Source organism: Poecile atricapillus, chromosome W, assembly GCF_030490865.1.
Source record: "Poecile atricapillus isolate bPoeAtr1 chromosome W, bPoeAtr1.hap1, whole genome shotgun sequence".
In the NCBI taxonomy this organism is placed as follows: domain Eukaryota; kingdom Metazoa; phylum Chordata; class Aves; order Passeriformes; family Paridae; genus Poecile; species Poecile atricapillus.
In genome coordinates, this window is record NC_081288.1 from 93,776,702 (window position 1) to 93,920,880 (window position 144,179).

Sequence of the window (144,179 nt, forward strand, 5' to 3'; positions counted from 1 at the left end):
CAGCACCCGCAGCACCCGTGCCCCCGCCCCACGAATCCGGCACGGGGCCCGGGCCCGGCCCGTCCCCCACCGCGGGGCAGGGCACGGCCCAGCCGCAGCACGGACATGGGACGGACCCCGAGGCATCCCCCAGGGCCGGCGCCGCACCCCGTTCAGGCACCCCCCCCTCGGTCTGTGCCAGGAGGGCACGTGGAGGCGGCGACCCCACCCCGGGCTTCCACCGCCGGGGCGCGGGCCGAGGCGGCGTTACACCTCCCGGGTCCGCGGCTCCCCGGACAGCCTGCCAGAAAGGATCCAACCCCGCCCCGGGCTTCCACCGCCGGGGCGCGGGCCGAGGAGGGGTTACACCCCCGGGGTCCGCGGCTCCCCGGACAGCCTGCCGGCAGGGATCCAACCCCGCCCCGGGCCTACAAAGCCGGGGCGCTGGCCGAGGGGGGATCACGCCCACCGGTCCCGCGGCGCCCCCGTTCAACCCGCCGGGGGCCCCGGCGATCCCAGGGGAGCCGACCTCGGGACCCGACCTCAGAAAGCTGCACCTTCGCCAGATCCCGAGCAGCCGGAGCAGCCGGGGCTCATAACCGACTAGCAGAGCCTCGATCAGGGAATCGCCTAAAGCATCCCAAGCTGACTGCGAAAAAATCGCTTCAACCACAGGGAAAAACCCTTCAGTTCTCCCATACTCACACAATTGCTGAAAGTCAGCATAGGAAACATCAATTCCTCTCTGATCATGCACTGCACGCCATATCTCCAAAACCAGGCCCTCCGTAAGAGAGAGCCCAAAACCATCCATAGCCACAGGCTAGACAGTACCCTGTAACACACGTTCAAGACACATAGGGGTTCACCAGATGTTGCTGCTGAAGATGAATAGATCACATGGACACAGGTCGAGGTGTGGTGAAGAGAAGAGTGAGTTTATTTTTCCCCCCAGGATTTATAGGCTTCTGACCACAGCCAGGGATTGGATGGTCAGGATAACACTTTCTCACAGCACTGGCCATGAGAGATGTCCATCACAAGACGTGTAACAGAAAGAATGTACACATATCTATGTTTACAGTTACTGTCCTGGGAAAGTCTTTAGAAAACTATGTTAGCAAGCTCAGAAGCTGAGTTTTCAGGGCGACACTCCCCCCCCCTCCAAAAATCAGAGCTAATCTTTTATGTCCTGTTATAGAAAATGAAGAGCAAAACCATCCTTGAGTTCCTGATGTTCCTGATTATCTGGATGCTCCTGAAAACATCAGCTGTGGATGCTTGGCTAGTAGCACAGCCCCAGGAGAACGTGTGGATCACCTTCGCAAAGACGCTCAAACAAGAACACATGTGCTTCTCCATGGGCAGCGCCACCAACCCTCTAGACCTTTTGCTCCTGGCCCATGGACATGGCTGCGAGGAATTTAATGGACTGTGCTGCTTTGACCTCTCCAGCCCCAGTGAAGGCATCCACACCCGCATCCAGGGACCCCAACACGCGGTCCAGGAACTCCAGACTGAAAAGGAGCCCCAGTGGCTTGAGGACCTTTTTGGGAGCCAAGGGCTCAAAGGATGAGTTGCCTCCCTCCTCAGAAACATTTTTTGGGTTTTCCTAATTGTTATTATCTTCCTAAGTATGTTTTCATGCTTTAAAAAGCTATTAGCTAACTCTCTAGGAGATGCCTTTTTAATAAGTAAAGAATGGGGAGTTGTGGGTGCGGAAGAGCCCGCCGAGCCCGAGATCCTGACTCTCCCCTGGAAGCAAGACACCTTTCACTCAGAGAGAGACAATGTATCACTCCCAGGGCTCTTTGACTTAGTTATGCTAAACTGTTGTGCCCCATTAGTGTTCCCCCCTGCTGTCCCACCCCGATACATGTAACTCGGGCTCCCCCCATCCCTCTCCTCTTCTATAAATATCCCGGGTTTTTCCCTGTTCGGCAGATTAGCTGTTGCTGGCACCCTTCGCCAAAGCTCTGCCTGAATAAAGGTTTGTGCTTAGCGGAACGCTGGACCAGCTTTCTCGTCCCTGCTTCCTGTGTCGCCTGACCGCCGCCGCTGAGCTGACCTGGAATCACTCGACTGCCCGAAGCTGCTCACACGCGCTTCGGCCCAGCCCTTTTCAGGGCTGCCTCTCTAGAGAAGTCGCAGTGCTCCGGGCTTTCCGTCGCTGCGGCAGTGACAGAGCAAGGGAAAGACTCTTCTCCCTCAGCAGCAGCAGAAACGTGTGATGAACTGAATGTAACCCCCATTCCCTGTCTCCCTGCATGGCTGGGGGGAAGGATTTTTTTTAAGGTCTTATTTTACTTCTCATTATCCTGATTTACATTTCATTATCTGATTTTCTTAGTAATGTGAAAAACGAGGTTCACATATTTTTATATAGAATTTTAAAGTTTAATAAAAAGACAATTAGGAGATAAAAATAAAGTATACAGATTCGGCCAGGTGTCTCTGCGTTCAGCCAAGAGAGCACACCTTACTAACAAAGGATTGTCCGTTAAAAACAGAACCCTACTACATATCCATAAATTCTCATACATATTCATACATTCTTCTTAAGTTTTTGATGCTCCTTTGTTTAGTTTTTACCTTGCCCCCTTCCCAGTAGATCAATCTTCTTGGCACCACGGGGTTTTCCACCCTCCGATAAGGATGCAATAAATCCTTCTCTTGGAGATCTTGGAGGACAAGATAATTTTAAGAGTGCAGGGGGGTCTCTGACTATCTTTTCAGTCTCTGGGTTATAGAAACAAAAAGTAGTTTGTGCTTTAATATCATGTTATAGCCTAACATATATTTGTATTATACCACTATTTCTAAATGTCATCAATAACAGAAATAAAAGAAACTATATTAGTACAACAAAGTTTTCTAACCTTATACATAACATTCATTATAATATTTGTGAAAAGCCAATAACATATTATGCACTTATAACAATATCATCCCTCTTTCTTTTTTATGAATCATTTGGCTTGAGCAATGTTTCTTGTTTTCTAGCCTTCATTATTTGCTCATTTTTTTCCCAAATTAATTTTGCTTCTTCAAAAGGATCTTCTATGTTGTTTTGTTTCTTTAACACCATAATTTTTTATGCCACTGTAGATGTAGTCAGTTGTTGGGGCGGATGAAACAGGGAAACCTTATGAATGTGATTGTTTGGCAGAAGATTCTGAAAATATGAAGCCTAGAATCGAAGTAGAAATGAAAGCCTATGGATGCTAACTGTGAATCAGGGAGCACAGTGCCTGTGAAAATTGCAGGCCGCATAGCTTTCTCAGTCTTGCCTGAGAAAGTGGCCTGGGAATTCATGGGGAGGAATTAAAACAATCCTCAGAGACAGAAAACTGTCGCCCTGAAAACTCAGCTTCTGAGCTTGCTGACATGGTTTTCTAAGGACTTTCCCAGGACAGTAACTGTAAACATAGATATGTGTACATTCCTTCTGTTATACGTCCTGTGATGGGCATCTCTCATGGCCAGTGCAGTGAGAAAGTATTATCCTGACCATCCAATCCCTGGCTGTGGTCAGGAGCCTATAAATCCTGGAGGGAAAAATAAACTCTCTCTTCTCTTCACCACACCTCGACCTGTGTCCATGTGATCTATTCATCTTCAGCAGCAGCATCTGGTGACCTCGCCGTGTCTTGCACGTGTGTTACAGGGTACTGTCCAGCCTGTGGCTATGGATGGTTTTGGGCTTTCTCTTACAGAGGGCCTGGTTCTGGAAATATGGCATGCGGTGTCTGATCAGAGAGCGATTGATGTGTCATACGCTGACTTTCAGCGTTTGTGTGAGTATGGGAGAACTGAAGGGTTTTTCCCTGTGGTTGAAGCGATTTTTTCGCAGTCAGCTTGGGACGCTTTAGGCGATTCCCTGATCGAGGCTCTGCTAGTCGGTTATGAGCCCCGGCTGCTCCGGCTGCTCGGGATCTGGCGAAGGTGCAGCTTTCTGAGGTCGGGTCCCGAGGTCGGCTCCCCCAGGATCGCCGGGGCCCCTGGCGGGTTGAACGGGGCCGCTGTGGGACCGGTGGGCGTGATCCCCCCTCGGCCAGCGCCCCGGCGGTGTAAGCCTGAGCCTTGCCAAAGGGCCGTCAGGGGCGCCACGGACCCGGGGGGTGTACCCCGCCTCGGCCAGCGCCCCGGCGGTGTAGGCCCGGGGCGGGGTTGGATCCCTGCCGGCAGGCTGTCAGGGGCGCCGCGGACCCGGGGGGTGTAAGCCCTCCTCGGCCGGCGCCCTGGCGGTGGAAGCCCGGGGCGGGGTCGCCGCCTCCACGTGCCCTCCCGTCACAGACCGAGGGGGGGGTGCTTGAATGGGGTGCGGCGCCGGCCCTGGGGGATGCCTCGGGGTCCGTCCCATGTCCGTGCTGCGGCTGGACCGTGCCCTGCCCCGCGGTGGGGGACGGGCCGGGCCCGGGCCCCGTGCTGGATTCGTGGGGCAGGACCGCGGGTACTGCGGCTGCTGCGGACGCCGGGCCGGGTTCTCCCGGCCCCATGCTGCCGGATTCCCGTCCTGCGTGCCTGGGTTGCTCCCTAGCAGCAGAGCAAGACAGTGCCGTGGCTTCCCCGGCTGTGCCTCTACCAGCGCCCCGGTTCCCCCCCGCGCCGGGAGCGGGCTCTGCCGAGCTGCCTTCAACTCCCCCCGCCTCGTGTTCCCGGGCATTGCCCGAGCCTGCGGCTGGAGCCGGCCCTCCCCCGTCACCTCCTGCGGCTGTGGCAGACCAAGGTCCTGAGCTGTTTACCACTGGCTCCAGTGGTGCAGCCGCGGGACAGAAGCCGGTGGCCTTGACGGGCCAGGGGTCCCAGGCTGCTGGAGCCTCTTCGGCTGGCCTGTGGACCTTGTCCTCTTGTAAAATGACTGTGCAGCTGAGCATATCAGGCATTCCATGTGCTTCCGAATGCTTTGGTCCAGTGGGTGAGGCCGTGAGTGCTCTTCTTGTGGCGTGGTTGAATTCCACTGCTCAGGGCATCATTGCTCACCTAGGGGACGTTGATTCAAATTTCCTGGGGTGCATTTCTGCCATGAGTTCCACACTCACCCCTCTTGTTCTTATCCCTGAGGGACCCAGATTTGCTCACCTTGTGCCTTTTGAGTTTTATGTTCGCAGAGCTGAGAATCAGCTGCGGGGAGATGGTGGCTTCGGGTTCCCTGGACCTCCCTGGGTCACTGGACTGCTGTTCTGACAGCCAGGGATCATCCTCAACGGGTCTACACCCTGTCCATCCTTGGTGAGATGCTGTCAGAGACTAGCTTCCGCGGGTTCTTGACACTGGCACGGACATCACGATTGTCTGGTTTGCTGGTGGGCCCCGGAGTGACCCTTGGACCCGATGCTGAGGCACTCAACACAGAGAAGAAATTGAGACTGACTCTTTGTTCAGCAGATCCTGTTGTCTTCTCTCATGATAGACTAGTCACCCTCCGTGTCTGGATGCAAGCAAGAACAGTTGGATCACAGTGATCTGGAGTTTCAACCAGTCCCTGGGACATTCCTGTTTTCTGTATCAAGAAGAAGTCTGGGAAATGGACGTTGCTACAACACCTCCAGAAAGTTCATGCTATGATGGAAAGCATGGGGATGTTGCAGGCTAACATGCCTTCACCTGCCATGCTTTCTGTTGATTTGCTAGTCCTCATTGTGGATCTGAAGGATTGTTCTTTGCAATTCCTTTGCATCCCGATGACAGACCGAAATTTGTCGTTCTGGTGCCAGCTATTAATAATGCTGAGCCCACACAGAGATATCAATGGAGATTTTGCCATAAGGCATGCAAAATTTGCCAGCATTTGCCGATGATATGGGGCTCTAGCCCACTCTGGAGTTTGCAAGCAGTTTCCTGCTGCTTGTCTCTACAACCTCCCTGAAATTATTTGAGGGTCAAAATAATTTTGGGAGTACCAGTCCCGCATTTGGAGGTGCAATTATTTTTTTTGCATTCAGTGCAGACACTGCATGAATGCTGTCCAGATATTAATGGACTTTTACATGGTTATGTCCTTATATGGGACTGACCACGACACAGCTGTCTCCCTTGTTTGGTCTATTAAAGGGGGACTCTGATTTTAAAGTCACCTCTGACACTGACCCCACAGGCACAGTAGATGCTGGAGGAGGTTCTGCAAGCAATTTCTGCTCCTCAAGTTTATTACATTAATCTTTCCATAGATGTCGCTGTTTTGTTTTTTAGGTTGTTTTTTTTTAGAGAGTAAAGAGGCTGGATCAGCCCAATTGATGGAATTACAGGCTGCTGTCATAGCATTTCATACATTTTCCCAGGCACCTTTCAATTTGGCCATGGATTTTGCTTCCGTGACCAAATTGAGAGCCATCCACAAGCAGGTGTTGATGTTGGACATTTGTTTCTTTTTTTTTTTTTGAGTTTTGTTGTTTTTGTGGTTTAAAAAAAAAAAAAAAAAAGTTTTTTTTGTAATAACGAAAGGGTGAGATATCACCCTGAAATTACAGCCTTCTGATTGTATGGAGTATTGTATTTTTCTATTATTTATTTATTTGATTGTTTATAATGTTGCTAGTTTCTTTGTTCATTTTTCTTTTTTCCTTTCTTTTTATTGAACCAAAAAGGGTGAGATGTCGCCCTGAAAACTCAGCTTCTGAGCTTGCTGACATGGTTTTCTAAGGACTTTCCCAGGACAGTAACTGTAAACATAGATATGTGTACATTCCTTCTGTTATACGTCCTGTGATGGGCATCTCTCATGGCCAGTGCAGTGAGAAAGTGTTATCCTGACCATCCAATCCCTGGCTGTGGTCAGAAGCCTATAAAGCCTGGGGGGAAAAATAAACTCACTCTTTCTTTCACCACACCTCGACCTGTGTCCGTGTGATCTATTCATCTTCAGCAGCAACAGAAAACAGCCTTGCAGGTGCTGTTTGTCTGTTCCTTGTTTTCTTGCAAGAAAAGGTCGAGGGGTGGTGAACCCCAGTGACCAATGATGGTGATGTGTTAGTTTACTAACCAATAAGAGTTTCTTTTCTGTTCTTTTCACGTATCGGTCTTTAAAATGATCTGAAGCAATAAACTGAGAGAAATTCTCCTGATCGACTCTCAAGAGAGTCTGTCGTTCTTCCAGCCGTTCCTAATAGAGCGACGAAAGCCTGCTTTGAGTCATAAGATGCTGAGTACTAGTTACTATATGACCAAAGAACAATAGCCTAGCCAGTTAGAGGAGAATCCCTGACTGATGAAACAATGTCCTTTTGCTGATAGAGAATCCAAAGGTCAAGAAGCAAGGGAAGAATTTGTAAAGCTTTTAGAGTTTAAAATGCAACACTGTATGTTAATATGGTGATGCTTATAGGCTGTATGTAAATTCTTTAGTGGGTGTATCTCGTAGTGATTGGTTACTGGGAATTAGAATATTCACTATAGAAAAAGATATATTGTATTGTAACAAGAACTTTGCTCTCTTAGCTCTTACCCTGCTCTTAGTTCCTACCCCGCTCTTAGCCCTTCCCTGCTTACCCCTCTCTTGTTTTCCCTGCTCTTACCCCTGTCTCAGTCCCTTCCTGCTCCTACCCGGCTCTTAGTTCCTCCCTGCTCCTACCCCTCTCTTAGCTCTTCCCTGCTCTTACCCCTCTCTTGTTTTCCCTGCTCTTACCCCTCTCTTAGTTCCTCTTTGCTCCTACCCCTCTCTTGGCTTTTCCCTGCTCTTACCCCTCTCTCAGTCCCTCCCGGCTCCTACCCGGCTCTTAGTTCCTCCTTGCTCCTACCCCTCTCTTAGCTCTTCCCTGCTCTTACCCCTCTCTTGTTTTCCCTACTCTTACCCTCTTAGCTTTTCCCTCCCTTACCCTCTTAGTTTTCCCTGCTCTCTCTCTCTTGTTTTTCCCTCTCTCCCTCTCTTGCTCTTACTCTCTTGTTTTTCCCTCTTTCCCCCTCTTACCCCTCTCTTGTCCTCCCCCTCTCTCCTAAGCCTCCCTAGTGGTTCCCCGATCTCTCTCATGCTCTCTTGATCCCTCCCTCCCCATCTTTAACCTCACCTCTCCTGTTCTCCCCGTCTCTCTCTCTCCCTTCCCCCTGACCACATGGATGCCGAGGCTGGCGGCGGACACGGGTCTCTCCCTCTCTTTACCCTTATAATAAATTGCTTATACCTGAACAGCTTGACCCAGGAGAAGTCTCTCACCGCAAGCGAGTGTTTTGAACAGCAATAGTCAATTTTGGATATATAGGCATTGTTATCACCTGCATGCCTTGAACTACACTAGTGATTAGCCGAATAAAACAGGGGATTAAACAAGGCAGAAATATCAAACTAGCTGTAGCACACAAAAAGAAGAAGCCTAGCTTTTTCCACCATTCTATTCCCAATAGGTTATCCCACCAACTACTTTTTAGCACTGAGTCCCATTTTTGAACTGGGACATGTGCAATTTTTCTGAGATCATTGACTATATCCAGAACGGCATCCCCATTGTCATCTATTTTTAAACAACAATCTGATGTATTAAATTTCCCACAAACACCTCCTCCTTCCACTAACAAATAGTCTAAAGCCAACCTATTCTGATATATTGCAGCTCTGGTTTGACGTTGCTGAGTGGATTTTAATTCTATTACCCAAGCAGTCTTATTTGTTATTACTTCTACAACTGCCTGGAGTCTTATGATGTGATTTAGCATATAAATTGGGGTTTGATATCCCCAACTCCCATCTTGTGCCCAGGTGGCTGGCCCATAGGTTTCCAATATGCGCTCAGGGGGCCATTCTTCATCTCCCCATTTTTGAAATCCTCCAATCTCTTCCCTTTTATTTCTATTTAGGTCCTCATATACTGGTACTTCTAGTTTATCTCCATTTGGTCCTGGCAAAAGAAAAAATCCTGGCTGTATAATTCCCAGAGTACAACTCCCTTTCCATCGGGGGGAGAGTTTTGGGTATGCTCTTTTTCCACATATCCAAAATAAGCCATCTGGTGCTTTCCAATAATCATTTTTTTGTTGATTTAAGTTCTCACAAAGTTTGGAGACTTCTGGGATCCCAAAATAAGGATTCTTGCTTTTATTCTTACATTGAAAAAGTTGAATTTCATTATTATATTTGCAGTTCCCTTCCTTTGTTTTTCTCTGAGCCCAGTACAAAGTTGGTTCTTCTGGGATCCACCAGTTCCATTACCAGATCCAAGTTCCATTACTAACTTTATATCTCTTTCAGGGAGTATTTCTTACTTCATTAAGAAAATTTTTCCCAGTGCACCAGAAACATTCTTTTCCTATCACTGTTGAGCTTAAGATCCACCCTTCTGGACGGTTTTCTCCCCTTGTAATTGTCTGGTTCCACTTTAGGAGTTCAATTGGACCTAAGCTGCTGCCTTTCCATGGCCATTCCTCTGATGTCAAAGCCCCTCCACATACCCAACAGTTGGTTAAGTTCCTTACTTATTCTCTCTCCCAACTCCACAAACTGATTTTTCCCCAGTCTTGAGATATCTATTTCTTTTTCTACTTGTTGTTCAAGTTTTGTATACAAATTTTGAAGTGAAAGTGACACAGAGTTAGATTGCTGTGCTGGTTTTGCTTTTTTGCTTACCAGTTGTTCTTTGACTAAATCTTGGGCTTTACTTCCAATAACATATGTAAAACAAATCCATCTCTCCCCTTTGGGGCATTCACTTCCCAACCTATTACCACTTGCTCCTAGATTTTCTGTAATCCAATATTTTTTCCCGTTGTGCATACAATTGCTTAGTTTGGGTGGGTTATAACAGTGACTGTTGACACGGGTATGAGTGATGAAAAAGAAACCTTGGTGTCTTTGCATATACAGCTTTCGGTAGCATCTATGGCATGTGTTTGCTGGTATTCCGAAAGGGAAAAGACAAAAAATGAGTGACATAAAAAGGAGTAACAGAGGTCCGGTATGACTTATACTCCCACCTCCCATGCCTATGTGTTGAAGGACCCCCCAGCTATTCACCAGTCTTCACAGAAGTAATTGTGAACGCTGTTTATTTCTATCTTTAGCACACCTTTTATAGGGTTCTACAGGGTCTGCAGGCAGAGCAAGCTACTATTGGCTAACACACACAGTTTACATTTTTTCTCCTACACACAAGGATATTGTTTTGCTTTACCCTCTCTTCTGCATGAAGGTTTCAAGGACTTTAGCCCTTAATATTACGACTTATTTCAAAGGCTGGCTTGTGCATACAGGCCTTTACTAATATATAAAATATAGCAACACCTATGGGGTTGCTACCCATAGCAGGTGTATAGTATCTTCTTGGTGGCGAGTACAGTGGCCAACCTGGTCTTGCCCTCTATCCCCTTGTCACCTTCTTTTTGTCAGTTTCCAGGCAAATCGCTTTTGGCACTTCTTAACTGTAGCTTTCCACCATTCCTCAGGTATTTCCCACTCAACAGGCACTAATAATTCCCATCCACAAAGCAGAGTTATTATTTTGTTCTTAATTTAGTCTGGAGAGGGGATCGATTTAGCACGCTACATTTCGTGCAAAGAGAACGACGATTGTGTGCACTACTATATCAATTTTCCTTACAATTTAAACACATTTAACCCAACTAGCATGTCCTGTATTAGGATGATTCAGACAGGGTATATGGTATGGAACTGATGGGAGTTGTAATTCTCCTTCTTTGCATGTCACGGGTTAGAGACAGAACCTGAGGATCTCTTAATCGAAACAGTCCCCCTGTTTGAGGTGGGAGTATTCTTCTCAGGGGTGGGTATCGGAGGTGTTTTAGAACTTGTCCAGGCAGGACTTGAAACCACTGATGTAAGTTTGGCTTTACTTCTCAGGTAGGTGTTATTCTCTGTACATTCCTTGGATCATGTGGATTGTCTTAGTTCATTACCACCCAGTCCCCGCTTAAGAGTCAATTTGGTATCACCCGGTTCAAAAGTTACAGTCCACTCCTCAGGTTTCTTCACAGGTCCTTTGATTCTGCTGGCATGGATCCACCCTCGTTCCCTGGTCTGGATTGCAGCCTCCGTTGTCAGCAGTACCTGAAAAGGACCTTCCCATTGTGGAGTTAAAGCTTGTTCTTTCCATGTTTTTACCAGTACCTATTCCCCTGGATGGATATTATGAATTTTAAAGTCAAAAGATGTGGTTTGAGGGATTATCCCTTTTAACCGCAAGTTTTCAAGGGTTTTTGCAATTGTTTTCGCATATTCTTTGATACTCATTTCCCCTACTTCATAGGTAGCAGTTTCATGTTGGGTAGTCAGAAAAGGTAACCCGAACATCATCTCATAGGGTGACACTCCTAGATTTGATCGAGGTTGTGTTCAAACCCTCAATAAAGCCAAAGGTAGGCATTTTACCCATGACATTTGGATTTTGATTATTAATTTTGTTAAAGTTCTTTTTAGAGTCTGATTCAGCCTCTCTACCTGGCCTGAACTCTGTGGATGCCATGGGGTATGTAATTCCCATTTTATTGCTAAGGCTTGAGTTATTTACTGCAAGACTTTTGATGTGAAATATGTTCCTCTGTCTGAATCTATCCTATTAACCATCCCGTATCTGGGGAATGATGTGTTCTAAAAAGGTTTTACATACCACATTGTCTGTGGCCTTGACAGCAGGAATTGCTTCCACCCAATGGGTTAGATGATCTGTTATTACTAATAAAAACTTCCATCTTTGTACTTGGGGAAGTTCAGTGAAGTCCACTCGGATACTTTGAAATGGTCAGAGGGCTAACTCACGGCCTCCAAATGTCGTCTGTCTCATTACCTTTTTATTCACTTTCTGGCAAGTTATACATCTTTCAGTTACTTGTTTTGCCAATCCAAAAATCCCAATACACCCATAATTCCTTAAGAAGTGATCATAAAAAGCTTGGGTACCCCAATGAGTTTTTTGATGCATATCTTCTAATATTTTCCTAAGTGACTTATTAAGTAACTGTCTTCCATCAGGAAGTGTCCATTTTCCCAATTGATCCTGTTTCCCCCCATCTTATTTAACTCTTTTTTTCTCTGCTTCACTGAACTTGGGAAGTGCCAATTTTTCCATGTCTGGAGTTAAAATTAACATAATTTTTTGATCCCATTTTCTGCTGCATCTTTTGCTTCTTGATCTGCTAAATTATTCCCTCTTATTTCTGAGGTCATTCCCTTCTGGTGTCCCTTAACATGTACTACCACTATTTCTTCAGGCAATTTTAATGCCTCTAAAACTTCCAAAATGAGTCCTTCATGTATCAATCCTTTTCCCTTTGAATTCAGTAATCCTCTTTCCTCCCAAATTTTTCCAAAGGTATGTACGACTCCAAAGGCATACCTTGAATCAGTATAAATGGTTCCCTTTTTATGTGCTAAATGTTCCAATGCTCTTTTTAGAGCATATAATTCACAAGTTTGAGCTGACCAGTTTGACAGTAATTTGCCTTTTTCAACAGTTTGCATGTTTTTCCCATCAATTACAGCATAACCTGGCATTCTTTCCCCTTGTAAACATCTGGAAGAGCCATCTACATATATTATTTCTCCTTCTGAGAGAGCTTGTTCTTCAAGATCTTCCTGAACTTTAGTTTGGTATTGGATAATTTCTAAACAATTATGTGTTAAATCACTTTTTGGTTCTCTATACAAAAATTGAGCCAGATTTAAACTTTTACTTACTTCTAGTGTCAAATCATCACTATCTATCAGGATTGCTTCATATTCTAGCATTCTAGAGTCTGATAACCATTTCTCAGCTTTCTGGTTTAGCACATTTTGGATTGCATGAGGTGTGTATACAATTAGTTTGCTTCCAAAAGTAAGCTTACGCCTCTCTTCTACTAGGATTGCAGTAGCTGCAATAGCTTGAATACATACCGGTCAGCCATGACTCACTGGGTCCAGCATTTTTGACAAATATGCTACTGGTTTTTTTTACTCCCCCCCACTCCTGGGCTAAAACTCCATGAGCTACTCTACTTTCCACATTCATGTACAGATGAAAAGGCTTTTCTAATGATGGCAAGCTTAAAGCTGATACTGAGGCTAGTTTTAACTTTAATTCTTCTAATTTACGATCATCTTTGTTGGTTCATTTTATATCACCTCCTTCTGTCAATTTTCCATATAAAAATTTCACTGCCTGGGTGTTGAGAGACCGCCAGCTTTTTCACCACTCTTCACAGAAGTAAAAGTGAATGCCGTTTATTTCTATCTTTAGCACACTTATATAGGGTTTTACAGGATCCACGGGCTAAGCAAGTTACTATTGGCTAACACACACAGGTTTGCATTTTTTCTCTTATACACAAGGATATTGTTTTGCTTTACTCTCTCTTCTGCAGGAAGGTTTCAAGGACTTTAGCCTTTACTATCACGACTTATTTCAAAGACTGGTTTGTGCAGACAGGCCTTTACTAATATATAAAATATATCAACAATTCCCCCTTTCTCTTTTTGCACAAACCAGGCTTTGGATGTGACTCATTCTATACTTTTATGAAGACAAGATAAAATACAACTTAAAGCTGTCATCCTGTTAGCGTTCAGGAACACACATAATCAAGAATGATTATATGAAGGTGCTTTATTGAAGAGCTCTGGGTGTCAGGGGTACACATACCCAAATCTGACCCAATTTGGGTTTTCGAGTTGAACATATTTTATACTCTATCGTTATGCAACTTACATATTAATTATTAAACTTACATTGTTCTATTGTATGCATTGTTTTTACCCAAGCATGGATATCTCGTGATCCCCCTTAGCCCCCCAACATTGTTCCTCATGTTCTCTAAACAATAATTATATCTAATCACATCTAACAATTGTATCATTTATCATATACTGATTATACAGGTGCAGTTTGACCTGATCTTTAACAAGCACAAGGCCTAACATTTCTCAGGGCCTACTTTTCCCAGGGCTTTCCAAACCTAACTTTCTTTCTAAGTCTCTGAATTTTCTAAGATTTTAGAACCTTTTACTATCAATCCCAATTAACACTATAAGTAAAGTCCGTCCTCCTTCTAGCACAAGAGACCTCAACCATCCAGTGATACCCCAGCTGGCGAACCAACTTCCAATGGGGTCACTATCTTCTTTCAGGGCATGTAACCCATCCTGTAGCTGTTGTAGTTGCTTATGGATGGAAGCTGAATGATTAGTAAGATTCAAACAGCACATGCGTTCAAACTCCTCACAACCATGTCCTTGTGCTAAGAGCAAAAAGTCAATTGCAGCTCGATTTTGTAATACTGCATGACGTACACTACTCACAACAGCTGAGAGCTCACTTAACACTGTGGACGTTAAGTTCAATTCTTCTTTAGTCTAACAAGCGAGCCTTTTTAGAGTTGCTAAGCCTTAATTCATTCAGGCTTTGCTTTGACTGATGTTTTTTATTTTATCAGCTGCATTCAGCAATTGGTGTAAGCTTGGATGGAACAAAGTAAGTTTCCCAAGATAACAGGGTCCTCTGTGGATTAGCAGGAATTCCATTCCATGCTCTGTCTCCACAGATCAGGAATACGGAATTAGGTAATCGCTTTGGTAATCGTCCTGTGAGATTGCACCATGAGTAAAAGGCTTTACTTTCAGTGTGAGTAATGAGATCAACTATAGGGTTGACTGCAGCCCAGTGCTGCATTACTTTGTTGGAATGACTTTTTGACAGGGGCTCAAACATTATTCATCCACCTGAGGTATTGGTGGAACCTAACAAATCTAATACTTCTGGGGGCCCTATAGTAACATTAAGAACTTTGATAATTTTTGCTTGCCAACAGGCTTCAAGTTGTCTTAATGTGAAGCCAACAGTGCGATTGCACTCTTGCAACATTGCCAGTCGATTCAGTCGAGTCTCATTACTAACTAAACCTTTAAATGCTTGAGGATCCCATTCAGGGACTCCTACGAGACAGGTGCGAAAAGGATCTCCAGGTGTGGCTAGGCTCAAACACATTGACCTTTGGCCAGTTCAATATGCCAGAGTGACCCATATGTTCTGTTGCTTTTGGATGTTTGTTAGCAGACAGTTGGTCAGGACTATACACAGCAAAATTACTATAAGCAGTTTGTTCCATGCAAATGACACCATGCCTGCAGACTCACAATTAAGGCACTAACGTTAAATGAACTTTCAAAGATGCTTACACTACCTCTTGAAGGGGGGGGAATGCTTATACTTTATACTAATATAATAATTACTACACAGGCTAAACACTTTATCTTAAACTATTATCCATCTACTTTTAACACACGTGCTTTGGTAAATATGTAGTCTAAGCGTGAAGGCAATTTGCTGAAAGGGTAAACACACAACTACAATTTGCTTTATATACAGTTGGATGGAGTCTCTACACTTTTCTTAGATCTTCTACAGAATTTCTCTCACAAACAGACTATGATTTAACACAATTCAGTCTTGGAACGTTCACTGCTCCTGTGATGTCAGCTGGCAGATGATCTATGACTGAGGGCTTCGATGTTCAGGTTGTTCTTCACATCCTTCTAAATCTTAAAACAGAAGATAACTGAAAAAATTGGTAGAGACACAACATCATAATAACAACATAAAATTTCTGTTGACAACTGTCTGTGTAGTGTGTCCTGGGTTGATTATGATGTTAAATTGTATCCCCATTCGTCCACCTAACCCAGACACAGGTTTTGTATTCTTAAAATTTCATCTAAGAGTAAAAGTGAGTGGAAAAGAAGCACCGAGTCTGTTATCAGAGACTGTACTTGCTCCCCCCGCATCGGGAGTTTTGACTACAGCACAGACAGACAACAAGAGACAGATCGCCTTGGCTTTCCAACTAGCCAAAGCAGAGAGGTCTTCCTGGACTGTTTTCTTTCCCTTTTTTGAAACGAATTGAACCTGCTCTGGACTGGGGACTCGGGGGAGCACTGGGAGCTTGCACCTGTGGACTACCGGGAGCCCAGCCTGGGCAGCGGCATTTTCCAGCACCAGAGGGACTGATAACAGAGCGAACACCCACAGGAAAGAGACCCTCTGAAGTTTGTCATCTCTTCGGAACGGCGAGAGGTTTTGTAATTTGATATCATTCATTCTTGTGCTGGGTAGTGCTGTGCCTGTTAAATAAACAGGTTTTTTCCACTTCTCTCAGAGAAATCTCTTCCCAAACCGGTCGGGGGGTGGGAGAAAAGGGCCACATAAGTTTGCTTCCCGGGGGGGGGCCCATTGGAGGTTTTCTCCCAAATTTGCCCTAAACCAAGACAAATACAAGTGTTCAGACACAACTGTGTCCTGACAGGTTCACTTCTGATCCATGTCTGGAGTACCAAGGCTGTGTGATGACATCTCTGTTCGCTGGATCTCATGTGTTCAGAGGCACACAATCTGGTCAGATGAACAGGTGACCTTTTTGAACCTGTCAACAAAACACAGACACTTCTTCCTTTGAAGTTAATTAATTACACTAATCAAATGCTTTTAGGGCATCAATTTCCCGCATTTAAAAAAAAAAAAAAAAAAGAGATGTACTTCTGTTATACACATCAACATTAACACAAAACCATATACACAATGAATAAGAACTTATAGTATTTAAAAATCAATCAAATCATAAACATTATTAATAACATATGTAATATAAAACTACTGTTAACTACTAAAACACTGCACCAGCATCCCATAGTTTGCAAACAAACAGAAACAAAAAACAATCAGTGAAGGACTGGAAAACCACCTCTGGAAATGATTCTCCAAGCTCACTTCAAAATTGATCCAGCTGTCATATTAATAGGGTCAAATTGCTGAGTCAAATACTGATTTGGTACAGAAAACATCTGGATCTGTTGGCAAACATTCCATCCAGGTAAAGTCAAGGCTTGGCCAGGGCCTAGGCTTTAAACTGGAAAGATGCCTCTTAACATATTTCTAAAACAAGGTTCTCAATAGTAGCAGCTATGAGATGCTTACAGCACAGCAAACTGTTAAAATGCATTTGTACAAATCAAATGATCAGAAGCCTTAGGTACCAGGCCAATTAAACCACTCAGCAGTTGGTTTAATCTGAAGCCTCTCCCATGGCAGCTGATCCTCAGCAATGATACATCTTCTTAAAATTCTGGAAACACTGAAAAATAAGAAAGCTATAACAAACAAAAACTGCAGAGATTGCAACAACCAATAGAACTCCCGATGAAGTCAAGGGTGTCACAGACTGCATTCACTTCTATCCACAAGCAGATGTTCATCAGCGTTCTATCACAGCTGTTTCAGTTGTAGCTCGCTTCATCTCTCTAGGAAAATAACTATACTTTGCAGTTTAAACAACTGTCTCCAATAAAACATAAAACAATTTAAATTAAACAATATTTAAACTTAATAAAAATTCATTATAACAAAAGGAAATAACAAAACTTAACCTTAAAAGAATATCCAAGTTATAAAACTTAACTTAAAAACATTCAAGCCTAAACATAATTAAACTTGACTATTCTTAATTCTATTAGCACTTAATCTATATTAAATAAAAACATAACTTAATCTTATTCTTTGACTACAAAAAGGCAACTAAAAGTTTGATATACACCTGTTGAGGGTTAGGTGTTTGGTGGAAGCTTGCAGCAAAGTAGGCACGCCCCAGCACATAGCAGGATGTGGAGTGGTTTTGCAACTTCATCAGGTGTTCTTTTTTTTTGTTTTATTTTTGTGTTCTGGCCTGCCCAGGGAATTTTTACCCATTATGTGCTGGGACAACCTAACTACCGGTACTTAGGGGTGCTCACAAAGGACAAAGAGTGGGCCCAGGGTGGGGGGGGGGAAGGGGGCAGAAAAGGAGAGTGGGGACAGTTTTTAGCTGGCTTTTCCTTGGTTTTTCGGGGAAGGACGTTCATGTGCTGGGTCGCGGAGCTGCTGCGGTGGAGAGAAGGGAATTTCGCCATCACCCAGACAGAGCTGCTGCTGCTTCTCCTTCTCCCCTCTTTGTTGGTGGCCTCGCACCCCCTGTCCTGCTGGGACGTGTGGCAGTGCCAGGCATCGCCGTGGAGCTGCTGATACACCTCATCCACCAGCCCAGGATCTCAGCTCGTCCCTGCTGTCCCAGCTGAGTGTTCCTCGGAGCCCTGCAGGAGCACCGGGACTGACTGCCCGAGGGGTTTGTGAAACAAGCCTCTCCTTCATCCCGTCTCAGCCGAGAAAGCTGTCACAGGGTCCCTGGTTCTGTGTTCTTGTTATTGCTGTAGTTATTGTTTGTTTGCTTACCTGGTTATACTAGTAAAGAACTGTTATTCCTATCCCCAGATCTCTGCCTGAAAGCCCCTTGATTTCAAAATTATAATAATTCGGAGGGAGGGGGTCTACATTCTTTCATCCCAAGGGAGGCTCCTACTCTCCCTAGCAGACACCTGTCTTCTAGAACCAAGACAATACCTTTTAAACACAATATAACAATAACATGAATTCACTATAAAGATTATAAAAATGTAACAAATACATCACAATTCTATGTCACCTAGCTTTGAGAATAACTGCAAATATTACTAAAAAGACTTATTCATAAAAGAAATTTGCCTAGTATATGTTTACATTGGTTAGGATTTTAAAGTGCAGTTTTTCTAGAGAAAAACCACAACAACACAGGATTTGGCAAGTTGCTATTCAGCTTCTGTAGCGCTTTTCAGGAACATAAAGTCCAATTCTTAATTGAAATCCAAAATCTAAATTGGTATATATGCAGTCATATGTGTTTTATATAACAAAAGGACTCACATTGAAATTACCATATTAAAATTTTGGAGAAAACAAGCCAATAGATAATACATGCTCTAACTTAACTTTGTCTTGTACAGTAAAGTACTCTTAACTAATTATTTTTTAAACATCAAATCTCTTCTGTAGATAACATTAATTGGAAGGTTTTCTTAGAAGCTGTAAATCACACCATATTTTAACCTTAGGTTCTAAAACCAATTATTGCAAGGCAACTTCTGTTAATATTCACCTGAAACACCTTTTTTTGAAATGGGGCTTTTTAAACTTTCAAAGAATCACAATAATTTCTCTAGTAAGACTCTAAAAACTGCAACTGCATAAACTCATAATTACTTAAAACACAAAATTAACTCTAAATGGGTATATAAAAACATTTTGAAAAACCAATGAATCATGACTTTTTAACAAACTGGGTACTATCCTGGTGCTTTTTCTTAAAGAGGGAGCAGAGGGGTGAACTGCCCGCCCTGCTGCTGCTCTCTGCTGCTGTTATCTTTCTTCACATCCCTCACATACTCTCGCAGAGAGGAAAAATGGAGAGAAAGAAAAATAAACCTCACAAAGTTAACTTTAACAAATGCAGTTTTTTCTCTCAATTTCTCTCTCGTTGTTTGCAGACAGAGGAAAAAGGGCATGATTTTTACAAAAGCAGGCGATGTTACATGAAAAGTCTCTTAGGTCCAGGTGGTAACAACGGTGACCATTGCAGCTTGTCAACTTCTAATTACAGTGATGAATTTTGAACTAGATACCATACAGTTCGTGATTTTTTGGCTATTTGTCTCTCTTTGAAGCTGTCTGAGCCACCTGTTTCTGCTCAACTGCTCCTGTAGTTGTTCAGCGTGGCCTTAGAACTTTTCTTGCATTGCCTCTGCCCTGGGGGTGCCTTTGTTCTCTGCGCACATCTCAGTGCTCCCCCATGTCCCCCTGGTTCGGGTGGAAACAAATCTAAATTTGGCTTCTTTTCTTCCAGGGTAGTAAAGTTGGAACTTAAATAGGATTGTAGTGTTAAGAGTAACTCCAAAAGTGAAGCAAATAGTTCAGGACGTATCACGTCCTGCCGTTGCTGAACAGATTCTGTTCATTGTTTCAGCGTTTGCTGTGGAAATTCTTTCTCATTATTTTCTTCTCTCTGACTCTCCCTCCCTCTTTCCATGGGCAGCATAGATAAGAGTGCTTGCCCAGCAGTGGGAGGTAAAGGCGTCTGCTGCTGTGATGCAGGTAGAATTACAGGGCTCACAGCCTCAGCCTATCTCGCTTTTCTGTTTTTTAAGGTATTAATTACAATCTGCCAAGTTCGACCAAGAGACACAGTGTCCTTGCTCTTTTCTGTAATTGCCATTTCCCAGATCAGATCCCTTATATCCGTCCCTTCCTCAACTGCAAAGAGCAGTGAGGGCACTACTAAATGCCTGTGATAATTAGCCCATATAATGAGCATATCCAGGTCTTTTTCCCTGGCTGCTTCGCCTCGTTTAACGAGAATACCAAGAAGCAGTTTTTTAGCTGCCGCAGACTCCACATCCATTTTTCCTGCGGCCATGGCGGGGGGAGGGTAGCGACACCTCTCTTACACCTCTGTCTTCGGACTCCCCCAGCGACTCGTGCCCCTTTATCCGCGGGCCGCCTATCCGGTACCGATCCAAGGCAGCATCTATCTGCACTCAGATTCGCTCCACGAACCTCGGTCCAAGGCCTTGTCCCACCATGCATGGACCTGTCAAAGCCCCCCTGCCCGCAGGGTCCTGTCCGGAGTGCCAGATATTGAGAGACCGCCAGCTATTCACGACCCTTCACAGAAGTAAAAGTGAACGCTGTTTATTTCTATCTTTAGCACACTTATATAGGGTTTTACAGGGTCCGTGGGCTAAGCAAGTTACTATTGGCTAACACACACAGGTTTACATTTTTTCTCTTATACACAAGGATGTTGTTTTGCTTTACTCTCTCTTCTGCAGGAAGGTTTCAAGGACTTTAGCCTTTAATATCACGACTTATTTCAAAAGCTGGTTTGTGCAGACAGGCCTTTACTAATATAGAAAACATATCAACACCTGGGTATACCCTTTGATCCATAGTCTGCAAGATCCCAACAATCCAAGTAATTTCCTCATCTCCCTTTTTGAAGGGGGCGGGGAGAGATAGAATTCCTGCAATCCTCTCAGGGTTTAGCTTTCGGCTACCCTTGCTTATTAAATGTTCGAGATATTTTACTTCTGATTCTACAAATTGCAGTTTCCCTTTTGATACTCTTAGTCCTTTTTCCCCAAGGAAATTCAAAAGTTTTATAGTACCCTCCTTAACTTCACCTTCAGCTTCCTCTGATAACAAAAGATCATCAACATATTGGATAATTTGTATTCCAGGAGGAGTGGGGAAAGTTTGTAATATTGGTCCTAAAGCTTGTCCAAATAGCTTTGGAGATTCAGTAAACCCCTGTGGTAATTTTGTCCATCTCAGTTGCTGCTTCCTCCCAGTAGTTGGATCCTCCCATTCAAAGACAGAGATATTTCGGCTTTCCTCAGCTAATGGACAAGCCCAAAAAGCTTCTTTAAGATCTACCACACTGAACCTCTGGTGCTGGGGTGGGACTTTGCTTAGGAGAGTATAAGGATTGGGAACTACTGGGTAACGGGTCCGAGTTCTTTTGCTAACTTCCTGTAAGTCTTGTACTAATCTGTAATTCCCATAAGGCTTCTTTACTGGGAGAATAGGGGTATTATGAGGAGATTTACAAGGTTCCAATGTCCCATCTTTTATTAGTCCTTCTATTACTGGTTTTAAGCCTTCTCTTCCTTCTAAGGATATGGGATACTGATGCACATGTATGGGGCATTCTTCTCTCTCAATCGTGACCCTTATGGGGTCAATGTCCAGTCCTCCCCTATTTCCTTCCCCAGCCCAAACTTCCTTGTTTATTTTATCTTCATCTTCTAAGTCAAGTTTTAAAACTTTAGCAGTCATTCTCCCTTCTTCAGGTATAACTCTTATTCCTAGCTTTACTTATAAGTCCCTCCCCAATAAATTGCTCCCTGCTCCAGGGACCAATAAGACATTCCCCATCCACAGTTTAGTTTCTCCCTCAATTACCACATCTTTAATGACCGGAACTGTAAAACATTCTCCTTTTGCCCCTGTTACTTTTGCAGTTTCTTTACTTACATCACAACCTGTTGGAATACGTAATGGACAGGTTCTCTCTGCCCCTGTGTCAACTACAAACTCCAATTCTTCCTCCTGGGGACCTACTATTAAGGTTATCACAGGCTCCAGATGGTATTTGTCCCCCAGAAAACAGAGCCTATGACACCCCTATTCTTCTTCTGGGCCGATCTCTCGGAAAATTTTCTGGTCCTTTATTTGGTGAGGACATTCTCTCTTATAGTGCCCTTTCATCCCACAGTAATAACAGGTGTTCTTGTGAAAAACGAGGTTCACTTGCTTAATAAATTATAAAAGGTTTAATATAAACAAAAATACAATTAGGAGACAAAGATAATAAAGCAAAGGGTTAAAACAGCCGGGTGCCCTGGCGCGCTGCCAGGAACACACCTGATATCTTTGGAACACTCATTTTATCCCATTCTGCTGTGGGGTTTTAATGCATATTTATATTTTTCCAATAAGTATTTTGCATGGCTATGCCCTGAATCCGCCTTTTTAGAGCATGCGTCTTAAAGATTTTATTTCTCTTTATCACATTTTTATTTGGGCTGCGCTTCTTTCTGCAGGTGGTCAGTGTTGATAGCAGCCTGGGCCCCATCATCTGTTTCCTGGAGGTTATCTGGCTTTGCACAGACAGGACATTGCTCTAATGTCCAAAATTCTTCTTGACCTATGCCTAAGACTTGCTAGCAGGAGAAAAAGAAAAAGACATAGCAAAAGCATATAACATACAGCATTCATCTTAATACTTGCGAAAGCCAATATCACAATATGGATTTATAACATTCTTAAAATGCTCTTGGGATTCTGTTTGTACTGTGGTTCTGGTTTTTTCCTTTTCCCTGTCCCTAAAACCTGGATGCCTAGGGGTAGTATTTGGAGGCTTCAAATTTCCCTGGAAACTACTTTCTCACATAGTTGTTATCATGATTTTTGCTTCCACTTTAGCTTTTTCTTCATCCTTTCTGACATAAACTCTTTGAGCCTCCTTTAATAAATCATTTAAAGATTTGTCATGCCAGTCTTCCATTTTTTCCAGTTTTTTCCTAATGTCTGGCCAGGCATGGGTGACAAAATTAACTCTCAAAAGGGTTTGCCCTGCTATTGTCTCGGGGTCTATCCCAGAATATTGTTTCATATCCCTCCAAAGTCTTTCTAACCATTCAGTTGGGGTCTCCTCCTTTCCTTGTTGTCCTTCAAATGCTTTTTTGACATTTTGCCCCTGAGGTGCTGCCTCTTATTCTTTTGGTTATCAGATTACGATAATCATTCATATGTCTTTGTCCTGCCTCATCATTTTGATTCAAATCGGGGGGTACCATTGGCATTTTCTGGTCCGCTGGTAGTCCTTGCTGGTTTTCCCTTTCCCATATTTTTATTCCAGCAACTCTGATCATCTGCCTCTCCTCTTGGGAAAATATAATTTTCATTATTGATTCCATTTCTTCCCAAGTAAATATGTTGGGACCTAAAAATTGGTCCAATTGCTCAGCTGTGCTTATGGGATCTTCCAAGAGTCCTTTTATTTCCTTTTTCAAGTCTGACTTCTGAAGAAGTCAAAGGGGCATTAACAAATCCTGAACTTCCACCTCCCATTGGAACTTCTCATAATGAGAATAAACTAGTAGCCTTTTTGTCTTGTTCTGGGGAGGAGTCGGGGGAAAGCTGCTTTTTAACTGAGCTTCCCATATTTTGATATGGTACTTCTCCTTTAAGGGAAAAACTCTTTAGAACCGCAGTGTCCATGGCAGGGGTTGATGGGATTGTGGAGGCAGGGATCTGTCCCGCAACTGAGTCCTCCGAGGGGGGGCGTAGGCAGGGACTGTTACCGGAACCGCAGAGAGAGTGGAGTCTCGGCAGAAACCAAACCGGGGCATGGACAGTCTGCACGTGTCTCATGGGGTCAGGAGCAGCGGTGCTCAGCACGGCCGGCGCGGGCAGAGCAGCCGGAACCGGGGCAGGCGGGACCCCCGGCGGGGCCACCGCGGGCAGAGCAGCCGGAACCGGGGCAGGCGGGACCCCCGGCGGGGCGGCCGCGGGAGGTGGGGGGCCAAGCGGGAAAGGGGAGGCAACACTTCTACGGGATCCCAGCCTTTTTCTTTCATTTTCTCTTCTCGCTTTATCTTTGAGGTTTCTGATACTTCTAAAATTTTTACTCTCTCGGAGTTTATGTCACCCATCCAGCATGCAGCATATTCCTTCTATTCTGGATTAAACGGTTCTTTTGAATTTACAAATACGTTTAAAGCCTGACAAATCCAAATTTCAAAAGAGCCACATCTAGGCCAACAAACGTGGTCAGATCTTACTTCCTTGTTTGCCCATTCTATTGATACGCGGATAGAAAACTCTATAACTCGCAGAGTAGTTGTAAGAGTAGGTATGAATTTATTCAGCGCCGAGGTGCATGGGGGATATCTCTTCCGAAAAGCATGCACACTTCTGAGATTTGGCTTTCTCTTTTTATCTTTTGTAAACTAGGGTTGCATAATACGCCTAATACATATTCATTTCCTAACTCCGCCTGTCCTCGCTTCATATTAAAATTAGCTCCACGCCCCTTTGCGACTGCGCACTGCTCGTTTTTGGTCAGTTCGGTGGTCGTCTGGAGGGTCTCTGGGATGAGGTCAGCAATTTTCTCTTTGGCTGAACTTTCACCTTGTGTTCTCGCACATGGTCTTTTTAGTCCTTTGACCACTTTTTGGACTTTGATACCATTTTTTTTGGCTTAGGGGTCCAAAGAATCTCTTTATCCTGTGGTACCTTTGTCTTTGCATCTTGTTTGTGTATTTTAGCTCTTTATCTTATTTTGCAGTCTCGCTCTTTTTTTGCTCTTGTCAGTTCCCCCTCTCTTCTGGTCAGGCATTTCTTTATGCTTAATTTTTAATTCTTAATTTCTCTGTTTCACTGTCATGCAAAAATTAATCATCTAGACTTTATTCTTTTTTCTTGTACTTGGATTAATATCCCAATTATCTAACTCCCAGAGGGCTATCTTGGAGTATTTCTTCTGGCAATTTTTTTCTCCCTTTGTTTTTTCCCGAACCCGACTTACCGGTTTTCTGCCCCATTTTTTTTTTCTTTTTTTTTTGTATTTATCTCTACCAACCTGAACTACTTCCTTCCCCCCCTTCCAGGCACAGAAAAACTTTTTTTCTACAATACAATATTATATAATAGCATACAACACAATACACCTTCTTCAAAAAAAATGAAATTAAACATAAATTCAACATTTTGTTTCATCCATTCTCTCTCCTTTTATTTCTCTGTCTCCTCTTTGCTCTTCCCGAAATCCCAGACTTTAAACAAAAACACAGCCCACTGCTGCAAAAGCTCACAACAGAATCACACAGGGAATGGTCTTGGGACTTAGGGAAACAAAAGCTGTAAGCACAGGGTGCCCCCCGCCCCGCCCCCCCCCCCCCCCCCCCCCCCCCCGCCGCCAATTGCAGCTAATGCAACACACCGGCACCACTCTGCATTTTACTTGCACATCTGGTTCAGAAAGCGCTCCTTGAGATAGTCCCACACCAGTCCTCAGACCCCCCCCCTTCCAGGCACAACAAAAGTTTTCTTTCTCAACAACCTAATACAATCCACTTTCCTCCAAAAAAAAACAAACTCAACCTTTAAATTAACAACCACACAGTTATTTACTCACATTCACTCATTCTTACTCACAACCCGACAACAATAAGATACTTTTTACTTTCAAGTTGTTAGTATCTTCCCATGGGTATTATAAGGTCTTAGGTGTTCAAGGTTTCTTGAATTCAGACCTCAATCTGGCTGCGTTAACTCCAAATTTCTTAGGTGTACCCATCAATTTGGCTACGTTAACTCCAAATTTCTTGTGTGTAACCCTCAATTTGGCAAAGTTTTGGGGGATCCTCACTTTATCCCGTTCTCCCAGTGGACTGTGCCGGGAAAACCCTCAGCTCCCTTTCCCGAGGGGCTAACCCCTCCCCTGAGACCCAGTCCCAGTAACCCCAGGGTGTTTTGCAACCCCCCCTTCCCGCTCCCCCAAAGATTACTAACAATCCTTTTTCTTCTTTGGGTCTTTGTGCACAAGAATTATGGAGCCAAATACCGAGGTTTAGGGAGCCTTTTCCCTTTCCTTTGCTTTATTTTTCTCCTTGTCCTCAGAGTATTTACCTGCAGCCGCTGACTCACGCCAGGGGAAACGGAGCGGGGTCTGCTGAACTCAGCAGGGTGCGCGCTTTTTCCCGCTCAGGATCCTCCAGTGGTCTTCAGAGGCGAGGTGTTTATCCCGGGCGAGCCCACAGTTGTGAAAAACGAGGTTCACATATTTTTATATAAAATTTTAAAGTTTAATAAAAAGACAATTAGGAGATAAAAATAAAGTATACAGATACAGCCGGGTGTCTCTGCATTCAGCCAAGAGAGCACACCTTACTAACAAAGGATTGTCCCTTAAAAACAGAACCCTACTACATATCCATAAATTCTCATACATATTCATACATTCTTCTTAAGTTTTTGATGCTCCTTTGTTTAGTTTTTACCTTGCCCCCTTCCCAATAGATCAATCTTCTTGGCACCACGGGGTTTTCCACCCTCCGATAAGGATGCAATAAATCCTTCTCTTGGAGATCTTGGAGGACAAGATAATTTTAAGAGTGCAGGGGGGTCTCTGACTATCTTTTCAGTCTCTGGGTTATAGAAACAAAAAGTAGTTTGTGCTTTTATATCATGTTATAGCCTAAAATATTTATGTATTATACCAGTATTTCTAAATTTCATCAATAACAAAAATAAAAGAAACTATATTAGTACAACAAAATTTTCTAACCTTATACATAACATTCATTATAATATTTGTGAAAAGCCAATAACATAATATGCACTTATAACAATAATAAATTAAATTCATATCTCTAATTTGAGCCTGTTTTGCCTGTGACAGTATTTGTTGAGTGATCTGTTCTGGTCCTTATCTCAACCCATGAATCCTTTGTTATTTGTTCCCTGTCCAGTTGCAGAGGGGAGTGATAGAGGCTTTGGTTGGTGCCTGGCATCCAGCCAGCATCAACCCACTATAGCTTTCAAGCTTTTTTCTTGTCTAAACACCTTTGTATGCTTTGTTTTGTTTTGTTTTTGTTTTTTAAATTATTTCTAAGGGGAAAAAGTGTATTGTCTCTAACTCCTGAGATTTTGAGCTATTTTCATATGATACTTGAGAGATGGACTAGTGGAAGTGCCTCACCTAGCCTCTGCTGCCACAATCCAAAAAGGAGATGGAATTCCTGTGTATAACAGCTGATCCCAACAGTTGGTGGGCTGAAGGAACAGCCACAGGAAACCCCTGCAGCCCTGCTGAGCGGGTAGCAGATGCCTTGGCTGCACACCTTGCTTACCCTATGGGGAGCAGTCATGAGATAAATCCTAAGCAAACATCTCTGACTGACTGACTGTGACTCAGATACTGGCTCCTGGCCAACACAAATCTTCCGGTATGAACTGATTTGACTGCTAATGTAGCCACCTTGCTCTGGTATTCCCATACAATGATTCTCTTCTTTCAAGCCTTTCCTTCCTTCATGAGCAAACTGTCTATTCATGTTAATCTCAACCTTTTACTCTTGCAGAGTGCTGAAGAAAATTCCAAGGATGGTACCATATCCTGGTCAGTAATGACCCCACAATCCTCCCTAGCATGGTGGAGTGTGATGACATATGTCATGCTTTAACCCCAGATGACAACTAAGCACCCCACAGCTGCTTACTCACTTCCCCCCCCCCTCCCCTGTGGGATTGTTGGGAAAATCTTTATTGTAACAAACAGTGTTTAGTCTTGCTGATGCTGACATCTCAAGAATCAGAAATAGTTAACAATTTGTTCAGTTACAGGGAATGAGAAGGGGTTATGAAACAAGGTCCTGTCTAATTCTTGCAAAATGTGGAATATATAAAAATTTCATAAGAAAATATGTTCTTTGATGTTTGGTCTTTGTAAACTTTCAAGCCTAATAAACAAGACGGGAGATTTAATCTGTGAAACAGAGCACCTTACAAGCTCTGAGTGATGTCCAGGTGTTAGAAAATCAAATTAAAGTTTAGGGCCTGACATGCTTCAGTGATCTCGGACCTAGGAGCGAGCCTAACAAAGATTGGGAAGAAATGCAGAATTTATGGGCTACAAGGACTTTTGGCAGAACTCCCAAGATAAAGAAGAAACTAATAAAGCCAACTCAGCAACTGTGCCAAAATCAGCTCAAACTGGGTAAAAGTTAATTCTGGCAGGGGGAGATCACAACCAGCAACCCACAGACCACCAACCCAAAAGAAGAGAGAAACTGAGCATGTGGATTAATTAGCATGAGAATCTAGAGAATCATTAACTAGTAGAAGATATAATGCTAATTAATAAGAGGACTATGCAACTTATAGAAATGAACACTAATTCCTTTGTTTGCTAAAATGTATAAATAATTAAAAGTTTTGATAGTTGGTGTGCGTGTGTTAGGAGGAGTGATTCCCCCACACGCCTGGCACCAAAATAAAGTAATGCCTGGTCTCTGATACTGAAATTACAGTTTTAGAGAGTTTTATTTTCCTGATATTTTCAGTGATAGGGTGAGGGAGAAAATTGGAAAAGTGAGAAAACTCATAGGTTAAGGACAGTTAAATATGTAAAGCAAAAGCTGTGCACACAAGCAAAGCAAAACAAGGAATTCATTCAGCGGCAGGCAGGTGTTCATCCATCTCCAGAAAAGCAAGGCCTCATCACATGTAACGGTTACTTGGGGAAGATAGATGCCATAACTTTGAACATCCTCCCCTTCCTTCTCCCCTCAGCTTTATATGCTGAACATGATGTCATATGGTCTGGAATATCCCTTTGGTCAGTTGGGGTCACCTGTCCCACCTGTGTCTCCTCCCAACTTCTTGTGTAGCCCCAGCCTACTTCCTGGTGGGGTAGTGTGAGAAGCAGAAAAGGCCTTGGCTGTGTGTAAGCACTGCTCAGCAATAACAAATATATCCCTGAATTATCAACACTGTTTTAATCACAAATCCAAAACATAGCTTCATAATAGCTACTATGAAGAAAATGACCCCAGCCAAAACCAGCACAATATGCAGGATTCCAAAGAGGACAAAGCAGGTAAATTACTTCCTCTTTCCAGCACTCTGTAATTGTGTTGCTCAGAGCTGTCTTTTACTCAGCAGCCACTACTTTTTTTTTTGCTACTCTGGGAACAGGTAGACTCTTGCAGTAGGACTCTTTAAATTTTTTTTTTCTGAACATGAGCCACCTTAAACAAACAGCTTTCTTATTAATCACTTCAAAACAACTCGAATTAGATATCAAGAGAAAGAAAGAGTGTTCTGCCTCCAGCTGGGGGATGCTTTCCTCATGGAGGCAAGTGTTCTCTGTGCAGCTGCATGCCAAGCCTTCCTAAATATGCCCTAATGCCAACTGTAACAGCATAGGAAGACTAAGAAGTGCATGTGTGTTTGTTAGGGGGCTCTCATTTTAGACAGGAAAAATCTGAAGCAAACAAAAAAATCCCCCGCACCGCACTAAACAGTAACGTGGAGCTTAGGCCAGGTTCCCTGCTACACTGGGTGGGTCATGGGCGCCCCTCAGGCCGGGACGCGCCCTTCCCACTCACACAGGAGCTGCAAGCGGGCACCAGGAGCGGCATCCGCACCGGCTCCAGCGCACGTTCGCTGCTGCGGCGGGCAGGCGAGCTCCTACTGCCTCCGGCCTCTGCAATATCCAGCGCAGCTGGGAAGCCGCTTGGGTTCCGCCATGCCCTCCAAACGGCCCTTTCTGCCGCTACATCCCGGCGGCGCTGTGTCCTCCCGGCTGTTGCTCCTCCTCCCCGCTCCGTCCCTGGGCGCAGGACTGACATCACGCCCAGGGTTTCCATCCAATTAAGGGAGGAGGAGGTTGAGCGGAGTGGTAGCGTGATGGCGGTGGTCGAGAGGACGTAGGAAAACAGCGGCGGAGCAACAGAGTACTTACCAGGGCTCTCCCTGTCCGGTTTGGGGCCCTATTGTTCAAGCTGGTGGGGGCTACAGGCGAGCCCACTGCGTGGGGCTGTAAAGAGCCGGCGGCCCAGGCCTCGTGGTGGCCGCAGGAGCAGCCTTCGACCCTAGGTTGCAGCACAGACCTCTTTGTGGAGTGTAGCGCCGTCTCGGACCAGGGCAGACCTAGGAAAGTCGGGCCGAGTGCAAACACGCAGGTAGGCAGAGGCCCACCATGGCTCCTTTCTCTTTCCCTGGTCCGGAGTTGCGCGGTGGTTGTCGCTTTCAAAGATGGATGGAGAGGCGACTGGCGCTGAGAAGGAGTTGGATGCCTAGCGTGCCGCTGGGCTTTTGGAGCCGGTCGCTGTTTTCCGAAGAGGGAGGGAGGGAGCTGTGAAAACTGAGGTGGGCAGTCGGGGTTGAGCCTCTTTCGCTGGATCCAGCGGGGTCTGTGACGAACTGGTTGGGAGGCCTTCGCTCTTCTCTGGCCATGGGGGGGCGCTGGGAGAAGCGAGTACAGAGGACAGCGGCCGCCTTGGTAATACTTCCCGGGAGCCTTGACCAGGAGTAGCGCCTATGCAGGTCGCGCCACCAGCAGAGGGCCATTTTCCGGGGCGGGAGATGAACTCGCGAGATGTAGGGAGGAAGCCCTGGCCTGGGCTCTCCTCGGGAGCTGTCGGTCACGGGAGGCCGCGACAGCAGGGTGCGGGTGGTCGGGGAGGATTGTCGCAGAGCAGGGAGTGGCCGATAAGGAGAGTTTCTTGGCCACTAAAGATCTTTCCTGGGGCCCAGGGAGTACCGGTCCCAGAGGAGGCAGAGTGTTCGTACCCTGTGCGTGGGAGGGCAGCCACCGCGGATCTTGGCCTCGTTGGGCAACCAGCTGCTTATCTGCGAGGAACCACAAAGCTGCCTGGCTCGCCGTCGCTGGGGCCCCAGACTAGCTTCGCGGCCTCTGTGGAGTTACAGGGCTCTTTCCTATCACTTTTTTCCGTCATTGATTTTGTTTGCTGTCTGGAGTGGCCCTGGTGTCTGAGATAGTGCCTGAGTGCAGGGTTTTTACCATCCCGGTACGAGTCGGCGTCTGCCTCCATCATGAGCTGGAGCTTGGGCTGTATTAGAAAGCACCTCAAGGCAGGCAACCTGCAGGCAGGCCCCTAATCGCTTTCACACCACTACATCTGTGAGAGGTGCTGCTCTTTAGCTTATTACCAGTGAGTTTATACTTGTACTCCATGTAATGTGAACCTAAACTTTTTCTAGGTGCATCTGACATGGTAGAGATGTGATTGAAGATGTCTGAAATAGTGATCACTCAATCTGTGGCATCTTGTTAGCTTGATGTAGTTGAGCCATTTTTTAAAAATGGGACAGTCTATTTACTTGACTCTACCCCCAACAGAATGTAATCTTTGTGTCTAGAACTGCTTATGATATGTGTTTTGTGCACAAAATGATTTTGCTAATCATATCTTAGAGCATTAATAATTATGATTTTTATTTATGTGTTTGGGGAGGCTGTTTTCCTTTAAAAGTAAGATCAGGTTGTTCTTAAGACAGGACTATGGCATACCAAAAGCTATTTTTCAGTTAAAAAGAAGATGCCAGATGTGATAGATACTCCCTTTTGTTGGTGTTATTACAAGATAAGTTATTTTCAGTATCTTTCAGTTGCAACCATCAAATATTTCAAATTATGTCAATATTTTTCTTTACTACTTTAGGCAATTTTGGAAAAATCTTGCAGAGGACAGTTGAGTCATCTGGAAAACAGAGTACCAAGAAGTAATTTCTTGGCATCTGCCTTCTAACCTGAGTGGACTTCTATTTATCTTTTAAACTTCTTAATATTTACAATGAATGGGCACAGTGATGAAGATGTAAGAAACAGTAGTGGAGAGTCAAGGTAAGTACTTTCAGTCCTTGGCTACATATTCTCCTGTATTTTCCTTTTTAGAACTGGTTTACATTTTAACTTTGTGCTAAAGCTTCCTGGTGAACAAGTGGACTGACCATACATTTTTACAGATGCTTAATCTGCTTGTTAAAATCAGATAGTTTAATGACTGTAACAATCGTGTATATACCTTACATAATATAGTTTTAATTCTATTTAAGCTCTATCACTATTACTCTCTTTTTCCTCAAAAGTTGTCTGAAGTGTCAAAAGCTGAAACAGATTAGATTGAAATGATAATGTAAAACTCATGTCTGTCTAGAGTGCATGGCATGCATGCATAATATGTGCTGTATAAACCCTAAACTATGCTATCTCTAAAGTTGGAACAGTGGACTGTTAATTCCAGTGAGGCTTCCTTTTTTTCAATTGAGTTGTCAAAGCAGCATAATGTAAGGTGTTAACTTCATGTTTGTTTTCCAATGTGAAAGTACAGTTTTCCCAGCTGTTATCTTAATTTAAAAAAAAAATCCACTCCTCTAATGTCAATGCTGGTGTTCTAGGATGTGTAGAGGGTTCACTTGGTTGGAAAAGCCTGGTTAGAACTTTCCAGCTGCAAGATAAGGATAACTGTGGAGGAAGCCCAGTCCTTCGAAAGCCTTCCTTCTTGGAGATCTGTCTCCTAAGATAAGACAAAACTACTTAGTCATGGTGACTAAACTGTGGACCCCTTCCTGCTTTGGGACCCCATGCTATCTCCCTGTAAACTACTGGTCATTTTACCCCAGTCTTAGACCATTGGTCCCTTTCCCAGTTCTCCCCTTCCCTATAAAAACCCCAGCTTTTGCCCAGTTCAGTGAAAGTGACTGTCACTGGCCTCCTTCGCTGAAGCCTGCCAATAAAGGACTCTGCAGAATGCTACATGGCCTCCCGTCTCGTCCATGCATTGGCTGGGGTAACCCATGAGCGGAGCTGGGCTGATCTGAGCTGATCACAGGGCTGAAATCACTTCTAAAAAGAGCTGAACACTTGAAGCCTCAGACCGCTCATCGAGGTTACCCCTGGCTGGAAACTGCCTGAGACTCCCTGGACAGTCGTTCCTTGCGGGACCCCTATCCAGGATAGTCGGTGGCAGTGCCGGGGGTTGGACAGACCCCTGAACCAGCCACCAACAGATAACAGTGAACTTTAGGGGTGGAATTGAATTCTTGTTCAACTTAGAAGTGTTCTAGAATAAGTATCTACTGCACTAGGAAGTTAAAATTTCTAAAACTGGGAATATGATGAATGCTTCAGATTTAAGAAGGCAAGGGAAACTTACAAATAGAAGCTGTTGTGCTCATGCTGTCAGTCTACCCATCTGTCTTGTCTGTCTCCTCTTTCTGATCACAGCCAGTTGAACCTGTTAGTTGATTTCATGAGTCAGAGGTCATAAAGAAAACTGAGTTCTGTGGGCTTTATGAAAACAGCCAGTTGTGTAAAGGGGGTAGATCTGAATTATGGCCCCAAGTGAAAAAATGACCAGCTGATCATTCAGCACATGCTGGCCATTAAGCTTGCATGTAGCATAGTGTGAGTAATGGGGTGGGAAGAAGGGGGAAGAGAAGTGTTCAGTGTATTTTTTAAAGTTCCTTTAGTTTTACTGTTCATAGGTTTCCTACAGATTTACACCTAATATCACCTAAAGTTGTTAATGTCAAGCTTTAATGTTATACCTAGAAATATTCTAGAAAGTCAGTAAACTTTGAATCTTGTGAATAATTTGTAAACTTTTTTTGTTGTGATTTCTACTTCTAGTAAAGATGGTACTTGCTTAGTTAGTAAACAAATTTTGGGTTTCTTCTAGTAAGTGGCAAAATATTCCTGATTACTTACATTTAAAAAGAAACCAAAAAACCAAAACCAAACCAAACAAAAACCCCCCAACCAAACCCAACAATAACCTTTGTCAGTTGAGTAGAGGAATATGAACAAAATAAAAGTGTGACCAAAGGTAGACTTTTGAACTTTTAGAGAGTTATAACTAAGACCTCCAATAAACATTAACTTACTGGGGACAACCCTGATGACTTTGTATTTAGGAAGTTTTTTACTACTTTAAATGAGCCGCCTAGCTAAAGATAATGTTTGAGTAATACTGCATATCAAACTATGACCACTTGTAAATACCAGTATAACAAAATTACTCAAAAGCTGTAGCAATTATCATAAGACTAAACCAATTAAATATCAAAAAGGTATTCAGACAACTTTATTATAAGCAAATATCAGGAAGATGAAAATTACTTAAAACATTATTGTGGAGGCAGGTCAGCCTGCCAAGGCTTTCCCTTGGAGGAATGTGCCCTGAGAGAGCTGTGATAAGCTTATCTCAACCTTCTCCTGGAAAGATATCCCTTAGATGGGACCATCCACTCTTGTCATGGTGAGCAATCCCACCATGCTTTGGTGACTATGCTGATCCTTTGTAATCCATTGGTTTTCCCCCCTGATACCACCCTAGCTTTCCCCCATAAAAACCCCCAGCTTCTGCCCAGTTCAGGAGGGAGCTGCCATCCCTGGCTACCCTTCATAGAGCTGCTGGACAATAAAGGCTATCTCTGTGGGATCACCACACAACACTTCTGTCTCTCTATCTTTGAGTCAGCCCGGGATAACCTCACAAGCTGAGCTGAAAATCACTGAGCTGAAACCACTTGCAGCCACAGGCTGCCCCTTGCTGAGATTACCTGGTGGCCAGGGATCACCAGAGACCCCCTCGAAGGCTGCCTCTTGTGGGACTGCTCCCTCCAGGAAGGTCATAGCTCCGGGTCAGACCAACTGACCTGGCCTGACTACCACACGATAGTTTCCTCTAAAGTAAGACTTTGTTTTGCATCTTAAATTTGCTGCTGAACACAATTTAAAGCTTTAAAAAAGTTTTAAAATGGTAAATGTTTTTTCCCTTATGCTTGTATCAGTCAGTAACCCTGTAGCCTAATTCACAGACAGATCTTGGAAAACCTATTTGTGTGCTTGCCATTTGCTATCAAGAAACTCTTGAACAGACCTTACTTCTCTGTAGGTAAAAAAGAGTGTGCTCAGTAAAGCTTATATGGAAAGTAGCTGGCTGGGGTGCAATTGTACTTCCTTTTTCCAGTAAGCAGAAAGTGGCTTCTTGCATCAAGGTCCCTTACCATTGTTTATGATCTTGAAAGCTGATGTTAATGTAAGACACTAATTTCTGTGGATTGAATTTGCTTTGTTGATTCAATAGTCTGTGGACTACAAAAGATGTTTAAGTAAAGCCAGCTCTTTGTCAGCAAGCTTGAATTTGCTGTATAAACTCCTACCTTCCACAGAAGATTAAAAAGGTAAGGTGAAAGCCACTATTCTAAGCTCCTGCTTTCAAGAAACCTAAGTGAGAGTTAAAAACAAAGCTTCTACAAGCATAATTAGGGAAGTATTTTCATCTATTGGTTTCTTTTTGGTAGAAGTATGTAATACAAGTTAGGAAAAAAAGGAAAAAGTGCACATGTACAGAGAGAGTTGTATTGTGTTTATGCGGTGAGGTTTTGGTAGTGAGGAGACTGCAGGGGCAGCTTTCACATAAGAGACATGAAGCTTCTGCTGTGCTGGATAAAGCCAGTTCCAACTTGCTCCAAAATAGATCTGCCATTGGCCAAACATGAGCCAGTCAGTGAAGCTGGGGCACCTCTGTGATAACATTTAAGAAATGCTGTGCAGCAGTGTGTGTATGTGAGAAGAGAGGGAGGTATGAGGGAGAAAAATGCAAGAGAAATAGCTCAGCAGACACTTAGGTCAGTGAAGGAAGGGTAGGAGGTATTCCAGGTGTCAGAACAGAGATTTCCTTACAGGCTGTGGAGAAGACCACTCCAGAGCAGATAACCATCCTGCAGCTCATGACAAAGCAGGTGGATGTGCCCTGGAGGAAGCTGCAGCCTCTAGAGAGTGCACATTTGGAGAGCAGGAAGTTTATTGTCATGAATTGCAGCCCCTGGAGGACCCACACTGGAGCAGTCCATTCCTGAAGGAATGTACCCCATGGAGAGGATACATGCTGGAGCAGGTAGTGAAGGACTGTAACGTGCTGGATGTGGGTGGGGAGAAGAAAATCCACAATCTGTGCTCCAGGTGCTCATGAGACAAACAGCCTTGTTTATTATTCAGAACTCACTTAAATACCCAATTCAAAAACTCCCGGGCTTGATATCTATTGGATGAGATCCCTCTCCCTGCCCAGCTTCCTGGTCAGTGGTGTGCTTACTTCTCAGCTTGAATGGGGCTGGCCGTGGGTCCCCTTATCTGGGGACATGTTCAGGTGTGAATCAGGCCAGCCAAATTGGATTTATGTCATGGTCAGATTTACTTTGTCCAGTCCAGGCCAGCTGTACTGTGACAATACTGTGACAAAGGATTATCCTTTGGGAGATGTGTTGGAGCAGGGGAAAAGTGTGAAGAGGAAGGAGTGGCAGATAAGCTCTTAAGAACTGACTGCAACCTCTCATTCCATAGTGAGGTTGGAACTAGAAGATCTCTAAGGTCCCTCCCAACCAAAACCATTCTATGATTCTCTCCCCACCCCTGAAGTGGGGGGGGGAAGATGTAGAAAGTTGGAAATGAAGGCGTGAAAGTGAGCCTGGGAAGAAGGTGTTTTAGTTTTGGCTTTGTGTCCTAGCATCCTACTTTATTTTCAATTGGCAAGAAATGAATTTGTCAGTCTAAGTAAAGGAAAAGAGTTTGTGTTCCAGAATAGATGAGGACAGGAAATAACCCCTCTTGGTAGCCTAAATTTAATACTCTGTTCCCTTTGCTTTATATTAGTGGTGATGAATAAGATCAGTGTCTTTTACACATATAAATCAGATTGAGTAGTTCTGTTTTTTTTTTTAATAAAACAAAAGCCCACTTGAATTGTATTTGCCTAAATAAACTTACTTAGGAACTTTCAGTTTTAGGAGCTTGGCATTTAGTGTCTGTTACTTCTATTCATTCTGGAAGGGGCTCTTCAAATACATGACCTTCCTTGGACTTCTTGTTTATTAAGACAGGGTGGACTGTCATCTCAGATGCTTTTCAAAGACCTTGCAGGAATTAATCTTTTCTGGTTTTAATGGGTTAAACTTTTATTTTGCTCAAAATAATATTCTGTTTCCTGTTGGTTTTTAATTGAGGGATTGTTAAGGCAGTTTAATGTAATGAATGCCCTCTAAATCAGTAGTGATAAATTATCTTCTCTTTGGTCCTTTATCAACATAGACCTTATACAGGGGTCTAAATGCTCTAACAGTGCTTTTGCAGCATGGCTTGTATAACTGTCTGTCATGAAGTTTCTCTTCCTAGTGCCTTGTATAAATTAGCTGACTGTTCCTAGTTGTGTGTTCTGATCAGGGGGATCTTTTTTTAAGAGGTAAGCTAGTGAAACTAAACCTAAGACTGCTGAAAAGAACTAGTGACTCTGTGACAGAACATTTGTTTTTAATGTTTGCCAGTGATGTTTTTCTTGAAGTCTGTCTCTCCTGTCATCTCCCCAAAGCATACTCAGATTTTATTCCATAGACATTTGTCACAAATGAGTGTGTTAGGTCACTCAAAGAATCACTGGCAAAGATATCAGGTTTAATATAAAAGCAAAAGCACAACAAAATTCATTGGCAAGGTTGACTCTACTACTTACTAGATGGTTAAAGCACACTGAGAAAAATTGGACTAAAATCTAAAATAAATCAATCTAAAACTAAAATCAACAAAAAATTATGTATGTGGAGGTTGGATAAGGATAAAAAGGAATGAGGAAGAGCCTCCCATTGAGTCACAAGTTTCAGAGTGGACCCCCTTGCTAAACTTAGCCCTGGACTTGACCAACAGTTTAGGCTTAAAGGTTTAACAGCACTTAATTGATAGCCTAATTTAAACAAATTTATAAGAGATTCTATAGAACTTACTATAAGCACAACAGTAACTCACTTATAAGCCTAACTTACAAATCTAATGTGCTTAAGAATCTAGGAGAGCAGCATTCCTGGTACATTTGCTATAGCATATTCACACTCGCATGCACACAGACATAAAGAGTCTGTACAAGCTACCTGTGAAAAATTCCCCTTGAATTCAGTGAAGTACTCACTTTGGATGCACTTGCATCTTCTCAATGGGCAAAGGGTTGAGCCTTGAGGAGTGGGGGGGTATCAGCCCAGGATCTATCATCATTTGGCGATCTTCCGAGTATGGCAAACTTGAGAGTTCACTGGCTCTGAGAGGCCCCACTCAGAGGGAGGTTGTTGGTCACAGCTCGCTGCGGTCCAGGAGAGCTCAAAGGGTCTCATTTTGGACTGGTGTTTATAGGGCCGCAAGAGAGTGGGCTTTAGTCATAGTAATTTTCCTTCTTGGATGCAATTCAGGTCAGTAACTTTCTTTGAAAGTTTGATAACAAAAATGTTATTCCATTTGGGTTGTTATTCAGGCAAGAAAAATAAGTTTCCAAGGCTGTTAAAAAAACAGGAGCTTATTAGACAGCACAAGTTCCTGGGAACAGACAATGTTTCTGATAAGCTCAAGAGGAGCTTAGTCCAGGTGCTGTTCATCAAGGCCAGGGCCTAACGAGCATTTATCAGATCATAGTGCAGCCTGGGGAGTAAGCACCACCACAATTGGGATTTGAAAAATTAGCAGGTGCAAACAATTATTTCTTGGTACTCTCAGTAAGCTATCTTGCTTTTCTTGTAAAATAGTTTGAAAATAAATATTGCTTTTGTGGGTCTCTCTTAAATTGCTCTTAAATATAATGAGAATATCCAGAGACAGTATCAAACTTTCATACCAAGTCAGATTTCCCATATGCTGCTGTACAAATGCAACTATTTGACTCAAGGGCTAGGGGTGTGAGAAATTTATTTACTACATAACCTGGAAGATGCTGTCTGTAGACTTTACATTGGTTTGCCAACATACATAAAATGATAATTTTTCATGCAGAAATCCCATCCTGAGAGCATGCTATTCACTCTTAGTATATATTCCTGCATGCCTACTACAGTAGGTTAGCGCTGTCAGTTAACTTCAGCATCATTGCAGTAATTTGTTTGCATACTAGAGGAGTAGACTCGCTTCAGTAGGATTGAAGAGGTCATTCTTGCTTTATCCATCACTTTTGCTTCTTTTTTTCTTTCACAGTCCTGTGATGGTCCTGTAACTGTTTTGTACAATCTCATGCATTCCTGTCTTTGTTTAGTGTTGGTGGTTTTGGGTTTGGTGGTTGTTTTTTTTTTTTTTTGGTGGGTTTTTTCCTAATTGAACAAAGTACAGTGTATGTAATGTATGGTTTCTTATTTCAAGAATATATTTTATCAAATAATGCTGTTTCAATTTTACTGGGTTTTATATATATATATAATGTATAAAAATTGTTTGAAGCACAAAGAAGAAAAGCTTATATGACATGTTTGAAAGAGGGACTTACAAATGTAGGAATTCTGTTTTGGCTAACAGAATGAAGTATTTAAAAGAGCAGAAATGCTCTTCAACGGCAAATATTGAATATTCCCTTTCTGTATACATGATATTAACAGCCTCTTTATTCTGTAGCTTAATTTGCCTTGCCCTATTGTTTTAGATCTAGAGTTCTTCCGATTCTCGTCTTGATAGCGTTTATAATTTCTGTTGATGTTTGGTCTCTTGGAAGCACATTGATCAGTGAAGAAGGGGGGAAGCAAATGACACCACAGGATGGAGTTTGTTGGAAGAGAGCAGCAATGCAAGAGCAGAGTAAAGGGAAGACATAATATGAAAAGGTGGGATAGGGTAAATTGACAAACACAGGTGAATAGATAAATGAAAATTAAGTCTTGTACATTTTCTCTCATTATATGTAAGGTGTGCATGGTTTTTCTACCAGTTTCTTGAGTGTATTCAGAAAGGGTGAGGGGAAGCCAGGAAGGCTCTAATTTAAGCTTAAGTGTCTGAAGATTGCCTCCTACCTTCCAGTTTCAAGTAGGTTTTTATGAAAGAGGGGGAAAAAAGGCTGGTTGTATTGTACTCAAACTTTTTATTTTAGGCTACTTCAGGTGTCCACAACAGGATGAGTGTGGTGTCCTCTTTGACCTTTTGCTGAACTGTTTCAAATAAAAGCATCTAAAGAAAAGGCACTGACCCTGGACTGTACAGGAAGAGAAGGGGGAAATAGATGAAGCACTTTGCTTGTCTTTTTATGTAAGACAAACTCTGGAGAGCAGAGCATCATAATTGCTGATTATATGAGATTATATTTATGTAACAGCACTGGGTAGCAGGTAATTATGACAGCATTCTGAGTCTTTGGTTGAAGAAATATTTTAGTTCTAATGTTCCTTGCATCCTAAAGCTAGAGATACAATGCCAGAATCTCAGTAATTAGTAGTGCCAGTTCAAGGGATTAATCTTGTAGAAGTCAGTGGTATTATTTTGTGTTAATAGGCATTACTCATTGTGAGAAAAGTTAGACAAATTATAGACCTGTTGTGGTTTAACTCCAGCCGGCAACTAAGCACCACACAGCTGCTCACTCACTCTCCCCTGGTGGGATGGCAGAGAGAATCCAAAGAGTAGAAGTGAAAAAAACTCATGGGTTGCGATAGATGCAGTTTAATAGGGAAAGCAAAAGCCATGTGCACAAGCAAAGCAAATCAAGGAATTTATTCACCACTTCCCATCAGCAGGCAGGTGTTCATCCATCTCCAGGTAGTTGGTGTAGTTGAGGTTAGCTGTCCCGACTGTGTCCCTTCCCAACTTCTTGCGCACCCCTAGCATCCTCCCTGGTGGGATGGTGTGAGAAGCAAAAAAGGCCTTGGCTGTGTGTAAGCACTGCTCAGCAATAACAACAACATCCCTCTGTTATCAACACTGTTTACAGCACAAATCCAAATCATAGCCCCACACTAGCTACTATGAAGAAAATTAACTCTATCCCAGCCAAAACCAGCACATTCTCCACCCCTTATTTCATACCATTTATATCATGGTCAGGTCCCACACTATCCAATATATCCTCATTAACCACCACCCCCCTTTCCATCCTTTGATACAGTACACCTATCATTCCCTTAGTCTATGGACCACCCCTGCAAAAATGTCCACAAATGTCCACCGAGTTCCTTTAATCCATGACTTTGGGCTCCATCTACTATAGTGGTCACTCAGGACAGAAGTGCTGTGTTGGGTGCAGTTACTGGACACCAAGGTCAGTTCAGGTCGGGTCACTGCTGCACTACAACTGCTTCTTGTAAGACTTCTCTTCCATTAGTTTAGGTGATTCCTGCTATAGTAATTCCTATAACAGGCAACTCAAATCATTGGTTGCAATATTATAAAGGTATTTCCGCTACAATCTCCATCACTGGTCCCTTTGGACCAGATTCTAGGGTTTAATATTGCAATTAACTCCTCCCCTTGCCCCTATTCTGGCTTGGACTTATCCACGGACTGTAGTTCTTTAAGGGTGTACTTGTTCCAACAAAGCCTTACCCATGGCTGCGGGTCCTCCAGGGGTGTACCTGCTCTTTTGTGAGCTCATCCATGGCTACATGTATTGAGAAACTGCCAGACTATTCACTGAATCTTCACAGAAGTATAGTGAACGCCGTTTATTTCTATCTTTATCACACTTTTATAGGGTCCGACAGGGTCCACGGGCTTAGCGAGCTACTATTGGTTAATACATATGGTTTACATTCTTTCCCGAATGCACAAGGCTATTGTTTTTCTTGCATGCTCACTGCTCCAGGAGAGTTTCAAGGACACTACCTTTAATATCACCGCTTATACCAAAGGCTGGCTTGTGCACACAGGCTTTTACTAAAATATCATGCTTTTACTCTGTTAAAATGTTTTATTATATACATGCTTTGAGGTGCTCCAGAGAGCAATGGTATCTTCCCGTCAGAAAGCTATGGCCTCTCTAAACTCTGCACCCACTGTGACTGATGCAGCTGCCTAGAGCTCCAGTGGGAACATGTATCAGGCTGCAGGGTATGCCCTGCTCTTATGCCAGTACTGGGCATTAGTAGTGAGCACACCTGTGGGAGGTGAGCCCAGGTAAAGGAACTCCTCTACTTAGTGGCAGAACTCTGGCAGGAAGTGAATAGGTTGAGGAGTATCAGGGAGTGTGAGAGAGAGATTACTGGAAATGCACCCTACCTTCCCTGGGACAGGCCTGACAGGTAGACAGGCTGCATGATATGGAGGATTCCCTATCCTCTCTCCTCCCAGCTGAACATGGTGACATAAGGGATAGGGGCCAATGGAAGCAAGTGCCTGCCCAGCGCAGCAAGTGCGTCTCCTCTGTGACTGCCCCACCTTCCCAAGTGCTATTGCATAATAGATACAAGACTCTGCAAGTGGAGCTGAATGATAATGAGGACAATAGTTCATCTAGCATGGAGGTGTTGCTGACGTTAAGTCAGCCTATGCCCTGCATCAAAACTGCTTCCATAAAGAAAAGTAAACAGGTTGTTGTCATAAGAGACTCCCTTATGAAGGGAACAGAAGGCCCCATATGCAGACCAGACCCACTTCTTAGGGAAGTCTGCTGCCTCCCTGAGACCCAGGTTAAAGATGTGAAGAGAAAGCTTCCTACCCTGGTACGGCCCTCAAATTATCACCCATTATTGAGTTTTCAGGTAGGCAGCAATGAAGTTGCAACAGGAAGTCTGAGGGCAATCGAGAGACTTCAGGGCCTTGGGATGACTGATTAAGGGATCAGGAGCAGAAGTGATATTCTTCTCTATCCTTCCAGTTGCAGGGAATGATGAGGGAAGAAACAGGAAGAGCCAGCAGATTAGTACCTGGCTCCAAGCCTGGTGTCACTGGTAGAATTTTGGGTTCTTTGATCACAGGTTGGCCTATGTGACACTGGGCCTGGGGGCAACAGATGGGGTACACCTGCGTCAAAGGGGAAAAAATATCTTTGCATAGGAGTTAGCAGGGCTCATTGAAAGAGCTTTAAACTAGATTGCAAGGGAGAAAGCGATAAACCCAGGCTCACTAGAAATAAGCCTGGAGGCAGCACGCCAATGTTTAAGAAACTAGTGAGGCCCTTTGGTCTGCAGTCTTAGTGGAGGTAGGGGAGGGAGATCCATGTGGCAGCAAAGACATGAGGGTTATTGATGTGTTATAAACTACAGATGCGCCTGAGAATAGTCCAACTGAGGTGCATCTACACCAATGCACACAGCATGGGCAACAAACAGGAGGAACTGGAAGCCATTGCCCAGCAGGAAAACTGACATAGTTGCCATCACGGACGCATGATGGAACGACTCGCACAGCTGGAGTGCTGCAATGAATGGCTATAAACACTTCAGAAGGAACAGGCAAGGAAGGTGGGGTAGCCCTGTATATTAGGGAGTGTTTTGATTGTCTAGAGCTTAATGATGTCACTGATAGGGTTGAGCATTTAAGTGTCAGTATTAAGGGGAAAGGCCAACAAGGCAAATCCGATGGGAGCCTGTTATGGAATGAAGAGGCAAATGAAATATGCTATAAACAGCTGGGAGAAGTCTGAGAATCACTAGCCCTTGTTCTCATGTGGGATTTCAACTTACCAGATGTCTGCTGGAAATACAATCCAGCAAAGAGGAAACAGTCTAGGACGTTCCTGGAGTGTGTGGAAGAGAACCTCCTGACACAGTTGGTGAGTGAGCCAATTAGGGAAGGCACCCTGCTGGACCTCTTGTATGTGAACAGAGAAGGACTGGTGGGTGATGTGATGGTTGGGGGCCGTCTTGGGCACAGCGATCACAAAACGATAAGAGTTTTTGATTCTTGGAGAAGTAAGGATGGGAGTCAGCAGAACTGCCACCTTGGACTTGTGGAGGGCAGGCTTTGGCCCGTTTAGGGGCCTGATTGACAGAGTCTGTTGGGAGGCAGTCCTGAAGGACAAAGGAGTCCAGGAAGGCTGGATGTGCTTTAAGAAGGAAATCTTAAAGGCTTAGGAGCAGGCCATTTCTATGTTCTGAAATATGAGCCAGTGGGGAAGAAGGCAAGCCTGACTGAACAGAATGCTTTGACTGGAACTCAGAACAAAAAGAGAGTTTAGGAACTTTGGAAGAAGGGGCAGGCAACTCAGGAGGACTACAAGGATGTTGTGAGGTAATGCATGGAGAAAATTAGAATGGCCAAAGCCTGACTAGAACTTAATCTGGATACTGCCATAAAAGACAATAAAAATGTTTTTACAAATACATCAGCAACAAAAGGAGGGCTAAGGAGAATCTCCATCTTTTACTGGATGCGGGGGGAAACATAGTGACAAAGGATGAGAAAAAGGCTGAGGTACTTAATGCCTTCTTTGCCTCAGTCTTTAATAGTAAGACCAGTTGTTCTCCAGGTACTCAGCTCCCTGACAGGGATGAGTAGCAGAATGAAGCCACCATAGTCCAAGGGGAAATGGTCAGTGACCTGCTACACTACTTGTCTACGGGGCCAGATGGGATGCACCCAAGGGTACTGAGGGAGCTGGCGGAAGAGCTCGCCAAGCCACTTTCAACCATTTACCAGCAGTCCTGGCTATCCAGGGAGGTCTCAATTGACTGGAGGTTAGCAAATGTGCTGCCCATCTACAAGAAGGGCCAGAAGGAGGATCCAGGGAACTACAAGCCTGTCAGTCTTACCTTGCTGCTGGGGAAGGTTATAGAGCAGATCATCTTGGTTGCCATCATGTCAGATGCAACCAGATGATCAGGTCCAGTCAGCATTGGTTTATGAAAGGCTTGAGTGACCTGGTCTCCTTCTTTGACAGGGTGACCTGCTTAGTTGATGAGGGAAAGGCTGTGGATGTCTATCTAAACTTTAGTAAAGCCTCTAACACTGTTTCCCACAGCATTCTCCTGGAGAAACTGGCTGCTCAATGGCTCAGACGGGTGCACTCTTTGCTGGGAAAAAAACTGGCTGGATGGTTAAGCCCAGAGAGTGGTGGTGAATGGAGTTACATCCAGCTGGTGGCCAGTCATTAGTTGTGTTCTCCAGGGCTCAGTATCGGGTCCAGTCCTGTTTAATATCTTTATGGATGATCTGGATGAGGGGATCGAGTGCACCTTCAGTAAGTTTGCAGATGATGCCAAGTTGGGTGGAAAGGCTCTGCAGAGGGATTTGAACAGGCTGGATTGATGGGCCAAGACCAGTGGTATTCCGTTCAACAAGGCCAAGTGTTGGGTCCTGCACTTGGGTCACAACAACCCCCCGCAGCGCTACAGGCTTGGGGAAGAGTGGCTGGAAAGTTATTTGGCAGAAAAGACCCTGGGGCTGCTGGTCGGCAGCCAGCTGAACATCAGCCAGCATGTGCCCAGGTGGCCAAGAAGGCCAATGGCATCCTGGCTTGTATCAGAAATAGTGCAGGAAGCAGGACCAGGGAAGCAATCGTACCCCTGTACTCGGCACTGGTGAGGCCATACCTCAAATCCTGTGTTCAGTTTTGGGCCCCTCACTACAAGAAAGATATTGAGATGCTGGAGTGTGTCCAGAGAAGGGTAATGTAGCTGGCAAAGGGGCTGGGCCACAATTCTTATGAGGAGCGGCTGAGGGGGCTGGGGGTGTTTGGCCTGGGGAAAAGGAGGCTCAGGAGAGACCTTATTGCTCTCTACAACTACCTGAAAGGAGGCTGTAGTGAGGTGGGAGTTGATCTCTCAAGTAACAAGGGATAGGACAAGAGGAAATGGCCTCAAGTTGTGCCAGGGGAGGTTTAGATTGGATATTAGAAAAAATTTCTTCACTGAAAGGGTGGTCAAGCATTGGAAGAGGCTGCCCAGGGAAGTGGTTGAGTCCCCATCCCTGGAGGTATTTAAAAGCCATGTGGATGGGGCACTTAAGGACATGGTTTAGTGGTGGACTGGGCAGTGTTAGGTTAATGGTTGGACTCGATGATCTTTGAAGTCTTTTCCAACTTAAATGTTTATATAATTCTATGAAAAATCATCCCCTAATGGGCAGTAGACTAATATACAGTGAGGCAAACAAGTACCACGGCAAGCACAGGAGCCTGTCTATTAATAGCTAAACAGCAATAACAGCTATAAATTCGATCTAGCATATCCTAGTCAATTTGTCGTTATCACAAACCCTTCAAGCTCCACATGTGGTATCAGAAAGGACTGTTGTGGTTTAACCCCAGTTGACAACCAAGCACCACGCAGCTGTTGGCTCACTTTCCCCTGGAATGGGGGGTTCAATTGGAAGGGTAAAAGTGAGAAAACACATCAGTTGAGATAAAGACAGTTTAATAGGGAAAGAAAAGCCATGTACACAAGCAAAGCAAAACAAGGAATTCATTCACCATTTCCCATGGGCAGGCAGGTGTTCAGCTGTCCCCAGGAAAGCAGGACTCCATCATGTGCAATGGTGACTTGGGAATGCAGAACACCATCCTTCTGAACATCCCCCCTTCCTCCTTCTTCCCCCAGCTTTATCTGCTGAGCATGACATCATATGGTATGGAATATTCCTTTGGTCAGCTGGGGTCAGCTGTCCTGGCTGTGCCCCCTTCCAACTTCTTGTGCACTCCCACTGGCAGTGTGGTACTAGAAGCAGAAAGGCCTTGACTCTGTGTAAGCACTACTCATCAATAACAAATATATCCCTGAATTATCAACACTGTTTTGATCACAAATCCAAAACATAGCTTCATACTGGCTACTATGAAGAAAATTCACTCTACCTCAGCCAAAACCAACACAGGTCCCTAGCTGGACAGCATCAGATAACATTTAAAGCTCTTCAGTTAGAGGAGGAATTGCTTGTATGTTACACCACAGGTAATGTAGGGAAAATCAAAGAAGTCCATAGGCAAAGGAGGAAAAGAAAATGTGCTAAGGATGTTGAAATATGACTACCTCACAATTATTGTTTCCATGAATTTGCTTTTTAAATGGCAGTGCTGTTTTAACTGTTGGACTTGATGATTTTGTATGTTTTTTTCTACAAGCTTTAAAAACTCAAACAGATTTTTAAAGCTATGGCAAATAAGTTCTCTGAACTTAGAGTGATGCTGATAGATATTGCAGTGTAATGGGTTCTAGAGTAGTTTTGTTATTTTTTTGTTTGGTGGTTGTTTGGGTTTGGTTGTTGTTGTTATTATGTCAGTAATCTTCCTTGAAGAAAAGGGAAAAGGTATTAGACTGTGTAGCATTTTAAGCACTTGGAAAAGCAACTGAAGTCTGTCATGATGCAATGTGGCATGTTTATGCATGTATTAAAATTGAAAAAAAGCAAAATCCACCAACAAAAACACTTTGTGCTTGAACTGTATTTATTTTTCTTAAGTTCTGTATTGTTTTGAACTGGTTTATACTTTGTTTCAGGACAGCAGTCTTAAGAAATATTGTCCTGTTCAATTGTGCTCACTTGTTGCACTGTTGTGTGGTGTCTAAGTTGGTAGGATGTTTTTTAAAAGCTGAATCTGTTTCTTCTACAGACTGCACTGACAGCACTAAGGGGGTGCTGTGTTGAGGAAAGGTTGGAGAGGGCATTAATAGCAATGTCAAAATAAGCTGTTCTTGTGAAGCATCACTCACCAGCAGGCAAATATATTGTTTGAGGACCAAGACACTGTTTTCAAAGTGCTTGGCTTCAGCTGTGATAGCTCATACTGCTGCTTTGTACCATTTTTTGAATTGTGTGAAAATTAAAAGAATTTCAGAATTAATGTAGTAGCACTTAAAGTGAAGTTTTGAAATTGCTGCTTCTTTAGTTCTTCCTCTATTTGTAAGGAGATGATAGATGTAAGGGTTTTTTTTATAAACATGTGCATGTGCGTAACTGTGTGTACCTTTTCTTATATAATTCCCTCCTTCCTCCTAGGGTTAGCACCTGAATTACTGCTCATGTGGTAGAGGTTCTTAAGTAATCCCCTGACAGGGATTAGAGATATATATTCATTTCTAATAACTAAGGGTTGCTTAATGTATCTGTGTTAGGGAGAAAAGAAGACTGCTCTCCATTACTGTTTTTTACCCCTTAGTGTGTCAGTAATTTTGTATTTGTGGTAAAATGTGGGGAGGCTGGGGGAGGAGAATTCTGTTTTTCTTTCATGAAGACATTAGCTAAAATACTGTAGCAAAAGAAAAAATAAAATAAAATTGGCTACAATCAAGTCCTGAGACAGGGGAATCTGGGCCCTGCTTAGGTGATACTAAGAGGTAATGACTTAAATTTTTACTAGGTCAGCACTAGACAAGTGAAACAAAAATAAAGACCCAAGTACATATATATATATCCAAATGAAGTTATATCTGCATAAGCAAAGTGCTAGAAAGAGATGCTCTGGTGGTGAATTGACATGGTGTAGCTGATTGTTCTCATTGTGAAATATTTCCCCCTTGTATCCAATCAGAATCTCCCCAGGAGTAACTTGTACCCATTACCCCCCCCCCCCCCCCCCCCTTCTTTTCCATGTAAAAAGGGAGTCTGTTTTCTTTGTCACCACCCTTTAAATACTAGAACATGGTGATAAGGTCTTCCCCTAAGCCTTCTTTCCTCAAAACCTAGTTCTCTCAGCCTTTCCTCATATGGCAGGTTTCACAGTTCTTTGATGATCTTTGTGGCCTTTCTGTAGAACCTCTTGAGCCTGTCCACGTCTTTTTCATATAGCAAAGACCAAAACTGAACACAGTATTCCAGGTGAGGCCTGACAAAGCACTGAATAGAGTGGGATAATGACTTTTTATCTCTGCTGGTGATGCTCTTGTTTATGCAACCCAGCATCCTGTTGACTCTCTGCCACAGCAATTCACTCATATTGAGCTCATTGCCCACCAGGACCCCCAGGTCCCTTTCCCAGCCTGTGCTGCACTCCTGGATTATGTTTTCACAGGTGAAAGACCTTACATTTGTCTTTGTTGAACTTCATATGGTTCTTGTTAGTCCACTCTTCTGGCCTATCCAGGTCTTCCTGCAGGGTGGTTCTCCCTTCCCAATTGTCCACTTCCCCACTCAGTTTGGTATCATTGACACACTTCATCAGGGTACACTTCATCCTATCCACCAGATCACTTATGAAGATATTAAACAGCAGTGGGCCCAATATCGATCCCTGGGGGACCCCACTTGTGACAGGTTGCTAGTTTGAAAAGGAACTATTTACCACCACCCCCTGGGTGTGGCCTGTCAGCCAGTTCCCCACCTACCACACAGACCACTTGTCTAGACCATAACACATCTAGGAGGAGACTAGGAAAACATATTGAAAGCCTTGGGGAAATCCAGGTAGACTGTTCATTGCTTGCCTCACATCAACTGAGCAGGTTACTTTGTCATAGAAGGCTATCAGGTTTGTCAAGGACAACTTGCCCTTGTGCTGGCTTTTCCCAGTCACATGTTTCATCTGACTAGTGATAGGCCCCAGAAGGATTTGTTCCATAACTTTCCCAAGGAACTGAAGTAAGACTGATGGGCCTATAACTTCCTGGATCCTCCTTTAAGCCCTTCTTGTAGATGGGGATGACATTAGCCTTCTTCAGATTCCCTAGTCTTCACAACTCCTCAAAGATCATGGAGAGTGGCCTTGCAACAATGTCAGTCAGCTCTTAACACCCTCAGGTGGATATTGTCAGGGGCCATAAATTGTCAGGGTCAAGCTCCTGTAATAGTTCATATACCAACTCTTCCTTCACTGCCGGTGAGTCTGTTTGCATCCACCTGGATTTTTGTTCCCAGGTCCTGGGGCCCATCAGTGCTGGTAAAGACAGAGGTGAAGAAAGTGTTGAGAATCTTTGCCTTTTCAGTGTTGTTGGTGACTAATTCATCTCTCCTGTTTAACAATGGGCCAATATTTTTCTTCTGTTTCTGCTTGTTGTTTACATACCTGAAGAACCCTTCCTTGTAGCTTTTGATGTGTCTGGTCAATTTCAATTCAAGCTGAGCTTTTGCTTTTCTAACTGAATCTCTGCACACCCTGACAACACCCTTGTAGCTCTCAAGGTGTATTCATCAGCTTTTCCATCTCTGGTATGTTTCTCTTTTGGTTTTGAGCAGACTCAGAAGCTCCCAGTTAAGCCAAAGAGGTCTTTTGCTTCACCTACTTCCTTTACCTTTAAAGGGGATGAACTGTTTTTGTGCTTCCATGAGTTTTCTTGAAAAGCTCCCAGTACTCGCTAGGTCCTTTATCCTCCATGGAAGCTTCCCATGGAATCCCTCACAACTGAGCTCTAAGCCAGCTGAAATTTGTTCTTCTAAAATCTAAAACCTTTTTCTTAGTACTAATCTTCAGTGTGCACAGCTGGGTCCCAAACACCACAATATTGTGATCACTGCAGCCAAGGCTATCACTAACCAAGCGTAAGGCCTCAAAAACTTGCTCTATGAGCCTCTTAAAAGGGCTTATGTTTTTTTATCTACCCTGAGTTAGATGCATGGGAGAAATACTGACAATATATTCTCAAGAGGTCAAAACAACAGAAAAACTTTACTGGCAACTTCAGAAAATCAGAGAACTTTGGCAAAAGTTTAGAGTGGCATTCAATCACCGTGAAACATTTCACAAAGCATTAACTTTGCCCATTCAACTTAGCAAACTCCAAGCCCATCCAATTTTAAGTTACTCAAAACTGCGAGAAGAGGGAATTAGAAGAAGGAGAAGAAAGAAAGAAAAGATATGGAAAAGAATGAATACAGCTACCACTCCTGGTTCCAGCAGTGATATAAAATCCAAGGAAAGGTAGGGTCAAGACACATGCTTGCCTCATGCTTTGGTTTAAGTACCCTTTGGCTTTCCTGGGCCCTTCCCCTAGGTGGGAATTCCGGTTATCTGGCCACTTAGGAGCTGGGTTAGGGGCTCCAGAGGTGGGGGTGTAGAGCATTGCCTCCAGTGTGCCAGTGATTGGCAGCCACTCTGGGGCTGGGATACAGGTCCAGGGGGCATGTGGGGGTGTGCAGAGCAGGGCATCGCCTCACCAGAGCAAGGCCAGACCTGCCCCTTCCCCCCTCCACGCACCCAAAATGTTTCAAGCCAGCAATCCTTCCAGTCTCTCATATCACCCCATGGCTCAAGACACTGACCGGGACCACAGTAATGGTACCTTTCCTCTCATGGCAGCAGTGGGATCCTAATCTAGCAGGCAGAGGAGAAAGGAGAGGAAAGTATACAAGAAATCATATAATGGACAATTGCTATTTCAATAATCAAAAGCATAAGTTTAGTCAATATAAAAATTTCCTTCTATGCAAGTCATCACTCCCCATCCTGTGAGTCTCTAAAACTGCAGGCAATTTTGCGTGGTGCAAACCGGGATCCAGGGGGAGAGTTCATGAAGCTAATATTTCGGCTGCAATGACCAAAGAGTCTAGCAGATTGGTTGGTAATTTCCTTTGTGTTTCTTGATACTGTATTCTTCTTCAGTGAGGTCTAGTATTTTACATATTCCTTGCTCATTAATAACATATCAAGCATTAGATAATTTAATAAAAACATTTTTGGTACTTGCTGGACTTGTGAGCTAAGCTCCAAAACAGCATGGTGTAAGGCCCCAAACAACTCGCTGAAAGGGGCTTATAGAGGTTCCTGTATTCTGGGTTAGACACATGGGAGAAATACCAACTAGATATTCTCAACAGGTCAAAATTACTTTACTGGCAAAATATAGAAAATCAAAGTACAACATCCAATCAACATAAAACACTTCCCACAGCATTAGTTTTGGCCCATTCAACTAAGCAAACTTTAAACTTGAACCCATTCAATGTTAAGTTACCCAAAATGTTCCAAGAAGAGGGAATTACAAAAAGAAAAGAGAAAGACAGAAAAGAGGTAGAAAGACACATATAGCAACCAACTCCTGGGTTAAGGTGGTGTCCAGATAGAAACTCCAAGGGCATGGTAGGGTCAAGATGTGCTTGCTTCATGCGCAGCCTTAAATACCTCTGGGCCTTCATGGCCCCTGCCCCCCCAGGTGAGACTTCTGGTCATTCGGCCACTCAGGAGCTGGGTTAGGCAGAGTGAAGCACCGCCTCTGGTGTGGCCAATGACTGACAGACACTGTGGGTCTGGGCTGCTCTAGGGCTGGGGGGTGTGGGGCAGGACACTGTCTCACCAGAGCAAGGCCTGACCTGCCCCCTCCCACACATATCAGGCATCCCAGTGTGTCTCAAGACATTCAAGACATTAATTTTTGCCAGTCTCTCACACATGGCAAGTTTAAAGATTCTTTATTGCTTATTGATAGTGTTTCACTCCTTGTCAAAAAATACAAACTTTATAGATGTCATGGAGTGACTTTACCTTTAAGATAGCTTCGAGAGCTGGGAGGAAGTTGAAGCTGAGAGAGGCTGATGGGAGTCTTTTCTTGTGACCAATTATTGGTCATTTCTAAGAATTGACAGCAGTTTTGACCACTGAGAAGTGAGATCAACTTGTGAACACCACCTTAAGATGTAAAGCCAGGGCTCTCTTGTTCTCTTTGGTTTCTGGCTTCTGACGAAGTAGCAGGCTCTGTCTCGGCCTCTCCCCCCCCCCAGGCCGGACAAGGCTGCAGAGAGCGGGGGGGGGGGGGGGGGGAGGGAAATAAACGGAGCTGTCCGGCCTGGCTTGGTTTGCAGTTTCTGCTGCTGAACTGAAACCTGACACCATAAACACCTGCAGCTTTCCAAGACTTCAACTTTTTTACTACCTAGATAAAAATTAAAGATTACTCCTTTTTCCCAGAGAGACAGAGGGAGAGAGACAATCAACATGAAGAAAACATCATAAAACCATCAAAGACAGTGAAGAAAAGAGTTAAGTTTTAGATGGGGAAGAGAGAATAAAGAGATGCTTTATAAGCTGAAATATTTTTCTTTTAAAGCTATAGAGATGAACAATAGTGTTCTGAAAAAAACTCCTTTAATTCATGACAGAGTATATTGGGAAGAATAGAGTGTTCAAAGTGTAGATTTTGGGCAAAAAGTAGAGTAATTGTAATACAGTGAAGTGCTGGAACAGAGGGGGGAGAAGTAATAGTTGAAGATTTGAAGCCGCTTGAGGCAAAGTGAAAACTTCTGTTTCCAGGGAGGCTCACAGAGACAGATAAAGAAAACTTTTGCCTTTAAATAACTCATCCTTAAAAATGACATCCCTAGACTCATTGACCCATACACACTTCAGAGTGATGTGAAGTGAGAAGAGAAAATCTGATGGCAGATTTCTGGGCAGCTAGCATCAGAGAAATAGAAAACTATAACAGAAATAGTTTTCTTGTGAGAAACTCCATAGATTAGCAGAAGACGACTTCTGTTTCTCTACAAAGACTGATGAAAAGACTCTAGCAGGAATTAAGACTGTTTTAAACACCAAAGTTCCAAAGTTTTTTGTCTCTATGTTGTCATGTGAACAAAAAAATAGTTGAGTAGTGAGAGATAAAGAAGTTTTCTAGAAGTTTATTCTAGTGTTCTTGTAGTTTTGTTAATAAACTTTCTTTATTCCTTTTAAGTTTTAAGCCTGTTTTGCTCTTGTTCTAATCCATATCTCACAGCAAAAAATAAGTTTTCTAGTAATTTTGTAGTTACTGCTTTAAAACCACGACATTTATTTAGTGCATTAACCGAGAAAACGAAATTAGCAAATCTAAACCACTACAATAGATATGCCAATTTTTAATAATTAGGCTGCCTTTCCTTTTGGAGTTTGTAATTTTACAGGTCCAGTTATTGTTCTAACCGAAACAAATATACATGTTCCAGATAACCGCCCTTATCCTTCTCACCAACCAGGTTTCAGGGTGATCCTTGGGACCCATACCCAGGGAAAGAGGAAAAAGTCAGTGTGTACCATGGGAAAATTGCATTCAGTAAAAATTCTACTACAGAATAGTGTGGATTGCTTCAGGGATGGGGGTCAAAGATATAACAAAGTTCGAGTCATTCCGAGGTCCTCAGCATATCATTTCAGTCAAGGTCCTGGGTTTGGACCAAATATCTTTCCAACTTTACCAAACCCTTCATTGGTTTTCAGACCCAGAATCTTGCTGCTTCTCTTTTGTCAGCTTAACCACTTATGCTTTCTTCATCTACAGCTGGAGAGAATTTTCCAGCTGTCACGTCAGCTCCTCTGTTTTAGCCCCTTTTCTCCCTCCTTACAGGGGTCACTGACAGTTCGACATCCCCTTCTGCATAATCATGCTTTACACATTGATTACTGTTTCTACATGAGCTTTCCTCAGTATAGGAATTTTATGCTTTGCTCTGAGGAGATAGGAAGAGGTATACAAATTTGATTCCACAATCATATGAAAACCTAAGGTAAATTTAGGGAGGAATCTTCTCTATCCACTGTGGCAACCAGAGAGAAAACACATCTTAAAACATTGCTTGCAACCAACTTTTATAAAACATGTACAAACATAAATATCTTTAAACTATCAATATAAAAACATGTAAACAATTGATGCAGCGAAGAACAGCAAATCTTCAGTCTTGTTGTCGCTTCATCCTCTCATGAAACACCTCTTCTCTTGGAATACCTGTAAGAGGAGAGAAAAAGAAAACTCGATCCCACTTGGACTGGTCTTAAAAAGAAAGGACCATCCATCAGTTGGTATTTTGTGTTTTCTACCATAGGCACCTGTGGCCTTTAATCCGGAATGATTTAGTCAATTCTGTCCCTTGCCTCTAGTGGCAGACAAGGCTCTATACTCACTACCACCAGAAGGTGGCAGTGTAGGAGCATTTTGCAAAGATTCATTGAGACTACAGGGAAACCGAATTTACATTTATTTTCAGCAAGTCTTTTAGGATGTTTGGATTTGCCACCCTCTCCCAGCTCACTAATTGAGGGCAACACCGAGAGTTTGTTTTCTCGGTCTGGATCCTTAAAGTTTGCAATAAATAACAATAACATGGGAGAAGGCTGACAGGGCACCAGCTGTTTCTCTTGCATTGTTTGGAAACTAGCCACCTCCCACACTCCCCTGGTAATTTTAGCACATTTTGGAGTGGGGAGAGGGATGGGTTCTCCCCTCTCCAACAAGTCCAAATTTTCACACAACAGATTGCTCCCTGAGCAAGAGACCAGGGCTCTTCACCATGTTCTTCTTCCTCGGCAAGCTTTACTTCATTCACCCCCATTAGTGGAATTCTCAAAGCATTCTCTGTTTCATTTTCTTTTCTCTTCCCACATAACCAGATCTGGTGCAGAGTGAGATACGTTACCGAGGGCTCTACCTTCGGGTAAACGAATTCCATCTTTTCAAGAGGGCAGAACTTGGGGGAAGGACGTGGTTGGCTTTGCTGAGTCAAACCCCTCCTCCTGGGCGTGGAGGAAGGTGACATCATGTTCGGGGAGGCCCATCTCCTTGTCGAGGCAGTAAAACCCTGGTTCATGCTCCACACTCTCCCCAGCAGTGTTAATTTGCAAATCTAAAGCTACTTGTCTCTGGATGAGATCGTTCAGACGAGGTTTTTCAGGTTTGGGGCTAACTTCTGTGCATTCTCAATCTGCCCTGAGGCAGGCTATTGTTTCAGCCTCCTAGGCAATTTATAACTCAATCAGCTCTTTCTGTTGCTTCACGGCAACAAATTTCTCTTTTTGCAGCTCTGAGTCTAGCCTCCACCCATATGGATACCAGACCTTTTTCCTTACTACGTTTTTTCTTTTCTTTTCTTTTGCCAAAATTCGGATTTTCTCAGCAATTTGCTGCAGATAGTGCCAGATTTCCTCAGCCCATGTCTCCTGTTTGGGGCTGGACAAGCTTTATAAGCTTTTAGCAACTTTACCAGTGGAGAGCAGTTAAGTACGATTTTTACACGTGTTTCCATGACTTTTCTGATGGAGAATATCGGTTTTGACCAAAAATTAATTTCTCCTTAATTCCATGACTAGCGGTTATCTCCATATAAAATACCTCTCTGTCACCTCAAGAGTACCCTGCTTCACTGCACCAATTAAAATATAAGGCCCCAAAAACTCACTTGATGAGACTCTTAAAATGACTTTCAGGTTTTTTTAATGTACTCTGAGTTAGATGCACAGGAGAAATACCAACAAGATAATTTTTAGTAAATAGTTTAAACTCCAGTCATATTCTACAGTGGGTGCCTTGCTTTTATTTTTCAAGTCAGGTCAATTGTGTTAGCATTATAGCATCATGCCTGAAGTAGGCCCTTGATGACAGGAATGGGAAGCAACTTTGTTATTCTCCAGCAAGTATAAGTAAAGCTGAAAGAAATTGGCCAGGAGACAAGACTCCTGTTTGATGCCTTTATTAGGATTCAGCTCTTGGTGTTAGCGTTCAGGAACACACATAATCATTGATTGATTATATGCAGGTGCTTTATTGAAGCGCGCGGGAACTAGGGGTATCAGCAACCCAAATCTAGCTCCATCGTCTTTGTCCAAAGTGCACATATTTATACAATTTCAGCTGTAGCAATAATCACTATAACAACCGTATCAATATTGCTTCATTAATAAATCTTCATTAACTTTATCAATATTGCTTCATGAGAGTTAGCTCATCCTTGTACGAACATGTATGAATCTTATCCCTGGGTGGGTATCTTGGAGACCCCAAGTACCAACTCCCTTTACCGTAAAAATTTCAGCTTGCTAGACCATCCCTAATACCAAGCATTCTTGAGGCCTACCTCTACAAGATTTTAAAGAAACATTTTCAGAAACTAATTTAACCCCATAGTAACATTGGGGTGGGGGCCTGAGGAGTTGCTTGCACCACAGCCATTCCCACACTGGCATCTCCAAGGAGGAGGCACAATTCAGCTTTGCAGCACACACTGCAGAGCTGGGGCTTCCGCCCTCATGAGAGTAGCCAGGAGGCCTGTTGCTCTGGCTCGTTGTCTAGGGGGGGGTCAGTCCTTTCCAGTCCTCTTTAGGTCATGGTGACGCAGGAAGATGGTTTCTAAGCAGGCTTAGGTGATGCAGGGAGATGATCTTTCATCATAGCTTGCTAGAATATGTTTCCTTGTCCTTTTATTCCTCTGTTAGCTCTTTGTTTTGGTGTCTTGCATGCCTTAGTTTGCATATTACTCGGTTGCACAGCTCCCTGGGAGTTTCTTTGTTCTAGTCCACGGGAGTTGCTTCCTTCTGTGGCATACCTTTCTAATGGGTTGCTTTTGTTAGTCTGACCCAGCCCCCATGGGAGCAGCTTTGTTACATAGTAGCAAGGAAGTAAGGGAAAAGGTACAGGAATGTCTCATAAGAACCTTTAAAACACTTCAGAAACTGGTAAGTAAATAACATTACTGTGAAAAACGAGGTTCGCATAATTTTTATAGAATTTAAAAGTTTAATAAAAAAAAAACAATTAGGAGAAAAAAATAAAGTAAGGTATACAGATACGGCCGGGTGTCTCAGCATTCAGCCAAGAGAGCACACCTTACTAACAAAGGATTGTTCCTTAAAAACAGAATCCTACTACATATCCATAAATTCTCATATATATTCATACATTCTTCTTAGGATCTTTGGTGTTCTTCTGTTTAGTTTACTCTTGCCCCCTTCCCAATAGATCAATCTTCTTGGCGCCATTGAGATTTACATTCCCTGATACCAGAAATGCAATAAATTCCTCCCCCCAGAGTTCTGGTCACTGCTGTCTTCATCTGGATAAGATAGTTTACAAATGCAGGAGTTCTCTAGCTATTTTTTTTGTTTGTTTTTGTTTCTCAGTCTTTGGGTTATACAAACAAAAGCAGTTTTTTATTTTAATACTATGCCATAGCCTAACATATATGTATTATACTACTATTTCTAAGTTTCATCAATAACAGAAATAAAGAAAACTATATTAATGCAACAAAATTTCTCATTCTTATGCACATAACATTCATTTTAATATTTGCAAAAAGCCAACAATATAAAATGTATCTATAACATTACTAATAACCATTGGAGTAAACAAGGGGTACAAGGTTTACAAATAGGATAAGAACATTAACTGTACATAACTAAACACAGTATTTTAACCGGGGTGGATTTCCTTAGAGATTTTATTCATGACAATGATAGCAGTCATATCCCTCCACTTCAAAATAAGGAAGTTTTATCATGGTTTGTTTCTTTCTCTAAAAGTCAACAGATGCAAATGGTTGAGGTGCTGTCTACAGGAATCAGTTTGAATAGCACAATTTTTTTTCTCCCCTCACTAGTAGGATTTAATTTGTGTTAGCAACAGAGAAAGTAGTGGTTCTGTTTTGTGGCTTTAAATGTTGTCAATTAAGTGTGTTCTAGTGCAGAAGATGATCAAGCTACAACCCACACACACACATTCTTACTGGTTGACAGCCAGATGAATTGTGCTGGCAATGATAGGCTTCGACTTTGATATTAGCTTTTGGGTTTTTATTGTCCTGGATTTTGTTATCATGTTTAAGGTTGTTTCTTTTTAAATGCTTGCAACCCAAGTGTACATAATTAAAAAGCATATTGTTTGTGTGGTGTTCTAATTCCAATGTTTTCCCCCATGATATCTCTAAAGTATGCTAGTATTTAACCTAATGAGGAATTTGATTAAAGTGTCAGGTTGGTTCCTTTGTAAAATTATTTTAGAAAACCAAATGTTTCTATGCTTTTGAATAGTCATGAAATAAATGTTTAACTTTAAATATTATTTTATTTGAATATGTTAAGTTTAGTGTGAAATTGATGTACCGGTGGAATAATCCAGTGGCTCAAGAGTATGTTCAGATCACTGATTATGTATGACTTTGTACAAGTCATATAATTAGTGACAAATTCAGAGTTTTTTTCTGTGGGAATTTTACTGCTGTTATTTTAACAGTATAAGATGGTCTGCATGGATTTATATTATGTGTGACAACACACCTTTGGTTTTCCAGTTACTTTTAAAAATATTCTATTTAATCAAGTGTTTGGTTGTATTTTGTATATAGATAGTCCAAATCACAGCATTAAATGTAGCTTGCAAGCACTTCCTTACAGATACTTTTCCCACCTGTTCTTTTAATGAAAAAAAATAAAAGTAGGGGAAAAAACCAGTTTGTTATTTGTTTTGAAGAAATGCGTGCTCAAAATAAAAAATTGGGGATGACACACTGCTGATCTAAGACATAAAACAACTGGGTGTATGTGTATACACAAAAATATGTTGTGTTTGTTAAAGTTAAGTAAGGATTTGGGTGGGTGAGAAATAGTCTCGTTTTACTCCTCCAAATTAATGATAAATATTCTTCTTTCTCTTCTCTTCCTCCCTTGCCACTTCCTCTTTCTGTCCCAGCACCCAATGCTTCTTTTAAGGTTTAGTGAAAGGTATCTGATTAAACTGAATTTTCATTCCTGATTTATTTAATCCAGTGCATTCATTTGTATGTTATCCATGTGTCTGGGCTAAGCTAATAATTAATTTATAGGTGAAGCTAAAGGTTTTTTTATGTGACTTTAAAAAATCCTAATTAATTAGCCATTGTGTAATATCCTGTTAACTTCTAATTGCAGCCAGTCAGATGATGATTCTGGGTCAGCATCAGCTTCTGGATCTGGTTCAAGCTCTGGAAGCAGTAGTGATGGAAGTAGCAGTCAATCAGGTAGCAGCGACTCTGAGTCTGGTTCAGAGTCTGACACATCTAGAGAGAAGAAACAAGTTCAAGCTAAATTACCACCAAAACTTGATGGATCTGAGGTAAAACAAAACAAATGAACCCTTTGTGGGGAAAAAAAAATACTCTGTGCAGAATAGTTGCAAAAGTAGTTTTCATTTAAACAAACAAAACTTCCAGAATTTTAACTTAGAATATTAAGTTGATTGGGCTAATGAATTCACATACTTAGCTTTCATAACAAACAGGGCTGCTAAGTTCTCATTTCTGTAAATACCTACAGTTAGATAAGTACCTAATTTTTATAATGCAGAAGACCTATTAACATATTGTATATTTTTGAAGACAAAGCCACACATAGTGTTCCTATTTCTAAATTTTTTAAAACTTGTCTCTCTAATGCTGAGTGTCTTCATATCAATAAATGTACAACAATTTCAGGGTTAGGTACATCTTGTCTTCTGTATAGGGAAATAGTTTGCCAAATTTAGAAAAAAAAGTGGTGTCTAGAAATCTCTTCAATGCAATGGATGAGTTACCTCAGCTCTCATCTGTTTCTCTATGTAATATGACCTTAATTTAGATGATATGATATACATGAAGGGTAGTAAAATATTTCCTACTGTAAGATTCAGAGGCTGTTAAGGATACTTTGTTTGTGTTTGTGTTTTTGGGGTTTTTTTGTTGTTGTTCATGTTCATATTCATGGTTTTGATACTGTCTCTCACAGTATCCTTCTGGATAAAATGTCCAGCATACATCTAGACAAGTCCATAAAATGATAGGTGAATAACTGGCTGATGGGTTAGACTCACAGTTGTAGTAAATGGGGTTACATCAGGCTGGTGACCAGTCATTAGTAGGGTTCTTCAGGGCTCAATATTAGGGCCCTTTCTCTTCAATGTTTTTATAAATGATCTGGGCACAGGAATTGAATGTACATTAAGTAAGTTTGCCAACAATATTAAACCAGGAGGAGCTGTTGACTCCCTCAGGGGTAGAGAGGCCTTATAGAGACATCTGGATAGACTAGAAAACTGGGCAATCACAAACTGTGTGAAATTTAATGAGACCAAATGCTAGATTCTGCACTTGGGACAGAGTAATCCTGGATATACCTGCAAATTTGGGAACAAGCAGCTGGAGAACAATGCTGTCGAAAGAGATCTGGGGATTTGGGTAGATGGCAAGTTGAATATGAGTCAACAGTATGCCCTAGGAGTCAAAAGGGCCAACTGTGTCCTGCAGTGTATTGCTAGCCAGTTGAGAGAGGTGATTGTCCTGCTATGCACTATACTGGTGCAGCCCCACCTCGAGTACTGTGTGCAGTTTTGGGCACCTCAATATATGAAGAACATCAAACTATTAGAATCACAGAATATTCTGAGTTGGAAGGGACCCACAAGGATCATCGAGTCCAACTCTTAAGAGAATGGCCCATACAGGAATTGAACTGTGGGGTTATTAGCACCATGCTCTAACCGAGTGTCCAAAGGATGATGAACAAGATGATGAAAGGTCTTGAGGGCAAGACTTACAAGGTGTGGCTGAGGTCACTTGGCTTGTTCAGCTTGGAGAAGTGAAAGTTGAGGGGTGACCTCATGGCAGTCTACAACTTCCTCACGAGGGGTAGTGGAGGGGGAGGTGCTGATGTCCTCTCTCTGGTGACCAGGTCAAGAAAACAGAATGAAGCTACATTAGGGGAAGTTCAGATTGGACATTAGGAAAACGTTCTTCACTGAGAGGGTGATTGGTCATGGGAACAGGCTCTCCAGGGAAGTGGTCATGGCACCAAACCTGTCAGAGTTCAAGGAGCATCTGGATGACACTCATTCATATGATTTAATTTTAGGTAGTCCTGCGAGGAGCAGGGAGTTGGACTCAATCCTTATGGGTCCCTTCCAACTCGAGATATTCTATGATTATGTGTACTTCAGTATTGCCCTAAGAAGCAAAAATAGATCAGCAAAGTGACCTGGAAGGACTTCTCTAGATCAGTTAAAAATTTACTTAAAAAAAAAAAAGGAATTATCTTAATAATAGAGTCCTGTACAACTATTGTTATACTTCATGTACAAATTGTGCCAACAATTCTTATATAACATTCCTTTCTACAGAAGTCTCACTACTTTAAAATGCTATCCAGTATTATTAATGCATGCAGTATTTTGTAGTGATTTTTTTAATTAATAATAAAATTGAGATTCATCTTAGTAGTGATGCTGCTCAGCTTAAGAAAAGTAAGTATGTGGTAAACTCTAAAGTTTCAGTAGGTTTAAATGACTCTTGTATCTGAATTCCAATTCAGTTTTGGAAGTCCAGTCCAAGTATACTTGCTGTGCAGAGATCAGCAGTGCTCAAGAAGCAACAACAGCAGAAGGCAGCCTCATCAGACAGTGGTTCAGAAGAGGTGAATAATGTATAAGTTAGTAAATAAAATGTAAAAAATGCATTTCTCATTACCCCATATGTTAGAATGAAATTATGTAGAGCCAAGTTCTATTCACTCTGTGTTTAACAAGTCTGGTTTTAGTCTATAAAAGTAATGTTTGAATAACTGACACATTTATGAGGAAACATGGGGGGAATATTTAGTTGCATGTTTTTAGGTGAGTTGTGTCAATATGATAGCAGTTTAGATTCATATCTTTAGCTAGATATTCTGTGATGTATGGACAAATTTTTCAAGTCATGTTGTATTAAATTTCATTGAATTTCTGCCTTCTGAGTTCCATAAAGACAGTTAAAAATACTAAAATAATTTCCACTATTGTTTCCATATAAAGGTAGCTGCTGAAGTTTTCAAAAATACTATGGAGTAGAAAGCTAGATTTTTGCAACTTTTGTAATACTTATAAAATAATTTTGTCTTTTAAGAACCATACTTAAATTTTAGAGATTTTTAAAACCTAAACCATAGGCTCAACAAAAGTTGATTTTGTGCAGTATGAATATCTTTTAAGGGCACTATTGACTGTGAATTAGAATTTATTTGAAAGCAGACTTTCACATTTCCTTCATTATTAAAAAAAAACACATTGTAATTGCAAGTCATCATTACTCTGTGTGTCTCTTCTTTAGTCAGATCTAGCTGCTCATCATTAGAACTGAACACAGGATTTAATTATATATAGTTAAAATAGTAGTTTACAGCTCTTGCTAAATACTCTTTTCCTGAAGACTCTTTTTCAGGGTAAAAATTATTTAAATTTAATCTCTGAGATTTGTTTTAGGAAAATAATTTTAAGAGGGTTCATAGATTTATTTATTATTTTTTTGTTTAGGAGTAGAGAGAGAAGAAACATACATGCTATTCTTACAATTTTCTTAGTGGTATTTAAATGTGAGAGTATATGAAAGGTGAGACAGCTCTCAAAGGGCAAGAGGTTTTATTAGGCTTTTGATAGAACCTTCATCTTGATTTATTAACTTGCAGCAGTCTAAACTGACCGTATGTAGGCACAATGATTATATTGTAAAACAATTTTTTGTAGTGGTTTCTAGAGTTCTGCTGACATGGTATGTTTTAGATGGAGAAATATGAAATCAATAGCAATCCTGATCTTATTCAATATCAGTGGGTACACTGAGGGGGGGTGAAGAGGATAAGACATGCAGAATAGGATTTCAGTTTGAAAGTGGGAGCTGAATTATCTTTTAATACTAAAAATACTTCATTCTTTTTGTGGTAATGAATCGTGTATGTTCTTTTCTTCATCTGCAGGATTCATCAAACAGTGAAGATTCTGCAGATGACTCTTCCAGTGAAGCCAAGAAGAAAAAACATAGAGAGTAAGATGTTTTTCATAAATAATATAATTTTTGTTATGGTGACATAATGCTTATAACTAGCCAGTCTTAATTTCTCTGCACTTGAAATAGTCTTGTGCTTCTCAGTTTTGATTAACATTTTCAAATATTTTAAAATAAATCCTCTGAAAGCAATATATATAGATCTTAAAAGTCTTTTCCAACATAAATTATTCTATAATTCTATCACTATTCATTTCTGAGCAAAAGAGACTGTATTACCTACAGTGTTATTGAAAAACATTCATCACCACTTTTTATTTTTAAAATAGTCTTATTTGTGGCATGTTTTTGAGCTGAAGGTCCTCTCTGGAAATTATTGAAGAAATAGGAAATTAATTAAGTTGTCTCAGATAAAATTTGATTTGGAATCTTGTAGTTGATGTCAAATTTTTAAACACTTTAGAGGCAACCTTCCCCTCCAATTATTACAAGTTTGACAGTAATAAACCATCTTGGCTAGTCAATCAATCGAAGTTGAAATTGAGCTGGTTTCAAGCTGTAAATGAAATAGGTTGTGAAAATAGTTATACCTTCTCATTGGTAGTGATCTCATGTGTGGGAGGGGTGTTTTTGTTTTGCTTGTAATTTTGTGGGTGTTATTTGGTTGTTGTTGTGTTGTTTTGTATTTTTTTAATGAACAGTGTATAGAAATTGAATTGTTTTCTCATTCATCTTCTCCAGTTAATTGAATCATCTCAGTATTCAGGGTTGTCAATACAATATCTTCAAGAAATGGGGGGGGGGGAAAGAACCTGTTATGCAAAATAGTACTTCTCAAGTGAAGTGTCATTCTGTCTTTTGTTACTTAAGAATGTGATTAAACCTAATACCATAAGCTGTTACAGGAAAGATAGTTTAGAAACTAGTAACCAAATAACCCCATATATCCAGTGCTTCAATTTTGATTTATACCTATTTTGAACAAGTATGTTTGCAGCTGTTATCTGACATGCAGAGCTCATTTCTATATATAAACTTAGTACAGGATCCAAGCCATACAGAGTGTGGTGTTCTATATGTTGTCTATATCTCCAAATAAATACAAGTTGTGTATTTGCATAGGGGTGGGGGGAGGTGGTTGGTTTGGGGTGGGGTTTTTTCTGTTTTTATTGGAGGGAGAGCTTGTTGTTTGGGTGTTTTTTAATTTACAGCTTACAGAAAGAAATCTTTTAAGGAGACAGATGATTCTGTAGTATTTCCAAGACACACAAATGTATTGACCACAATGAAAATGTAATTTGAGGACCACTGCATATTTAGTTGAAAGAAATGTCAAAGCCCTGATTCTTAGGTTTCCTCATCTGAAATGGAATGAAACAGTCTTTGAGTAATATTTCACTTTTGAAGGACATTAGTACTATTTGATCATCATGGTCAAAGACCCCCAAAGACTGATAATAGATACTAGTATAAAGATTTAGCAACCTTTCAAAAATGCATGCCAGACTTTTCTTCCACCCCCACCCAAGCAATTAAGATTAAATTTCTCTGTACAAACAGAGTCTGAAGTAAGATACTGTTGATCAGTGGGTACATCTTTCCTCTTGCAAAGTAGAATATCTCAGCTAAGCAGGAGGACAGAGATGCAGCCATTGGGAGTCACAAGTGGCTTACTCATAATATCTTGCATGAGTGTTAAGCACTGAATTGGAAGCTCAGTTGCGGCTTTTGGGAGCCAGTGCCTCTGATTGCCATGGATAAAGTCTTTCCGTGTGTTTCTCAGTCTGATTCTGTATTATTTTTTGTTCCTGTGCTGAAGTTGCTAATTATTCACAAGGCACAGGGGGTATAGCTATTAGAAAATTTTGAATTCTGCAAAATATAATGTTATGGTTTTTATGATGAGCATAGATAAGTTCCAGTAAATATGTATCTTTCCAACTAAAGTTATTAAGGAGGTCAGGTTTAGTCATGTCAAAATAACTCAATTATTAAAGCTATATTTTTTACAGAAATCCATATTTTTTGTTTGATTTGTTCTTTACATCTGTCTCTTGATAACAGAATTCAATTCCCTTTGAAGCCAATTGGTATTTTTACCTGTTATCCATCTATGATAATTTTCTGTCATTCCAGCTGAAATTACTATTATAACATTTTTATTTCTGTGAAGAATGTTGAAATTAAAGCAGCAAGCCTGTGGTGAGTGCTTGATTTAAAAACAAAACAACCCCCCCCCAGAAAACTAATGCAAGTTACTATTTTGTTTCTCAATATGTACAGTGAAGACTGGCAAATGTCTGGTTCAGGGTCAGTATCAGGAACTAGTTCTGATTCTGAATCAGAGGAAGATAAAGAGAAAAGCAGTTGTGAAGATAGTGAATCTGACTATGAGCCAGAAAACAAAGTCAAAAGCCGGAAACCTCCAAGCAGGTAAGAAGGTCTTACATTTTAGCTACTCTGGTACTATTTCTAATTTATAATCAAGTACTGTACGACTATACAGGCAAATGAAAAGATTAATATTTATTACAGAACTTGAAGACTTTTTTTTAATTTACAAAAGATGTTATCATACCAGTGGTTTGTGTTGAATACCTCTTCCCTGTCTGCTCCAACTGAAATTAGTGTAACTGAGCAGTCATGAAAAACATGTACTCAGAAACAAATACAGGAGGCTTATAGTTGTCCATGTTGAAACTCCACTGTTGTGTTGTATCTTATTGCCTTCAAGAATTGAGCCAAAAAGTGAAAAAAAGATTGCAGGACAGAAAAAGAGGCAGCTTGATTTGTCAGATGATGATGACTATGACAAGAGAGGATCTCGTCGCCAGGCAACAGTCAATGTTAGTTACAAAGAAGCTGAAGAAACCAAGACAGATTCTGACGACTTGTTGGAAGTTTGTGGAGAAGATGTCCCACAGCCTGAAGAAGATGAATTTGAAACTATAGAGAAGTTTATGGATAGTCGAATTGGCCGAAAAGGAGGTAATTTTGTTATCAGTGTTCTTAAGTTGCTGCACTGCATTGTGGTGCAATGTCAACAGCAATTATTCTCAGCTGTAGGTAACCTGTGATGTTTGTAAAGAAGTTTTAAAGTACCAGAAAGTAATCTTATTTTATTTTTCATACTCATAAGGATGTTTCTTTTGTAAGCCTTATAAAATAAAACATAGAACTTAAGTAACTAGAGAAGTGGTCACAGAACCAAGCCTGACAGAGCTCAAGAAGTGTATGGACAATACTCTCAGGCACATGGTGTGATTCTTGGGGATGGGCCAGGAGTTGGACTCGATAATCCTTGTGGGTCCCTTTCAACTCAGCATATTTTGTGATTCTGTGAAAGAGAAAAAATGAAGTGGAATAGAATATCACTTAAATGCATAGCATACTGTTACATCACTATTTGTACAGTTTATTGATATTTGATAGGTATAAACTCTATACAGGAGGGTGAAGAGAAAATTGAATGAATACGAGAGCTAACCAGTAGCCTGAATGGTGAAGGATGATGTTAGGAAGGCTGAACCATTGAGACTGTGATTTCAGTTATTTATTTTCAAATAGTCCCAATACAGTGCAATGGATGGTGGAATATAAAATTTCAGTGGTGCGCTTGCATGTGCATTTCTAGAACTAATCTTTTGGATAATGGTAGGGGTTTCATGTTTCTAGCAGCTGATGAGATGCAGTGTCCTGCTTGTGTGTTGCTTCTTTTTTTCCAGCGTATTCTTACTCTAGCCCCTTACTCTAATGCACAGTGTCTCTGCTGTATTAAAAGCCTTTTGGACTAGGCTTCTTATATTTTACATGCCCTTTACTATTGCAGTGTTCTGTTTCTATATCTGTCCCCTGCATCTGGTTAGGTCCACTTCCTTATTTGGCTCTCCTCACAGAAATGAGCCTGTTTCTTGCTGCTAGTGTGTTTCAGCTGTAATACTGTCTGTATTTAATTAAAAATTACCCCATATAAGATTCTGAAGATGGGGGAGAGTAGTAAAATGGGTTTAGGGAGAATTCAAGAGCAGCCCATCCCAAATAGCAGGAAGTCAAGCAAAATTGCCAGTACGCCTGCATAGATAAACAAGGAGCTCTTGGCAAAACTCAAAACCAAAGAGGAGGTATAGGGAAGGTGGAATACAGAGACACTGTCAAAGCATGCAGAGACACAGTTAGGAAACCCAAAGTCTGCTTGGCTTTGAATCTGGCAAGGGTTGTCAAGGACAGCAACAAAGGCCTCTCTATAGGTGACAAAAGGAAGATTAAGGAAAATATGGGCATACTACTGAATGACAGGATAACACAGGACATGGAAAAGGCTGAGGTACTGAATGCTTTATTCATTTCAGTCTTTACTATCAAGACCAGTCTTCAGGAATCCCTAGTCCCCAATATTGGGGAGGGAAATCTGGAGCAAAGAACATGTACCCTTGGTGGAAGATGATCAGGCCAGGGAATACTTAGGCAAACTGGACATAGATAAGTCCATGGGCCCTGATGGAATGTACCCATGAGTACTGAGGGAGCTGGCAGATGTCACTGCAAGGCCACTCAATAATTTTTGATCATGGTAACTGGGAGATGTGCCTGAGGACTGGAGGAAAGCAAATGTCATAGAATCATAGAACGGTTTGGGTTGGAAAAGACCTTCAAGGTTCATCTACTCCAATCCCCCTGCAATGAGCAGGGATGTCTTCAACTAGATCAGGTTGCTCAGAGCCCTGTTCAACCTGACTTTGAATGTTTCCATGCATCCACCACCTCTTTGGGCAACCCATGCCAGTGTTTCACCACCTTTGCCATAAAAAATTTCTTCCTTATATCTAGTGTAAATCTCCCTTTTTTTAGTTTAAAACCATTACCCCTTGTCCAATAGCAACAGGCCCTATGCAACTAAGCCTCATGCAGCTGCTCACTCACTTTCCCCTGTGGGATGGGGGAGAGTATCAGAAAAATAAAAACTGTGGAAAATAAAAATGGTGAGAAATTTCATGGGTTGAGATAAAGGCAGTTTAATAGGGAAAGCAAAAACTGCACACATAAGCAAAGCAAAACAAACAGTTCATTGACTACTTTCCATTGGCAGAGAGGTGTTCAGCCATAGCCAGGAAAGTAGGGGCCCATTATGCATGATGGTTACTTGGGAAGACAAACCACCTCTCCCAACTTCTTGTGCACCCACAGCCTACTCCCTGGTGGGGTGGTGTGAGAAGCAGCTAAGGCCTTGACTCTGTGTAAGCCCTGCTCAGCAACAACTAAAACATCCCTGATATATCAACACTGTTTCTATCACAAATTCAAAACATAGCCCCATACTGGCTACTATAAAGAAAATTAATTCTATCCCAACCAAAAGCAGAATGCCCTACTAAAAAGTTTGTTCCCATCTTTTTTATAAGTCCCCTTTAAGTATTGAAAGACCACAATAAGGTGGCGTCTTATCCATGCTGAACAACCCCAACTCTCTCAGCCTGTCGTCATAGGAGAGGTGCTCCAGCCCTCATCATTTTCATGACCCTCTTCTGGACATGCTCCAACAGATCCATATATTTCTTGTTCTAAGGACTCCAGAACTGGGCACAGTACTCCAGGTGGGGCATCACCAACAGGGAGTAGAGGGGCAGAATCACTTCCCTCGACCTGTTGGCCACACTTCTTTTGATGCAGCCCAGGATACGGTTGGCTTTTTGGATTCTGATAGCACATTGCTGGCTCATGTCCAGCCTTTTATCTACCAGTACTCCCAAGTCCTTCTCCACAGGGCTGCTCTCAATCCCTTCATCCCCCAGCCTGTATTGATACCAGGGATTGTCTCAACCCAGGTGCCAGACTGCCGCGGTGACGGAAAGCCCGGAGCACCGTGACTTCTCTAGAGGCAGCCTTGAGAAAGGCTGGTCCGAAGCACGTGTGAGCAGCTTCGAGCGGTCGAGTGATTCCAGCTCAGCGGTAGTAGTGATTTCAGCTTGGCTCGGCTCGGCGGCGGCGGTGGGCAGGCAACACAGGAAGCAGGGACGAGAAAGCTGGTCCAGCGTTCCACCGAGGCACAAGCCTTTATTCAGGCAGAGCTTCGGCAAAGGGTGCTGGTAACAGCGAATCCGCCGAACAGGGGAAAACCCGGGATATTTATGGGGAAGGAGAGGGGCAGGGGGAGCCCGAGATACATGTATCGGGGTGGGACAGCAGGGGGGAACACCAATGGGGCACAACAGTTTAACATATCTAACTCAAAGACTCCTGGGAGCGATACATTGTCTCTCTCTGAGTAAAAGGTGTCTTGCCTCCAGGAGAGAGCCAGGATCTCAGGCCCCGCAGGCTCCTCCGCACCCACACCAGACCTTGCACTTGGCCTTCTTGAACCTTGTGAGGTTCCCATGGGCCCACTTGTTGAGCTTGTTCAGGTCCCTCTGGATGGCATCCCATCCTTCAGGTGTGTCAGTGGCAGCACTCAGCTTGTCATTGTCTGCAAACTTGCTGAGGGTGCACTCAATCACTTCATCTATGTTATTTATGAAGATATTTAATAACATTGGTCCCAATATGGGCCCCTGAGGGACACCACTCATCACTGATCTCCATCCAGACATGGAACCAATTCCTTATCCATGAAGTAGTCCACCAATTTAGAGAAGGATGTTGCAGGGGACTGTTGCCTAGCAAGGCAGACACCCTGGTTCAAGAGCAGCACGGTGGCCAAGCTCAGGCCACTCGGTCCAAACCCGCACACAAGCATCAATGTGATGGATGGCAGAAATGGCGTTTATTGCTGGAGAATTTGACACTTTATAACCTAGGTTCACAGTGTTACTCCCATCTGCTTTCATCACAGCTAGGTGCTATTGGCTAATTAGGGGGGTCATTACCATACACTGTAGAGATGGGGGGTTACTATCTTTCCGTTACATCCCGATATCTTCCGTCCGCCGGACCCTAGCTTTCACAGGGGACCGTGTCAAAGGCTGTACAGAAGTCCAGATAAATGACATCTGTAGCTCTTCCCTTGTCCCCTGATGGAGTCACTCCATCATAGAAGACCACTAGGTTGGTCAAGCAGGACTTGCCCTTTGTGAAGCCATGCTGGCTGTCCCAAATCACATCCCTGTCCTCCATGTGCCTTAGCACAGCTTTTAGGAGGATCTGTTCCATGGTCTTCCAGGGAAGAGGTGAGGCTGACAGGTCGGTAGTTTCCAGGCTCCTCCTTTCTACCCTTTTTAAAGATGGGTGTAATGTTCCCCTTTTTCCAGTCACCTGGGACTTCACCTGACTGCCATGATTTTTTTAATATCATGGAGAGTGGCTTGGCAACTACATCAGCCGATTCCCTCAGGACTCTGGGATGCATCTCATCAGGTCCCTGTCACGATCCTCTAGCACAAGTGGGAGTCATGAGAGGTTTGTTTGATCTCAGTGCAAAAAGGACACAAAGGGATTTCAGTTTAAATCACAACAGCAATAATGCACCTTTATTTTAGTGCCAACAACATGGATTATGCAATAGATGAGAAGGAGAGAAAGAGAGTGGGATAGAGGCAAAGTGAAAAGAGTGAAAAAAAAGGGGGGGATTTATAGTTATCAACAGATGAGATGGGGTCGCTGGTGTCTTCTTCCGTGGGGAGATCGCTCTCGAAGAAAGTAACTTAGAAAAGTCACTTTTATAGTCTTTTTCAAAAGCGAGGGGCAGCTGGCCAAGAAGTGGGGAAATTCATATGCTATTGTGATGAGGCCCATTTCTCTGGGAAGCAGGTGTAAGGTATAGAACAGGCTGCTCCTTACAAGTCCCTGCTCACCAGCAGGAATGAAGGCAGTATACCATGGCAGCACAGCAAGCACACCTGCAAACAATCACTTGGCCAGCATCCACCTCTACCAGGCCAGAACCCCTGTACAAAGTCCCTCGGGGTCTTCAGGGTCTTAGTCTCTGTTCTTGCAATGGTCATGAGGCAAATGAGGGAAACTTCGGACCGTCTCTTACAGTCCCAAAGACTTATTTATGTTCGGATTCCTCAGGTGGTCTCAAATCTGATCTTCACTTACAATGGGAGAGACTTTGCCTCCTCAGTTCCTGCCTTGACTGAGGAAAAAAAGTTGTTGAGTACCTCATCCTTCTACTCATCTGTTGTTACCAGTTTGCATGTTGGAGTTGTCCAGAGAGGTGGTGGAGTTTCCCTCCTTGGAGATATTCAGAAGCTATCTGGACATGGTCTTGGGCAACTGGTTCTAAGTGACCTTGTTTGAGCATAGAGGTTGGACCAATGACCTTCAGAAGTCACATCCAACCTCAACCATTCTTTGATTCTGTAAATTTTATTTATAGCATCCATAGTAATAATTGAATAGTAGGCTATTGAAGTCTCAAGGCTGACTAAGCACAATTCCCAATATCTGTTATATTCTCAAAGATGAGAAGGACATAGCAAAGATGACAGCAAGCATTGTTAGTGGACCACTCTCTCAGGATCATTTGAAAGATTAGGAATGCTAAGAAAATTCTCATGAGAAGAGATACTATAGGTTAGATGCAGTGTTTTTTGGTTGCTTTTTTTGAATCTTGTTGGTATACTCGTGCATGTGTTAATATAGCTGCATCATAATTCTTCAAATAAGACTGACATAAGCATTGTAGGTATAATTAATCAAGTTGCAGCTTCATATAAGAGGATCACAAATTGCTTTCTGCAGTGTGGTTTTTTACTGGTTAATTTATGGCAGTGCATCGAGCCTTATGGTGTGGTTTCTTTATTAGCCACTGGTGCTGCAACCACCATCTATGCAGTTGAGGCAGATGGTGACCCAAATACTGGGTTTGAAAAGTCAAAGGAGCCAGGAGAAATACAGTATCTTATTAAATGGAAAGGCTGGTCACACATCCATAATACATGGGAAACTGAGGAAACACTGAAGCAACAAAATGTTAAAGGAATGAAGAAACTGGACAACTACAAGAAAAAGGATCAGGAAACAAAACGCTGGTGAGTATTTTTATAATGATTTCCATGTTGCATATTTTTGTAACAATTTAGATGTTTTTAAGTGCCTGTACAACAGGAAGGCGAGCTCTAAAGTTGAAGCTTTCCTAACACCTTATGATCATGTAAGATTCTGAGCACACCAACTTTACTTGCGCAAGTGACAATACTCACACATCTTGTAAAATCAGGGCTTTAAGGAAGCAGCTTCTGCACCTAGATTTAAATATGTCTGTTATAAATGAAGTTTTAACAAGATGGGTGGTGGGTTTTCTGGTTTTGTTTAAAATCTTAACTTTTACTAATTTTGTCATTGACTGTATTTTGGTCAGAGTTCTTTGGGAATTGCTTCTGATTAAAAAAAATCAGAAATGGCTAAAGCACTCAAAACATTACAGCATTTAGTTTTCTAGGCTCAAACTTCTGTCAAAGCCTCAGAACCAAGAAATGAGAAAAATCCTTACATTTTAGTGCTATGTTATGGTATTCCATTTTATTAGTATGTTTAATATAATCTATGAACAGTGGTGGAATTTTTAGTGACTCATAAGATAGATTCTTATAGTGAGCCATCTGTGCTGTTCTGTGAAAATGCCATGTGAAGTACACTAACTGTATTGAGGACAGATATTGTAAATTATCTGCATGACTAGTATAATATGTAGCTGATAGTAATTTCTTTTTATAAGCTTCCTCGGTCATCAGTGATAATGTACCTAGGCCAGATGCAACACTTTTATAGCAGGAATTCCTGAGTTGTAGCTTCTCCAAAGAAGCTCTCTAAGCAGCATTCCTATGGTGCTTACATTCAGAGCTTTAAAATTGCCAGATTTTCTTAGTTTTAGAACTGCACAATGTAGTAAGTGCTGCAAATGAATTCCCGTTTCAGGCTGAAAAATGCTTCTCCAGAAGATGTGGAATATTATAACTGCCAGCAGGAACTTACAGATGATCTACATAAACAGTATCAAATAGTGGAGAGGATAATTGGTACGTGACAAACTTCCAGATAGAAAACAGTGTTGAGAATATTACAAGTTTATTGCTTGCACGTTGAATGTATAGTTAAAAAATTTAGGTTATTAATACCCCTAGCAGCTTAAGTCAAAACTAAATCTTTGATGAAAAGTTATCATACTGTCTTTGCTGTGAAATTAGTTCATGTTGTCTTATCACCTAAAATGAGTGCTTTCTTAAAATACAGAAAGAAAATACTGATCTGGTATCTCTGATGTGTTTCTGCAGCTCATTCAAATCAGAAATCAGCAGCTGGTTATCCAGATTACTATTGCAAATGGCAAGGTCTGCCTTACTCAGAATGTAGCTGGGAAGATGGTGCTCTCATTGCCAAAAAATTTCAGACATGTATTGATGAGTATTTTAGCAGAAACCAATCTAAGACTACTCCATTTAAGGACTGCAAGGTGAGTTTGTAATTTCAATGGATTTATACAGTTGTAATATTTTTTTTAAAAGCTGATCTATTTTATGCATTCAAAAATGTATATTATAAAACATTTTTGAATGCTGTCCAGAACAGTAATAGTGATAGCTATATTTATGTATGTAGGAAGTATTACTATTAAGAATAGACTTTGGTGTCCCTGCCCATGGCAGGGGGGTTGGAACTAGATATTTTTTAAGGTCCTTTCCAACCCAACCCATTCTATGATTCTATATTTGCTCCTACTTATTTTATTGCCATTCAAAGATGGAATTGTTTATTACTTTAATTTGTTTTAAAAGTAACCTTTGTGAATGAGTTCTTGTCACTTCTGTTGTGAAATTTAGATCAGCAAACTAATTTTAGCTTGCAAATGGGTGGATATTGTTATATTGCCTAGATGGTTGTCATGAATAAAGATTAGACTTGGTGACCAAACAGAATCCTACTGCTACTTTGTTTCTATAAGAAGATATTTTGGTAACTTCACTTAGTAGTAGGACTGATGCTCAATTTGCTTTTGACAGATTCTAAAACAGAGGCCGAGGTTTGTTGCACTAAAGAAGCAACCATCTTATATTGGAGGACATGAAGGTTTAGAGTTAAGAGATTATCAGTTAAATGGACTGAACTGGCTTGCCCACTCATGGTGCAAGTAAGTAGTCTTAAATTAGTCTTGCTGGTTTTAACTTGAAAGCATTTATAAATTTTGTTTGTTTGTTTGTTTGTTTTTTTAGAGGGAATAGTTGTATTCTTGCAGATGAAATGGGTCTGGGTAAAACAATACAAACAATTTCTTTTCTGAACTACCTGTTTCACGAACATCAACTGTATGGGCCTTTCTTGCTAGTCGTGCCACTTTCTACCTTGACATCTTGGCAAAGAGAGATTCAAACTTGGGCTCCTGAAATGAATGCTGTGGTTTACTTAGGAGATATAACTAGCAGAAATATGGTGAGTATTTCTTTGTATCATTGGAAATATTAGTGGTAAATAAGACTCACTTCATGTTCCTGTCTTATACTAATCTCCAATATTTTGATTCAGAATGAGCAAATAATTATTTGAAACATTGCATGTGGTTAAAATGCAAATTATAAGCATAAATTTTGATCTGATATGAATGAATGTGAAAAATTTCATTCTTGCTTAATAATAAAAAGGATTAAAAATGCAACCTTGCATTTGAAAATAAATTGTCTTTTGTCATGCGATTATTTAGGTGCATAAAATAAATATTTCAGCCACACAGACATAATCTTAATTTGTTTTCTGAAAGGAAGAATATAAGGAACCTTATCCATTAAAGTTTAAAAACAAACAAAAAACACAAATGAAAAACCCAAAACACACACAAAAATCTACAAAAACCACCAACCAAACAAAAGCTAACAAATCCCCCCCCACACTGTTTAATAACTTTAAGAATAAAAGCTTCATGTTATGTTCCTTGTTCATGATCAGATTCTTGTATGTCACTTAACATCTATATTGCTATAGTACCTGAAGTCATCCTGATCAATAAGACCTTTTTTCTCTAGCTTACAGTTTGCTTGATTCTTCTTGTAGATAAGAACTCATGAATGGATGCATCCACAGACCAAGCGATTAAAATTTAATATACTTCTAACAACTTATGAAATTTTGCTGAAGGATAAGGTAATGACACTTCTTCAGGGAGATACAAATCATTTGTACAGTGTAAAATTCCTTTAGAGTTGGCACATATTTGGATTCTGGGGTGTTAGATGGATGGGGGAGTATGACAGCTTTACTCTTGGAAGTATGACGGTTGTTTTCTTTAAGCACTTCTAGATTTTATGTATGCGTAGTTAGACTTTCTGCCCCCTCCCTTAATCCACATATCAAGTGGGTAAAACTTATTTTTCTTCAGTTTGCTTGTGCTTCACATTGTTACCAAAAATCCGTAAAAATAAAACTCCTTAACACAAATGTAGCATGAAGAAGCAGTCATTCTTTATTTGGCTGAATGCATGAGGGGATATCTCCTCTGAAATACATGCTAAGTACAGGAAACTTCCTGTTTATATGCTCTATTTTACATACATATTCATAGGTTTTCCCAGAAGTAACATACATGTGATAATCATTTCCCCAAAGTCATTAATATATGTTCCCTCCCCTTTATGCCTGTGTTCTGTTCTGGGGCTCTCTGTCATACCTGACCGCAACACCTGACCACCTGGTGAACTAATAAAAGTTGGCACAACTGGGCTGGTTGCTTTCCAGGTCTTCGTACAGAACAAGCATTGTGTGGTTCTATAGGCCAGTATATTTTGAAGATTAAGCATTGTATTAACCCACCAGCTGCAAACATTTCTTCATCTGTCAACAACATTGCTATAGTAATTTCTTTGCATCTCAAAATCTCTACTTTCCTGTTAGTCATCCAGGAACTGAAAAAACAAACCAGTCCATAGCTCCAAACACCTGTAATTCACAACTCTGAAACCTCATGTTTTTTCTTTGTATTTGTGTGTGCAGTATTACATATATTACTACTCTCTTCATGATCATAGCATATGAAGTTATTGTTAATCATAACAGCATATGATAGTTATAATAAAAAAGTTCTGCTTGCTGGCTTTCTATTTCATTTGTTTGTACATGCTGAAGTGAGTCAATAGTGGATTTTTGTTGGGGGTTTTTTGTCAATTGAAAATGCATAGATCAGCTTTTTGTCTTCTTCCTCCCCCTAAGTATAAACTTGGTTTATACTTTCTTTTTAATCTTGGGATGCCTGCATAGCCTTTTGTTGAATCTAGCAAACATAAAACCCCTAATTAATACTAAAAATATATAGGTTTCCTTTTTTATTAAAATAAAAGGAGCGATGGTGTATATATAACCTTATGTAAAATGTCAGACATTGCATAATATATTAACTTGTATAATGTCTTTTCCTTCCCCCAATTTCTTGAAGTCATTCCTTGGTGGTCTGAATTGGGTATTTATAGGAGTTGATGAAGCCCATCGTTTAAAAAATGATGATTCCCTTCTGTACAAGACTTTAATAGACTTTAAGTCTAATCATCGTCTTCTTATTACTGGAACCCCTCTGCAAAACTCCCTTAAAGAGCTTTGGTCTTTGCTGCACTTCATCATGCCAGAAAAGTAAGGAATGTGATGGGGAGGGAGGTTTGTTGGGTTTATTTGGGTTTTTTTTGTGGTCAAGTTTCTTATGGTCAAGTATTGTAGTGATTGGAGAATCAGTAAAGAATTGCATTGTGAAATAGTTTTAATATTTTTTATAAAATAGATGCACATATTTTTCATGCTGCTCTGGATAAATTGTTTTGGTAGCAGCTATCACTTTTTGTTTTGGCAGTTCAGAAAAGAGATGGATTGATGTATGGCTCAGAACCTTGCAAACATGCTTCATCTTAATTTAAAAGGAAAATCATATGGATTTGCTGTAGGGAAATAGAATGGGGCTGAGGATGTAATCTTTTCTGTGTTAGTACCATGAATGAAAGCCACAATGCCCAATACCCAGTAATTAATTCAGGCACATGGTGTGATTCTTGGGGTAGTCCTGTGCAAGGCCAGGAGTTGGACTTCGATGATCTTTGTGGGTCTCTTCCAACTCAGGACATTCCATGATTCTGTGATTCAGGCAGCCAATTTACCCTTACAGTTTGTATAGAATAGGTTTATTATGTTGACATTGTTCTATACTGACCTCTGTTTATATTTGGAATAAATAAGAGCACATCTTCCTTTTCAAATATCTTGTAAACACAAAGCATTGTAGCTCAAATTAATTTCAGTGCTATGCATTGCATTGACTTCTTCAGAACCTTACAAACAAAGCCACTAAGTTTGTTGTCTGGCACCTGTTCTTCATTTGATCAAAAAATGCATTCTCTTAGTCTGTTAGCACATACCCCACAGGATAATCACATTTCAGCTAGTCCATACAAGTGGCAAAAGGTATGTGGTCTATTCTCTTGCACTTTCTCCAGCTATACAACTACTTTTTCATGCTGCTCTTGAGAAATATTGAATTTCTATATCCTTCTACCTGTGTTTCCATGCAGAAAAGTAAAATGTTGTGTTTTCACTGAAGAAATTAAAATTCAGGAGTTTGTTTTGAATTTTCATTCTGCAAAAGTTTGTTAATTTCCATTCTCCTATTTGCAGACAAAATATTTGGAATTTCTTGTGAGATGCAAATTCAGAAACTTATTAAATAAAACAGAGGGGAGTAGTAAAGAAGTCCATTTGTCTTTGTGCACATGGTATATTTATGGTCTTTGTGTGTCTGTGTTCATGGTATGTCATTATTTTACCTTTATTCTTTCTATGTTGAAGGTTTTCTTCCTGGGAAGATTTTGAAGAGGAGCATGGCAAAGGGAGAGAGTTTGGTTATGCAAGTCTTCACAAAGAACTTGAACCATTTTTACTCAGAAGAGTTAAAAAAGATGTAGAAAAGTCTTTACCTGCTAAGGTTGAACAAATTTTGAGGATGGAAATGAGTGCATTGCAAAAGCAATATTACAAGTAAGTAATGACACCTTTTCCTGCTATTTTAATGACATTTCTATATAAAAAAATACTGAAGTGTAATAGTTTTCATAATGCAATTTTAATTGATATTTTGAGAGCTTACATCCTTCATATTTCCACAAATGGTTAGAAATTACTTCCATTGTGCACATTCTGTATCATAGGTGGATTTTAACCAGGAATTATAAAGCCCTGAGTAAAGGTTCAAAAGGCAGTACCTCGGGCTTTTTGAACATTATGATGGAACTCAAGAAGTGCTGTAACCATTGCTACCTCATTAAACCACCAGATGCTAATGAATTCTATAATAAACAGGAAGCCTTACAGGTAATACCATTTAAAAAAAAAAATTAAGTCATTTTACATCTCTAATATGCATGCAATAATTTTATAGTGTTCTGTCAATTTATTTGTTCTTATTAAATTATGTTAAGAAAGACCGAGTTCTCTATCAAATGTGCATCCTGGGTTTTACAGGTAAGTGAATTGATTACCTTTCTGTTTGTTTCTTAACTGGAACTGAATAATAGAGAAATCAATACTAAATAAAATATCCTTGGCTTGAATTATGATCAAAATAAAAAGGAAATAGTTTGAAAGAGTCTGCATTTTCAGACTAAATAAGCTTAAGACCTATTTTAAACCCAGAATAAAATAAAACAGTTAAATAAGCAGATAAATTGAATATAAGTGTAAATGTATGTGACTGGTGGTGGTACACAAACAATCCATGTGATAGCAGAAAGTATTCTGCTGGATCTCTTTAAACTTAGTCTAGTTGTTTTGTTGTTATAAATGAAAGCAATTATAGCATCACTACCAAAGATGATCTGTGATTGTGTTGTGGGTTTATACTTTGGATTTTTTGTAAAGATTAACTAATCTTTGTACTAAAACTATTGAGAACCACAGCAACAAATAAAAAATATAATTTATGAAGTTTATAACACCATAAATGTTTCAAAAGATCAAGGTGTTTTTTCTGTACACTTTGAAGTTTATAATGTAGAAACTTTCCCAAAACTCCTTGATTGAAATCATAAGTTGTCACTGCACAAGCTATTTTATATTATAAAATGCTTATCAAAGCTAAAGGATGTTTGCAACTTGGCATACTCTAACTACTTAAATTTATAATTAATCTCATCAGAACCATTCACCCATTATTGCTAATATTTGCATACTTGTGACAGTTATTTCCTTGGCTCATCTGAATAAGCTTTGTTAGCTCTAATTATGAATGATACATCCTTCTCATTTCTGGCATAAAAAATAAAAACACCTAACTCCCAATTTTTTATTCCCCAAAATTCTATCCTGAGCCTCTTCAGCTAGAGGCCTAATGATTTCAACATTAAATTCAGCATGCCACCTGAGTTTCTGTTCTAAATATTTCGACTGGAGCTGAGAAGGTTGAACATTGTAACCCAGCTAAAGCATGTTGACTTGTGTTAACAGGATTCCTTTCACTTTTATCTTGCCAGAAAAACTTGACTGATTAGGCATTGTTTAAAAATACTTAAGAGGATCAAGTAGCAATGCTTAGGTCTGTTCAAAAGACAGAAAGTGAAGAGCAAGTAGTGCTAAGGTAGTCAGGTAGTCTCATTGTTTATTTGATAGAAGAGAATTTGAGTCTACACTGTAACTGCTCTAACTCATAGCACAGTATATTTGCTTAACATTTAAATGAAATGTTAAGATGCTGTTTTATGAGCCAGAGCTAGAAATGCATTTATTTGAAAAGCATGCTAGTTGGTACCCCTGTTGATTTCAATTAGAGCACTTAAAGCTTTTATAATGAGTTTTACAAGATCAGGACTGACTAAATGCTTATACAACTTTCATATTCAGTTAATGAATGTCTAACCATCTGCAGTGTATTTTAGTGTTGAGGTGAACTTACTTTGTGATACACACTTTCTTGTCTTGTAGCATTTAATACGTAGCAGTGGAAAACTAATCCTTCTTGACAAGCTACTGATTCGTCTACGAGAACGTGGCAACAGAGTACTGATTTTCTCTCAGATGGTGAGGATGCTAGACATCCTAGCAGAGTATTTGAAGTACCGTCAGTTTCCCTTTCAGGTAAGAATTTTGCAGGTAGTAGTCAAGAAGCCTAGATTTTTACCATTTTATCTTTAAAAAAGTTTCCTTTTTGTAGAATGATTTATGAAAGTTTAATTTTTCTGTACAGTAAAAGACAAGCAATTACTATATGCCTAATAGTATTTTGAAATGAAACTGATTAACTGGAAGTGTTACATTATTTTTGTTCTTCCCCCCACCCCCACCCCCCCCCAACTGGTTTGGCAATTGAGAATTCAAGTTGCTCTGGATAGAATATAGTAGGAGTTCCTTTTTAACTGTATCATTCAATCTTTTTAGAGACTTGATGGATCAATAAAAGGGGAATTGAGGAAACAAGCCTTGGATCATTTTAATGCAGAAGGCTCAGAGGTATGGTATAAGTGGGTGGTGGTTGTTTTTTTAATCTACTCAGCTTTTTTTTTTCTTCTAGGAAATAGAACAAATGTTGCACAAAAACTGAAGATAAAATAAAGTGAAGGATGTATTAGGTTGAAATTCCATTGCTATTGCAGAGACTATAAGGTTTACAACCCATGCAACAAAAAAAATCCCCAAAACCAACCAACAAAAAAAAATTAAAAAAGCTAAGAGGAGATTCACTAGGAAACACAGAATTTATAAAAATGGTGTTTATAAGTAATATAACTACATAGTTATATTTTTAGATTTTTATCAGTGCTCTTTAATTTTAATTTTTAAGTGCTGTTTAGAAACCTAAGAATTTAATTTGTTGTGTAGGACTTAATCCTTCAATTTTTATTGGAGCACTGAACTTTAACACAAATTTTTGACATCAAATACCTACTTAAGCAATGGGCAGAATTAAGTTGTGTATATCCTTGCATAAAGAAAAAAATATCTTGAATAGATTTAAATCTGGCTTCTGTTCATTTTTTGCCTCTTATTTTCTTGCTGTGGAAGAAACTGAAGAACTGATTTCTAACCACTGTTTGTGTACCACTTAAGATTCCTGGTTTATTTAGGTTTCCTATTATGAAAACCATTCCATACCTTTGATAATCTTAGGTCTTTTGTCCTATACTGACAGGGTTTTTCAGTAATAGAAGCATAGCATTTGTCAATTGCTGCTGAACTTATGTTTCTGCTATGGTTGAGGAGGAAGGACTTCATTTCATAACATAAACTTCAGATATTTTTTAAATACAGAAGTTAGTTCTGTTTTAAATTTCTAGTACAGACATATTTGCCTTTTTCTAGAATCCTTGTAGGTAGTTGTACTGTACAGTTTTTAAGATAAAGGGGGATCTAAATCTCACATGGTATTCAAGAATGAAGACAAACTATGGAGTTGTGCAGCAATAAAATTGTTACCTGTTTTATTCTTTATTTCTTTCCTAATAATAAATTTCATGCCTTTTTTTTTTTGCTAATACTGAGCTAACATATTCATGGAAATATTTACAACTCCAAGGACTCATTCCTTAGCAGTAATGGCCTCTATTAGCTTTGACTGTAGTTAAAACTCAAATTTATTTCCTATTTATCTTTAGTTTCATATGTTTTTTATTGCCTTTCTCATAAGATTCTTCTTTAGTCCTTTGTAGTTGACCCTGAATAACTCCATATCATCTGCAAACTTTGTCACCTCATTACTCATCATATTTTCATATTCTTTATGAATATGTTGAAGAACATTGACCCCAGCAGAACACTTTAATTTTCTTTACAAAAAAACAGATGGACTTGGACACACATGAGGCTTTAACAATAAGGGGTGGTGGTGTATTTTTGGCAGTGTTTTGCTTGGTTTTTTTCTCCCCAAGTGGCTTTTGTTCATCTTCTAGAGTGCTGCTTCCTTTAAACCATGGAGAAGCCGATAACTGTTCGCAAGAGAAGTTGATATCAGTTTGCTTTATACTTATACAAGGTCTGACTGGACTGGAGTTGTCTTCATAGCAGCTCATATGTTGCTGTGTTTTACATTTGTGATAAAAAACAATACTAATAACACACCAGTGTGTTAGCTGTTGCTGAACATTGTTTACATAGTATCAAGGCCTTCTCTGTTTCTCATTCTGCTCTTCCAGTGAATAGATTGGGTGGTGCACACGAGGTTGGGAGTGGACATAACCAGGCAGATGGCCTGAACTAACTAGAGATATTCCATGCCATATAACATCATGCTCAACAATAAAAAAAGTAGAGGAAGGGGTCTAGGGAGATTAGCCATCTTTTGCTTGGGAATTGTCTGGGCATCAGTCCTGCCTATGGGAAGGTGGCAAGAGATTGAATTTGCATCACTTGTTCTGTTTTGTTTTCTTTCTCTCTTTTTCCACTCCTTTGCTTATTAAACAATTTTTATCTTGACCCCCAAGTTTCCCTGCTTTCAGTCTTCCTTTCTTCTTCCCCTGTCCCACTGGGGGTGTGGGCATGAAGTGATTGTGTGGCTGCGTGGTGCTTAACTGCCTATAAAAATACTAGCTGGTCTAAAGAAAACAGTGGACTGATACTTGTTGAAGATGAAGGTGATCACCTGACTAATAGAGATAAAAAAAAAGTGGAGGCATTCAATGTGTTTTTAGCCTCAGTCTTTAATACTTATAGACCTTAGGCTGCCTGGTCCACTGAGTCAGAAGACCATGAGTGTGGAAACAGTGCCTTTTCATTTGTGGACACTGAAATTGTGAGGGACCAGCTGTATCAGCTAAATGTTCATCAGTCCATGGGGCCTGATGGGATTCATCCCAGAGTACTAAATGAGCTAGAGGATGTTAGAGCAGGACCTCTCTTGATCATCTACCAAAGGTCTTTGGAGTCTGGGGAGGTCCCTGCTGACTGGAAGCTGTTATAAATACACTCGAGAGAGTGTTAAAGTTTAATCAAAGGAAAGTTTTATTAATTATAGCAAGCTAGCAATAAGCAAAAGTTTTACAGTGTTGGACGGCTGGGAAGCGATCCCGCTTCTCCGTTGCCGTGCTTCCGTTTTCCGTGTGTCCTCCTTTAATCGGTCCGGCTCTCCGATGACGTGTCCTTTCTCGGGTATTTCTGCGCCTGCGTCTCTAGCTGTTAGGGATCTTCTTCTACTTTATCTTCCTTAACCTTTCTTCACTGTTCTCTGTAAAGGCTTAGCTCAGTAACTTTCTGGAATTCAAGAAATCTTAGCAAGGCCATAATAATTATACAAGCGTCAGTAACAACCTTCAATATAATCTTGATTTTACAGAACATAGCATTACAGAGTATCGTATCTGCATGTTTAGTCGAACAAAAGGGCCTCTGTTTATCACAGAAGCTAGGGAATGCTATTCCAATTTACAAAAATGGCATGAGAAGACCCAGGGAACTACAGATGTGTTGTTAGTCTAGCCTCAGTACCTGGAAAAATTATGGAGATTATACTGGGTGCTATTGAAAGGCATTTAAAGAACAATGCAATCATCAGGCACAGTCAATGTGGCTTCACAAAGGGAAAGTCCTGTTTAACTGATTTGATATCTTTCTATGATAAATGTCACTTGCCTAGTGGATGAAAGGAAGGCAATGGATGTAGTTTTTCTCGATTTTAGTAAGGCCATTGATACTGTCCCTCACAGCGTCCTTCTGGACAAGTTGTCCAACTGTGGGATGAGCAGGTTCATGGTGTGCTGGGTGAAGAACTGATGGAAGGGCAGAGATCAAAGGCTTATAGTGAATGGAGCTACATCTGCCTGGTGACTATTCACTAGCAGTATTCCTCAGGGTTCAATTCTAAAGCCCATCAGTCCTGTTCAATATTTTTAGCAATGATCTGGATGCAGAAGTTGAATGTACCATTAGCAAGTTTGCTGATGATACCAAACTGAGAGGTGCTGTTTGCTCTCTTGAGGGACAATAGGCCTTGCAGAGGGATCTAGATAGGTTGGAGCACCGGGAAACCATCAGTGGCATGAAATTTAACAAGTCCAAGCATCAGATCCTGTACCTGTGACAGAGTCATGCTGGGCACAAGTATAGATTGGGAGAGGAGTGTCTGGAGAGCAGCCCTGCAGAAAACGATCTGGGAGTGCTGGTCAGCAAGCAGGCTCAATATAAGGCAGCAGTGAGCCCTGGCAGCCAAGAAGGCCAACCCTGTCCTAGGGGGCATCAAACACAGTAGAACCAGTTGGGCAAAAGAGGCAATGATCCTGCTGTATTCAGTGCTGGTGTGGCCTCACCTTGAGTACTGTGTGCAGTTGTGGGCCCCACAACTTAAGGATGTGGAAGTCCTTGAATGCATCCAGAGAAGGGGAACCAAGCTGGTGAAAGGGCTGGAAGGAATGTCCTGTGAGGAGCAGCTGAGGACACTGGGTTTGTCTGTTTTGGAGAAAAGAAAGCTGAGGGGTGACCTCATGGCTCTTTACAGCTTCCTGTGGAGGGGAAGTGGAGAGGGAGGTGCTGAGTTCCCTGGGATCCAGTGACAGGACGCATGGGAGTGGTTCAAAGCTGGGGCAGGGGAGGTTGAGACTTGACAGTAGGAAGCATTTCTTTACTGAGAGGGTGGTCAGACACTGGAACAGGCTTCCTAGAGAGGTGGTCGATGTCCCAAGCCTGTGTTCAAGAGGCATTTGGACAATGCCTTTAATAACATGCTTTAACTTTTGGTCAGCCCTGAAGTGATCAGGCAGTTGGACTGGGTCATCATTGTCAGTCTCTTCCAATTAAAATAGTCTAGTCTATTCTATTCAAATAGCAATCCACTGGCTCTAGACATGACAAACTTCTTGTATTACAAGTCTAACAAATGTTTATGATATACTTAAAGAAATATATGAGTTCATAGTCTGCTCCACAGAGCATATAAAGAAGTGTCATATTGGTTCTTTGAGGGATATTATAGCTAATATATATAAAGATATTTCTTCTTTTATAATTTCAGGACTTCTGCTTTTTGCTGTCTACGAGAGCTGGAGGATTAGGTATAAACTTAGCATCTGCTGACACTGTAGTTATATTTGATTCTGATTGGAATCCACAGAATGATCTGCAGGCACAGGCTAGAGCTCATAGGATTGGACAGAAGAAACAGGTATATGCACTTGTCTTTTAAGTACCAAACCTGAAGGTAGAATTCATTATGTTAGCCATAAGCTGTCTGTCTGGCCCATCATAGTCCTCATGTATTTTGAGAATAACTAATATTGCTAAAAATATCTAAAAATGTTAATATTAATGATTTGCCTTTTAAATGTTTTGGTTTTTTTTTTAATCTCCCTATACAGAGAGATAGCACAGCAGCTGTAGTATATGGATGGGTAGAAGAAGAGTTGCAGACTTGTCCCACATTCATTGGCATTGTATCATTCTAGAAAGTAACTGCTGTACTTCAGGCACATCCATACATCCATTTTGCTTTGTTTAATACTTTGTAGTTATCTTTGGGTTTCTTTCTTGCAGAATACTTCAAGTAGTAATCAGACAACACATTTCCTTGTGGCCATGCTTGTATTTAATCATAGAAGTTTAAAGAGATCTAAGAATTTTTTTTTTTAAATATAATTTCTATAGAGACTGTGATAACATGATTGACTGGTTTCATATATGCAATACTAGTTCAATAAGATTTAGAAGATTTGTAATCATGGCTAATATTTCTCCTTGTTGTTGCTCAAGGGTTTTTTGTTAACTTCATCTGAGTATTTTTTCATGGGTAATTTGTGAGCAGGTAAATAAAAACTTTTTTGTAATATACATAGGTTAATATTTATCGGCTAGTCACGAAAGCATCAGTAGAAGAAGATATTCTTGAAAGAGCCAAGAAAAAGATGGTGTTAGATCACTTAGTAATTCAGAGAATGGACACTACAGGGAAAACTGTACTACATACAGGCTCTACTCCCTCCAGGTATCTTTGTTTATTCTTTTATATTACCTTATGCTTAAGTATACCTGACTATTTGAGTAAAAATACGAGTCATTTCACTTGGTTAATGAAAGGCAAAAAAAATATGAGGTAAGGAGTTATGTAGCTAAAGACTGCAAAGTATATTTTCCATGTCATTTTTTCTTTTTTTACATATTAAAACTAGTTTTTATTTAAGACAAAAGGAAATTTGACTCATGGTTACAGGAAATTGAAACAGTTCACTAAGATAAAGTGTTTATCTGAAGCTTTCTATATTTCAGCTCAACACCTTTTAATAAGGAAGAGTTATCAGCAATTTTGAAGTTTGGTGCTGAGGAACTTTTTAAAGAACCTGAAGGGGAAGAAGAGGAGCCTCAGGTAAATGGAACAGTGCATCTACACTTGATGGACAGAGAAACATATGAGTTGTTTTGTTGTAAAGAGAAACTTCTGTTTCAGGAAATGGATATAGATGAAATCCTGAAGAGGGCTGAAACTCGAGAAAATGAACCAGGTCCACTGACTGTAGGAGATGAGTTGCTTTCACAGTTCAAGGTATTGCTCTGTTCCCTCCCTCTTTCCTTAATTATACTTTCCTTTATTAATGCTATTTTTTGTTCTTCTTCACCTATTTACCTTTCCTTCATTCTTACATCATTCACACATCATGTGACGAGTGAGCAACTGATTCATGGGTTGGGCAAAAAGTTATAGTGAATGAGGTGACATCCGACTGGCAACCTGTCACTAGTGGGGTTCCACAGGGCTCCATCTTAGGCCCTGTGCTCTTCAATATCTTCATAAATGACTTGGATACAGGACTTGAAGGGATACTAAATAAATTTGCAGATGATACAGAATTGGGAGGAGATGTTGATCCCCTCAAAGGCAGAGAGGCCCTGCAGAGTGACCTCAAGAAATTAGAGAAATGGGCAATCACCAACCATATGAAGTTTAACAAGGGCAAGTGCCAAATTCTGCACTTGGGATGGAGCAACCCTGGATGTAGGGATAGACTGGGGAATGAGAGGCTGGAAAGCAGCGCCACGGAAAGGGACCTGGGTGTCCTGGTTGATGGCAAATTGAATATGAGTCAGCAGTGTGCCCTGGCAGCCAGGAGAGCCAACCGTGTCCTGGGGGGAATCAGGCCCAGCATCGCCAGCCAGGCAAGGGAGGTGTTTGTCCCACTCTGCTCTGCACTGCTGCAGCCTCACCTTGAGTATTGTGTGCAGTTTTGGGTGCCATGATATAAAAAAGACATTAAGCTATTAGAGAGCATCCAAAGGAGGGCCACAAGGATGGTGAAGGGCCTAGAAGGGAAGCCTTATGAGGAGTGGCTGAGGTCACTTGGCTTGTTCAGCCTGGAGGAGACTGAGAGGAGACCTCATTGCAGTCTTCAACATCCTCACGAAGGGACATAGAGGGCCAGGCACTGATCTCTTCTCCCTGGTGGCCAGTGACAGGACTTGAGGAAACCATGGAGTCAAGTCAGAGGAGGTTTAGGTTGGGTATAAGAAAAAGGTTCTTCGCCCTGAGGGTGGTTGGGCACTGGAACAGGCTCCCCAGGGAAGTGGTCACAGCACCAAGCCTGTCTGAGTTCAAGAAGTGTTTGGACAATGCTCTCAGGCACATGGTGTGACTCTTTGAGTGTTCTGTGCAGAGCCAGGAGTTGAACTTTTGTCACTGTGGGTCCCTTCTAACTCAGCATATTCTGTGATTCTGTGAAATGTGTGAAACAGTAAGTTAGCTCTTTGCCATGCAATGTCTATTCACCTATACAGGTGTCATGGTTTGACACTGGCCCAATGCCAGGCACCCATGAGAGTCGCTCGCTCACCCTTCCCTGCCACAGCTGGGTAGAGGACAGAAAAAAATTGACAAAAGGTTCATGAGTTGAGATAAGGACCAGGAGAAAACATTTCAAGGGCAAAACAGGCTCAACTTAAGGTTGCAAAGTGAATTTTTTACTAACAGAATCAGAGGAGGATATCAAGAAGTAAAATAAGTCCTTAAAACACCTTTTTTCCCCCCAGCCCCTCCCTCCTTCCCACTGACAGTGCAGGGAGATAGGGCATGGGGGTTTTGGTCAGTTCATCACCCGAATTTTTCTTCCACTACTCCAGGAGAGGACTCCTTCCCCTCTGAGACCATGGGGTTCCTCCCACGGGAGACAGTTCTCCATTAACTTCTCTGGCATAGGTCCAGTTTCAAGAGCAGCAGTCCTACCACACATGCTGCAATGTGAATTCCCCCCACAGGCAGAAAGTCCTCCCAAAACTACTACAATGTGGGTTTCTCTTTCCATGGGGTGTAGTCCTCCAAGGACAGGCTGCTCCAGCCTGGAAGCAGGGACCCTCTCTCTCCACTGGGTCTTCCACTGGATCACAGCCTCCTCCAGGCATTCACCCACTCCAGCATGGGCACCTCCCCCAGGGGCTGTGGATGGATCTCTGCATCCCCTGTGGATCCCCATAGGCTGCAGGGGGACAGCCTGCTTCACCATGGTCTTCACCACAGCCTACAGAGGGATCTCAGTTTCAGTGCCTGGAACACCTCCTCTCCCTCCTTCTTTACTGACTCTGGTGTCGTCATGTTGTTTTCCCTCACATGTTCTCACATGTTAGCATACTGGGGAGAGCTGTTTTTAATTTAATGCTTTATGCTGTTAAGCACCTGTAGTACTTCTGAAAACAAAGAATGAAATTTGGATTTCTTAGTTGATGACTTCTAGAAACTTCTTTCAGCCCCCATGTAAACATGAATGCCAGATATGCTTAACTGGATAATACTTAAAATATTGAGTGAGTCCAATTGTGGATGGTGAGGTATTTTTGTTGGTTGGAGCATTTTTTTCTTTTTGTGGATCTTTTTGTTGTTTAAGTTTGGTGTGGTTTTGTTTAAAACAGGGTAGGAGTTCTTTAGATCAGTAGAGTAGTAAATAATTTTTATGCTAATCATTCATTTGCAATATACTGTGATTTCTACAGTTTATTAATGTTTGGTTAGTTCTACATTATTATACTTTCATATTAATTCTGACATATAGTTAGACTTGTTCTCTGTTTTGGAGAAATTTAAGCAATCACAGCTATTGGGTATGCATTTCATAGAGTTTTTATAGTACTCAACTTCTAAAAGAAGAAAAATATTCTTATCTTTATATTCAGCCATGTTGTATGCAGCGTGTGTTTAGTTTTTGAAAGTATTTTCATTAGATACAGTCCTTATGAAGCATTTTATATGTGTACATTTTGTGTATATACAAATAAAAAAAATGTGTCATTCTGAACTAAGTTTTCCTAATATATTAATTACTGGCTCTTTGAATAAGTAAAAGCATGTATTGATTTGGTGAAAATACTTATCTTCCAATATCTAAGGTGGCTAACTTTTCAAATATGGATGAAGATGACATTGAGTTGGAACCAGAACAAAATTTAAGAAACTGGGAAGAAATCATTCCAGAAGTCCAGCGGCGACGAATAGAAGAAGAAGAAAGACAAAAAGAGCTTGAAGAAATATATATGCTGCCAAGGATGAGAAACTGTGCAAAACAGGTACTTCTGGGTTTTGACTGACTGATTTTGCTGTTATTATTTGGGTTTTTTATTGCAGTTGTTTTGGCTTGTACTTTTGGGTTGGATGGTTTTCATGTGTAGCGCACACACACCCACCCCTAATTTTTGACAGGCTAGATAACATATTAATAAAATGTTTAGTCATGTAGCTTTGAACTACTTAATCTGAAATTCCAGATCAGCTTTAATGGAAGTGAAGGGAAACGCAGTAGGAGGAGAAGATATTCTGGATCTGATAGTGACTCAGTCTCAGAAAGAAAACGACCAAAAAAACGTGGAAGACCGCGAACTATTCCTCGAGAAAATATTAAAGGATTTAGTGATGCAGAGATTAGGCGGTAAGATGTGGGGGGACATGCATGTTTAAAGGGACAAAATATTTTTTTTGTCATTTTAGAGTTTGAAAATATAGAAACTAGTCTATTTTGCATTTATTTAGTTAATTTTTTTTATTCTGGGCATTTAATGCTTTACTCTTGAGTAGATTGGGGTGCTGACATAAGGAACTGTTATGTGCAGAATTTTAACCTATTTTGGTGTGGAATAACTTGAGTTAAAAAATGTTCTACAAAAAGGTTCAGTGAGTTTTGTTTTTTAAAATTTCTTGCCATTGTAATTGTGTTAATGCTATATGATACATTTTAAAACTAAAAAACAAAAATTTATTTTGATATGTTGTTGTGGTTTAACCTTAATAGTCAGCTAAGCACCACACAGCTGTTTGCTCAGTCTCCTCTAGAGGGACTGGGGAGAGAATCAGAAGGGTAAAAATGAGAAAACTTGTAGGTTGAGATAAACAGTTTAATGGGAAAAACAAAAGACACAGACACAAGAAAAGCAAAACAAGGAATTCATTCACCAGTTCCCACTAGCAAGCATTTACCCGTTTCCTGAAAAGTGGGGCTTCACCATGTGTAACAGCTACCTGGGAAGATAGATGCCATAACACCAAACATCCCCTCTCCCTCCTTCTACAGTTTTTATTGCCGAGCATGACACCATATGGTCTGGAATAACCCTTTGGTCAGTTGGGGTCAGTTGTCCCAGCTGTGTCCCGTCTCAACTTCTTGTGCACCCCCAGCCTACTCACTGGTGGGGTGGTGTGAGAAGCAGCTAAGGCCTTGATGCTGTGAAAACACTGCTAAGCAAGAGCTGAAACATTAGCATGTTATCAACACTGCTTTGGTTACAAATTCAAAACATACTAGCAGTTATGGTGCTCTGAAGAAAATTAACTTTATCTCAGCAAAACCTAGTACATAAGTGAATCTGTACAGTTGGTCCCACAATATTTGATGCTAAAAATACTTCTTTGGGAGAAGGAATAGAAATCGTTTTGCTTTACTTTGGTTTGTGAAATGCTACTTTGCTTCTGTAATTTAAGTATTCATTTTTCTATAAAATACTGTACAGCTTATAAAATATTTTTGATTATATAAGTAACCTTTAAGAGCCTTGTTTTCTTTTCATTTTATCTAATATATAATGGTTTGCTGCTTTTGTCAGGGATATTCTTGTTCTTGCATTCCTTTATCTTCCATGTTATGTTTTCCTTAATCTTAAAATCACCTTAAAATTGCAGCTAGCTTCTCTTTATTATGAGAGACCTAACATAATATCTGAATTCTCAATTTACTATAAATCCACATTTGATTTTTATGATTAGACACATCACATTGCTGAATTCTTTTTTAGTAAAGTAACTTTTGAAATAAATTGTATCTTCTGTTGTTTTATTTGTATCATTTATTAAAACAAATAGAACTCCAGTTTTAAATGTGGGTTGTTGTCATATAGTAAGCCATCCTAGTCTCTCTAGTTCTTATTTTCTTCGCATTGTCCACATAGCCTTGTATTAAGACTTTACACATACATTTTTAAAACCAATGTAATTAAGTGTTGCTAAAGGACACAAAATGATTCACACGAGCACTCTCAATGTCAGAACAAAAAAATGTGCCTTTATTCTCTGACTCCAGTATTTATAGATTCTCGACAATGACCTGGGATTGGATAATTAAGTTACCACCTTCCCAAACACACTGGTCATGAGAAACATCCATCAAAATACATTTCTTAGAAGGAATGTGATAAACAACTTATGTTTATAGGACTTTCATGGGAAAGTAACTAAAACTATGAAAACATTATCAGAAGGCTTAATTTTCAGTGCGACAATTAAGCATACATTGTTTTAACTGCAAAATTATTTTCTGTTATTAGGTTTATAAAGAGTTACAAGAAATTTGGTGGCCCACTTGAAAGGTAAACTAATTTGGTTATATTTGTATAGCAATTTGGTACCTTGTTTCCATTAAAATTAAACAGTACACCAAGAAACATTAGATTGAAGAGGAAACAGTGTGCCTAATCTTTTGCCTGTACTATGATATGAATTTAAATTATTTTTTTCCTTTCATCATATATGGTATGTATGTAAACAGCCAGTTTGACAAATCTTTACATTTTGCAAGACTGCTTGCTTTTTCTTTATACTTAACCTACTATTCTGTTAATTCTGCGTTAGTGACAGTCGTTCCAGTTTTTTGTTTGATAAGTGAATAAAACCATAGACTTAATAATAGTTCCTTTTCTATTTAAAATAATATGTTGAAATGTAACTCAAAACTGCATAGATAGGATCCTTTATATTTCCAGTTGTATAGTCCTTTATGTGAAATACCCTTTTTTATAGTTTCTGTATTCTTTTCTTTAGCTGCTTTTAACTGCATGGATTAAAATTTTATGCAGTATAGCAAATGTGGATGAATGATAACTTACAAGATCACATATCTAGTTTCAAAATCTGAAGGAGTCATTCATAATAGTAAAGTTTTAGAGCTGTAAAAACATATTTGTTTTCTTCCAGGTTAGATGCTATAGCTAGAGATGCTGAGCTAGTTGATAAATCTGAGATAGACCTTAGACGTCTGGGAGAACTTGTACATAATGGATGCATTAAGGCTTTAAAGGACAATTCCTTTGGCCAAGAAAGAGCAGGTAAAGTGTGTTTGGGGGTGGGGGAGAGGAATAAAAAGTTTCAAAGAGATATGAATGATTCTTGCACTCTGATTATAACAAAACAATTTTGTTAGGGGAAAACATTAACAAAATATTAGCATGCTAGGTGATTTAGAAAAAAGGATTTTAGTAAGAAGACTTTTTGGCTTTGTTTTTCTTCCCCCTTTCCCTGAGTGAGTTGTCATAGTAGAATGCAATATGTTTTTGCTTTACCATGAAATTTAAAATTAATCTGCTACTATTAACTGGAAGACCTTGAAGTTCTGGAGTTTAATTAAAGCATTTGGTTAAGAAAAATTCATTTCATATAATTGAATGTCTGCTGCTATAGCATCAAGCTTTCTTTTTTCTCTACATTTATCTAGAAGATACACATAAAAGCTAAATATTTTAATATTTTTTTCCTTTATTTTAAGGAGGTAGATTTGGGAAAGTTAAAGGCCCAACATTCCGAATATCAGGAGTGCAGGTGAATGCAAAGCTAGTTATTTCTCATGAAGAAGAATTGGCACCGTTGCACAAATCAATTCCTGCAGATCCAGAAGAAAGGAAAAGGTATTTTTTTTTCTTCCTAAAGGAACCCATAATGTAGAGTCATTCAAGGCTTTTATGAATATATTTAAGCAATCCAGACTGAGTACACTGGGACACCCATGCCACTCCATTACCTCTAAGAACTAGCAGCAGAAATCTGCTCCACATCCTTTCTTTATTCTTTCTTCCCTCTCCTTAGAAGCCAGTATTTGCTTTGGCTTCTGAACTGTATTCATTGAGGACTGGATTCAGTTACTCATAATTATTCCAGGCTAGAAATTAGACTTGTTGAGGAACTGCTTTGTGTCACCTCTGACTGAGAGAATGCAATATTTGTCAAAATGGAGCAGATGTTGGTAGTTCTTTAGACCTATGAACTTTTTAGCTTACTACCTTGTGTATCATAGTCCCTAGACTACATATTCAGTCAGCAGTTACAGTTGAGTAATATTTTAAGCTTATCTTCATGGCTAGCCAGTTCTGACTCAGTCCATGGCCACAGATAGATGACTATTTTTTATATCTTAATCTTGATCTCCTTTAAAACATGTTTTGGTACTGATTTGAATAAATATTTTATAGAAATTGTAAGAAAGCCTGATAGTTATGTGGATTGCTTACTAAATACACCAGGATCTCAGTGATATGTGGCGTGTTCTTCTATCCCTTACTAAGTTTGAGAAGTTTGCTTATTTATATTTCTAATTTATTTCTACTAGATATGTCATCCCATGCCACACCAAGGCAGCTCATTTTGATATAGACTGGGGTAAGGAAGATGATTCCAATCTGTTAATAGGTATCTACGAATATGGCTATGGCAGCTGGGAAATGATAAAAATGGATCCTGATCTCAGTTTGACACAGAAGGTATGTCATCTGCAAAATTTCATCAAGGAGTTTGTTTAGGTAATAATGTTAATAAGAACAGTTACTGAGTTTAATTTATGATAACTGAAATTGTCCAGAAGTTAGGTCAGTTGTACTCCTTTGTTTCCTTTTGGTAAATTATTAGATTTTAAGATTTTGTGTATTCAGTTGAAGTATGCCTTCTTAGAGTCTGCTGTGTTTCTGTATTTCTATGTATTTGTGTCTTTAACACTTGAATTCTCTCTTCCATCTTTTGCTTCCCTAGTTTAAATGCTCTAGTTGTGTTAATTTCAATTAATTCCAGACTTTTGGAAGAAGGGGCAGGCAAATCAGGAAGAGTACAAGGATGTTGTTAGGTCATGTAGAGAGAAAATTAGAAAGGCAAAAGCTCAGCTAGAACTCAACCTGGCCACTGCTGTGAAAGATAATAAAAAGTGGTTTTACAAATACATTAACAACAAAATGAGGGCCAGGGAGAATCTCCATTTCTTATTGGATGCAGGGGGCAACATTGTCACCAAGGATGAGGAAAAGGCAGAGGTAGTTAATGCCTTCTTTGCATCAGTCTTACAGTAAAACCAGTTATCCTTAGAACAACTAACCCCCTGAGCTGATAGACAAGGATGAGGAGCAGAATAGCTCCCCTGTAATCCAGGAGGAGGAAGTTAGTGACCTGCTGTCGTGGTTTTGAACCAGTAATTAACAAAAAGGGGAAAAAAGAATTATTTATCTCTTGCTGTGAGATATGGATCAAAATAAGAGCAAACCAGGCACAAAACTTAAAAGGAGTAAAGAAAGTTTATTGACAAACTATAAGAACACCAGAATAAACCTTTAGAAAAAACCTTTTCATTTTTCACTGCCTACCATTCTTTTGTTCACATGACAACAGAGACAAAAACTTTATAATTTTGATGGTTTAAATAATCTCAATTCTCTTTACAGTCTTTCCATCAGTTTCTGTAAAGAAACAGAAGTTCTTTTCTGTTAATTTATGGAGTTTGTCACAAGAAAACTATTTTTGTTATAGTTTCTCGTTTCTCTGATATCAGCTGCTCAGAGCTGCTGTTATCAAAGCCCACCCCTCCCATTCTACATCACTCTGAAATGTGTTATGGGCCATGAGTTTGAGGATAGCATTTTTAAGGATAAGTTAGTCAAAGGCAAAAAAGTATTCTTCATCTGTTTCTGTGAGCTTCACTAGAAAACAGTTTTCTCATTGCCTCTCAAGGCTTCAAATCTCCCAGCACTTCACTATACCACAATTACTCCACTTTTTACTCAAATTTACACTTTGAACACTCTATTCCTCCTCATACTCTATCATGAATTAAAGGAGTTCTTTTCAGGACTTCATTGTCCATCCCCATAGTTTTAACAGAAAGATATTTCAGCTTAATTAAAGCATCTTCTTAATTCTCTACCTTTCTTGAAGTTTCTTTTCTTTCTTGCCACTAGTAGTTTATAAAGTTTCTTTTCATGTTGATCACTCTCCTTTTTTCTCTCTGGATGAAAAGATTAATCCGCAAGTCTCATCTGGATAAGAAAGAGTTAAAATCCTGCTCAAGCTTTTGTAGATGGTTCGGTGATCTCTGCTGAACAGGAGCTAGAGTCGTTTGCGATGGAAAGTTCTTCATAGCTGCTTTGGAGAGCGTGGTCTCCGTCTCTGCTTGCAGCAGGCTCAGAGCCCCTCTCCTTCACTCGGCAGTTTTCTAGTGAATGTAGTTACAGCAAAACCTGCAGCCGAGCCAGAGATCGGGCCGGGCCGGGCAAGCCCCCGCAGGCCCTATCTCTCGGCCGGGAGATGCGGCAGGCCCGGCCCGGCCCGGCCCCCGCCCGGCCGCATGGCCTGGGCAGGGAACCGGAGGCCAGCCGGAGCTCCGCCACCCTTCACAGTCAAGAAACAAAGAGCACCACAGACTTCTGGTTGTACACTTTAAGGTGGGGTTCACAAGTTGATTCTACTTTTCAATGGCTAAAACTGCTGTCAATTCTCAGCAATGACCGATAATTGGTCAGGAGAAAAGACTCCCAGGAGTCCCCAGCAACTTTAACTTTCTTAAAGGTAAAGGAACCCCATGACACCTGCTGAGCCATTTAGACACTCACAAGTCTATGGGGCCAGATGGGATTCATCCAAGGGTATTGAGGCAGGTGGCGGAAGAGCTCACTAAGATACTGTTCATCAATTGTCATCAGTTCTGGTTAACTGGGGGGAGGTCCCAGATGACTGGAGGTTGACCAATGTGATGCCCATCTACAAGAAAGGCTGCAAGGAACATCCGGGGAAATACAGGCCTGTCAGCCTGACCTCGGTATCCAGCAAGGTTATGGAGCAGATCATCTTGAGTGTGATCGCATGGCACATACTGGACAGCCAAGGAATCAGGCCCAGCCATCATGGGTTTAGAAAATGTAGGTCCTGCCTAACCTGCCTGATCTCCTTTTCTGACAAGGCAACCAGCCTAGTGGATGAGGAAAAGGCTGTGGATGTGTCTGCTTGGACTTCAGCAAAGCCTTTAATACTGTCTCCCACAGCATTCTCCTGGAAAAATTGTCAGTGCACAGCTTGGATGGGTGCACTCCTTGGTGGGTTAAGAACTGGCTGGATGGCTGTGCCCAGGGATCAGTATTGGGCCCAGTCCTGTTTAATACCTTTATTGATGATCTGGATGAGGGGATTGAGGACACCCTCAGTAAGTTTGTAGATGACACTAAGTTGGGTAGAAGTGTTGATCTGCTGGAGGGTAGGAAGGCTCTGCAGAGGGATTTGAACAGGCTAGATCAATGAGCCAAGACCAATGGTATTCAGTTCAACAAGGCCAAGCACTGGGTCCTGCGCTTTGATGACAACAACCCCCTGCAGCGCTACAGGCTTGGGGAAGAGTGGCTGGAAAGCTGACCAGCAGAAAAGGACCTGGGGCTGTTGTTTGACAGCTGGCAGAACGTCAGCCAGCATGTGCCCAGGTGGCCAAGAAGGCCAATGGCATCCTGGCTTGTGTCAAAAATAGTGTGGGAAGCAGAACCAGGGCAGTGATTGTCCCCCTGTACTCATCACTGGTGAGGCCATACCTCGAATCCTGTGTTCAGTTTTGGGCCCCTCACTTCAAGACAGACATTGAAGTGCTGGAGCGAGTCCAGAGAAGGGCAATGGAGCTGCTGAAGGGTCTAGAGAGTAAGTCATATGAGGAGTGGCTGAGGGTACTGGGGTTGTTTAACCTGGAGAAAAAGAGGCTATGGGGAGACCTTATCACTCTCTACAACTATCTGAAAGGAGCTTGTAGCGTGGTGATTGTCGGCCTTTTTTCCCAGGCAACTTGTGACAGGACAAAAGGACATGGCCTCAAGCTGTGCCAGGGGAGATTATAGTTGGACATCAGGAGAAATTTCTTCATAGAAAGGGTTGTTAAACATTGGAATGGACTGCCCAGGGAGGTGTTCAAGAAACGACTAGATGTGGCACTTAGTGCCGTGGTCTAGTTGACAAAGGTGATGGTTGGTCAAAGGTTGGACTCGATGATCTCAGAGGTTTTTTCCAACCTAAATAATTCTATGAATTCTGTAATTTTATTCTTGATCTTTTTGAGCGAAGTTTGTTTGGGGATTTTAGTTTGGTTTCCCTATCACTGTTTTCTTTCCTTGAAACTGACTTTCATTTGCAACATGAGAATTGCTGTATTTGTCAGGTTACGAGTAGTGCAATGGCTGCTTAGAAGTAGTGAGAAACATTTAGGGAAATACTGGAGTGAAGCAAACACAGTGGTACTGCCAAACTGTAGCTTTGGGATTTGAGGAGCCAGAGTTGTATATAAATTTGTTTAATGATATCCTGCCCCTGCCTTCCATTAATTGCTTGTTTTATGAAACCACTCTTTTTTTTTTTTTTTTTTGGCTTCTTCATATCCTGTGGTAATGAGTTAATGCATTTAGAAGCACATGGCAGAACTCGGAGATCTGTGGATGACAGTGGTACAGGAGCTCTGAATTTTTTAGATAAACTATGAGAGTGGAAACAGAAATCTGAGGCTAGTTTCTTGAGTTGACTGTAAATTTTGTGAGAATATTTGAATATTTTCAAGACTACATTAGTTGTGTGTTTGAGGAAAAATAAAATGTTTAAGTTGTCCATTCCTTGAAGCTGCCTGCATATTGGTCAGGTATAGTTGGAGTGGATTGTTTTTTTGCCTATTTCTTTAATTCAGCTTTTTCTGTTCCCAGTGCTCCACACTAGCAGCTTCCTAATTTGATAATGTGTACTTGTAGTTAATGCTACCATTACTCTCCTCAGATTTTACCTGATGACCCAGATAAGAAACCACAGGCAAAGCAGTTGCAGACCCGTGCAGATTACCTCATTAAATTACTGAATAAAGACCTTGCAAGAAAAGAAGTGCAAAGACTTACTGGTGCAGTAAGTTAAGCTTAATATTCATTAGCAAGATAACATAATATACCTATGGGAATGTCAACAGATGCTTGTTTTATTCTTAGTTCCACTCTTCTTTGTGTCATTTTTCTCTGTATTGGTAATTGTATTATATGAGACTAACTCAAGGAATGTATTGCAAGTTTAATATTGAGTTTTTTCTCCCTTATTTGTAAATATTCTCTACTGTTGCATTACGCTCGGTCTCCAATCCCGAGAAAAGTGGTGGTCATTAGTGGCGATAAATAAATTGAATGCTTTCTTTAACATAAAAACCAAAATCTTTTTCTGCAACTGTGATGCAGACACTTGTCAGTTGACATAATAAAGGTGCTAATTTGCATTCAGGGCAATTCAAAGAGGAAGAAAGCAAGAAGTAAGAAGAATAGAGCAACAAAGTCTTCAAAAATTAAAGAAGAAATAAAAAGTGACTCATCAGCACCCTCAGAAAAATCTGATGATGATGAGTATAATGAGGTAAACATCATTGATATAAAGACGTGAGCATTTTATCTTCTTGAAATGCAATTTTATTATAAAATCTAAATATAAAACTAATGTTTCTGACGAATCCATTCTTACTAAGGATTATGATTCTTCAGGTAGCAACTTTTGTTCAGGGTCAGGAAAAAAAATCAACATTGTGTCGTGGTTTTAAACCAGTAACTAACAAAAGGAAAAAATTACTTATTTCTTGCTGTGAGATATGGATTAGAACAAGAGCAAAACAGGCATAAAACTTAAAAGGAATAAAGAAAGTTTACTGACAAACTACAATAATAAGAACACCAGAATAAACTTCCAGAAAAACCTTTTCATCTCTTACTACTCATCATTCCTTTGTTCACATGACAACAGAGACAAAAACTTTAGAACTTTGATGGTTTAAACAGTCCCAATTCCTTCTACAGTCTTTTCACCAGTCTTTGTAGAGAAACAGAAGTTTCTTTCTGTTAATTTATGGAGTTTCTCACAAGAAAACTATTTTTGTTATAGTTTTCCTTTTCCCTGATATCAGCTGCCCAGAACTGCTGTTATCAGAGTTCACTCCTCCCATTCCACATCACTCTGAGGTGTGTATGGGCCATGAGTCTAGGGATGGCATTTTAAGGATGAGTTATTCAAAAGCAAAAGTCTTCTTCGTCTGTTTCTGTGAGCTTCACCAGAAAACAGTTTTTCTCATTGCCCCCCCAAGGCTTCAAATTTTCGCTTTACTGTTTCCAGCACTTCACTATATCACAATCACTCTACCTTTTGCTCAAATTTTACACCTTGAACACTCTATTCCTCCCCATACTCCGTCATGAATTAAAGGAGTTCTTTTCAGGACTTCATTGTCCATCTCCATAGTTTTAACAGAAAAATATTTCATCTTAATTAAAGCATCTTCTTAATTCTCTACCTTTCCTGAAGCTTCTTTTCTTTCTTGTCACTGGTAGTTTATAAAGTCTCTTTTCATGTTGATCACTCTCCTTTTCTCTCTCTGGATAAAAAGATTAATCTGCAAGTCTCGTCTGGGTAATGAAAGAGTTAAAATCTTGCCCAGGCTTTTGTAGATGGTTCTGTAACTTCTGCCGGTGCAGGAGCTGGAGCCATCTGCGATAGAAAATTCCCCATGGCTGCTCTGGAGAGAGTAGTGGCTGTTTTGGCCCGCTGCAGGTCCAGAGTTTTTTCTCCTTCTTTACTCAGCAGTCCCCGGTGAACTCCATCACTGCAGCCAAGCCAGGAACCGGCCTGGCCCGGCCAGAGCCCAGGACAAGCCCCCCACAGGCCCCATCTCCCGGCTGGGAGACGCGGCAGGCCCAGCCCAGCCCCCGCCCGGCCGCATGGCCAGGCAGAGATCGAGAGGCCAGAGCTCTGTTACCTTTCACAGCCAGGAAACAAAGATCGCCTAAGTGCCCTGACTTTACATCTTAAAGTAGGGTTCACAAGTTGATCTCCCTTTTCAATGGTTAAAATTGCTGTTAATCCCCAGTAATGACCAATAATTGGTCAGGAGAAGAGACTCCTTTCAGTCCCCAGCAACTTTAACTTCCTTAAAGGTAAAGTAACCCCATGACAATTGTTTAGAAAGTACAGCATAAACAGTGTTTTGAGACATGCAAGCGAATGCTTCTGTGTATGTCATGGCTTTTATTATCACAGAATGGGTCAGGTTGGAAGGAACCACTGAAGGTCATCTAGTCCAACCTCCCTGTTCAAGCCAGGTTCCCTAGAGTATGTTACTCAGGATTGTGTCCAGATAGTTCTTGAATATCTCCAGAAAAGGAGACTCCACACCCTCTCTGGATAATCTGTTCCAGTGCTCAGTCACCCTCACAGTAAAGTTCTTCCTCATGTTCAGGTGGAACTTCCTGTGTTCCAGTTTCTGCCCATTGCCTCTTGTCCTATTGCTTGGCACCACCGAGAAGAGCCTGGCTCCATCCTCTGACACCCTCCCTTCAGATAAGGGGATATTAATAAAGTCCCCTCTCAGATCTCTCTCCTTCAGACTGAAGAGACCCATCTCCCTCAGCTTTTTTTCCTGAGATGCTCCAGTCCCCTAATAATCTTTGTAACCTTCTGCTGGATTTGCTTCAGGAGTTGCATGTTTCTCTCATACTGAGGAGCCCAAACCTGGACACAGCACTCCAGATGCGCCTCACTAGGGCTGAATAGAGGGGCAAGATTACCTCCCTTGACCTGCTGGCAATGCTCTTCTTAATGCACCCCAGGAGTATGTTGGCCTTCTTGGCCACAAGGGCACTGCTGTCTCATGGACAGCTTGTTGTCCACCAGGTCCCCCAGGTCCTTCTCTGCAGAGCTGCTTTCCAGCAGGTCACCCCCAGCTTGTACTGCTGCCTGAGGTTATTCTTACCCAGGTACAGGACCCTGCATTTGCCCTTGTTGAATTTTAAACAGTTCTTTTCTGCCCATCTCTCTAACCTATCGAGGTCCTTCTTAAGGGGGCTGCACAGTCCTCTGAGGTATCAGCCATTCCTCCCAGCTTTGTATCATCAGTGAACTTGGTGAGGAGGCATCTACCCCTTCATCCAAGTCATTGATGAACAAGTTAAACAATACTGAGCCCAGCACTGAATCTTGGGAGACACCACTAGTGACAGGCCTCCAACTAGACTGCAACTGATCACAACACTCTGAGACCTGCCTTTCAGCCAGTTCTCAGTCCGCCTCAGTCCACTATGATATGCGGATGTCACAGGACACAGTGTTGAAAGCCTTGGGGAAGTCCACGTGGGCAATATCCACTCCTCTCATCTATGCAGCCAGTTGTCCCATTGTAGAAGGCAATCAGGTTGGGCAAGCATTATTCCCTTTGGTGAATCCATGCTGACTACTCCTGATCACCTTCTTGTCATCCATGGGGATAGACATGGCCTCCAGAGTAAGGTGTTCCATCACCTTTCCAGGGATTGAGGTGAAGCTGAGTGGCCCGTAGTTCCCTGGGTCTTCCTTCAAAGATGATTGCGAGTGGCCTAGCAGTGATGTTTGCCAGTTCCTTCAGCACACGTGGGTGCATCCCATCAGGGCCCATGGACTTGTTGATGTTAAGTTTGACTGTTATTCAGTAGATATTGTTCTAATAGGCTACTCAATTTTGTTATGTTTTTATTACTTCTGATGTATTCCTTTAGGACTCTGTTTTTGTTGGTTCATTTATTTAAATGTATCACACAGCAGAAATCACTAGAGAGAACAAAAAAAAACCCTAACAGATTAAGTTTAGGGGTCATGTTGCACCTAATTTTGTGACTTCAAAGGTAGCTGAAAAAACACTAGATTCTTCAGAACATCTCTGAAAAAGCAAAAGTTGGAACTCTGTTCCCTTCTCTTGTGACTGTGACTGTTTAATTTGGGGTCACACAAAAATTACTGGAACAAAATTAACCAGAACAGAAGTCTTTTAACACCATGCCCTGAAAAATCAGCTCAGTCTTGTGATGTCTACTTCCTTATTGCTTTTAGCTCTTTGCAGCTTAACTACTTTTTACAGGAGCAGATTTCTTTGGTAATGCAAAAGTTAAATAGCTTTAATCTCTCACGCGCACCCATTACCCCTGCCCAATCAATATTGTTTTGTGTCACATCAAGGAAATGAGTAAGTAGTCCTCATCTTGTTTTGCAACTGCATCCCACTCCATTTGATAGGTGTTAAACCTAAGTCTAAAGAAATCACACACAGAAAAAAAGTACATTTTAATCTGATGGTTGCAAAACTTGTATAGTTAGAAACTCCATTTGATGAGACATATATGCTTGTGTATTTCAGGATGAGATTGTTTCAGTGAAATGTCCACATAAAAAAATAAAAGCAGAAGAAAATGAAGAAAAGCCTGAGCCAGATATTGGTATAAAGATGGAAACTGTAGAAAAAAGAGAGACAAGAGAAAAAGAAAATAAGAGGCATTTAAAAAGAGAGAAAAAAGAAAAAGAGGATAAGAAAGAATTAAAAAATATTAAAGAAAAGAGAGAAAACAAACTAAAAGAATCCACACAGAAAGAAAAAGAAGTAAAGGAAGAAAAGGTAACTATGTTTATCTTTTCTTATATAGCACTAGAAAAGGCCGCCAGGTTTTTGTGAATGATTTTAAGTTGAAAAGATATTTTGGATCATTGTAATTTCATTGAAATCTTTTGCATCATATGAAGTTTTATTTTTTCCACTTGTAAGTACAAAGACAGGCAAATGAAATGGGAAATTACCTTCTTAAAGATCTATAGTTTAGTGGGACTGAGAGTGCAAGTGGTGCAAGAAACTTGGCCATTCTCCTTCTCCATCCCCCAGAAAGAGAAAATAAAAGGTACTATCACTGCATGACAGATTTTTTTTTGTTTCTTTTTGTTATTATTGAAGAGAATGCAGTGATTGCCTAATTACAGTATAATTTCAGCCCAAAAATAAGGTTTGCTTATCAGATAAATTTTCATGTTTTGTTCTTAGGCATATGAACTCAAATCTGAAAATAAAGAAAAAAATAAAAAAGTTTCATTGTTGGATATTCCAGTTCATATTACTGCAACTAGTGAAACAGTTCCAATATCAGAAGAATCTGAAGAACTGGATCAGAGGACATTTGGTGTGGTAAGTCCCTTGTTGATAACTTAGTGTTTACACTTGATATACTAAATGAGCACAATTTCTGATGTTCTTGATTATGCTATTAGGTATTATAATACAGATATCTATTGCCAGTAAAATCTTAGATCAGTGAAGGCTTATCAACACTATACTAAATTCAGTTTTGTTTTCAGGTCAGCAGTTTTGTTTTATTGCATTTATGCAGTATAGTGAAGAGTATTTGTCTAGTTGTCTGTGTGCTGGATAGTTTTAAAATGCAGACTATGAAGATCCATCCTCAATAATTTATGGATATTGCTTCTTAAAGGACAGAAATGAATAAATTTTAATGCAGCTGCTGTAGTGTCTGACTTGGCCTTATCAAATACTCCTTTGTTCTTTGAAAGCTAACAAGAGAAAGTTGCTCTTGAAGTATTACAGACTTCCTGCATTAGACAGAGGAAGGAACAAATCCTAAAGTCCTTAGAAATATCTTGCTGGAGTAATATCTCTGATACCAAAAGAATTTCAGTTATATTACTACTTTTGACCACAACAGAAACAATATTAGAAGAACAAAAGGGAGGTATGTAACATTTTATAGGTTGATTGGAGTCTTTGGAAGGATTCTAAGAATTTACTTTGAGCAGCTACTTTTCTGCTGTAAAAGTTCTATCATTCTGCTTTCAACAGTTGTCTGTTACTGCTAGACAGGTTTACTGGGTCTACTGTGGTGCTGGCTGTAAGAATCAAATTACCTTGTTTTCTCATCGGTATGGTACTGACTAGTTTACCTATGTGGGGATTGTTGTTTTGCGTTTTGTTTTTTATCTAAATGATATTATAAGTGACTCATCTATAATTTCCAGGATATCTTGTGAGTGGCTAGGTGAATGAAAATCACACAATTCCCATGTATAATTGCACTTCTCTGTTCACCTCTACATTTAACTTAAGCAGTGTACTTTGTAAACTGTCATTTTAAAGGTTGCTTAAGCTGTGGTTAGTGCAATAGGTAATGTAGCTGCCTAATTATTTAATGGCATGATCTGGTAATGGAGCAGCTTCACTGATTTTTGAGTTGTCCCTAGATGTTGACACAGTGATGGTGATGTTCTCCAAAATCCCTCATATTTTTGCTTCTGGATATACAGACTTGTCTTCCTTCCTTAGTGGGAGCAATTATAGGTTGGGTTTGCATATAGAACATTTTTTTGGCCAGGCTCTCTGTTCTGGAAGGTATATTTATCATTATGCCATGATCAGGTGCAATCTAATTAGCATGTTTATTTTTTCAAATGGCAATTACTGCTGTGGGTTGTTGAGGCTAACTCATTTGACTTCTTGTCCATCTTGTGACAGGTAAAAATATGCATTTCATCTACCTTGCCATCGTGATTGAATGGTATTTCCAAGCAAAGGTCTATAATTTAAAACATGTTAACTGGTTTATCTATATTTACTATTAACATGTTTAAATTAGTGTGAGAATTCAAGCATACACATATGAAATATATCTATGAGTACATGTGTTGTCATCACTGTTACTAATTTAGGCACACCTAAACTAGCTTTATCCTAGTATCTGCATAGAACTCAGGCTTAAAAGCTGCTCAGAGAAGGAATGCTGATCCTCTGTTGAATGCCAAGTGTCCTGGACACCAAGTTTAATTGTTGCAGAAAGTATCTACTTAAAATATATTAAACATCTTCATACCTAATCTTGGCACTGAGTTTGTATAGCTTTCAAGGCTCTAAAAAGTAAAATAACTCTTGTCCTATATACTTGTGCTGAAAGTTAAACCCATGATTGTAAAACCTAGTAATTCCTTTCCCTCAGAAAATCTTTTATATTAACTTAGTGTTTTCTTAAATCTTTAATATGGATTACATACAATTTAATGCTTTCATATAGGAGTGTATTTTCAACTAGATTTAAAAAGCTACTTTTTCCAAATGAAATCTTATAGTAAAACTAAAAGAGCTGCAAGCAAAGACTTATTTTTCATTTGGCTTACAACAGTACTGTCTTTGCCTGTGTAAGGGTGAATCATGTTTTACAATTTTTATCTTTTAATTTTAAATTAATGTATTCCTTTTTTAAATTTTACAGTGCAAAGAAAGAATGAGGCCTGTTAAAGCAGCATTGAAACAATTGGATAGACCAGAGAAAGGCCTTTCTGAAAGGGAACAGCTGGAGCATACTAGACAGTGCCTAATCAAAATTGGGGACCACATTACTGAATGTCTAAAGGAATACACAAATCCTGAACAAATTAAACAGTGGAGAAAGTAAGTTATTCTGTATGATTTTTCTTGAAAAAGTGAAATCCATAATAGCTTATATTAAGTAGAATAGTTTTAATTATTTCTCATTTCTTATCCTTCATTTATTTTATTTTTCTGCTGTATTAAATAAGGACTTATAAAAAGATGATTATAAATGATTACAGCTTTTATTGGTTTCACTTTTTGTCCAGTATGTGGAGTCCTCTTACTTTTTAAAGCCAAATGGAAAGAGAAAATAACTGCATTTAGAGTATATTTAATGTTTAGTGAAAGAGTTCTTATCATTAAAGAATCTGCCTTTTTCAACATTGAAGTTTGGTTTTGTTTTTTTTATTCATGCTAAAAACAGGCCATTATAAATGTGTGTATTGAACTTGGAATGATTTTGTTTTGTAGAATCCTTTATTCTTTTTTAAAATATACTCTAAAATTAAATACTATATTAACTGACTTGATAAAAAACATTTATTATAACATACTCAGAAATGTATTTCAAAATGAAATAAGAGTTTTAAGTGTTCTTATGCATCTGTGAGGTGGTAACTTTGGAAAAAATAAGAAAAATGTTGGTTTATAAACTTCGTATATTTTGTTGTTAAGTTCTTAATGCAGTTAGAGTTAGTTTTATCATAATGTGAACTTTAATCCTTTATGGTTGCAAACATGGTTGCATTTCCATATACAAAACTCAGTCAAGTGTTTCATTTTCTTGCAGACTGTTGTTAACAGAATATTTCTGCTGTTTGTACTTGCTTCATTTTAAAATATTGGGGTGAACTGAAATACAAAAAAAATATCCATGTCTTAAAGACACTTTGGTAAACGTTATGTTTCTTTAAGTGGAAATTCATAGTAGGATCATAGAATCATAGAATTGTTAAGGTTGGAAAAGATCTCTAAGATCACTGAGTCTAACTGTTAACCCAGTACTATCACTATGTTCACCACTAAACCATGTCTCCAAGTGCCACATCCATATGTTTTTTGAACACTTCCAGGGACAGTGATTCCACCACTTTCCTGAGCAGCCTGTTTCAATGCCTGACTACCCTTTCAATGAAGAATGAGTATAGTAGAGCTACTATAATATTAATTAATAGTAATGCTACAGTACCATGTATAGATTATTAAAATATGTGTTTTATCTTTAATAAGACATAGAATTTAGTAAAGGTATTCATGCTATATTTCTTATACAGATGTCATTGGGCACACCATTTGCTGGTTTTGTCTAGTTTTGCAAATCTCTAGGCCAAAACTATAATATTTAAATCATCACCGTGAAAGAGCAGATAGATGCTTCTTGAGCCTACACACTTGAGATGTTTCTGAACTAAACACTATTTAGAACAGTAATATTCTGTAGTCTTTTAAGCCTTCCACCTGTAAAGTTTGCTAAAAGAATTCTGGACTTTAGCTCTGGTGTCTGCAATCATAGAAGCAAATCTTGTCTTTAACGTTTTGGCTTCTTGACACCAAAAGTGTTGTTTTGTTTTGCTTTCTTCTTTCATAGCATAGATTAGGATCAAAGATTTTGGCATGCTGTTTCCATCCTCTTTCAGATTTCTCATTTGGTTTCAAAACCTTTGACCAGGCTTTGGAATTTTGTGGGAAAATCCCATCCCCGATATCTATAGGAAATTGGGCATGTAGGTCAAATTTCTTATACTGCAAGAGATTTAAAGTTCAGAAGAATCTTTACTGAGTAGTAAATACTCCAGTTTTCTGACATATTTCAAATAATCTTTCAGAAAAATTGCACAACAAATTGAAAACTACATTTTTATGAAATTGTCAAATCATTCTATTAACAAAATTTCCATTAATACTATTTTTCATGCACTTTGCCTTCTTCAGTCATTGTGGTAAATATTACAAAATGACAAATCAAAGTACTTAATTTCTGAAAAGTCTGAAATACAGCTAAGTAATGTTTGCTGTGCAACTAGGTAATATTCTAACAGACTTTGCAATTAATTCAGTTTACTGAAGTACCATTGAAATAATTTCATTTAAGTCCATGTTCTGTTGTACGACAAAATAAAAACTAATATATGGAAGAATTATAACTTCTCTTTCTTTTTCCTCAGAAACTTGTGGATTTTTGTCTCTAAGTTTACAGAATTTGATGCCAGAAAGCTGCACAAACTGTATAAACATGCAATCAAAAAACGCCAAGAATCTCAGGTAATACTTTCAGACTCTCTAAATATACAAAAATATATTCTGAGTTTTATAATTATTATAAAGTATCAGTTTTTTTCACTCAATACACTTTAAATGTATTTTACTGTTCATAGTAAACTAGTTTGTTTTCTTAGGATATTTTCTGAAAAATTCAGATGCAACTTTGGGATTTATCAATGACAATTTTTGTACTTGTCTCTTTTAGCAGCACAGTGACCAGAATATTAGCAACAACGTGAATACACATGTAATTAGAAATCCAGGTAAGAAATCTGGAGCATGTTATTGTGATGGATATCTTAAATGATGGTATGTAAAATGAAATAAACTTAAAACTGTCTCCTAGAACTCCCATACTGATGGATATTATAGGGATAGGCTGACTTAGCATAACTTCACTAGTTTGCTGATGAAATTCAACTGAGCGTGGACTGAATTTGGCACTTAAAGATTTTAGTAGCAAGTTATCTGACCGATCTCTTAAAGTAAGTAAATTCATTTTTAAAAACACACACTTTTTTATATTTAATTTTGAGAAGGGAGAGAGGCCAACTCAACACTTGTAAACTTATTGGAGGCTCTAAACCTGTTTGTAGCAGTTGTAATGTCACCATATCATAATATATTCCCTGAAGTCATGGTTAGCAATCAGTTATATGTGATGTCTTTTACTATTGACAATAATACTGTTTTTCTATGCTCCCACAGTTGCCTTCTTGTAATACTTTTTTTTATATCATGTTATATAAAACCTAGAGTATGTTATCATGGGTTTAAAATTAGTATAATGTATTCTAGGAATACCACTAAAAACCTTTCATTAAGAAGGTATACCTCTAAAACTAGTGTTCTCACTAGGGCTGTCTCCTTGGAGAGGAACTTCCTACCATTCTGTTTCAAATTGCTCTACTAAAGGCACCTGGTTTCTACTCCCTGCTCAATTAGACCACACTCATCTCCATTCAGTCTGTAAGGTTGAAAAATTTACTTTTTCAGTCCTACATATCTACATTTCTAACTTGCTTGTCTTCTATTTACTTCAGAGGTCTCTCTCAGTTTGCTCACATTACTGCATTTATCTTTCAATTATTTAGATATTGCTTCTGTCAAACTATAATGTCACTTTCACATTGCTTTAAATCTGACAGATAGAAGTGCTGATTGAATGGGTGAAGAAAATAATTTATACTGTATGAGGCTTCCTTATAACCTCTGCTTTATTAAACAGATGTTGAGAGACTGAAGGAGAATACAAACCATGATGACAGTAGCAGGGACAGTTCTTCTGATAGACATTTGTCACAGTACTATGATCATAAGGACAGGCATCAGGAAGATGCTTATAATAAAAATGACTTGAGGAAAAGGTCCTATTCAGCCTTCAGCAATGGAAAAGACCACAGAGACTGGGATCACTATAAACAAGGCAGCAGGTAAATTGCTCTGTTAAAAATTCCTTTCCTGGTTTTTTAGTATGCTTGCAGTAAACACCAATGAATCTTTTCTAAGTAATGCAAAATTGCAAAGACATTTCTCTTATGCAGTTCTGTTAAATTGACATAATTGTAGTCCTTACTATATGTTCAGTAATAAGTAAATTTTTTCAGATACTATAGTGATGGTAAACGTAGAAAGCTGGATGACCACAGGAGCAGAGATCACAGGTCAAACCTGGAAGGAAGTTTAAAAGACAGTCGGCCTCATTCAAATCACCGTTCCCATTCAGACCACAGGATACATTCAGATCACCGTTCCACTTCAGAGTATATCCATCATAAATCTTCCAGAGATTATAGGTACCACTCAGACTGGCAAATAGACCACAGAGCTTCTGGTAGTGGCCCAAGGTCACCATTAGATCAGAGGTCGCCTTATGGGTCAAGATCTCCTATAGGACACAGATCTCCATTTGAACACTCATCAGATCACAAAAGTACACCTGAACATACATGGAGTAGCCGGAAAACATAACAAAGACTGACATTTTCTGAACCATCTTTTAGCCATATACAGTAAACTAACACAGTAATTGCCTTATGTGACTTGAAAGATATGGACTGGATATTGTTAGTCACGGTATTGTTACTTCTTTCCAGGATGCAAGGTCTATTATCCCAACAATAGAAAAATATTTTTGTATTTAAAATTTCTGCTGCACTGTGCTGCAAATGTTGTAGCAGGTGTTTTTTGGGGTTTTTTTTTCCCTCTTTAAGAAATGGAAAATATTTACTTTTACAGGGACCTCAACACTGCCCCATTCAGACTGAATCTCATAAAACTGGTTTTAGGGTGAACACAGTTTAAATTATGTTTGCAAATGAGTTTTTAAACACAGACCTGTGATCATGTTTCAGGGAGAAATGAGGAGGGTTTTTTTTTGTTTTGTTAGTAAAGAGTTCTCAAGGACATTTGTTCACTTTGCAAAACTATTTATTTACATTGTATACTGCAATCACCTTGTCTCTTTGCACCACAAGCTTGAATATTTAAGTTCTGTACCCATAACTGTAAAATAGCCAGGATTTCTCCTGTTTGTGGTCAGTTGTAATAATGCCTTTTTTTCAAAATAAAAGAAATCGCTGAAAATTATTGCAAACTAATTAAATGCAATTTTTTTTTGCTTGTTCCTTTCCCTACCTACTCAGTCCTTCTTGTCACAGAGTCAATATACTAACACTTTTTAATAAAAATATTTTTATGAAATCACTGTTCAGAATGCAAAAATGGGGACGGGAACCTTTTTATTCCATTTACTGTCCCTTTTTTATTGGATGCTTCAGATACATGTTTTGGTTTTGTTTTTCTATTAAACTGACAATATTGTGGTTTGTTGTAATGAAATGGGAAATATTCAGCTAAACTGGTCTGGAAAGTTTTTCAGTCTATAGGTTTTAAAGGAGGCATGTTCAATATCTGAACACTTTTGAATCCAAATCAGACAAAATTTATTGGAAATTTATTGTTTTCCCTCTTGAAATGGGCAATAATGTCAAATGTGCTATGCAGCCAATTAATATTTTAGATTTTAATCACTTTCTATTGTGAGAATTATTACAATACACACTGATTGTATATAGATAACTTCTGTTTGACAAATTAAATTTCAAATTAAATGTGAGCTCTTGTTTTCTGCTGGTATTTTTCTACAGCATACATCTTTCTCATGTAGCCATAAAAATATTCAACTCTTAAGTACTAAAAACACAACATAATTAGGGAAGATAAATGTCTACCCTGGCATCGTGTGGTTGGAGATAATACGTTGTTCCAATTTTTCTTCATCTTGCAATGTGTTGATGTCTTGGTTTAAGACAATTTAAGGAGTGGACACTCCAAAGTGAGTTACCTTCCCTTTTAGTTTTAATCACTCCCCTTTCACCAATGAGAGATGAATGTGAGAAGATATAAGTGAAAAAATGACAGTTTACTAAAAAACAAAACAGCAACAGGCAAAAATAACAATAATAATCACTAGATACAGAGGTGCCAAATCTCGTGGACTCCCCAGGAACAAAGAAAACAGAATGGTGGAGAAACCCCTCCCCCAAGATGGTGCCCTTCATAGACACTTCACAGACAACTTTGTGGTCTGAGAGTTAAATGCAGAAATGGTGGACAACACCCCCCCCAACCACGTGTGAAGAGAGAACAAATAGAAAAAAACAGCACAGCAACTGAATCTCCACAATAGCAAAAACTCCCTCTTCCCCCAAACAACTAACAGGGAACAAGGACAACATTTTAAAAAAAAACTAGATTCCAAAAAACAGCCAAATGCCCCTCTTATCTCTGACAGTAGCAGCTCTGTTGACTAAGATGACCAAAAACTCTTGCGGCTGGAACTGGGTTAGCAGCTGGAACTCATGGAGGGACTATGCCTTCTCAGCAAAAACAACAGGCAGCCAGCTAGGACAACTAAGACTCCATATCCTCCTGATTCAACCAGGTGCTGCTGGTGGGCTGGGGCAACTGTATGGACCAGGGGCTGTTCTGTTTTTCTTGGCATGGCACCACAACTGATTGTCCTGGGTGGCGGCAGCAAAAAAGAAAGGAAAAAAAAGGTCCAAAGACCTGCCTCAGCTTTCTTGGCGAGAACAAAAGAGAAAGGGCAAGAGAGCTTCTGCCTGAGTGTCCCTGACCTTAAAAGGACCCCAGCACCTGCCAACCTCCATGGTTCTGTTTCTGGCCACCAGGTCTTGAAGAGAGAGTAACAATTTTGGCATATGACATAGCACAGATAGATATGGAATACAATAACATTTTGGGTTACCCAGGACAATTGAGCATTTTTTTTCCAATTAACCAGGGTTACATGGAAGCATTAAAATTGAACCAAAACCTGTTCAGAGTACCTGTTTGTTATACCTAATCTCACTATAGGTACAGCTGCTGCCCATTCTAAGTTAATATCATTTAGCCAAGTGCATTTAAGCTAATTTAATGTAGGCTACAACTCAGATAATGCTTCTTCATTTATTAGCTGTCATTTTCCTAGGGTTTGGAGGGGTTTGAACTCTGAGCTTAATTACTGAAGCAGTGTTTAGCTAGTGGTGGCTAGTAAGGTTGTGCATGTGTGCTATGCATCTTCTAGTGGTGAAAATCTAGAAGTTGGAGCATCCACATCCACTGCCTAGTTCTTCCAGTTTGGGTAGTGAGCCGGAATCTTGGATCTACTCTAACACATCAATAGAACAGTCACACTAAGTCTACTTTGCTATCAGTATAACTAGACAGAACATAGTTGGTGTCTTTGGTTAGAATCTTCGCTAATTAGGATATATAGGTTGTGTTAACTTTGATTATGTTATAGCTGTTTAAGACTTAACTGAATGCAGAGGGGAATGAAGTTTGATGGCAAAGGTGTTCTCCATGGTTTATGAAACTGACTGTTATGGGATCCTCCTAATTAGTAACATATGGACCATATCCTTTGCAAATAAACCATTTATCATTCATTTTCCATGCATGAAAATGTGGCGGCTAGACCTTGGCTGGATACCAGGTGCCCACCAAAGCTGCTCTATCACTCCCCTTCTCAAGTGGACAGGGGAGAGAAAATATAACAAAAGGCTCACAGGCTGAGATAAGGACAGGGAAAGAGCACTCACTGATTACTGTTATGGGCAAAACAGACTTGACTTGGGGAAATTAAATTAATTTATTACCAAACCTTAAAAACACTGTTCCCTCCCACCCCTCCATTCTTCCTGGGCTTAGCTTTAGTCTTGATTCTCTACCTCCTTCCCCTAGGAGCTGGGAAATGGGTGTTGTGGTCAGTTCATCACATTGCCTCTGCTGCTTCTTCCTCCACAGAGGACTCCTCACACTCTTCCTTTTCTCTGGCATGGGGTCCCTCCCATGTGAGACAGTCCTCCATGGACTTCTCCAATGTGAGTCCTTCCCACAGGCTGCAGTTCATGAACTGCTCCAACATAGATCCCTTCCATGCGGTGCAGTCCTTCAGGCACAAACTGCTCCAGCATGGGTCTACCATGGGGTCACAAGTCCTGCCAACAAACCTGCTCCAGCATGGGCATGGTGGCCTGGGTTGGTAAGCAAAAGGTTCAGGGTGATGTGGATAAAACACACCTTGACACCAATAAAAGAGGGCAGAATGAGGCTGACTTTAGGTATACATGGACAAATGACATGCTGAGAGGACAGCATGATGGGGGAAGCCCACACCCTTTCTGCAAAAATCAGCATGATGGTGGGCCTCTCTTAAGTGTCTGTGCACTAATGTACACAGCATAAGAAACAAGCAGGATGAATTTAAGGCCTGTATGCACTTGGGGGTCTATAATCTCATTGGAATTGCAGAGAGATAGTGGGATGGCTCACAAGACTAATGCTGCAATGGCTGGATACTAGCTCTTCAGGAAGGACAGGCTGGAAAGGCAAGGAGTGAGAGTTGTGAGGGAAGAGCAAGGTTGCCTGGAGCTCTGACTAGGGATAGATGATAAGAGCTTTTGGATCAGGATTAGTGGATGGACCAACATGTGTAACATTGGGATGGGTATTGGCTATGGACTGCCTGATTAGGAAGTAATAGTAGATGAGGTCTTCTTCAGACAAAGGGAAGAAGCCTCATGGTTGTAAGCCTTTGATATCTTGTGGAAATGCAACTTTCCTGGTTTAAAAGACAGGTGTCTGCCAAGGGAGGGAGGTGTAATTTCTTATCAACTCTTGAAAGAATTTGTCAGCATTCATTGGGAACAAAAGATTAGTTAGCAATAAGGGCAAAACCTAAATGGTTATTTTCCAACACCTGAAAACAAACACCTTTTTTCCTGGACCTCCTGACAGCTGCCAAACAGTCCAGTTCAATCGTTTTGCTGACTACAATGCACTGCTGAAAGACAGGGCAGGGCGTGCGATGAAGCTAAAGGGAACAGCTGTTCCTTCAAAATTTATTTTTCCTTTCTTTTGAAAGTGCCCGATAATTACATTATTGGTCCCCAATTCTGAAAACAGTTAAGCAGGTGAACAAACATACTTTGATAATGATTTAGGAGTGGTTTGTTTATAATTATAGTGAAATAACTTTAATGACAAAAATTATTTTGCTTCTCTCAATTTTCATGCACAGCATTTTGCTTCATGTTTGAAAACACAGCTTAAGAAAGCTATAGATATATTGATTTTGATTTAGAAGTGCCAAGCACACACTGTACAGATATAATAGACTGTCAAAAGCAAGGACCCTGATCTGAAAAAGAGCCATATGCCAGGCAAATTGCACCATATATACAGAGAAGTATACAAGCCTAGGTGCCAGAACCCCATTATTAAACCGGGCAGCATAGTGACCAGTGAGTTCTGTACCAAATATAAAATGTTCTGGACAAAATTTTTTCTCTTTCAGTCAGGAAAATTAATCCACAAACACCAGAGCTTTATATCCAAAAAGGAGACAGAGGAGTCCTGTAACTTTATTCAAATAAAAGGAAAGGCCATGGGGCATTTCCCCTGGGGTCTCTAAAATTTTTAGGGGATGCAGCCTCCTTTTTATCCTAATTTCCTGGCTGCATTTCCCTCTCTCTTTCCCCATTGGCTGAGGTACTTGAGAGGTACAGACTTCCTGAAACACCTAGATACCCTTCTAATGTATACCTCCCCCACATTTTTCTTTATGTCTCTGTTCTTTTTCTCTAAATACAGGAATTTAGCACAGTCTTGAGTAACAGTCTGTGTCAATTAGTGGAATTCCTTTGGAATTTATGATTCCCCCCATTGCTTCTTTCACCTCGCCATATCTGACCTTATCTAACATCAGGGCCACAGTTTGTTTGTAAAGACACCTCCTTCTTATTCCTTTCAATCCCTCCTCTTATTATTTCAATAATTGTCTTTACAAACCTTAGTTATCATTGACTTAACTTTCTGTTCCTGGGCCCTTTTTGGTTTTGCAATTATTTGCAGTGACATAATTTTCTGTCTTTCTGTAGTAATTTCTGGACTAGTAGGCACGGCTACTACCTGCGCCTCCTTGATCACATGTTGAATAAGTTGCACTAAGCAAGGTATCATATATGGTAAAAAGATGAGAGTTGCTACAGCACATAAGAGGAAAAAAAACAGTCGTTTAACCCATAGGCCATCAGGTAACCATGAAAATATGCCCCATTCTCATCCTTTCCACATTTGGACCAGTACATGAGCTAACTTTCTTATTCCCTTTGTTATTTGTTTTACCACTTTTCCATTGTCATCTTTTTGCAAACAGCAGTTCGAGTCATTTAATTTTCCACACACTCCCCCTTCTTCTTCTAATAAATAGTCTAATACCATCTGATGTTGAAATATTTCATTTTTCATCTGAGTAGACTGGTCAGCAAGAAGGTCAAGAGCTGTAGCTGTCTGGTTTATTATTTCAAAAACAGCTTGTAACTTAATTATCCAATTTAAATTATAAATAGGTTCTCTGATACCCAATATTAATTAATTAGGATTCCAAGTGGCTGATCCATAGTGGTGTATGATTCACTCAGGTGGCCATTCATCTTTTCCCCATTTTGGGTGCTCCTTCCAGCCAGGGATGCATCAATTGACCACTTTTCTCTAATTAGTTCATCATATACCTTGATTCCTAGCTGATTTCCCTGAAGTCGTGGTAGCAGAAAGAACAACGATCTAATATACCTTACATAACATATCCCTGACCAGTTTGGAGGTAACTTGCGATAGGCATGTTAGCCACCCATGGCCTGTTGTCAGATCTTCCTGGCTCTGCTCAGATCCAACAATTGCCAAGGTTAAAAATTTTTGCTACTTCTTCTCCTAGGACTATAAAAATTATTCTCCCACCTCTGGCACAAACCTAATTGCCAATATAAAGGTAAGATTATTAAGAAAAAACATTCTAATGGTGTAATCTAATCTCCTAATCTAATTCCTAGAGCAGTCATAACCCCTTGAAGGATTTTTCCTGGAAAATGAGTTCCTCAATGTGAGTCTATTGCTTCTATAATCCCATATCTTGGAATTATTTGTTCTAAAAATACTTTAATAACTAATCCTGTAGTTGCTGAAACAGTTGGAAATGCTTCTGGTCACCCTGTTGGCTGACATACTATTACCAGAAGATATTTTAACTTTGCCACTCTGGGCATTTCCATAAAATCCACCTGTGTGAGAAACGAAGTTCACTCTTTAAAATTTTTATAAGTTTAATAAGGGATAAAAAGCACAGTATCAAGTGCTGAGGTGCCTGGAAAACTGCCAGGAGCACACCATTAGCTTAAAACAATTTTCTTATATACTTTTTTCATTACACTGGTTACATACATATTCATGAGGTTATATATATTCAAACATTCTTGTGAGTTCTTTTATGTTCAGGAATTCTTTTAGCTTTGTTCAAGCCTTGACCTGTCACACAATAGTGTAGATTTGATTTCTGGAAGTTGTGTATGTCATTTCCTCACAATGTATAAGCCATTTCCTCACAATGAAAGATGGGGAATTATTGATAGTGCCGGGTTAGCAACTGCAGGAATTCTTTTCACATCCTTTCTTTCAGTGTTATCTGTGTGGTTCCTTCAATGTTATCTAATCATACAGACAGTTTTAACTATTTCTAAGTTATTCTCCCTATTGTCAGCTAGTTAAAAAATAAAAGCATCCTGCAAAAGTTAACATATTTTGCAAAAACCTAAGTTAATATATCTATTTATCACACTACTATTTATATGCATACAAAAGCTGACAGATTATACTATACTGAAGTAGTTAAAAGGGGTTACAAATAGTACTATATCAAAGTTGTTGCAATTAATAATAATTTGCAAAAAAACCCAATACATAAATGCGAGAGCCAATAACTATATTGCCATTTATAACAACATGGCACCTTTGGAAGGGATGTGCAGCACAAAGCCTTCGTCCCCTGGCAGTTTTCTTTGTAACCCTGTTATTGATTTTAGCAGAAATAAAACAACCCTCAGTAACTCGCTTTGCCAAAGTAAAAAGACTCACAGTAACATACATTTTGAGGAAGGCTTCTGCCAGTTCTCAAGAGCCCAAATGACTCCTTTCATGAAGTTGTTTTAATATCTTTAAGGTCAGAGCTTTGATATACACTGTTTATTACTTCTTGTAAACCAGTTATCTCCTCTTTCCTCTGCACCACTCTTTTTAATTATCTCAAGCTCCTCTGGTGCAAAAGGCAGCTTCTGTGGCAGTGGTGGGGTTAATGGGAGCAAGGGGAGGATCTTAGAGATTTTTGGCAACAGTGCAGCTTTCCAAGCTTCTTCATCAGCCAGTCAGTTACCTATTGCCTCCTCTGAGCACCCTGCCTGGTGTCCCCTAACATGTATTATTGCAAGGATACCTTTTTCAGCAACCTCTTTAGCTGTTTTGTCATCCAACCGATTCCCTGTATTAACTGGGGAGTCTTCAAACTGATGGGCTTTACAAGTGCATCACAGCCACTTTTTTCAGCTTTTGCACACTGTAGAGGTTGACTAATTTCTTTTTTGCACTTAATAGGACACCTCTGTGCCGATAAGAATCCCCTTCCATATGGCTCCATATGCTTATATTATTCCAAAAACATATTTTAAATCAGTGCATATGTTTACCCTTTTACCCTCAGTGATTTCTAGTACTCAGTGTAAAGTTGTTAATTTTGCTTTTTGTGTTGATGTCTTAATAGGTAAAGCCTGGACTTCTATTACCTGGGTCAAGGTTACCACAGCTACCCGTCTTCCATTTAGTGCCATGCTGCTCCCACCAGTGTGTAGGTCTAGTTCTAGGTCCCAGATGGGATTGCTCTTGAGATCCAGTCTGCCAGAACACACTTATTCAATGGTTATGAGTCACTTGTGGTAGAAAGGTCTCTGGACTTTTTCAGAAGCCTGGAGAAACATGGCTGGGTTCAAAGCAGTGGTTAGATTAAGTTCAAGAGTCCTGCTCCAATAGGGCAACCTGGTATTTCAGCATCCTGCTGGTGATGTCCAATGTCCTCTTTTTTGTTCCAAATCAGCTATTACAATGTGGGATCCATATCAGCTTTCATGCTTCCTGGGTTAAAAGCTCTGCAGCTACTGCCATGTGGCAGGACTGATTGGCATAATAACCATAGTTCTGACATTAATGTTCAGTACATGGATTCTATTCCAAATTTGCAAAATTGGATTTAACAAGATGTGTAAATCTGACAATAACCATTTTCTCTAAAAAGGTCACAGAAGAATAGATTTAACTTTGTTTACACAGTATTAAAAATCTTAATTAGTACTATTGAAGTACCAAAATTATTCCTAGTTTTAATTGTTTTGTAAATATTTGTATATGTTGTGTAGCTTTCCGCAAGTATTGCTTTGTAATGCTTGTGTCTTCACTCTGATTGTCACAGTGGGTAGAAAAGACTTGTCCCTGAATGTAACTTGAATTTTCATATGATTATAGAATCTGTTTTGTTTATTTCTTCCTGCTTCTTCAGGGTAAGGCATAAAATTCCCAAATGGAGTAATATGCTAAATAGGTAGAAAAAATTGAGTTTCATTACATCTTTGATTCCCCATTGTGGAGGAGGCCCAGTCCTCTGACAGGCATCTGTGGCATCCTCCCTGGAGATCAATCCCCTAAGATAAGATAAAACTGCCTAGTCACTGTGACTAAGCTGTGGACCCGCCCCCCCCCCCCCCCCCCCCCCGCCGCCTCCACACCTCATGTTAACTATTGGTAATTGTGAAAAACGAGGTTCACATAATTTTTATAGAATCTAAAAGTTTAATAAAAAAGACAATTAGGAGAAAAATATAAAGTATACAGATACGGCCGGGTGTCTCTGCATTCAGCCAAGAGAGGACACCTTACTGACAAAGGATTGTCCCTTAAAACCAGAACCCTACTACATATTCATAAATTCTCATACATATTCATACCAGAAATGCAATAAATTCCTCCCCCCAGAGTTCTGGTCACTGCTGTCTTCATCTGGATAAGATGGTTTACAAATGTAGGAGTTCTCTAGCTATTTTTTTTTGTTTCTCAGTCTTTGGGTTATACAAACAAAAGCAGTTTTTTATTTTAATACTATGCCATAGCCTAACATATATGTATTATACTACTATTTCTAAGTTTCATCAATAACAGAAATAAAGAAAACTATATTAATACAACAAAAAATTCCATTCTTATACACATAACATTCATTTTAATATTTGCGAAAATAATATGTACCTATAACAGTCATCTTACCCCAGTCCCAGACTATTGGTCCCCTTCCCAATCCTCCCCTTCCCTATAAAAACCCCAGCTTTTACCCAGTTCGGGGTTAGACCATCACTGGCCCCCCTTCACTGAAACCGGCATTAAAGACTCCTTGCGGAATGCCACATGGTCTACCCGTCTCTTGTCTGCGTCAACAGGGGAACCCCGGAACGGAGCTGGCTGGGCTGAATAGAGCTGATCACAGGGCAGAAATAGCTGCTGAAAGAGCTGATCACTTAAAGCCCTTGCCCGTGCTCCAAGGGTTACCCCTGGCTGGAGTCTCCCTGCAGAACCCCAGACGGCGGGTCTGTGCCCTGGGACAGCCTGGTTATCTGCGCTCGTTGCTGCCAGAAGCCGGGGGTCAGACCGGCCCCCAGGATCCCAGCCTTGCAACACCCCATGACAATCAAACTATTATATAATACATATGTATTTCTTTGGGTTATTGTAAAGTTGTCTAACACTTGATATGTTAAGCAAGAATATGTGAAATACTGAAATTGACTGAAGGAGAATGCTGAACTAAGAAGTGTGAATGGAAGTGAAAGGAGTTGTTTACCATCTACTGAAACTCTCCAACCACTACAACCAAGAAGCTACCTCCATGAACTCTTCTTTGTTCCCGATTTGCATCTCATCCTCCTATGATTTTAAGACTCAAGGGGTGGGGAACATCCTGACCTACGCAGGCTGGTATCAACACAAGTAAAGTGACTTATTGGATTGTCCCCAACTACCATGAACACTCTGAATTTAATGCTGTCTTGTAATCTCTTTTTTTATCAGTAATAATTTTTTATATATCTGTGTTACATGATCTAATACATTAAATACATAAACTGAAACAACAGCAGGTGTTTCTAATCAATATCAATAACATGTTTAACACCTTTTAAAAAATAGTGAAGCTTAGGAGAACAATGCGTATCAAAACACTCAGCGATGGCACACACATATGAAAGTGGATGCTTTTATAGCATGGAGGCAAAGAGGTACCTGTGTGTCCTGGTTTAGGGAAAATTTGGGAAGAAACTTCTGCATGGGATCCCTCTAGAAAGCAAATTCAAGCAGCCCCTCCCCCAACTAGTTCGGGAAAAGATGTCCTTGGGGAAAAGTGGAAAAAAACTGTTTATTTAATAAGCAAAGTATTCACAAGTATAAAAAAATTAATAATATACAATAAAGCCTCTCGCAGTTCTGAAGAGATGACAAAATTCAGAAAGTCCTTGTCATGGAGTGTAACTCAGTTCACTCAGTCTCTTATCAGTCCCTCTGGTGCTGGAATACAACATCCCAGGCCCTGGTGGGCTACAGGTGTTAGCTCCTGGTATTTTTCAGGGTTTTCAGTCCAGAGCAGGTTTAAACAGTTCCAAGAAAAAGAAAAGTCACAGTCTGGGGAACTTCTCTGCCTCAGCTAGCTAAAAAAAATAATTAAAAAGTAAAGGAGAGCTCTCTCCCGCTGTCTGTCTGTGCTGCAGACAACACAGTCCAGGAGCAGAATGTGGAGGAGTGCAGTTTCTGAAAACAAACTGCGCGCTTCTTCCCCTCCCGCCTCCATTTGCTCTCAGAACCAGTCTTAAAGGTGTAGAACTTAATATCCAGCATAAACAGAACAGACAATTGGGGATACAAGCATCATAAAGTCACCCCAAGACACTGTGCTACCACTCCATGAGGTAAAGTGACTGCAGTCAAAGGGGTGGTGTTGGAGTCTGAGACAAAGAGTGTGTGCCCTTGTTTTTGATACTTAGTTCTGTCAGGAAAATTAATCCACAAACACCAGAGCTTTATGTCCAAAAAAGAGACAGAGGAGTCCTTCTTCTTTATTCAAATAAAGGGAGACGCCATGGGGCATTCCCCTGGGGTCCCTCAAATTTTTGGAGGGTGCAGCCTCCTTTTTATCCTAATTCCCGGCCGCTTGTCCCTTCTCCCTTTCCCCATAGGCTGAGGTACTTGAGAGGTACAGGCTTCCCGGAACGCCTGATACCTGCGATACCTTCCCCCCCCCCACCCCCAATGCATAATCCCTTCTTAACTTTTATGGAATTCATAGTGTTCTTTCAGTGCCTCTTTGATCTTCTACTAGAATCCATCCCATTGTTTCTGTTGTCTCTCACTGATAGCTACATCTTATCAGCTGACCCACAGCTTGTTTGTAAAGACAAGCTCATCATTCCTCTCAATCCCTCCTCTTTTAATTTTTGTTAATAATTGTCTTTACAAACTTTAGTTATCATTGACTTAATTTCTTGTTCTTGGGTCCTTTTTGGCTTTGCAATTATTTGCAGTGGCATCACTCTCTGCCCTTTTGTAGTTATCTCTGGATCAGTAGGCACGGCTACTACCTGCATTCCTATGATCACATGTTGAATGAGATGTATTAAGCAAGGGATCATGCATGGTAAAAAGATTAGAGTTGCTACAACACATAAGAGGAAAAAAAGCATTTGTTTGACCCATAGGCTACCAGGTAACCATGAAAACATGTCCCATTCCCATCCTTTCCATGTTTGGACCGGTACATGGGCTAACTTTCTTATTTCTTTTGTTATTTGTTTTACCACCTTTCCATTGTCATCTATTTGCAAACAGCAGTTTGAGTCATTAAATTTTCCACACACCCCCCCCTTCTTCTGCTAATAAATAGTCTAATACCATCCAATGTTGAAATATTGCATTTCTCATCTGAGTAGACTGGTCAGCAAGAAGGTCAAGAGCTGTAGCTGTCTGGTTGATTATTATTTCAAAGACAGCTTGCAACCTAATTATCCGATTTAAATTATGAATGGGTTCTCTGGCACCTGATATTAATTCATTTGGGTTCCAGGTAGCTGGTCCATAGTGTTGTATGATTCGTTCCGGTGGCCATTCATCTTTTCCCCACTTTTGGGTGCTCCTTCCAACCAGGGATGTATCAATTGACCGCTTCTCTCTAATTAGATCATCATATACTTTGATTCCTAACTGATTTCCTTGAACTTGTGGTAGCAGAAAGAACAATGGTCTAATATACCCCACATAACATATCCCTGACCAGTTTGGAGGTAGCCTGCGGTAAGCATTTTGGCCACAAATCCAGTAATGCCCCTTTAGAGCCCAGGTCCCATTAGCGAAGGGACGTTTCCAACTTTCATCATCAACTGGTGGGTCAAAATACAGCTTGCTTCCAGGGCCTAGTGGTCCACCAACAATAGTTGCCTTGCCATAAGAATCACAATATTTACATTTCCAAGCTCCTACATGAGGTTTCCACTTGCAATCACATCCCAGATCTGTTTTATTAGATCTGGACCAGAACTTACTGAAAAGGGTTCGAGTTCCATTCCGGTGTTGCCATTTCCACTGATAGTCTTGGACAACATGTGTCTTACTTGTGGAATTATCCCGGGGGCAGCTTAAAAATAAAGGGTCAAAAAACTTATCCTTCCCCACTGCTTTACAGCCTTCAAAATCCTTTTGGCAATTATGGAAGGAACACCTTACCCAGCTACCATTAGTGAGCTTAACATGCGTTTGATTCCATCTGCCTCGATATCTGGAACAGTCATAAGGAGGGCAGTTGGGGGAACAACAATCTAAACCTAAAGTCCAGTCACAAACGCTCTTTCCCACATATGTGCTTCCTGTTCTGTTTAGGCAATAAATGCCTCTTTCAGAAGAATGAAGCTGCCATGGACTTCCTTCTTTGTCCCAAAATCCTGTTCCATTATGGACTTCACTCAGGGTGCTAACCCACCATTTAGGCTCGAGTAGGCTGGCCACCCATGGCCAGCTTTCAGATCCCCCTGGCCCTCCGCAGACCCAACAGTTTCTAAGGTTAAAGGTCTTTGCTACTTGTTCTCCTAAAGTAAAAAAATTATTTTCCCACTTTAGACCCCAACTTAACTGAAAATATAAAGGTAAAATTATTAAGAGAAACATTCTAATAGTGTTATAATTTAATTTCTAATTTTCAATTTCACGTTGTCTTCTACACCACCTGTGGCAAGTGAAAGCACAGAAACAGCTGAGAGTAGGGATGCCCATACAGACTATTTCAGCAGGCAATCTGTGGGTAGGCACTCAGGGCTTCCTCCGATGTCGACGCACATCTACTGCTCCAGTCCACTCCTGCAGAGTGTCAGTCGTGGCTTCCCATCCTTCTCCTCCAGCTGAAATGTCCAAATCTCTGGAGCTTTAGAGACCTTGACCCGAGTGTGATGTGTCCACCCATGTTCAGCTGTCTTGACAGCTGTTTCTGTGGTCAGCAACACCTGGAAAGGTCCACGCCACTTAGCCACCAATGGTGCTTCTTTCCACTCCTTAACTAGGATCCAGACTCCTGGTTGGATATTATGCACAGCAAAGTCCAAAGGCAGGGTCTGTGGCAGCTGAGCTTCCTGTCGAAGAGATTTCACAAGAGACAGTATCCTAGCCACATACTGTTTTAGATATACATCACTTATCTCTACCCCCGCCCCAGGCTGAGAATTACAAGGATAAGGAATTCTAAACATCAATTCAAAAGGAGATAGTTGAATATCTTCCCTGGGTCTGGCCCTTATTCTTGCTAGAGCCAGTGGCAAGAGCCGCAGCCATGGCATTTTCGTTTCTATCACTAGCTTCAGAAGATGTTTTTTTATTTCTCCATTCATCCTTTCAACCTGGCCTGAGCTTTGGGGATGCCAGGGAGTGTGGAGGTTCCATTGTATCCCTAAAGCAGTCATTACTGCTTTAAGAATTTTTCCAGTAAAATGAGTTCCTCTATCTGAGTCTATTGCTTCCACCATCCCATATCTCGGAATTATTTGTTCCAAAAATACTTTAATAACTGACCCTGTAGTTGCTGAAACAGCTGGGAACGCTTCTGGCCACCCTGTTAACTGACATACTATTACCAAAAGATATTTAAATCTCCCCACCCGGGGCATCTCAGTAAAATCCACTTGGCATCTCTGGAAGGGACATACAGCCCAAGGCCTTCCCCCCCCCCCCCCCCGGCCAGTTTCTTTGTAACTTTGTTATTTGTCTTAGCACAAATCAAACAACCATCAACAGCTCGTTTTGCCAGAGCAAAAAGATCCACAGCAGCATACATTTTGAGGAAGGCTTCTGCTATCCCTCGGGAGCCCCAATGACTCCCTTCGTGGAGCTGTTTTAACAGCTGTGAGGCTAGGGCTTTTGGTATCCACTGCTTACCATCTTTTGTAAACCAATTACTCTCTCTTTCCTCTGCCCCACTCTTTTTGACTATCTCAAGTTCTTCTGGTGGAAAAGACAGCTTCTCTGGCAAGGGGGCAGTTACTGGGAGCAAGGGAAGTAACTTAGAGATTTCTGGCAATAATGCAGCTTTCCGAGCTTCTTCATCAGCCAGTCTGTTTCCTATTGCCTCTTCCGAGCACCCTGCCTGGTGTCCCTTGATGTGTATTATTGCTATCTTTTTTGGTAAATTCTCCACTTCTAATAGGCGGGAGATTAAGTTCTCATGAGCCAACGTCTTTCCTCTGCAGGTTAATAAACCTCTCTCTTCCCACAGTTTCCCAAATGCATGTATCACACCATATGCATATTTAGAATCAGTAAAAACATTTACTGTCTTGTCTCGGTATAATTCACAGGCTCTCACCAGCGCATACAGCTCTGCTGTCTGAGCTGACCAGGTGGGTGGTAACCTCCCCCCTTCCTTTAATTGTTTTCCATTCACGACAGAGTATCCTGTAAATCGTCTTCCTTCTATCACCCTTGAAGACCCATCAATAAACACGTTTTCCCCCTCAGGCCGTGGGATGTCTCGAAAATCATTCCTTGCCCTAGTTTGCAGATCTATTACTTGAATACAGTCATGGACTTTGCCTTGGCTCCCCTCTTTAGGGCCATTCAAACAGGAGGCTGGGTTAAAACCTTCCCCGCTTTTAAATTCTAAATCCTCCTGTTCTAATAAACAAGACTCATATTGCAACAACCGAGAGCTGGTCATCCACTTAGAGGCTCTCTCAGTTAGCAAAGCTTTAATCTGGTGTGAAACTTTAACAATCAGATAACCCCCCCTTGTCAGCTTTCCGGCCTCAGCCACCATCAGAGCTGTGGCTGCACAGTTTTGCAAACAATGGGGCCAGCCTCTGGTCACTGGGTCTAACATTTTTGAAAAATAGGCAACAGGTCTCTGTGTTCCCCCATGCTCCTGAACCAAAATTCCTTTTGCATGACCCTGTGTAACATCTACATATAATTCAAATTCTTTTTCTATATCTGGAAGAGCTAGGACTGGGGCCTTAACCAATTTGTCTTTTAATTTTTTAAAACTTTGTTCTCCTTCTGGTGTCCATACCACAACATTAGGACTGTCTTGTGTTAAAAAGCCATATAAAGGTCTGGCCACAACAGAAAAGTCTTCTATCCACACTCGGCAGTATCCCACCAACCCTAAAAACTGCCGTAATTCCCTTTTTGTTTGGGGTAATGGTACTTGTAGAATTCCTTGTATTCTTTCTGGATCAATACACTGTAACCCTCCAGTTAAAATATGCCCCAAATATTTGACCTGTTTCTCTACCAACTGTGCTTTCTTTTCAGACACTCTAAGTCCTTTTTTAACAAGAAAATTAAGCAGTTTCACAGTAGCTCTTTCAACCATCTCCTCCTGTTCCCCTGATAACAGTAAATCATCCACATACTGCAACAACTTAACCCCGGAGGATGGAGTAAACTCTCTTAGTATTTTTTGCAAAGCTTGTCCAAACAAAACAGGTGACTCTGTATAACCCTGTGGGAGGACTGTCCAAGTCAATTGCTGCTTTACCATTTTACCTCCTTCCTCTTGTTCCCACTCAAAGGCAAAATACTGTTTACTCTCTTCTGTAATCGGACACCCCCAGAAAGCATCCTTTAAATCCAGTACTGAATAGTACTGATGTGAGGAAGGGACCTGGTTCAGAATCATATAGGGATCCGGAACTGTGGGATGCCTTGATTTGACAATTTTATTTATTATTCTTAAATCTTGCACCATTCTGTAGGTTCCATCTGGTTTCTTAACTGGCAGGATAGGGGTGTTATAAGGAGACATGCACGGTTCCAACAGACCTGCCTTTAGCAGGGACTCAATGATAGGCTGTAACCTCTTCCTTCCCTCCCTTGAAAGAGGGTATTGTTTTTTTGACACAACTTGTCCTGGTTGCTTCAAAGTAATTTGGAGAGGCTCTATGTCTAATTTTCCATATTTCCCCGGGGCTGCCCACACTTCCGGATCTATTTCAGCATAAGCTCTCTCAGACATTTTACACAAAGATATTACAGTGCTGGACTCGGTGTCATTTTTTTATAATACTGATTTGCATTCCCATTTTTGCCATCAAATCTCTTCCCAGTAAATTACAATCACAATTAGGAACAAACAGGAACTCATGCATTTCAAACTTGTCCCCCACATCTATTAACAGCGGTTGAATAAAATGCACTCGCTCATCTTTTCCGCTTACTCCTTGAATAACCAATGATCTTTTTGACAGTTTCCCCCCTTTAGGTATAAAATTTAAGGTGGATCGAGAGGCACCTGTGTCTACTAGAAAACACACCTCCTCTCGATCCGGACCCACCTTAAAAGTTATCAAGGGCTTCTGAGTGGTGGGTCCTTGGTATAATGGAAGCTCCTGACATCCCTAACAATCCATTTCCATTATCCTCTGGACTTCTTCCTCTTGTGGGTCCAGCTGTTTTTGTGGGCATTCCCTTTTCCGATGCCCTTCTTTCCTGCAGATGGCACATTGGTTCCTCCCCAGCCGCTGTTTGGGTCGGTTCTCCCCTGTCGAGGAGGGAATGCCCTGGACACCTCTTTCTGGCCGACCCCGTCCCCTCTGCCCCGGGGGACCCCTTGGACCTTGTGGTTTATTCTTTTGGGGCTGCAAAAACTCTGCCATCATCTTTGCCTTAGCTCTTACTTTTTCTTCATCCCTTCTTACATATATTTGCTGTGTTTTTCTCACCAATTCTTCTAGAGGCTTATTCTGCCACTCTTGATCTTTTTGTACTCCTTTCCTTATGTCAGGCCAAGCCTTAGTAACAAATTGTACTTTCAACAATGTGTCAAAGGCTTGCCCTTCAGGGTCCATTCCCCCATGCTTACACAAGGCATCCCTAATTCTGTCTAGCCAATGAGACATGTTTTTCCTGTTCTAACGACATAGCCTTAGCTATGTTGTTAGTTCTAGGAGCTGCTGATTTGATTGCCCTAATCAAATAAGCACGGTAATCATGGAGGCGAGCCAGGCTGGCCTGGTTATTTGGATCCCACTGGGGGTCCACCTGTGGGATGGCATCATCCACTATAGGTACATTAGGTCCAGCCCCCCCCACTGCTTGTGTATGTTCATCCTCCCACAGCTGCCGAGCTTTTTGCAAAATCATTCATTTCTCTGATGGCCCAAACAAAATCCCCAAAAGAAAATCCCAATCTTTCCAGGTATAATCTGCATTTCCCAAATATTCTTCTATCTTTTCCCCCACCCCTATGGGATCATCCAAGTATGGGGGTAATTCTTTTTTCAATCCTCTTATATCCTGGGTAGTAAGTGGTACAATTACAAACCCAAATCCTCCCCCTTGACCTCCCAAAGGGACTTGGCGGAGTGGCATTTGATGGACCCCTGTCTCTTGGGTCCGGGGGGCTTCTGATGCTCTAAATTGAGTTCCCCTTCTAGTCCTAAGGGGTGATATGATATGCTGCTCCCCCCCCCACACACCATTGTTATTTTCAGGTGGAGCTGTAGGAACAGCATTTCCCTGATCCCTTTGCCCTGGAAGGTGAGGATACAGGGTATCTGCAGCTGGCCCTGGGTCAGCTGGTAACACCAGAGGACAAGACGGGGGAAGGTGGTGAAAAACATCCCAGTCTTCACCGTTTTCCTCTTCCCCCCCCTTTTCCTCTTCTCCTTTTTTTCTTAACACATAGATTTCTCCTGTTGCTTGTTTAAACCATATCAATCCACATTCCCTTTCAAACCATCCTTTCCAATTCTCCTTTAGATACCTCCACAGAATTCGACACAAATGAATTCTATCTGTTCCATAAGATGGCCATATGAGTCCATTCGGCAACTTATACTCTGGCCATACATAATAACAGTATTTCACCATCATCTCCATAGTTACTTCTGGGTGAATGCATAATCTGTCCCAAGATCTCAGCATTCTCCCCAAGGGAGTCTCCGGGGGTATTGTGGGATCGTCATCCCTTTTGCCAGGACCCCTTCCCGGCTGTACCCTTGCACCCCTCCATGGGTGCCCTGTTTGACCTGTGCTACCCTCCATGGGTGCCCTCCCAGGCTTGCCTGTGCTACCCTCCCTGGGTGCCCTCCCAGGCTTGCTCCCCGAAGATCCCATTTTACTCACCAGTGAGCTTTTCAGTGGTCCTTCCCTGTGGACTCTTCATGGACCCCCTTGGTCCGCCACTCGTCTGTCTCCTGGACAGTCTCGGGAACCCAATCGATCGCCCGGTGCCGGCCGCCACCAAGGGGAGCTGATCACCGAAACTGGGTGAGGTGCACCTTCAGCTCCGCTCGCTGCCCACCGCCCCGGACGGTGGAAATATCCCCGACTAGCCCCCAAAATTGTCAGGAAAATTAATCCACAAACACCAGAGGTTTATGTCCAAAAAGGAGACAGAGGAGTCTTTCTTCTTTATTCAAATAAAGGGAGACGCCATGGGGCATTCCCCTGGGGTCCCTCAAATTTTTGGAGGGTGCAGCCTCCTTTTTATCCTAATTCCCGGCCGCTTGTCCCTTCTCCCTTTCCCCATAGGCTGAGGTACTTGAGAGGTACAGGCTTCCTGGAACGCCTGATACCTGCGATACCTTCCCCCCCCCACCCCCAATGCATAATCCCTTCTTAACTTTTATGGAATTCATAGTGTTCTTTCAGTGCCTCTTTGATCTTCTACTGGAATCCATCCCATTGTTTCTGTTGTCTCTCACTGATAGCTACATCTTATCAGCTGACCCACAGCTTGTTTGTAAAGACAAGCTCATCATTCCTCTCAGTTCTAAGATCCAGAAAAACACTGAATTTCATATAACATGAAATTCATGAGCATGTTTTCATGGTGATACATGAAAACAACTGTTAAAGTTAGACAGAAAAAGCTAAAAGTGTAAGTGTGTAGATTAGTGAGTTTTCTTAAGTCACTGGGTGAAAAAGTTAGTTTAGAGAACAGAAGACAAGATGGAGGATTTAGAATGTTGTTTCTTTTCCTTCTTTCTTCTTCGTGTTCTTCTTCTAGAGGTTTTTGGGTAATAGTAAGTGATTGGACAGAAAATGCCGCAGTGCAGCACACAGGTGATGGGTCATTGGGTCATTAAGAAAAATAATATACATGTCTATTGTTAATTGGATAAGAATAAGTATAAAGATAAAAGAACTGCGTAGTTCAGAGCCATTTTGTGCTTTCAGACACAAAGTGAGCTACAAGGCCTTTTTGTACCATCAGAAAGAAATGTACCAGATTGCAGTGATTTAAACTTGTGCAGCCAGTCTGGAGAGACCTGCCAAGTTTTGTAATGACCTTCTAATAAACACGAGAAACAAGATTCTAATGACCTCGGGAGTTTTCTTCAAACCTAGAGAACTAAGATAAGCGGGACTCCCCACGAGGGAGGATCCCAAAGGAGCTCAGCTCAGAGAAGACTGAGAAATCCAGGAAAAAAGAAAAAGTACAGAAGTGCAGCAGAATCAGAGAAAGAGGAAAAAGAAAGGAAAAAGAAAGGAAAAAGAAATTTTTAGAGAAAAGTTACAAGTAGAATGTGGCAGGACTTTCCCCCCTACCACACAGGATCTTATCTGTTCTGTCCATCAGCTCATGCAATAGCTCCAGACATTCTCCCTCTCACATGAATTGGTGAGATAACCCAGGTGGACATCTGTCTGGTAGGGAGTTATCTCTAGATGGTGAGATATCTCTGGTTCCAGAGGTGGAATTCCCAGCTGACAAACATCTTGCCTCAAGAGCAACATGTAGGGATATCAGCTGCTGGAATTTCTGTCTGTCAGACACTTCACTTTACAAACTAAAAGCCACACAAACTTTAATGAAGTCAGAAGTGTCCTTCACACACCCTGAAAAAGTGTAGGGCTTCTCCCCAAAGTCTGAATGTAAACTTGTGGTTCCTTTCCTGGGAAGTGAGTGAAAGGACTCTATGTGTACTTCATCATCAATTCAGTGGTAAGCTACATTGACTCCTAACCTATACTATTTCTTCACTAGCTGTAATGTAGGTACTGATGCCTTAAGTTTTAGCTTTCATATTATCCAGATTCTGTACTGCATTAGTATTTAACTCTGAACTTCATATAAAGTGTTAGCAAATTTTCACAGTTTAGTTAGACAAAACAATCCTTTTCCAGCCCAAGAACCAAGGACATTGTTGCAGCTTCTGCCTTAATACTGTACCATCACCCAGAGTCTGCAATAGCTGGCAAGCCCTGTTTCACAATGAGGACCTGGAGAACCATTCCCGGGAAAGGTTTCCAAGTTTACCTCAAAAGGGGGTCCAGCTTCTATAAGCCCAAATTGGCAAGTCAAAGTGACCTGATTACATTTTTAGTGCAGAAACACCTGGGTCTGTAGTCATACCTCCCCACCAGCTAAGAGCCAGGGCTTGGCCAGAGCTAAGGCCTTAACTGAAAAGGTTGCCGTAACATATCCTACAAATAATCCTCTATTAATAGCAGTTGGGAAAGCTCCTCAAAATTATATATTCCTTGCAGATAGCTACACAACGGCATGTGAAAGTTTGTCATTAATCTTTAACTAAGTAGTTAATGGTACCATGAACTGCAAACAACCAAAGGAATGCACATGTGTAACATCAAATAATATCTTATGGATACTGCCCATTCTAAAAGTCAGTTGTAGTGGATTTAGTGCTGGCTAAAATTACCAGTGCACCTACTAGACTTATTTACTCATTTCTTGCTGTCAGATATGAATTAGGAGGGCAAAGCAGGCTCAAAAGTTAAAAGGTACAAAGAAAACTTTATTAACAAAACTAAAAGAATAATAAGAATCAGAATAAAACTTTCAAAATGCTTCTCCCCTCTCCACAACTTCTTTTCTTTTCCAACTGACAATGTAGAGACAAAACCTGGGATTTTCAATCAGTTACTACCTCTACAATATTCATCAGTTCTTGTAAGGAGAGGAGTTTCTCTCACCATGCCATGGAGACTTCTGTACAAGAAACAGTTGTCCTGTGGCTTAATGTCACAGTGAATCAGCCGCCTGGGAAAGGAAAATCTGTTTGCAGTGTGAAAGTCCCTCCCATGCCTTGCAGCTTTCCCAAAGCTGCTTTCATGGGTGTGATAGATTGGCATTTAAGAAAACAAAGAGAAACACCTAAGGAAGTTAAAACCGCTGGAGGCTGATGGGAGTTTTTCTCCTAGCCAACAGCTGGCCATTTCTAAGAATTTATAGCAGTTTTAACCATTGAAAAGTGAGATCAACCTGTGAACACCACCTTAAGACCTAAGCCTGGGAATTTCTTTGTCTCTTTTTTTCTTGGCTGTGAAAGGTAACTGAGCTTTAGCTGGCTTCCTGTCCCCTGTCCAGGACATGCGGCCCGGGCAGGGGCTGGGCTGAGCCTGCCACAGCTCCCGGCCAGGAGATGGGGCCTGCGGGACTTGCCCTGGGCTCTGGCCGAGCCAGGCTGGTCCCTGGCTCAGTTGCAGGTTTTTTTGCCATGACTGAATTCACCAGAGACTGCCGAGTAAAGAAAGAAAAGAGCTCTTGACCTGCGGCAGGCTGAGACAGTGACCACACTTTCCAGAGCAGCCATGAAGAACCTTCCATCGCAGACAACTCCAGCCGCTGCTCCGGCAGAGATCACAGAACCATCTACAAAGCCTGGGCAAGATTTTAACCTTTTCATTACCTAGATGAGACTTGCAGATTAATCCTTTTATCCAGAGAGAGAAAAAGAGAGTAATCAACATGTAAAGAGACTGTATAAACTATTAGAAACAGTAAAGAAAAGAATTAAGCTTCAGAAAAGGTAGAGAATAAGGAGATGCTTTAATTAAGCTGAAATATTTTTCTGTTAAAGCTATGGAGATGGACAATAATGTTCTGAAAAAAACTCCTTTAATTCATGACAGAGTATATTGGGAGGAATGGAGTGTTCAAAGTGTGGATTTTGAGCAAAAGGTGGAGTAATTATGATACAGTGAGGTGCTGGAACAGAAGGAGAGAAGTAATAGTTGAAGATTTGGGGCCGCTTGAAGCAAAGAGAAAACTTCTGTTTTCCAGGGAAGCTCACAGAGACAGATGAAAAGAACTTTTGCCTTTGAATAACTCATCCTTAAAAAATGACATCCCTAGACTCATTGACCCATACACACCTCAGAGTGATGTGAAATGGGAGGAGTGAACTGATGACAGGATTTCCGGGCAGCTGGCATTAGAAAAATAGAAAGCTATAACATAAATCGTTTTCTTGTGAGAAACTACATAGATTAGCAGAAGACTTTTGTTTCTCTACAAAGGGTGATGAAAAGACTCTAGCAGGAATTGGGACTTTTTTAAACACCAAAGTTCCAAACTTTTTTTGTCTCTATGTTGCCATGTGAACAAGGGAATGGTGGGTAGTGGGGGATAAAGTGGTTTTCTGGAAGTTTATTCTGGTGTTCTTATTCTTGTAGTTTTGTTAATGAACTTTCTTTATTCCTTTTAAGTTTTAAGCCTGTTTTGCTCTTGTTCTAATCCATATCTCACAGCAAGAAATAAGTAAGTTTTCTAGTAATTTTTTTAGTTACTGCTTTAAAACCACGACAATGGGCCATGTCAACTTATGGGGTACTATTTTAAGGATGAGCTGTTCTAGCATTAAAAAACCCCAAAAGTTCTCTTATCTCTGGGAACAGAGGCTTTTCTTCTATCCCTGGGGCAAAGTTTCTCATCTGTCTCTGTTCAAGCTTCTCATTAGATCACAGCATTTCAGCATCCACACACTCCAGAACGAGTGCCCTTTTCTCATGGGCTGCAGGTGAATGCTGCATCCCCCCATATACTTCATGAATTACAGGGAAATATGAAGTCTTATATATCAAAAATATATCTTCACCATAGCCTTATAAAGAGAATTTCAGCCCAAAACCAAGGCATCTCCTCAATCCCCTCCTAACTAGAATTTGGCTCCGTTACTGACCTCAGTGTCCCATGCTGTTTTCTTTATGTGCCTTCACCCTTTTTATTTCCTGATTCGGGAGAGAATTGGTGTTCTTAAGTTCATTTTTTCTCAAGCTTTATCAATCAAAACAGTTTTTATAGAGTTCTGCAGCGCTGAAAGGTTGATCTCATCCTGTCTGTGCATCGGGGAGATCACTCACCGTGCCTCTCACTGCTGGTCATGTGGTCTCCACCAACACCGTGCGAGTTGCACTGGCTGCCAAATTTACTCAGTGCTTTTCTTCATGCGGAGCACCGAAAACAAGAAAAGCTGCTGCTGCCATTTTTGTCCTGTCTGCATCATGGCTGGCTAAAAGTGGCTAAACAAACAAAGTTCATTGCAAGCCATGCTGAAGTAACCACAGCCGCATGCTGCTGTCCTGATTGCACTGATTCTGGCCACGCAGTCCCAGCCACGTGGCTGCTCCTGGTATGAGATGGCAGTGGTCACTCCCGGCCCCTGGCTGCTCCTGGCCTCAAGGCCATCCCCAGCGCAGACCACAGGGCCAGTCCTGGCATTGGTCGCGGTCTCATGGCTGTTCCCAGTGCCAATATAGCCCCCATCTGGCATGGCCCAGTGGCACCACTGAAAAAAGGACTGGCGGGAAGGGGCCTGGCCCTGTTGAGAAGGGCTCCCAGCTGCCTGCTGGGATGGGGTCCAGTGGACTCCCCGGTGAGGGGCTCAGTAGCCCACTCACCACCCCGCAGGGGCCAGAAAATCTCAGCTGGGCCGCATGGGGCTGGCCCAGCCTGGCTGCGCAGCCTGTCTGCATAGGCTGCGTGGGGCCGGTCCAACCGGCATCCAGTTACCTCTTCAAAAGCCAGAAGCCAAGAGACCAATTTTCCGGGCTTGCTTGTCTTTAAAATGTGAATCTCTCAGAGGTGGACCTAGTTTCTAATGGTTTAATAGGTTGTCAATTCTCAGAGATAGCCAGCTATTGGTTTTTGCTAGGCACAGAGGAAGCTCTTAGCAGCCCCTACCAGAAAAATAATTTCTGTGGGTGGCTTCTTCCCTTCTCACCAAATGTTAATTTATGTAAAACCAGCACATCAGTGAATTCATGCCATGACATTAACAACATATTCAGAATAATTAATACAGCAACAGTAACTGTCCTAAGAAGTCGAGATTATATTTTTCCACACATCTATGCATATATGGCAATAAAGCAAAATAAAAGCAAGAAAGAAAGCACTAAATAGATTACAATTAATAACATCCATAATTTGGAATTGTTACTCATTCTTCAGTGCTACATACTGAAGATAAAACAGCAAAGATTGTTATGAAAAATTATCCTAATTGACAAATGCAGTACATTTATACCCACAGAATCTTCAATGAAATTAAGGATCTAATCAACCTGTGAAAAACGAGGTTCACTCGCCTGATAAATTTTAAAAGGTTTAATATAAACAAAAAGATAATAGGAGACAAAAATAATAAAGCAAAGAGTTAAAACAGCTGGGTGCTTGGCTCTCTGCCAAGAGCACACCTGGTGTCTTGGGAACACCCTTTATATACCATTCCTGCCACATGGATTCATGCATATTCAGACTTTTCCAGGAACTGTTCTGCATGGCCACTCCTCGGGTCCACCTTTTTAGAGCATGCACGTTTGATTTTAATTTCTCTTATCTTTTTATTTGGGCTTGGGTTCTTTCTTCTACAGGCAGTGAGTATTGATAGTGAAGTTGAGTAGCCTAGGCCCCATTCATCTGTTCACTGGAGGTTATCTCGCTTGTTCAGGCAGGACCTAACCCTAACGTCCAAAATTCTTCTTGACCTATGCCTAAAATTTTAGCTCATAGTAGGAGAAAAAGAAAAAGACATAGCAAAAAGCTATTCTAACATTATACATATAACATTCATCTTAATACTTGCAAAAAGCCAATATCACAATATGTATTTATAAGAAACTGCATCCTCACATATTTTTACACAACTTATATTCTTAAACATTTGCATAACAATTCTTCATCATAATTGTTTCAGTCGGTTCCATCTTTATAACAAAAGAACTGTATCTTGTAATTTAAATGAGCAGATTTCAACAGAAACTTAACATCACTCAAACCTAATGTCACTTAAACGTAGCAGAGTACACCTAACAGAACTTAAAGTAAACATTACTAAAACTGAACAGAAATTAATCTTAATAGAACTTGAACTTAACAGAACACTTAAACATAACTTTGTTTAAACTTAACAACACTTGACAGAAATTAAACTTAACAGAAATTTCCCTTAACAGAACTTAAATTAAACAGAACTTCAAATTAACAGAAATTAAACATAATGTCACTTAAATTTAACAACACACTGAACAGAACTTAACCATAACACACTTTAACTTCACAGAACTTAAACTTAACAGAACTGAAAATTAACATCACTTAAATTTAACAAAACTAAAGTCAGAGTTTAGAGTGTTCCTGTTGTGCTTTTAAACCAGTAATTAATAAAAGGGGAAAAAAAAAATTACTTATTTCTTGCTGTGAGATATGGATTAAAACAAGAGCAAACCAGGCATAAAACTTAAAAGGAATAAAGAAAGTTTATTGACAAACTACAAGAATAAGAACACCAGAATAAACTTCCAGAAAAACTTTTTCATTTCTTACTGCCCATCATTCCTTTGTTCACATGACAACAGAGACAAAAACTTTAGAATTTTGATGGTTTAAACAGTCTCAATTCCTTCTACAGTCTTTTCATCAGTCTCTGTAGAGAAACAGAAGTTCCTTTCTGTTAATTTATGGAGTTTCTCACAAGAAAACTATTTTTGTTATAGTTTTCCGTTTCCTTGATATCAGCTGCCCAGAGCTGCTGTTATCAAAGCCCACCCCTCCCATTCTACATCACTCTGAAATGTGTTATGGGTCATGAGTTTGAGGACAGCATTTTTAAGGATAAGTTATTCAAAGGCAAAAAGTATTCTTCATCTGTTTCTGTGAGCTTCACTAGAAAACAGTTTTCTCATTGCCTCTCAAGGCTTCAAATCTCCCAGCACTTCACTATACCACAATTACTCTACTTTTTACTCAAATTTACACTTTGAACACTCTATTCCTCCCCATACTCCATTATGAATTAAAGGAGTTCTTTTCAGGACTTCATTGTCCATCCCCATAGTTTTAACAGAAAGATATTTCAGCTTAATTAAAGCATCTTCTTAATTCTCTACCTTTCTTGAAGCTTCTTTTCTTTCTTGCCACTAGTAGTTTATAAAGTCTCTTTTCATGTTGATCACTCTCTTTTTCTCTCTCTGGATAAAAAGATTAATCCGCAAGTCTCATCTGGATAAGAAAGAGTTAAAATCCTGCCCAAGCTTTTGTAGATGGTTCGGTGATCACTGCTGAACAGGAGCTGGAGCTGTCTGCGATGGAAAGTTCTTCATAGCTGCTCTGGAGAGCGTGGTCACTGTCTCTGCTTGCTGCAGGCCCAGAGCTCCTCTCTTTCTTTACTCGGCAGTTTCTGGTAAATTCCATCACGGCAAAACCTGCAGCCAAGCCAGGAACCGGCCTGGCCCGGCTTGGCTCGGGGCAAGCCCCCGCAGGCCATAACACACTTTAACTTCACAGAACTTAAACTTAACAGAACTGAAAATTAACATCACTTAAATTTAACAAAACTAAAGTCAGAGTTTAGGGTGTTCCTTTAAAATTTTCAGATACAACAGAATTTAACTCATTTTGACTCCATCATTACAAGAAAGCTACCAAAAATTTCTCATACAACACTTAAACATCAATGAACAATATGCAAGCAAACAACTGATTGGTAAATGAAATAGCAGCAGTGTGGGTTTATTGGAGAGATTGTAAAGGTGCGGCAAGTATGTTGTGATTTTACATAATGTAGTTTTAAGAAAAGCTCATGGTAAGTGCAAATAATATTGAAAAAACCTGTTCATAGTCAGGACTTTCTGGTGTAAGTTTGCCAGGGTTTTTTAAAATGCAGCTTTACTCAGAAAAATGACAACAGTGTGTATCTTGGCAAATTGCACTTCAAACGTGCTCCGTTAGCAGATGGTGAGACAGCTTTTTGAGATTGCCTGTACAATAGATTTGATCTTGGACTATTAAAGCTAATGAGATATAAATATTTAAGGATAAAACATCAAAGAGTTGTATAATACTGCTATGAGTTTTGCACATGAAACTCGGTTAGGTTGCTGGGTGTGTAAGACTGACATGTGAATCTAAACTGCTACAAAGTCATGGTTTCAGATGATTCTAAAGGAGTGAGCTACTGTTTACTGCACTTGTGGTCCATCAATGTACTCACACTGTTTTAATATCAAGTCCAAGTTCAATTTATAAGTGTCAAGGAAGAATAACTCCACTTGAGTCACTAAATAGCTGTACCTATTTGAAATATTGTCACATGTTTCTTCATGGCAAAATATTCACAATGAAATTACCTTATTAAAGATGTGGGATAAAAAAGCAAGTGAACTGGTAAAGCTGGCACAATTCTGTCTGCTTTGCAGTGGGGTTTTGTGTGCTAATTATATCTAAATCTTGAATAGCTTCTGCAGATAACACTCAGGGTTTGCCTTCAAGTGAGCAAAGGAATGCCTGATTTATGAGTGGCTAAACATACCATGGGCCTCACCCATCTAATTGCTCCCAGTAACTTCCATAAATTATGCAATGTTTTGACATTAGGCTGTGAAGTTAATTGCTGAGTGTCTTGGTTTGAAAAGACAAGTGTTTGTTAAGGAAGGCAGAAACCTCCCTTGAAATGGAAACAATGTAAAACACCGCCCCCCCCTTTCCGAAATATTATAATCTTGAAATTAAGATGCTCTCAGGCAAAGATATGGGAATAGGAATAACAGTTATTTACTAGGAAAATTAAAATAAAAATGCAGAAGTACAAAAAAGAAAACAAACAAACAAAAAAAAAACCCAAACCACTGACAGAGTCAGAATACAACTTGACACCCTGTTAGTCAGGGTATTGGTAGCCATCCAATTAAATGGTGGCTGCAGTCTTCCTGGAGTGACAGATGTGGTTCTGTTGAAGCAATGATCCTGTAGAAGGGCGTAGTTTTCTTCTGAAGGTCTGGTGATGTAGATGGGTCTGGTCTCTCTACTCTGGGAATTCAGTGGAAAAAGGCTGCTGTGGTGTTCTGTCTCTAAAGATATACAGGTTTAGATGCTTGGCTCCTCTCCCTGGATGGAGCATTTCAGAGTAGGTTGATGTAATTTTATTAGTCAGGTAATGAGACTCAATGGCCTATTAAAAGAAGATATCCCCCTGGAGAGAGGATGGGTTGTGGAAGAGATAAAGAACACTGTCCCACCTAGTTTTAACAGCTGTCCTATTAACAGAAGACATCCCCCAGTTATGAGGGATGGGTTATGAAAGAGAGAAAGAAAATTGCCTCACCTGGTTTCAACAGATAGTAATAGAATACATACTTTCCCAACTGAAGACACTGAATGTCTTACAAATATGAACCTTCCTGTCCACAAACTAAAACAGTATCCACATAGTGATAAATGGTGCTCTGAGGGTACTGACTTGCAAATATTTTCCCGGTATACAATTTTATAATTTTCATGGTATCCTGGTTTAGGGAAAATTTGGGAGGAAACCTCTGAATAGGGTCCCTCTAGAAAGCAAATTCAAGTGGTCCCTCCCCCAGTTGGTTCGGGAAAATATTTCCTCAGAGAAAAGTGGAAAAAACTGTTTATTTAACAAGCAAAGTATTCACAAGCATAAAAAATGAATAATATTAAACAATAAAACCTCTTGCAGGTCTGAAGAGATGGCAAATTCAGAAAGTCCTTGTCATGGACTGTATACTTCTAGATAAGCTAAAAGCCGCCCTAGATAAGCAGATAGACAACGTCACTGTGAGAGAAATATTGAAGCAGTTAGCAGTAGAAAATGCAAACCTGACTGTCAAAAATTTTTACGGCCCCTGCGAGCCCTCATTGTTGCAGAAATGCTTAAGGCTTCTTAGGGAATCGGCACTGCCGGTCATAACATGACCTTGCTCTGTGAGGCTCTTGCTACAATGAACGTTTGCTCTGGATCGAGTGTTTTTTGTGCGGGAAGCTGGGTCACATGATATGTGGAATAGAAGGGAACTCTAAAAGTCACAGAGTAGTTATAAGAATAGGTATGAACTTATTCAGCGCTGAGGTGCATAGGAATATCTCCTTCGAAAAGCATGCACCCCTTTTTGATTTGGTTTTCTCTTTTTATCCTTTACAAACTAGGTTTACACGATACGCCTAATACATATTCATTTCCTAACCCCGCCTGTCCTCACTTCATATTACAATTAGCTCCATGCCCCTTTCAGTCCTTTGACCACCTTTTGGGAGTTTAAATCCATTCCTTCCAGCTTAGGGTCCGAGGAATCCCCTTTGTCCTGTGGTGCCTTTGTCTTTGCATCTTGTTTGTTTATTCTAGCTCCTTATCTTATCTTGCAGTCTGACCCTTTTCCTGTTCTTGTGGATCAGGGTGTCAGGGTATGGTTTTTTTGTCAAATCCCCCCTTTTAGTAAAGCATTTCTTTATGTTTATTTCCTAATCCTTAATTTCTCTGTTTCACACATGAGACATGAATGCCCCCGAAACAAAAGAGGTTCTGGGGAACCAGGCGTATGCCCACGTTGCTGGAAAGGATGGCATTATGCAAAACAATGCTGATCTAAATTTACTAAAGAAGGGGAGCTGCTCCCAGCTACATCAATGGGCCCTCCAGGAAACTGCCAGTGGAGCGTGGCAGGGAACAGCGTGTGGATAGCAAATCAAACCCTGCTGTATTCATCCCCACAAACACCTTGTGAGCCTGGATTGCAGGCTGCGCTGGCATGGACCTGGCCTCCGCCATCACAGTAACTCTTCAGGACAGCAATGTGTACTGTTTGCCTTCAGGTGTCCCCGGACCACTGAGCTGTGGGTGCAGTGCACTTTTGATTAGTTGATCGTCAGCCACAATTGCAGTGCTTTTTTGTTCTACCTTGTGAAAAACGAGGTTCACTCGCTTAATAAATTATAAAAGGTCTAATATAAACAAAAAAACCCCAACAATTAGGAGACAAAGATAATAAAGCAAAGAGTTCAAACGGCAGGGTGCCTGGCTCTCTGCCAAGGGCACACCTGGTATCTTTGTGCTATTTTAGTCCCCCTGCTCCCCTGGGGCCGTGTTCTGCCCAGCCATGGTCCAGAGGAGGGGGGAGTTATATTTAAATAGCAAGGATTATAGGTAAAAATGAGGCTCTTTTCTGTCGTTCTAATTGGGAACAGCAGGAAGAACGACACGGACTCTCAAGGGAGTCAGAACAGGAGAGAATCTCTAGTTTATTGGTACAGCCATGTTATATAGACTAGTTCGTGGAATGTACAGAAAGGAAACTCTTATTGGTTAGTAAAGTGCTACACTACCATCATTAGTCAGTGGGGTTCACTACCCCCTGACTTTCTCCTGCAAGGAAAACACGGGAACAGACAAACAGCACCTGCAGGCTGTTTTCTGTCTTTGAGGATTGTTTTGAATCCTCCCATGAAATTCCCAGGCTAGCTTCTCAGGCAGGTCTGGCAGGCCATGGGGCCTGCAGCTTGCTCTAAAGCTAGCCTCCACAATTCACCCTTTTGGTTTAGGAAAAAAATGAAAAATGTACAGTGTTTGTAACATCCTGCTGGGCCCTGCAGGAGGGAGAACAAACACGGCACAAGTGGTTTCTTTTATTGGAATGGATATTAATTTGGAATTTTGGTTTATGATGATGTTTAAAGATTGTTTTCCTTGCAAGGATTTGACGGTTGAGTCAAATATCCTTAACTCAGTGAACTAATACAAAACATTGTTAGTCTGTTCAAACTGACAGTCTAACTTGTCAATATAGTAGTTTAAAAGAACACTAAAGTGGTACAAAGTGAGCAAATTTGGGTCTCGCAGGGATTGCAGGACTTTGGTGCGGTTCACCCCCTGCAAAGCGGGGGGGAACGCGTGCTGGCCGGGACACTGCTCGAGCCCCGGTACCGTCTCGCGGGGCGGCTCAGGTTCGCAGGAGAAGAACCTGGCAGCACAAGGCTGGCAGAACTCGGCCCGGCGCCTGTAGCACGGTCCGCGCGCGCGCGGGCCGCACTGACGGGCGCGAGGGGGAGCGAAGTTCGCTCCCCGTCCTCCCCGCCGCTTCCCCGCTGGAGCGCGGGCGAACGCGGGGCAGCGGGGGTGTTGTGCAGGTCCAGCGGCTCCGCGCCGACCCTCGCGGCTCGCTCCGCGCGGGGCGCACACGCGCGGGGGGAGCAGGGGCGTCCGCGCGGGTGCCGCGGTTTCACGCTGCTTCCCACGGCACAGAAGAAAGGAGCTCACAGGGCGGGCGCGTGCAAGCGAAAGGGGGGCCTGGGCTCCCCCCCCCTCCCCCACTGCTTCTTGGCCGGCACCTTGGATGGGTGCGGGGGGGGGAATGCTCGCCACGGCCCCGGCCCCGGCTCCAGATCCGGGCTTCGGCTCGGCTTTTAGGGGGTTTTCGCAGCCGGCCGGAGACAGAGGGCCTGGATGGCCGCCCGGCCCGCGGCCGGTGGCCGGTGGCGGCGTCCTGAGTTAGCTTTTTTTTCCTTCTTTTCCACCTTTTCTCTCGTTTTTTTCTCGCCGCTGCTGCTGCCGCTGTGGGGATTTTACCGGTGGCTGCGGCTCTTCTGTGTGCTCGGGCGTCTGCCCTGGCTCCGCGGCGGCGGCAGCGCCCCCCCGCCCCTGGGCGCGGGGGGGGCTGAAGAGAGGGTTTTTCGCTGCCGCACTGGCAGGTACTCGGGGCACCGGCGGAGGCTCCATGGTGGCCGCTGGCAGCAGTGCTCGCAGCGCTGGTCTTGGAGGGGCCGGCGGAGGCTCCGCGGAGGGCGCAGGCAAAGGCGGCTCTCGCTGCGCTGGCGATGGCGGCGCCTGCGGGTGCGGTAAAGGCAGAGCCGAGCGATTTTCGCTCTTCTGTTGTTTTTCTGCTGGTAAAACCTGCGCGCCGAGCTCTGCGGATGGTGGGCGCTCAAATTTTTCTGGAGAGGGAGATCTCTGGTCCACGGATTGTTCCTGCCCGCTGCTAAAGTTCTCTAAGGGTCCGGGCAGAGCTGAAGGACTGCTACACAGCTCGGCTTCACTGTTTTTAGGCTGGCACTGTTCCAGTGCCTTAAAAATCACTCCCCAAGTTGCTGCTAAGCTGCACGCACTGGTATCTCTCATAGCCAGCCTAGTCCACAGGTGGTCCCCCACTGACCACCAAATCTCAAGGTTAAACACATCATTCACAGTCATAGCAAACTCCTGCACTTTCACCCAGTGGAACAAAGCGCGTCTATCTTCTTCAGGAATACAGAGTCTCATGCTCAGCAAGGCGTCTTGCCATGCAAAGCTGACAAGTTGCTCATCAGCTAAATCACAGTTCTCCATTATGAAAACTTTTTTTATCTTGGCGGCTCTGCGAATGCAATTATGCAAACGCTATCGGCTTGGACCCAGGATTTCAAGCTCTGCTTCACCAAGATAGGCCGTTCCAAGCCCACTCTCTGGCAGGCTCCACTATCCCGTTGGTTAGAAACCAGCTTCCTCTAGGAAAGCCCGGGAGAATTCCACTTACCCCTCTAGGGGGAAGGGCTGGCTTTGTCCTCGCTCGCTGCTTACCCTCAGGGGATTAGCAGATGTCTTCACGTAGGTTGCTTTCTGACCTCAGGGGTCGGCTGCACATCACGTCGGGTTACCAGACCTCGGAGGGTCGGTTCATCATCACGCGGGGTCACCAGATGTCGTTCTAATTGGGAACAGCAGGAAGAACGACACGGACTCTCAAGGGAGTCAGAACAGGAGAGAATCTCTAGTTTATTGGTACAGCCATGTTATATAGACTAGTTCGTGGAATGTACAGAAAGGAAACTCTTATTGGTTAGTAAAGTGCTAAATTACCATCATTGGTCAGTGGGGTTCACTACCCCCTGACTTTCTCCTGCAAGGAAAACACGGGAACAGACAAACAGCACCTGCAGGCTGTTTTCTGTCTTTGAGGATTGTTTTGAATCCTCCCATGAAATTCCCAGGCTAGCTTCTCAGGCAGGTCTGGCAGGCCATGGGGCCTGCAGCTTGCTCTAAAGCTAGCCTCCACACTTTTCTTCCTGGGATTATGTCCCAGCTTTATTCAGGGGATCTGGAGAAGAAAAGAGGAAGAGATTGACCCCATTCTACTTTTTGAAGGGAGGGGAAAGGGGGAAGGGTTACAAATTACAGCCACTAGAAAAACATTACAAGGGAGGAGTCAGGGGAAGGGACTAACCAATCTGCAGCTCAGAGGGTATATTTCCAGATCATACCATGTTCCTTAATGCATTACAACATCTTTGGAACACTCTTTTTATCCCATTCTGCTGTAGGGTTTTAATGCATATTCAAACTTTTCCAAGAAGTATTTTGCATGGCTATGCCTTGGGTCCACCTTTTTACAGCATGTGTCCTAGAGGTTTTATTTTTCTTTATCACA

At 41.1% G+C, this 144,179-nt stretch overlaps 1 protein-coding gene and 1 long non-coding RNA gene across 6 annotated transcripts; one reads left to right on the forward strand and one right to left on the reverse strand.

The window, feature by feature from the left end:
• Positions 1-22,393: 22,393 nt before the first annotated feature.
• Positions 22,394-26,484, reverse strand: LOC131591660 (uncharacterized). The gene is made up of 3 exons (XR_009280433.1): positions 26,354-26,484; positions 25,983-26,075; positions 22,394-22,510 (listed from the first exon to the last, which is right to left on the reverse strand). It is a non-coding gene; the product is annotated as an uncharacterized LOC131591660 (long non-coding RNA).
• A 1,895-nt stretch (positions 26,485-28,379) lies between these two features.
• On the forward strand, positions 28,380-110,900 carry LOC131591628 (chromodomain-helicase-DNA-binding protein 1-like). 5 transcript variants are annotated; one of them, XM_058862514.1, is made up of 38 exons: positions 29,907-30,040; positions 31,544-31,725; positions 59,120-59,303; positions 61,529-61,630; positions 62,945-63,012; positions 65,257-65,406; positions 65,708-65,961; positions 71,714-71,939; positions 72,826-72,926; positions 73,182-73,360; positions 73,908-74,035; positions 74,118-74,334; positions 74,950-75,039; positions 76,325-76,515; positions 77,716-77,904; positions 78,075-78,237; positions 78,349-78,387; positions 79,843-79,995; positions 80,296-80,367; positions 84,854-85,003; positions 85,671-85,819; positions 86,101-86,197; positions 86,279-86,374; positions 89,200-89,376; positions 89,575-89,735; positions 91,621-91,662; positions 92,267-92,397; positions 92,835-92,973; positions 93,672-93,822; positions 98,111-98,233; positions 98,597-98,725; positions 102,519-102,773; positions 103,191-103,331; positions 105,421-105,599; positions 107,687-107,783; positions 107,989-108,046; positions 109,012-109,216; positions 109,391-110,889. In XM_058862514.1, exons 2-38 carry the CDS (start codon positions 31,676-31,678, stop codon positions 109,752-109,754), a joined length of 5,400 nt encoding a protein of 1,799 aa, XP_058718497.1. In that variant the 5' UTR covers positions 29,907-30,040; positions 31,544-31,675; the 3' UTR covers positions 109,755-110,889. The 5 variants fall into 5 exon arrangements, with proteins under 5 accessions (XP_058718501.1, XP_058718497.1, XP_058718498.1 ...); XM_058862515.1 differs by lacking the exon at positions 29,907-30,040 and adding an exon at positions 30,418-31,033; XM_058862517.1 differs by lacking the exon at positions 29,907-30,040 and adding an exon at positions 30,418-31,009.
• The last annotated feature ends 33,279 nt before the right edge of the window (positions 110,901-144,179 follow it).

Coding starts and splice junctions, on each gene's coding strand:
- LOC131591628 (XM_058862514.1), top strand. CDS start 31,676: ATGAATGGGCACAGTGATGAAGATGTAAGAAACAGTAGTGGAGAGTCA. Junction 85,820..86,100: donor ACAGGCTCTACTCCCTCCAG/GTATCTTTGTTT, acceptor TCTATATTTCAG/CTCAACACCTTTTAATAAGG. Junction 107,784..107,988: donor AAAAACGCCAAGAATCTCAG/GTAATACTTTCA, acceptor TGTCTCTTTTAG/CAGCACAGTGACCAGAATAT.